This window comes from Tachyglossus aculeatus, chromosome 14 (genome assembly GCF_015852505.1).
Source record: "Tachyglossus aculeatus isolate mTacAcu1 chromosome 14, mTacAcu1.pri, whole genome shotgun sequence".
NCBI classification, from domain to species: Eukaryota; Metazoa; Chordata; class Mammalia; order Monotremata; family Tachyglossidae; genus Tachyglossus; species Tachyglossus aculeatus.
The window spans coordinates 4,493,229-4,637,013 of record NC_052079.1 but is presented as its reverse complement, the minus strand read 5'-3'; the positions used below and the strand labels follow the sequence as shown (position 1 = coordinate 4,637,013).

The 143,785-nt window shown below is 46.1% G+C and overlaps 3 protein-coding genes across 4 annotated transcripts in view; 1 reads left to right on the top strand and 2 right to left on the bottom strand.

Moving 5' to 3' along the window:
• The window catches only part of ATL1 (atlastin GTPase 1), a 35,479-nt gene extending 13,182 nt beyond the window's left edge, over positions 1-22,297 (top strand). Inside the window, exons 3-14 of one of the 2 annotated variants that reach the window (XM_038756011.1) lie at positions 241-375; positions 1,468-1,572; positions 2,606-2,656; positions 3,846-3,902; positions 9,239-9,331; positions 10,283-10,421; positions 11,720-11,847; positions 14,362-14,418; positions 15,557-15,628; positions 17,563-17,994; positions 19,959-19,973; positions 21,421-22,297. In XM_038756011.1, the coding sequence (XP_038611939.1) occupies positions 241-375; positions 1,468-1,572; positions 2,606-2,656; positions 3,846-3,902; positions 9,239-9,331; positions 10,283-10,421; positions 11,720-11,847; positions 14,362-14,418; positions 15,557-15,628; positions 17,563-17,994; positions 19,959-19,973; positions 21,421-21,531 (1,395 nt within the window). In that variant the 3' untranslated portion in view covers positions 21,532-22,297. The remainder of the gene's footprint in view (positions 1-240; positions 376-1,467; positions 1,573-2,605; positions 2,657-3,845; positions 3,903-9,238; positions 9,332-10,282; positions 10,422-11,719; positions 11,848-14,361; positions 14,419-15,556; positions 15,629-17,562; positions 17,995-19,958; positions 19,974-21,420) is intronic. The other variant, XM_038756012.1, reaches the window with a different exon arrangement.
• A 421-nt stretch (positions 22,298-22,718) lies between these two features.
• On the bottom strand, positions 22,719-50,505 carry SAV1 (salvador family WW domain containing protein 1). Its single transcript, XM_038756013.1, has 5 exons — positions 50,360-50,505; positions 45,383-45,826; positions 25,927-26,197; positions 24,882-25,025; positions 22,719-24,022 (listed from the first exon to the last, which is right to left on the bottom strand). Exons 1-5 carry the CDS (start codon positions 50,451-50,453, stop codon positions 23,821-23,823), a joined length of 1,155 nt encoding a protein of 384 aa, XP_038611941.1. The 5' UTR covers positions 50,454-50,505; the 3' UTR covers positions 22,719-23,820.
• A 4,599-nt stretch (positions 50,506-55,104) lies between these two features.
• On the bottom strand, positions 55,105-142,381 carry NIN (ninein). Its single transcript, XM_038756929.1, has 30 exons — positions 142,319-142,381; positions 128,728-128,931; positions 116,735-116,816; positions 107,105-107,274; positions 99,189-99,228; positions 95,070-95,260; positions 92,464-92,610; positions 91,133-91,300; positions 90,090-90,226; positions 89,503-89,643; positions 88,559-88,733; positions 88,085-88,195; positions 87,290-87,379; positions 85,961-86,099; positions 85,245-85,366; positions 84,564-85,090; positions 81,548-83,620; positions 80,433-80,558; positions 80,238-80,307; positions 78,299-78,514; positions 77,405-77,518; positions 76,641-76,763; positions 76,066-76,179; positions 74,673-74,819; positions 72,580-72,759; positions 70,663-70,812; positions 69,582-69,683; positions 66,579-66,779; positions 61,444-61,557; positions 55,105-58,531 (listed from the first exon to the last, which is right to left on the bottom strand). Exons 2-30 carry the CDS (start codon positions 128,908-128,910, stop codon positions 58,322-58,324), a joined length of 6,363 nt encoding a protein of 2,120 aa, XP_038612857.1. The 5' UTR covers positions 128,911-128,931; positions 142,319-142,381; the 3' UTR covers positions 55,105-58,321.
• Positions 142,382-143,785: the final 1,404 nt, after the last annotated feature.

Sequence of the window (143,785 nt, the reverse complement as noted above, 5' to 3'; positions counted from 1 at the left end):
ACTTTTTACTTTAGAAAGTCTCTAAATTTGGGAATATCATTGATATGCCTTACCAAAAGCAGGCAGCTACTTACCCTCCACATAAGTTTCACACTGTAAGTTAGCCCACTGCGAGAGACTTACCGTCTCTCAGCGGGAAGATGCTCTGTAGGAGTAGTGAGAACTGGAAAGGGCCATTCAGGAAATCTGGAAAAGGAAAAAAATGTAGTTCTTAATCTAAGGTTTTGTTCCCCTCCTTAGGAGTCTGTTGACTGGGTTGGAGATTACAACGAACCACTGACTGGATTTTCATGGAGGGGTGGATCTGAGCGAGAGACTACAGGCATTCAGATATGGAGCGAAATTTTTCTTATCGATAAACCCAATGGTAAAAAGGTATGCAATTTATCTCTTATGTAGCAGAAGTATTTAAATAGAAGAAGACCAGCATTCTAGTCCCAGCCTTACCCTAGGACTGCTGGTGTGACCTTGGACAAGTCACTTAAGCTCTCTTGGCCTTAGTTTCCTCATTTATAAATTGGTAATAAGATGTCTGCATCTTCCTACTTCTTAGAATGTGAGCCCTGTATAGAACAAGAGCTCTATCTGATCTGATTCTCTGGTATCCACTCTAGCTCTTAGCACAGCGTTTTGGCATGTAAGGGCTAAATAAATGCAATTATTATTATTATTAATAATAATACAGTGAATTAAATAAGGTCAATCAAATGTTATTTGAAATAACAATTGTTATTATTAATAATAATATGGCTAGACTACACCGCATTAGTCTGGAGGAGAAAAGACAGCTTCTTCAGTGTCCCCAGTAGAGCCCCACTTGAATGGAAAGCACACTCCTTAGGCAAAGCAAAAATCGAAAAAGCAAACTGAGTGGATTCTGCTTTTCAGCCTTGGTTTCAACTCAGCAGTTGGACCTGGGTTAGAGTTGGTCGTGCTGCTCCTTGTGATTTCTAGGGTGGGTTCATGGACACAAGGTAGCCAGCCAAGAGGCTCTGCTTGGGCTGGAATCCTCAGAGACTCAGTTTAACTCAAGGCCAAGCTGGCAGTGGTGGAGGAGGAGCTTTGTAGTGGACTTTCTCAACCCAACGTCTAGTGGGGTGGGAAGACTTCCAGGAATCAAGATTTGCTCAGACATGGTGATCACCTTGCACAAGCTCTGTGTGGGGCTCCACTACATATTATAGTCTGCAGGTTGACTGTGCTATTATGTGTGTGTGAGAGAGAGGGAGAGAGCGAACGAACGAACTATGAGGTGGATTTTGAGCCCAGGCCGAGCCTAATCACCTGTCTTCTGATGGCAGTGATGGTTTTGTTCCTGTTGTTCTTCCAGCTAAGAAATGGATAATTTAGACAGCCCATGCATCTCGTAAAAACATATGGGATATTTCCCAAGTGCTCAGAACAGTGTTCTGCACACACTAGGTGCATAATCAATACAGTTGATCACAATCACTCTTTTGTCTGCAGGTTGCCGTATTATTGATGGACACTCAGGGGACTTTTGATAGCCAGTCAACTCTGAGGGATTCCGCTACAGTATTTGCCCTGAGCACCATGATCAGTTCAATCCAGGTACCAAGACAACATGTCGTTCCTGTTGTTACAGTTGCTGAAGGGTTGTACCCAAACAGAAAAGAAGTTTCTGAAGGGAGCTGGGATCAGAGTGGGAGGAGGCAGAGCAACAGAAGTGGGCATCAAGGTAGAATGGATAAACCATTTCATGAGATTTAAAAGAGGTAGAAAGTAATAAAATTTGAAATGTGGCATGGGGCTTGCAAGACTGGAGTTCACTCATGGGCAGAGAATGTATTTACCAACTGTGTTGTACTCTCCAAGCACTTAGTACAGGGCTTTGCAAAATAAATATGATTGATTGATAGGGTAGTAAACTATGGGACTCACACAACTAGCCTTACTAGCCACATTCAAACATGCAGATATATCTTTCTGCTAGACTGTAAGCTACTTGATGGCAGGGATCATGTATTCTAATTCATTTGTACTTGCCCAAGTGCTCATTACAATGTGCTGCACTCAGTAAATATTGTTGATTGGTCCATAGCATTTTTGAAACACCCCCCCCCCCCCCACACACACACACACACTCACTCTAAAATCTCCAAAACCTCTCACTCAGTCTCCCAGCAGTGGTACAGTAAGTGAGGAGGGTGAATCCCCTAGTGTGTGAGGGTGTGTAAATGATCACCCAGAAATCTGTTGGGTTAGTTTGAAACCCATACCTTTGCTCACAAGAAGAAATAGACGAGAAGTTCCCAACTGGGCCAGAATACAATTGGCTGCAGTCTGTGAAACCGTTTGGTGGGCTGATGTTTCATTTAGAAAAATCAGGTGCTCCTGTTAACCCTTCCAAAAGAGCCAGAGCTGGGGCAGAGGTGCTGCAGGAAACTTTTATCCACTAGGCGTTCATCGACAGCTTCTTCTTGACTTCCCTCTTAAGGCCTATAAGTAATGAGAAAATGCAAAAATAGGGAGTTTGGGTCAGCTGAGAGGTTCCACAGCAAATGGAGAAAAGGAGAAAGAAAGGCCAAATATGAGGGGGAACAGCTTGTCATCTTTCCAATTTTAATTTTGTTTCTCAATCAAGGTCTACAACCTGTCCCAGAATGTCCAGGAAGATGACCTACAGCACTTACAGGTATGTCTGAAAGCTCCTTGTGGGCAGGGATAGTGTCTACTATTCTATTGCTTTGTTCTCTCCCAAACGGTGCTCTGCACACAGTGAACATACAATATGTTAATGGATTGATTGATCACAAATCCACACAGACCCTCTTTAAACCCTAAAAAAGGATAATGTTTTTATGAAGCTCAAGGAACTGAGTGCAGACAGATAACATAAGGTTTTGTGAGAACACGGCCTTCTTATTCTAGGACTGGGTGAATTTAATCCTATTCTAGTCAAGGTTGTAGACTTTGATTGAAAAACAAAGTTGAAATCAGGAAAGATAACCAGCAAGTCTTTTCTGTTACTTTTGCTTATGTAAAAATGTTTTTTTGGTTTCTTCTTTTGAGCCATCACAGTTTAGTATAGCCATCAAGAATACCGTATTTGTATAATTGCAACACTTTTGGGGGCATACTTTCCGTAATGCTAAAACATGGGTGGAGTTCTTAGGCGAGATCATGTAAGAATTGCGTATACCAATAAGGGGAACAGGAAAAAAAGGATGGAAAAGAGGAGAGAAGGAAGAGAAATGTAAGAGGGTACTTGAGAGGGCTTCTCTTACTTCTATTGCATTCTACTAAGTGTTGTAAAGGATAGGCACTCAGTGAATTAACTCCCTGGTTTGAAAGAAGAAACACCCCAGTTAATCCTGGCTTAAGCCCATCTCTGCCATATTATTGTTATCGTGTTATTGTTTGGACCCTGTCCACTTCCTACCCTGGAAGTCCAAAAAGTATATTTAAATAATCAAAAGTGCCCAGGCCTGTGGCTAACTTTGAAACAAATCCACCACTCCCTAAATAAGTATCTACTCTCATTTTATAAAAACGTGGTGTTAAAGAAAATTGAGCAAAAGGGAATAATATAAACTGTGAGCTCCTTAAGGGCAGGCATCATGTCTGCTAACTCCGTCATATGCGTCCAGTCATTTAGTACCATACTCTGCACACAGTAGGTGTTCGTTAAATATTATGGATTGACTATAAGCCTGTTGTGGGCAGGACACGTGTTTACCATTCTGTTACAGTCTAGTCCTCTTAAGCGCTTAGAACAGTGCTCTGTCCACAGTAAGCACTCAGTAAATATAACTGATTGATTAAATTGAGGGACTGAAAGGAAGTACTTTATAACATGAAATTGCATGTGTTTTGTTTCATAGCTTTTCACCGAATATGGGAGACTAGCCATGGAGGAGACATTTCTGAAACCGTTTCAGGTTAGTATGGGGGAAGACCTCGTACTGGTGACCAGTGTGAAATCAGAGATCTTCACATTCCAGGTGTGTGGAATGATTGGGGAGGGAGGAAGGGCCAATTTGACTACATCTGTGAAACTTTGAGACCATTCTCAAGCAAGGTGAAATCTTGATTTTTAATCTCTTCAATTCCTCTCTCCATCCTTCTGCCATTGATCCCCTAAATCAGAAATCTCAGGGGAGAGGCTAGAAATGAGAATCAGGAGGACCATGATCCAGAGTCTTTGGCAGACCCCCAGACCCAATTGGAGCTTGCTGCAGGGCCATGGGAGACAGGGCAACATTTTGATGTTATATTGTCATGCCTGCTCCAGAACTGGGTGAACCCCAGCCCCGCGGGCAGCACTGCTGACCCCAGGGTCTGCTTCAGACTGGGCCTGTCCAACTGGGCAGCAGCTGGGCCTGGGGTGAGGGAGCCAGGACTGCTCAGGGTAATATTCTGGCTCAGGCCATGGTGGTGAAGTGGGTACCTCCCCTCTCCCCCCAGGCAGGGCTGATTCCTGGCAGGATTCAGGCCCTGGACCGGAGAGATCTCTTGGTTTAAGAGAGCAGGGACGGTGACTTTTTTATTTCCTCGTGTTTCCCCAGACGACTTACAGTGCTCTGCATGTGGGACCTTAGTGGGTGCTGTCAATGGTGATGATGGTGGAGCCAGTGCCCATGCCACCATTTCTCCCTGCTGTCCTCGAGGGGGAACTTTGCCCTCGACAGCGGTTGCCCGGTGGCTTTGCTGCTGGTCTGGGGTGGCCTGGGCCACTGCTGGGCCTTGGGTGGCTGTCATCTCCCTGCCTTGAAGCCCTTCTAGTCTTGAATGCTTCGTAGGAAACCAGTTTGGCAAACCTTCTGCTCAGGTACCTTGTGAAAGGGCCCTCAGGCCTTTCCAGCAGGTGTCACTGCTTCCTCTGCTTTTGGAAAATCCTAAAGTGGGTGAACCAGCAGCGGAAGGGCAATCAGGAACTCAGTCCCCCTGACCCTCCCCCTGGCAGCCATCCTGCCGCGTCTCAGTACGGCTTCAGGATCATTAGTTCTCTTCTCCTTCCTCTGCTTCGAGGTCCCCGCTTCCTGGTTATCTCTGACGATCCCCACGTTAACCCTTGCTGTACCAGCCTAGACTGCGACTTGCCTGGCAACTGAATCTGGGTCTGAAATCCAATCCAGACCTTTCTCCTTTTTCGAGATGAGAAATAACTGTTCTTGAGTGGAAAGCTACGCTACTCGCTAGATGCCAGCATTATAGCAAGACTGAAGGCTATAGGGCACAACATCGTGGCATTCGAATGTAGCACCATCTACCAAGGCGACTCCGGAGGGTTTTCGAGAACGTTACTTCTGCTGCCTTATAGCAGAAGTGACTGTGTTCTTCTTAGTGTCCAGGGGATGAGCATCCTCCCTGCCTGCCCCTGTTTATGAAGCAACAGCACCACAAGACAGCAGAGTGTTTGAAGTTGCTTAAAAACCCACAACTCCTTCTGACTCGTAGCAGCCGTCATCAGATGCTCGTTGCTGTCAGTCTCTGGTCCTGGCATTTTTTGTTTTTTTAAAATAGTACTTGTTAAGCACTCACTACGTGCCAGCCACTCTTCTAAGCATTGGGGTACATAAAAGCTGATCAGGTTAGACATGGTCCCTGTCCCACATGGGGCTCACAGTCACAATCCCCGCTTTACAGATGAGGTAACTGAGGCATGGAGAAGTGAAATGACTTGTCTGCTGTGTGATCTTGGGCAAGTGGCAGAGCCGGGACTAGAACCCAGGTCCTTCTGACTCCCAGGCTTGAGCTCTGCTTGGGCCCGCCCTGTCCTTCTGGGTGCTGCTGCAAAATTCCTCCAGCAGCTCCCCCTTCCCTTTCATCTGTGACGGTGAACTGAGATATAATGTGATATAATAATATCACAATTATTACTATTATTTTTACCCCCTGATAGTGGGGGTAAAGATGCCAATGGCAGGGAAGGGTCAGAGCTGGAAATCTATCTGCTCCCTCCACCCCTCCTAAGGTGGCTGGGAATAGCCTAATACCCCAGGAAGACGCCCTGGGGCCAGCACCCCCAGATCAGTTGCCTTTTTTGCCCAAAACCATGACATCGATCCTCCAAGAGACCACACATGCTCAGATGGACCAAAAATTCCAAGCTGGACCTTGGGCACCCTGCAGTCACGGTGGTCAGCGCATAATAGCCTCTGCAGCAGCACTTTCCCTCCTCTGAGGGACAGGGAGTGAATGACAAACTCTTTTCTGTTATTGACTTTTCCCTAAATCCCGGCATCCTTACTGACACTGGAATTTAAAATAGTAATCTGATCCGGTCCACCCTGGCCAGCAACAACTGTGCAATGCCCGACTTCACTGAGCAGATGATATGCTGCCATAGGTCTGCCTGGGCTTGGAGCTGAGAGGAAATGAAAAAATGATAGGGCTGGAAAGCTGGGCAGCCCTCTAAAGAATCTTTGCTTAGCCCCATCCTGCCTTCATGGATGGACTTATGACTGGGGGAAGAGGTTGCCGGCCTCGGCAGAGGTCCCATATGGGACTCACAGCTAAAGCACTTAAGTTCTTAGTACAGTGCTCTGCACACAGTTAGCGCTCAATAGATACGATTGAATGAATAAAGTAGGAGGGAGAAAAGGTATTCATTCATATTTATTGAGTGCTTACTGTGTGCAAAGCACTGTACTAAGTGCTTGGGAGAGTACAATATTGAATCCCCGTTTTGCAGGTGAGGGAACTGAGGCATAGAGAAGGGAAATGACTTGCCTAACGTCACACAGCAGCCAAGACTGATTTGGGATAAGAACTCAGGGCCTCTGATTCCCAGACCAGTGCTCTTTGCACTAAGCCACACTGCTTCCTGGACTTCCTCAGTCCCTGTCAGCCAGCACCCAGTTCCCAGAGGGTGCCATTAAGTTAGGAGGGACAAGGTGGAACCAAAACAAGCCTCTACCCAGTGGATAAGCCCCAGACATAAACCGCTTCACCAGTCAGAGATTTCATTATTTTGCCTTGGCTTTTTCTCAGAGACGGGAAAGTTTTAAAAGTTTCAGATGGCATGTAGGTTGATTGAGTCCCAGCTGTGAATGCCTTTTTTTTTTCCCTAATCTCTCCGGTACTACACTCCTTTTCAATGACAAGTAAGACTACCATATCTTCCGGGACATCTTCTACAAAACTTGGGTATAACCCACACCCCCTTAGGGGCACAAGAAGTTCTCGAGGGAGGGGCGAGACTGCCTACAAAGTTGGGAGAGACACAATCTCTGGAATCTGTCTGGAGCTGCCTTAGACATTCTGAAATAGCCCCCAGTTGCCCTTCACACGTTTGCCCGGGCCATCTCTCAAGGCTCCCGTAACGTTTCCCAGGGGTGAGGACCGCTCTGGGTTCACCAAGGAAAACATTCCCAGCAGGAACGTTTCAAGAAAGCAGCTAGCTGTTGCTTTAAAGGGGCATTCCCAACTGGTGGACTTGCAGTCTTCCCATCTGTTCCCTTTAAACATCAGCCTACAAAAGTACTGATCAGCCCATCCTGCTTTGCTTTGCTCCTGGCTGGAATCGAATTAGTCAATCGGTGGTATTTATTGAGCGCTTACTGAGTGCAGAGCACCGTATTAAGCTGAGTTGATAGACACGCTCCCTTGCCCACAAGGAGCTTACAGTCTAGAGGGGGAAAACCTGGGAAGGTAAATGTAGAATCTTCAGTAACCATGGTGCATCACACTCTGAAGCTTAAAGAAATTGCCAACTGAAAAAGCATTAAGAACCTAAAGATTTAAGGTTCTGCCCCTTCCTTCCCTAAATTCTTATTTCTCAGTGTGTAGAGAAAGCTGCTGATTGTGCTGAAGAAAATGAGTACCATTCTTCGAGTCTGCTTTTAATATCCTGTTGGCATCCTGCTGCCAATTCAAGTGGTTTTTAATGTCATATGTCCGTGCATCATTGACTGAGTCTAGCGTGTTCAGTTTCTCGGGGGCTTGAGGTGACAACCTATCCCTGGTGGGTGGCTGTCTGTATTTTCCCAGCTTGAAGGCCCTTAGCATTTTCAGGTACTGCGTCTTCACGATCAGTTCTTATTTCGTGTCCCAGTCTGTTTTTCTGGTCTGCGTCTTGGCGTGTGAGTGAGATGTTGACAGGCCTGCATCCAGCTCTGAGACCCGTGTGCAAACTCAATAAATGAGGTAGTGAATCAATCAATCAATCGTATCTATTGAGTGCTTACTGTGTGCAGAGCACTGTGTATGCATCATCCAGCTTGCACAGAGAAGGCAGCAAGCACTGTGCCCCTCGAACTTGCAGGAGAAGGCTTTAAAAACACTGATCCCAGTTTCAGGAACAAAATTTCAGGCTTCCTAAGTCAAGGTTGGGGAAAAAAAAATGCAACAAGTTTCAGCTTGACTTTCTTTTTCTACACATGTTCCTCATTAGATCTGTTTGGAAAGGGGCCTTGGTAAGACCAAGCTAGTGAAACTAAATTCCCCAAAGGAAAAAAAGCCAATGGGTTTAAAACCCTGAAGGGTTTCCTTTAGCTTGATTTACAAACCTCAGTTTCTGCAAACTTTGCTTTCCTGAGAATCTCCCTTTCCAAAATACAAGGCTTTGGGTTGGATGGAATTTTCTGAATAGAAATCACTGGCTCTGTTTCTGCCAGCCAGGGAACAAGAAGTGTGAACTCTAGAGCTACCACCCAGAACAGTAAGGAAAAAAAATGTGGGAAACAGGGATGACTTCCTTGTTCCAAAAGGTCAGCTTGCCCTTGAGAAATGGTGGCCAACCCATGGGAAATGATGGGCATTATGGAGCGAGGAGTTCCCTCTCACTTATCCTTTCCCAAGTATGATTTTTTTCCAATGGCATTTGTTAAGTGCTTACTATGTGCCAGGCACTATACTAAGCGCTGGGGTAAATACAAGCTAAACAGGTTGGACATAGCCCATGTTCCACTTGGGGCTCAGTCTTAATCCCCATTTTACAGATAAGGTAACTGAGGCACAGAGAAGTTAGGTGACCTGCCCAAGGTCACAGAGCAGACAAGTGGTGGAGCCAGGGTTAGAACCCTGGCTCTCTGAGTCCCAGGCCTGTGCTCTTTTCACTAGGCCACGCTGCTTCTCATGTAATTGTGATTAAGGATCTACCTCGAGGTGAGTTCAGGTTTCTGTTCCCAGGAATTTCTATTTTTGTGGCCCTTACAGAGAAAAGTCCTATGTAATTTTCACGGGCCTTGCAAAGTGAACCCAAAGGGAAAGGGAAGCCCAGTTTAATTCTCTTAAACTACGTCTTCAACCCTGTCTCCTTTATCTCATTTAGTCTCTAATATTCCTTGTCCGGGACTGGAGCTTCCCTTACGAATTTTCCTACGGAGCCGATGGAGGTGCCAAATTCTTGGAAAAGCGTCTCAAGGTTTGTTTGATTTTTCTAGCTGCCATTCTGCATGCATTTTCATCAGCGATTTGTGAGGTAGAATTTGCCTTGTTCTTTCAGTTTTGCCTAATGTCAGAGCACCTCACGACACACCAAATTCCACATGGTGTCTGGTTTCAGACCTAGGCTGAGAATGGGAAGAGAAAGGCTATTGCTCTGCCTGAATGGTGGAGGCCCCGGGGATCCGGAATGACCCAAGAGATTTCCCCTCCCAAGGAATAGTCTGGGGGCTCTAAGGGCAGCCATTTTGGAGGTGGGAAGGTCCCAAAATACTGACTGCCCTCCTGCCCCCATGAATTTTGGTTGGTGATCTCCCTCCTCACCGGCTGGGCTGGTGGAAGCGGTTGTAATAATAGTTATAGTAATCATGATGGTATTTAAGTGCTTACTATGTGCCAGCCACTGTACTAAGCGCTGGGATGGATACAAGCAAATTGAGTTCCACACAGTAGCTGTCCCATGTGGGGCTCACACTCAATAAAATTTTAAGCTCCTTGAGGACAGGGATTGTATCGACCTATTCTGCCATTCTGCTCTTTCAAATCCATAGCACGGTACTCAGTAAATAAGCTCTTGCTAAATACCATTGATTCATTAAAGAGCTCGGTCCTTACTGCAGGTAACACCTGGGCAGCCTAAGGTAGCCAGAGCAGCTGGGGGCGGTGGCGGAATGGACTTTCAGGAAGCAGCCGGGGATCATGGAGGAATTAACCTTAAAAATAGAGGTCAGGCCCCGGAAACGTGGCGGGAATGTCAGGGAAGCAGCGGGGAAGGCTGAGCTCCCTCCTGGCTGCTGGCTCCACCTCTACTGCCATCACTTCAATAAATCAGCCTAGAAAGTCACCGGTTCCCCCCACCCCGATGTTCGTTCATTTTGCCCTCGTCAGCGACAAGTGTAGCGAGGGGAGAGCTCACGATGTCTTCTTGCAGGTCTCAGGGAACCAGCACGAAGAACTGCAAAATGTCCGAAAACACATCCATTCCTGCTTCACCAAAATTTCCTGCTTTCTGCTACCTCACCCGGGTTTGAAAGTTGCCACCAACCCCAATTTCGATGGGAAACTAAAAGGTTTGTAGTTTCATACACGTGTTTATCCAGGTCCGTTTGAAATTTTTTGTTTTAAATGGTATTTGTTTAGCACTTACTGTGTGCCCTGTGTGCCAAGTGCTGTACTAAGCGCTAGGGTAGATGCAAGTTAATCAGGTTGGACACAGTCCATGTCCCAAGTGGGGCTCTCAATCTTAATCCCCATTTTACAGATGAAATAACTGAGGCTCACACAGCAGACCAGTGGCGGAGTTGGGATTAGAACCCAGGCCCTGCTAACTCCAGGCCCGTGCTCTATCAACTACGCCACGCTGCTTCTCGAGTATATATCATCTGTATCATCCCAACCTAATGTCAGTGGTCTGCTGTTTGGAAAGTACGAATTTTTAAGTGAGTGGCAAGGAGGCCGGGGGAAATTGTGTCTGTGAGAAGGGGGGCTTTTGTAGCGCCTTCCAAGTCCTGAGTGGGGTGTGGCCTTCAGGAGTGTACTTGGTAACTTCAGGGCCACCAGAGACCCTGGCCTTGCCCCCTGTCCCTGTCCTGGTTTGCTAGGGTAGCCTGTTTTTCTCATCCATCTTTTGGGAAATATTGAGTAAGCTGGCTAACTAATAATGGAAAAGATGGAAAAATGTTGAAAAGGACATCTTGAAATTAGCTGCAGGACTCGCCTGTCAAGCAGGAAGAGCTGAGACGGCACCATGCAGCAGTCCTTCAACAGAGAAGTGTTTCGCTTCTGAAAACTCCAGGATCTGGAGCGCTGCTACTAATGGAGGAGGGAAGAGCCAGAGGGCTTTAGGGCCCTCTTGCATTCCACTCTGTTCCATGGTATTCTGATTCACCTGGAAAAACAGGAGAGACCTATCACTCATCCCTTCAGGAAATCCTTTCCCTAAAGAAATTCTATCTATGCTTGGCTCAGTGCTCTGCACTCAGGCATGCGATAAATAGTGTGAATTGAATAACTGAAGAGGAATCTATTGCTGACAACATCCTTATCAGATCGATGACCCTTTTTTGGCTTTATCTTTGCACCCAAAAATGTGTACTTGCAAAAGTGATCTAACAAGGAAGGATCGGAATGGAGAGGAAAGCCAAGTATGGAAACAGTTAACACAGAAATGTTTCCTACGCTTCTCTTGAAAATTTCACTTTCATTCCAGTACAAATGGAAAATTAGCATTTCTTTGACTGAAGTATTAAGGGATCATAAAGATTGTTGTTGGAATGGTGGGACTAATGCCCATCAACTAGGCACATTTTTGACATATATAACAGGATTGAGGTGGCTTGAGTGATAATGAATTTGCTTTGCCTTCCAGAAATAGACGATGAATTCATAAAAAACTTGAAAATACTGATTCCCTGGCTACTTAGACCCGAGAACTTAGATATTAAAGAAATCAACGGAAATAACATCACCTGTCGAGGTCTTGTGGAATACTTCAAGGTAACATCTCACAGGGGAATTCTTCATATTTGCCACTGTGATGTCTCTTCTGGTTAACTGAGGGATAATGGACACCATTATTTTATGGTACTTGTTAAGCTCTTACTGTGTGTCAAGCACGGGTCTAAGGGTAGATATGAGTTAATCAGAATGGATACAGTCCCTGACCCTTGTGGGATTTGTAGTCTAAGTAGGAGGGAGAACAGGTATTGTATTCCCATTTGGCAGTTGAGGAAACTGAGGCACAGAGAAGTGAAATGACTTGCCCAAGGTCATACAGCAGTCAAATGGCTATATGACTGCTTATATAGCAGTCATATAAGAGAAGCAAAAGAAGAAGGGAAGAAGAAGAGAAGCAGCGTGGCTAGAGAAGCAGCGTGGCTCAGTGGAAAGAGTCCGGGCTTTGGAGTCAGAGGTTATGGGTTCAAATCCCAGCTCCGCCAGTTGTCAGCTGTGTGACTTCGGGCAAGTCACTTAACTTCTCTGAGCCTCACTTACCTCATCTGTAAAATGGGGATTAAGACTGTGAGCCCCACGTGGGACAACCTGATCACCTTGTAACCTCCCCAGCACTTAGAACAGTGCTTTGCACATAGTAAGTGCTTAATAAATGCCATCATTATTATTGTTATTAAGTGGCAGAGCTGGGATTGGAACCAGTTCCTCTGGCTTTATCCTCTATGCCACATGCTTCCCTATTCATTTGGAGTGGCTCTGCCCTGCCCAAAGGCATCTGAGTGACATGAAGTAAGAGTTTTTTTCTTTTTTTCTTTTTCCTTTGTCTTTTTTTATGGTTTTTTGGTGCTTGCTCAATGCCAGGCACTGTTTTAAGTGCTTGGGTAAATACCAGCTGATCAGGTTGGACACAGTCTATGTCCCACATGGGGCTCACAGTCTCAATCCCCATTTCACAGATGAGACCCAGAGATATTCAGTGACTTGCCCAGGGTCATGTGGCAGACAAGTGGCAGAGTGGGGATTAAAATCCAGACCTCTCTGACTCCGAGGCCCATGCTCTATCCATGCTGCTTTCAGCAGGCTGACCGCTGGAGCCTGCTGGGAGAACCGAGATTCTGCTTTGGAATCTGAGCTGTGCTCTGGGATCCAGGAAAATCACCATGGAAGTTTGCCCCAAATTCATTCATTCATTCATCATTCATTCATATTTATTGAGCGCTTACTCTGTGCGGAGCACTGTACTAAGCGCTTGGGAAGTACAAGTTGGCAACATATAGAGATGGTCCCTACCCAACAACAGGCTCACAGTCTAGAAGGGGGAGACAGACAACAAAACATGTGGACAGGTGTCAAGTCGTCAGATCAAATAGAATTAAAGCTAGATGCACATCATTAACAAAATAAATAGAATAGTAAATATGTACAAGTAAAATAGGGTAATAAATCTGTACAAACATATATACAGGTGCTGTGGGGAGGGGAAGGAGGTGGGGGGGGTGGGGAGGAGGAGAGGAAAAAGGGGGCTCAGTCTGGGAAGGCCTCTTGGAGGAGGTGAGCTCTCAGTACCAAATGTATTTGTATTTGGTTCTGCCCAAATGGGACATGCGAGACCACTGTCGGATGATGCATCCGTTTGAGATTTACGTCCTGTAGTCCTTAATGGAGCCTGCCCCAGGATCTAGGAGACTTTTCACATTACTCCCAACCAGAGAGGAATTGAACTGGGGCAGGCTGTAGTGGCTCTCGATTTGCAGTGGAATTCTCTGCCCAGTTTGCCGGGAGCCCAGAATCACTCCTGCCTATCTCGCTTCCTTCTGCTCTAGTTCCGCCCTGATGTAAGCTCTCAGTGAGCCAGGAAGACAAGGGGCATGGCCTCATTCCCTCTGGGAACAGGGCTGTGCGCACAGTAAGCATTTAATAAACACGACTGACTGACTGATTGGGCCACTGGCCAGAAGGGGCCATCAGGACCACTAGGCAGGCAGGGAGGGAGGGAGGTTGAAGGGTAGGGAGGAGTAAGCTCTGGTGAGGGGAAGGCAGGGGGGTGTCATAAGCGCTGAGGCTGCCTCGTTTTGGCGCCGCTGCCCTGTGCAAGGGAGGGATTCAGAATGGAGACAAATGTCGGGGTGATGGTGGGGAGGTTCCTGGCTAGTACTGTGGCGTCGGGGCTGGGTGGGATGGGGACTTGCAGCATGGTTCGCTAGACTGTAAGCTCCTCATGGGCAGGGAACGTGTCTGCCAACTCCTATGCAGTACTCTCCCGAGCTCTCAGTACAGTGCTTTTTGCACAGTAAGCGCCCTATAAATATGATTGATTAGTTGTTCACACTAGCCTACACCCCTCCGCCCTTGGGTAAGGGCATGGATTGGCTGGGAAGGAGTGGTGAGAGGGAGACAAAAACAGCCCTCTTGCCTGGGCACAAGAATCCTGGTTCACCCTGTGGGTGAGGCTAGGTAAAAAGATTACAGAAAACCAGGAGTCAGCAAAAATGTACAGCAAATCAGAGGAATAGTTGAGGGAACTTGGTTTGAACATGTGTTTTATTTGTCTCTTAGGCTTATATAAAGATCTATCAAGGAGAAGAATTGCCACACCCCAAATCGATGCTACAGGTAAAGGCTCTGCTTTTACCACTTGTGGATGTGAGGGGCTTAGGTGGGCGTTAAGTGGACATTGCAGGGGACAGAGTCAGTGGAAGGCTTCAAGCTTTCGCGCTTGGGGTTGGTTCTCTGAGGAACCGGTCCGCTTGTCGGAGGAATGGCTTGGTGGAAGTCATTAGAACAGTGCTCAGCGCTTAGAACAGTGCTTTGCACACAGTAAGCGCTTAATAAATGCCATTATTATTATTATTAGAGCAGGGCGTGGAGAGAAGCTCAGTTGCCTCATGGGCTCGCTGCAGTTTGCTCTTGTTAAGTTGGGGCTATTTTAAGTCACTGGGCACTTCCTCTCAGGGAGCCCACCCCGACCATCAGGGTCCACTGCGTCTGTTTGAACACCCCCCTCAGCCCCCTTCCCGAACAGACAGAAGAAGAACTTGAAATAAGAAGCGGAAAAAAGGAACTACTGGATTTTCAGAAACAAAGGTCCAGATTTTGGGCATCCTTTCTTAGAAGAGTTGCATGTTAAAGGGGGAGAAATTAGAGACTTTTCTCCGTTAAAGGTTTTCAGTTTCTTATGAGCCCCGTCAGTAGTTCCTTTTATCTATGGCCAGTCACTTGAGTCTTCCTAAATGGAGTGAAGATTTTCAAGTTCTCTCATGAACTGTGCTCCTTTTTCCACGAGCCTCAGCTTTGAAAGCTCAAGTGCACTGTTTTGCAGAGTGCTTGTTATTTTTAACACCGTAGTTGATCGTTTTCCAAATGATTTGTTGTCTGAATAGGTCCCTTGCAAGTTTGGGTAATAGATCCCTAAAAAAAATTAATAGGCGAAACTGCCAAATTGAATACTGGTAATGTATTGCCCAGGTGCAATTCTATTCTTTAAAAAAGTTTTCCCAAGGATTTTACAGTATTCTTTTTTTCCTTTTCGCTGAGAAAATTTTGGTTCAGTTATTACAGTGTCCTTATCTGACTTTTTCTTTCCTCTTACCCGGTAATTTTTTTTTGGCTCTAGGGCATTAGCACTTTAAACTTCAGGTTAAGGCTTGTCACACATGAACCTTCAGTTAACTGCCAGCGGCCACGTTGCCCGGGCAGGGTCCATAGGGAGTGTGATGTGACTTTTAAATCCCTGTTTGTCCTTTGTCCAAAGGCTACCGCCGAAGCTAATAACTTGGCAGCCGTGGCCACTGCCAAAGACACATACAACAAGAAAATGGAAGAGGTAAGAACTAGAAGGATGACTTCCAAGGTGGTTCCAACAGGGTGAGTGAAAGTGTCCCCCGGGGGTTCCATCCGATGCCTCTTCCGGTAAGCCACAATATTCATTCTCCCTAAGGGAAAGACACCTCTCTGGGCTTTACTTTTATCTCTGAACAACTTCTAATCATTCTCCATCTGGGGCCAGCCCCTGGACCAACTTAAAGCAAGCCTACCTACACTTCTGTGACTCCATCATTGGTATCTGAGCACTTACTGCATGCAGAGCACTGGACTAAGGGCTTGAGAGAGTAGAAGAGTTGGGAGACATGATCTCTGCCCACAACTTTCAGCTCATAGCTCGCTCACTGAGTAATTAAGAGGGGAATTATATGCTTAGACTAGTGGATTAAAGTCAGATGTCCTCCAAGAGGCCTTCCCCAATTGAACCCTCTTTTCCTTGGCTCCCTCTCCCTTGGACTAAGGGCTTGAGAGAGTAGAAGAGGTGGGAGACATGATCTCTGCCCACAACTTTCAGCCCATAGCTCGCTCACTGAGTAATTAAGAGAATTATATGCTTAGACTAGTGGATTAAAGTCAGATGTCCTCCAAGAGGCCTTCCCCGATTGAATCCTCATTTCCTCAGCTCCCTCTCCCTTCTGCGTCATCTATGCTCTTGGATCTGTGACCTCTGGGCATTTGATATTTGCCCCGCCTTCACCCCCACGGCACTTATGCGTGTACCTTTAAATTATACTTTATAAATTATTTATTTATATTAAAGTCTGTCTCCCCCTGTAGACTGTAAGCTCATTGTGGACAAAGTCTGCCGACTCTGTACTCTACTCTCCCAAGCACTTAACACTCAATAAATAGCATTGCTTGATTGATTACAATTGAGGGAGCAAACGAAATGGGGACCAGTTTGACCCCAAACTGTTTTAATAACTTTAATGTCTCCTACGTATTCTTTATCTGTCAAACCCAAGAGTTTAGAGCTGGGGGTCAGTGGTGATGTTATCAATCCCAAAAGCAGCTGCTGAACGGCCTCAGGGAGCACTGATCCCCAGCTGATGGACTTGGCAGAACTGGCAATTAAATGCTGGCTTTGAGAAGGCTTTGGAGAGTCAAGCAATAGTGATCTCCAATGAAAATAAAAATTATCTTAGAAAACTCAGGCCAGGCAAGCCGGGATGAGCTAGCGTTGAGGCACTTGAGGTGGCTGCTCCAGCCTCCGGAGGGGCCCATGGAACAGGGGGTTGCTGCTGTTGGGCCACTCCCTGGCTGGCCCCGCTAGCCCGAGGTGATGGGCGGTGAGGGCAGTGGTGGTCACAGCAGCTGTGGTGGGACAGGAAAGTCACAGACACTTCCCGCCTGCCGATGCTTGGCAGTCCCAGGAGGAGGGAGGGAAGAGGGCTCACTTGGGAAAGGGATCCAAACAGGCCTGGGCCTGGGGTCCCTGCTTCGGGGAAGCTCAGTGGAAAGAGGACGGGCTTTGGAGTCAGAGGTCAGGGGTTCAAGTCCCAGCTCCGCCAATTGTCAGCTGTGTGACTTTGGGCAAGTCCCTTAACTTCTCTGTGCCTCAGTGACCTCATCTGTAAAATGGGGATTAAGACTGTGAGCCCCCCGTGGGACAACCTGATCACCTTGTAACCTCCCCAGCGCTTAGAACAGTGCTCTGCACATAGTAAGCGCTTAATAAATGCCATCGTTATTTTATTATTATTATTCCTCATCAGAATGGGCCTCCGGGCACATTGATGTGGTTTCTTGGTTCGGGTTGTATTGCCCGGCTGACCTGGTGAAACACCCATCAGTAAACTTGTTATGGGCAGGGAACCTGTCTGCCAATTCTGTTGTCCCGAACTCTCCCAGGCGCTTAGTACAGGGCTGTGCACACAGTAAGCGCTCTGTAAACGCCCCCGGTTGATCGATCAATCGTCTCTTACCCTGCTGCAGATCTGTGGTGGGGACAAACCGTTTCTGGCTCCCAGCGACCTGCAGAGCAAGCACCTGGAGCTCAGGGAGGAGTCCGTCAAGCTGTTCCGCGGGGTCAAGAAGATGGGCGGGGAGGAGTTCAGCCGCCGCTACCTGCAGCAGCTGGAGAGCGAAATCGACGAGCTGTACATCCAGTACATCAAGCACAACGACAGCAAGAACATCTTCCATGCGGCCCGCACCCCGGCCACCCTGTTCGTGGTCATCTTTATCACCTACGTGACTGCTGGGGTGACCGGATTCATTGGCTTGGACATCATAGCCAGCCTGGGCAACATGATAATGGGACTGACCCTCATCACCCTGTGCACCTGGGCCTATATCAGATACTCTGGGGAGTACCGAGAGCTGGGAGCTGTAATAGACCAAGTGGCTGCCGCCCTGTGGGACCAGGTAAGACGATTCTCCTTCGGTCACTGGCTGCCGGGCCTTTCCTCTCGCTCTTCCCTCCCCTGACTCTCCCGCTTGGGTCTGGTGCAGTCTCTTCTCCCCGCAACCCCAGGTCTCCCCCCGCTGCCTTTCAGAGCGGCACGACCCCCACGTTGTTTCTTCTTCTTTGGGGTTCAAAGCGATCTTGGGTTGCAAGGAGGAAGCAGAGGCTCTCCCTTCTTATATCTGCTCAGAAAGACCAGTCTGGGCTGGAGGAGGAGCAGGAGGCTCTGTCTCCCTGCCACACAGGTCTGAGTGGGCTGGGTAGGGGGATCCTTGGACATTATACAGCGGTTTAGGAAGGAAAAAGTAAAGGAATTTACTTGGTCCAGCCTGCTCCAGACCAAGGCCTCTGGGGGAGTCTGCTGCTGGCTCAGCCCAGGCTCCTCAGGGAGCAAATGCCCACCTGGGTAACCGTGTGGCCTTTACTGGGGGAAAAAACAAAACACATCCACAGGCTCAGCAGAGCTAGGAGGAGCAGGTCTGCACACAGTAAGCGCTCAATAAATACGATTGATGATGTTGAGCAGGTCTGTCCAGGGGGCCAAAGGGGGCTTGACAGCGCAGGCAAGGATTGGGGTGGGAGCCTAGGGTGAGCTTGTGGAGACGGGGATTTTGCTGGGATGCTTTCTCCGGTGGCCTAGAACTCGGGTCATGTTCGCAAAGACATGTGTGTTGTAGGGGCTGGGCCAAGCCCGCCACATACCTGCACAGAGCCGTTTCTCCCAGAGCTGTGCAGAAGCTCAACAGGATCACTCTGGCTCATTCCCCAACAACGGGGGTTTGGAGGTGGCAAGGCAGCTTGTGAGGCGTCTGCACTGCCTGGAGAGGGTTAGCCCAGCACCTGCTGTCCGCCCCGTCTGGCTGTCCATCCGTCATACCCCTGGGGAGAGATGGATCGAAACAGGATCTCCCAGGGATGTTTCTCAGCCCATGGTTCCCTGCAAAAGACCCGCTCGGGGAACCAGGGGGTCAGGGACAGCGTCCGGATTGACTTCCAACGCTGGGCTCGGTCTCTAGGGCCAACATCCTCATCCTAAAATGGTTTGCTCATCTCCCCTGCAGTTTCTGAATATTTCTTTGAGTGTTTCGTCAAACCCTCTGAAAAAATGGAAGCTGAGACTTCTTGACAGGGGAGGAACCAGTTGTTCCATAAACAAGACTCTCACTTTAATGTCAACAGTTACTATTATAATTAAATCCCAATTGGCTTGCAGCCACTCCAGTCCTTAGTTACAGTGCCTGGCACATAGTAAGCCCTCGACAAATACCATAATCACAATTATTATATTATAATCATAATGGTGGTGGTATCTAGGTGCTTACTACATGCCAAGAACTGTACTAAGCATTGGGGTAGCTACTATACAATCGGATCAGACACAATCCCTGTCCAGGGCCTAACATTCTAAGAGGAAGAACAGGTATTGAATCCCCATTTTATAGTCAGAAAAACTGAGGCATAGAGAAGTTGCAACTAGCCCAAGGTTATCCAACAGAGCCAGGATTAGAATCCAGGCCCCCCAACTCTTAGGCCTGTGATCTTTTATCTGGCTCCCATACAGTTGCCAGTGAATAACTAGAATTCTCACTGAGGAGGACTGGGTGAAGAGTGCATAACATATATAAAAAGGGAATAAAAGAGGTTATCTTCCAAGGATTTTTGAAAGTACAAGGGAGACCACGATTTGGATGTCCGAAGCAATATTACAAAGGCTCTTATATGCAAATCCCAATTCTGTGGATTCTATAATCCATTTGTCATGTTACATATTACTCCTGAGAAGTCTGGGTATTTGACCTTTTGCAAAAAACAAGTAGAAAAAGGCCGTGTTGCAAATGAGGTTGAAGAGTGCAATAGTACAAGTATTGTACAAACACCATTCCTGTTTTTTTTTTTCCCTTTCTCTAAATTGCCTTTGCCACAGGGAAGCACAAATGAGGTAAGTCAACTTTTTTTTAATGGATAGCAAAGCTTTCATAAATGTGTCCTGTTTGTATTTTGTACATAGATGTACTGGCCAAGGTAAACTCTTTAGTGCAGAGAGAGACACACACACACAAACAGACTATCTGACAAGAAAATGTGTTTTTACTGTAACCAGAAAATCCTCACACATGGCCGTGTTGTGACGAATATACAGACAACTGGTGTTCAACGGTTCTCATTTCATCTGATTTTTCAACCGTAATTCAGTCTCCATATCACATGGTGTGTATTTGGCCTGCGTATTGAGCCAACCACAGTCAACAACAAAATGTTTCTGTGGGACTATTCTGCTTTGTTTTGTTTTTCGGCTTCTCCGGATTTTTGAAATTCTTTCTCTTTTTTTGGCATGCGGCCCGGGGTCACCACCGACTGAAACAAAGCAGGGTTATGAACCTTGAAATTTAACAGACTGGAGGGATAGCGGATAAAACAGGGGCCACACAAGGGCCCATTCAGTTGAAACTTTTGACATCTCTTGTCATGAAATACTAAAAATAGCAGAAGCCATGCCAGCCGGTAGGCACTCGCCAGGGGAGGGAAAGGCTTTGCCCCGACATATGCATGGAGAAATTCCTGTGTCCAATTTTACCCAACAAATATTCAGAGCCACAGACACCTGAGGAAAGAATTTGAACCTGAGCTGTAGAGGTAAACTAGAGGAATGACCTCGGTGGAAATAGCTTGGGACCATTACCTTCAAGGACCCTTTTGCTTGGCGTGACTCGGAGAGGAGACAGGTAGATGGTTACTGATGATAAAATTCACCTCCGGGTATATGTATGACTGAAAGGGCCAGTGTGGGCCCATAGTTCTGACTGCATTATGCACACAGAATGTGCGTGGGTGTGTTGTGCTGTGTTGGTTTTTTTGGCAGCACCTGGTGTTTCTGCTGTTGCTTCCTTGTCTTATTCTTGTAAAACTTCTGCTCTAAAAGAGCCATTCCTTTCTCCCTCTGTAGACTGTAATCCCCCTGTGGGCAGGAAATGTGTCTACCAACTCTGTTATCTTGTACTCTCCCAAGCACTAACAGATAAACCCAACTTAAGAATGGGTAGTAATGATCACTCACACTGAAAGGTTTGGTTCTCTAGGCCATGAAAATAGAAAGGCCACACAAATATGCTAAATGTGCACCAGATAAGTTTTACTTTATACAATCTGGATGGGTTATGGTAATGTTCACGGGTGTAGCTTAAAAAAAAAAGTCAAACTCTTTTCTTCTTCAGCATTGGCCACTTTCATGTCCGTGTCTGGAAAAGACTGCGGTTATGGCTTCAAAGACTACCTGTCTCTAGCAGTAGCTGTCTCTAGGAACCTAAACCAAAGTTTAATCATCATCAGCATCGCTGCAGATTCACATAAAAGTAGAGTGAGTTTTAAGCGTCTCTTTCTGTTTCCAGGCACTGTACAAACTTTACAGCGCAGCAGCAACCCACAGACACTTGTATCACCACGCATTTCCGGCACCGAAGTCAGAGTCTACCGAAGATTCAGAAAAGAAGAAAATGTAATAGCTATTTTTTTTTTTAAATATAGGCGCATGACCAGTGTACCAGGTGTGGGTACCCCTACACCCCATCTGGAAGTCCTTCTCTATTGGAAAAGGGAAAGTAAAAAAGCCAGTCACTTTAAAAGATTCCATAATGTATTTGTTTTAAGTTTGACTCCAGTGTTTAACAAACAGATGTACGCATGGTTATCTCACTGTTACTATGTACATAATTTCTGAAATTTCTTGGTGGGGAGGGGGGGACGGGACTATATGCTGCCAAAATTGACTATCGAACGAATGAGTATTTGTCTATTTATGAATACGTGTGTTCCACTTCTAGTTGCTAACACTAGCAGGTAACAATGATGCCCTGTGGTTGGCATCACCACACGGGTGGTCCCGTGACACGGCTTCTGCCAAAATATACCAAGGATTGCTCCCCTCCCCAATCCAGCTGGCTGGAGAAGCTGAGGGCGGACCCGATGGGCTTGGCTTGGCTTCTGCCTGATGCTCCATGAACCTGCTGTTCTCCCTGGCCCCCGTGAGACATCACATCTGTTTGCTTTGTCAACGTCTGAAAAGGTATTTCCTCCTCTACGGTAGCGTGTAAGCTAAAACTATGGGGTCAGAAATGCCCTGCAGTTCATTTTGTACATGTATTTGAGAGTTTCACTGTGCTGTATATTTTTTTCATTTAGTGCCCAGAAAATGTACCCCTCACAGGTTTATTCTTTTAACATGTTGATGTACTATTAAAGTTTACTTTGGTTCCTAAGATGCAGATTATGAGGTGAATAATTTTATTTAAAAGAGTCAAGTTTGCTCCCGAGTCTTACTGGTTAATTTCTCGTTTTCTCCCCTCAGGATTTTTTTTTTTTTAAGACAGTTAAGCTTGCAACTGCCCTTTGAATCCATGGAGATTAGAGGATTGGGCCTGGTTCCTCCTCAGTCAGTGAGGTCAGTCTCTGCTGGGCTGGGGAACAAGATTTTCCGAGTTCCATTTACGGGGCTTTCCCTGGAAGCACTAGGTCTCATCCTGAAGGATACTGGGGTGTTGTGGGGGGAGGAGGAGGAGAGCAACTTCATCCCATTACTGTTATGCTCTTGACCTTTACTGGGCTTTGGGGAGGTGGATTCTTCCATTAAAAAGTGGAAATATTTCCATCACAATAGCTACCGGAAGGAACTCAATAACTAGACAAAATGTTTAGCTTTCATAAAAATATATTTAATAAGCTTGTTATCAAACGACCATGTGAGCGGTAACATTGTAATATCACACCATAGGTGTCTGCTTGTGGTAATCTAAAAACGTAGAGGAAATACAAACGTAACTGCCGAGAGATACCCACTCATTGGAACGGAAAGTTGAAATTTACCGAATTCTCAGGACTTACGGTTGTTCCACGGAATAGGTCTGGGGCGGGCTGGGGTGCGTTAAACACGGTTCCGCGTCCACTGGTGAAGAACGGCTTTTTTTACAGGATAGAAAAACTGATCCGTAAAGCAACTTAGCAAACATGATTCCTGGCTGACTCCCTGATTGTCCTAACGGCGGTGGATTTTAACCTGCTGAGGAAAAAAGCTGGCGTGTCTTTCTCTGCCTCCTCCCTTGCCTAGGCACAGTTAGAGTGATCTGGGAGGGCAGAAGGGTATCTCCTCCAGGCACCTGGGCCCCTGCCTGGCGGGGGGGCTGCCCCAGGCTCTACCCCACCATCTGCACAGCAGTTGGCAGAAACCCACTGGATCCACCAGCTCTTTGCAGCTTTAGAGGTAAAAAAAAACAAAAACGCAACTCTAACTTTGCTCGTTAGAGCGATGTAACCAAATTTCATTTCTTCCGAGTTTGTATCATTTCAAAAACAGTATAAGAAGTGTCCGCATCGTGTAAATACGCTAGAGCTTAAAGCTGTAAACATCTTGCTTTATGAAGACGACTCACAGGGAGCTGGCTTGATCTCTCTGGGGCTGCAGCCTCCCCGCCTGGGGAAACAAAACACCGTTTGTCTCGATCACGAGTACAAGCCAACATCTTCGTTCCACCTGGGTGCGGAAGGGCTATTTAGTGTTCTCGGACACTGCTTCTCAGAAGAATGAACAATCTTCCAAGAGGCAATTCTCTCTCTAAAAACAGGGTACATGTAAAACAGTTTCAATGGTGTTTCCCACCGCACAGGTGCAATATCGGCAAAAGGTAAGCTGCCTTCCTTAAACCAAGTACTTGTGTTCATGGTTTCAAAGTGAAAACATTTTAAAGCTGTTTAAAAAAACCCAAAACCCTGACAAAATTCCATTTGAAAAAGTGAGCTTAGAAATTCTTGCCGTGTTGCTGGGCATACCACTGCTGCCGCTGCTTGCGGTTTTCGAGTTCGGAGAGGAGGGCCTGCCTGTAGGCTTCGTACAGCTTGACGATGCGCTCCAGTTCCTTCTTGAAGAGCAGCTTCAGCATTCCCTGGTAGGTGTCCAGGTCGGCCAGCTGGAAGAGCTCCCACTTCAGAATGTGGTCGTATCTGTTGGCAGGCACACGGGGTGGGGCGGGACCCTCAGACATTTACAGAGCAGGGTTTGCAGGGAGGCATGGTGTTCGGCCACCTACTTACTTTCAATTAACGGAGGTGGATAGCCTAGGTGCTAGAGGTCAAGGGAAAGTGGTTTGGTTCATTGTGACAAAAGACAGTGGGCTATCTCTTGCTTGTAGGCTGGGGGGGCGGGTGGCAGGCCTTACTTAGCCCCGGAGGTGGGGAAGTAGAGAGGTGTAAAGAGCTGTCGCTGGCCTTCCTCTCCACTCTGTTTCCTTAACGTGGACAGAGCCCGTGGGAGCCAGGAGGTCAGGGGTTCTAATCCCAGCTCTGCCACAAACCTGCTGTATGACCTTGGGCAAGTCATTTCACTTCTCTGGGCCTCAGTTACCTCATCTGTAAAACAGGGATTGAGACTGTGGGCCCCATGTGGGACGGGACTGTGTCCAACCCGATTTGCTTGTACCCACCCTGGCACTTATCAAATATCATAATTAAAATAATAATAATGGCATTTATTAAGTGCTTACTATGTACAAAGCACTGTGGATGTTACAAGGTGATCAGGTTGTCCCACGGGGGCTCAGTCTTAATCCCTGTTTTACAGATGAGGTAACTGAGGCACAGAGACATAATATTATTATTATTATTTTCCCTTCTTTCAGGGTGGGTAGGCATGGAAGGCTACCCGCTGTAGGTCTGCAGCCCCCCGACCATAAAGAGGCTCCCTGACTTGACTTTTGTGTCCGTGTGTCGCTGTAAGCACAGAACTTACAGTCCAGTAGTAGGCTGCTCCAAGACAGAATGAGTTTTAACAGAGTCAGCTGGAGCTGGGAGCGTGAGCACTTACTTGACAGGAGCCCTGGCGTAGACCTGGAGCCAGTCGGGAATCTCGGCAGTGTGATAGGGATTTGCGGGAACGAGGAAGACCTGGCTCCTGTCGGCCTGCTGGGGTTGATACGTAACTGGAGGAGGTTGGTCGTAACGGGGGACGCTGAAAAGAGAGAGTAGGCATTCACTGGATTGTTTCCAAAGATTTCAGAACAAGGAGCTGGCCTGCACCACTTCTATCCCAAGGGAGCAAAGACCCTGGCGTGTTTTTAGGGTTGGTGTGTCCAAAAGCAGATTCTATGCTGGCCACTCTGGGGGGGCTGGCTCTTAAATGTTCATCAGGCTAGAAATCCCCACATGAGTCATCCAATTTGCTAGAAACCTGAGCCACCACTATTGAGTTGACAAAGCAGCTAGTTGGGTGTGGGTCCTAGCTAAGGAATGGAATAAATTCCATTTTTTAAGGAGCAAAAATTTACTATCTAGACAGATATCTTGAAGCAAATGCAATTTATGTTGGCATGCTGTGCTCCAATTGCCTTGTCCTGCTCTAAATTGCTCTGCTACATGCAAACTTTGGGTACACTTTAGATCTTTCCACATTGCTGCAGTAGAAAAACGTGAGCAATCTCACTAGCAAATTCAACAGGGAACACAGGCTTGACTGTTCGACCCCAAGGTTAGAGTGTGAGCTCCTCAAGGGCAGCCGTTTCTTCTGTACGAGACTAGGAAAGTGCACTGCTGAGCTCTTGAGATTTTGCATTTTGTTTTTTGGTGGCAGGTCACTTCCTCCTCTAGAGTGGAAACCCTTGACAGCCGCCCCCAACCTGCTCAAACTGATGCTCGCCACAGTGACCCAGTGCTTAGAATAGTGCTGTGCACATAGTAAGTGCTTAAATACCACCACCATCATCATTATTATTATTATTATTATTAGGCACTCTGGGTCACAAAACTCACGCCTCTCGGCTGTTTTCTCCTCGATGAAAAAGGGTCCCCCCAGGGATCTCGGACAGGGAACAGCAAAAGAAAAAAACCCAGAGAGGGATCACTGATCCGCCTACCTGGGAGCACACGGGTGCTTGTACTGCGCCGTCTTATTTATGTGGTCGACGTAGTACACCCCAAATTCTGACGATTCGACACGCTCCCAGCCGGGAGGCAGGCCCTCTCGCTCAAGAGGGTGGCTCCAGTGGGTGGTATTGGTGTTATGGTCGATGTAGTACTTCCTTCCTCTGATCGTCCAGTCCACTGACCAGCCAGGAGGCAGAGGTAAATCTTCTGAGCTGTGGTTCGTTAAATTTCCTAACGATGTAGCAGCGACCCGTCCGATGCCTGAGGATACACAGGGGGTTATTCAACGCAGGCCAACAGCGAAGAGCTGAAATAAAGAGGACTGAAGTTCCTATGGTTTCCTCAGCCAGGAATCAATTCTAATTTGTCTAAGCCAGCAGGCCCAACTCTGCCGCCACTTCTTACCCAGAATGACGAATTACAAAGGCAGATGCCTGCCCAGCTCATGGTCATTAAAAACATATCCCACCTTCTCAGACAGTGAGAAGGGTCACTGGGAGTGTAATCCGAAAGAAGATCACTTGGGGAAGTGCACTGCTAAAGAAATATTGAAAAAAGCAAAACTAAATTTAGTGTGGGAGTCAAAAGGCAATTAAATGATTCCACATAATCTACACCCAAAGGATCCAATGCCTCTACTCTCCTGCAACATGCTGTTTTCAGATGCAATGACCTAAATGGAGAAAAGAAAGTTTTCAAATTGATCGTGGTTCTCCAAATGCCCTATGCTGCTTTTTCCCCACCACTTCCACCAACCCAGCAACAAACGAGGTCATTAAGTCAGTGGTACGAGATGAGCAGCTGAGAGTTTTCCAAAGGCTTCCAAATGAACCCCCTCCCCATGCACCTTTACCCTTGAGGAGTTTACAGTCAAAGGAGGTGGCTTACTTCCAGCAGCCAGCCTCAAAAAACTCAGTAAACTCCGATTTCCTTCCTCTTTATGACCTCTATTGTTCTGCTTTGATGGGAGGGGACCTGCCCCTATTTGCTGCAGCTGCATTTTTAAAAGCAGCTGTCAATCCAGTAGAATGGGGGCAACAGGAGGGGCACAGAGCCAATTAGGGCAATGCTATTGGAAAAGCGGGCAGTCCTGCCAACATTGCCAGGCCAAAAGTTCACCGGGCCTATCTGCAAGGCTAAAAAGCTGTATTTTTCATCAGAGAACGCCTTATGTAGACTCACAAAGATTTCTCTATCAAGGATCCCAATTCTGTTCCCTGGGTAGACCCGGCCACACTTTGAAAACTGCTCCCCATAGCTGATAGCTTCTTGAGTGCATCCTGTCTACTAGAATTGTTTTGGGCGACAATTTCACATCCAAAAAGGTTCTCAGTACCCAACTAGGAATTTTTACCAAAAAAAAAAAAAAAAAAAATTAAAATGTGAAAACCTACTACTAAAACTGCCCTGGAGGATTACTGGAGTTGCAAATGCCCCCGGCTCATCAGCCACTAAAACGTTAGGAAGCTGAAAGGAAAGTTGGGAGTGGGTTATTTATTGAGAGACAATAAAGGAGGGAGAAACAGCAAGGAGGGAGAAACAGCAAACAGACCACCTAATACCACTTACTGCTGTAGTTAGGGGCAAAATTTGCTGTTTCTGGAAGAAGAGAGAAAATCTAACATAATAGTAATTTCCTTCACTGCACTTTGGCTGATGGAAGGAAAGTGAGGTTCTTTTTAAATCAAAAGACTTAAAATTCAGAATAATCTGATTTGGGACAATTTTAAAAGAAAACTACCAAGAGCAACACACCTCTCCAAGGCAAATTCCGACTCCTCCAAATCTTGTAATAATAATAATGGCATTAGTTATGCACTACTCTGTGCCAAGCACTGTACTAGGCACTGCAGTGGATACAAGCAAATCGGGTTGACACAATCCCCGTTCCACAAGGGGCTCACAGTCTCGATCCCCATTTTACAGATGAGGCAACTGATGCACAGAGAAGTGACTTTCCCAAGGTCACACAGCAGAAGTGTGGCAGAGCCAGGATTAGAACCTATAACCTTCTGACTCCCAAGCCTGTGGTCCATCCACTATACCATGCTGCTTCAATTATAGTAATAATTTTTATTATTGTGATAATATTTGAGGCATTTGTGAAGAACTGTACTAAGCACTGGAAAGGATATAAGATCCTGTCTCACATCTAAGGTGGGAACAGGTACTGAATCCCCATTTTACAGATAACAGGCACAGAGGAATTAAACTAACTTGCCCAAGGTCCCACAGCAGGTTAGTGGCTGACCCAGGCCTGTACTCTTACTGACATTAACATGTGTTCAAGCAAAGGATACCTCCAAAGACTTTGCTAGAGTTTCCTCTCACCTTCATATGCAGGGAGCAGGGCATAAAATTGGAAAGCCATCTGTTTAACACATGGAATTAAGCTTTCATTCCTGAAACCAATGTAAGCACCTTTAATAGAAACGGAGTCTTCAGAGAATACTGTACCACAAATAAGTCATTCACTGACCTTGTTAAGCAGTGGGAGTGGGGTCAAAGAAAAACGACCTGTGATCTAATAATAATAATAATAATGGCATTTATGTGCAAAGCACTGTTCCAAGCGCTGGGGAGGATACAAGGTAATCAGGTTGTCCCACAGGGGGCTCACAGTCTTAACCCCCATTTTACAGGTGAGGTAGCTGAGGCCCAGAGAAGTGAAGTGACTTGCCCAAAGTCACACAGCTGACAACTGGCGGAGCCAGGATTTGAACCCATGACCTCTGACTCCAAAGCCCGGGCTCTTTCCACTGAGCCACGCAACATCCCAATAAAAGAGAAATGGAAAGAATGTCTTACATATATGTATATATGTTTGTACATACTTATTACTCTATTTATTTATTTATTTTACTTGTACATATCTATTCTACTTATTTTATTAGTATGTTTGGTTTTGTTCTCTGTCTCCCCCTTTTAGACTGTGAGCCCACTGTTGGGTAGGGACTGTCTCTATATGTTGCCAACTTGTACTTCCCAAGCGCTTAGTACAGTGCTCTGCACACAGTAAGCGCTCAATATATACGATTGATTGATTGATTGATTGATTAAGTCCCACAGGAGCACCAGGGGTGAAACCCTCATGAAGAAATGGGTTACTCATGACTGTTTAGATAGACATATGGAGAATAAGGGGCAGTCATCCTTCTGGCCCAGCCTATCACAAACCCAAACCATACATCTGGACCTTAGTGGTGTGTAATCATCGCTGTAATATACAGAATAGTATTTATTGAGCACCTAGTATGTACAGAGCACTGAACTGAGCGCTTGGGAAAGTACAATAGAATGGCAGACCTGATCACCGTCCACCAGGAGGTTAGAGTCTAGAAAGGGGAAATGGCAGAGTGTAAGGCTGAGGGTGGGGTGAATATCAATCAATCAATCGTATTTATTGAGCGCTTACTGCGAGCAGAGCACTGTACTAAGCGCTTGGGAAGTACAAGCTGGCAACATATAGAGACAGTCCCTACCCAACAGTGGGCTCACAGTCTAAAAGGGGGGAGACAGAGAACAAAACCAAACATACTAACAAAATAAAATAAATAGAATAGATATGTACAAGTAAAATAAATAAATAAATAAATCAAGTGCGGAAGGAGTAAAGATCCAAGTGCATAGGTGACACTGTCAATCGTATTTATTGAGTGCTTACTGTGTGCAGAGCACTGAACACTTGGGAGAGTATAATATAACAGTAGACACATTCCCTTCCCACAACATGCTTACAGTCTAGAAGGAGAGACAGACATTAATATAAATAAATGACCAATATGTACATAACTGGTGTGGGGCTGGGAGGGGGGAAATGAGTAAAAGGAGCAAGTCAGGAAGACGCAGAGGGAGTGGGAGAAGAGAAAGGAGGGCTTAGTCGGGGAAGGCTTTTTGGAGGAGAATTGATTTTAGGAGGGCTGTGAAGGCTGGAAGAGTGATGTACTGTTGGATATGAAGGGGGAAGGAGTTCCTGGACAAAGGGAGGATAGGCAAGATCAAGGGAAGGTACAGCAGTAGAGTATGCGGGCTGGGTTGTAGAAGGAGATCATTGAGTGTTGAGAGCTAATTGAGAGTCTGAAGGCCTCCAGACTAAGCTTCTTGTGGGCAGGGAACCAACTCTTGTTATGTTGCACTCTTCCAAGTGCTTAGTACAGTGCTCTACATGTAGTAAGCACCCAATAAATATCATCGACTGATTAAAGCCAATGGTGAGGAGTTTCTGTTCTGTTCCAGAGGTGGGTAGGCAACCAAGGGAGGTTTCTGAGGAGTGAACATCTGGGAGGAGGGGTGTTTGATACATTGTGGATTTTTGCCCGGTATAAAAATAAGGAATGATTAAAAAGTAATTTGCAAAATGCTTCGGATGTAGTAGATACATTCATTAGGAGTTTCTGAAAAGAAGTTTCTTTCAAATCATTTCAGACACCCAGATGGAAATGGAAGAGGTTAGAAGTTCACTTGAACAACCTCCATCTTCTGCACATTATGTCTCCAAACATTACTTGCTTATCCCTCCCCAACCAAAAATAACTTCTTTTCCAAGCACACCCTTCCTCAATTAGCACTTGCTGCTGGTGGTGAACTCTGAAGAGATTGTGAGGCCATTGTATGCTAATACACTTATTTTATCCAGGGCTCCTAAAGCCAGGGCCCCATTTAAGAAGCAGCAAAAAGTGAGCCAAGCAAGAGAAGAAAGGCTTTCCTCTTGCTCCTCCAAGACTACTGGCCCAGAACTTAATTCTCCACACCCACACAGAGCTCTGACACTAGCTTGCTGCATGACCTTGAGCAAGCCACAACTTGTCTTTCCTTTCCTTCTTTTTTTCTTCCTCTCTCTCTCTCCCGTCCCCACCCCTCCCCACAAAGCAAAGGAAGCACTTGAAAATCCCAGTCAGTTCTAGTTGAAGGTATCTTCCCTAACTGCCAACTTCAACCTCATCATCATCATCAATCATATTTATTGAGCGCTTACTATGTGCAGAGCACTGTACTAAGCGCTTGGGAAGTACAAATTGGCAACATATAGAGACAGTCCCTACCCAACAGTGGGCTCACAGTCTAAAAGGGGGAGACAGAGAACAAAACCAAACATACTAACAAAATAAAATAAATAGAATAGATATGTACAAGTAAAATGAATAGAGTAATAAATATGTACAAACATATATACATATATACAAGAAATGCTCCTACTTTGTATGACCAGAAGTACTATTATTAGAGCTAATGTTAACTTCTCTCCTCCTTATCCTCACTCCTCTTCCACTCCATCCCAGTCAACGCACCCACGCCGGCCGGTAATACCAACCTTTCTGCTGTCCCTCACCTCATCCGCTGGTGACCCTTTGCTTCCACCCTCCATCTTGCCTGGAACTCCTTCCCCCTACTTAGATCTTAGATCCACCCTTCCCCAAGCACTTAGGTAATCCTTCCATCATCATCACCACACTGGATCGCGTCTACCAATTTTTCTCCTTTCTCGAGACGCAAAGTGAGGGCTCCACTCGGACCGCAGATTGAGACCCTTCAGCCAGGGGCTGTGATCCACAGGGGTCATCATCAATCGTATTTATTGAGCGCTTACTGTGTGCAGAGCACTGTACTAAGCGCTTGGGAAGTACAAGTTGGCAACATATAGAGACAGTCCCTACCCAACAGTGGGCTCACAGTCTAAAAGGGGGAGACAGAGAACAAAACCAAACATACTAACAAAATAAAATAAATAGATATGTACAAGAAAAATAAATAGAGTAACAAATATGTACAAACATATATACAGGTGCTGTGGGGAAGGGAAGGAGGTAAGATGGGGGGATGGAGAGGGGCACGAGGGGGAGAGTACTTACTGTGTGCAGAGCACTGTACTAAGGGCTCATGTTTTTACAAAAATATTTTCTGTGTTTCCTTTGATAGAATGTAAGTTTAGGGGTCCCGTCCAAACAAATGGCGCTGAAACTGCTTTCGAATCAGCAGAGCAGGAAGACTGTGACCCACCGGTGGGACAGGTACAAAAAGTTCAGCATCTCCCAGCACCTTCTGGTGTGCTCGAGTGCTGTCCGGGAAAGGCTGACACCCGGGAACTCTGTCAGAGGACAGGCCTGGGTCTACTAGCAGAGCGGAGCTCCCGTCCAGTCCCCCATGGAAACGGGCCACCACCTCGCTCCTGGTGCCCGACGGCCACATCCAAGGGGGTCCTCCACCGTTCAGGGCCTGGGATGAAACCTGGGATCTGCCCTGGTCTGGGGCATTCGCCTCCCAGATAATAAAAATAATCTAACACTTATTATTATGGTACTTGTTAAGCACTTACTATATGCCAAACACTATTCTAAGCATGGGGGAAAATACAAGCTAATCAGGTTGGACACAATCCCTGTCCCACATGGGGCTCACAGTCTTCCTCCCCATTATACAGATGAGAGCGCTGAGGCCCAGAGAAGTGACTTGCCCGAAGTCCACAGCAGACAAGTGGAGGAGCAGTGTGGCTCAGTGGATAGGGCAGGGATCTGTGAGTCGGAAGGACTTGTCTGCTGCACGACCTTGGGCACCTCACTTCACTTCTCTGGGCTTCAGTTACCTCATCTGTAAAATGGGGATTCATTCATTCATTCAATCGTATTAATTGAGCACTTACTGTATGCAGAGCACTGTACTAAGGCACTTGGGAAGTACAAGCTGGCAACATACAGAGACGGTCCCTACCCAACAGTGGACTCACAGGCTAGAAGTGGGGGACAGACAACAAAACACATTAACAAAATAAAATAGAATAGTAAATATGTACAGGTAAAATAGAGTAATAAATCTGTACAAACATATATACAGCAGGAGAAGCAGCGTGGCTCAGTGGAAAAAGCCCGGGCTCTGGAGTCAGAGGTCAGGGGTTCAAATCCTGGCTCCGCCAATTGTCAGCTGTGTGACTTTGGGCAAATCACTTAACTTCTCTGTGCCTCAGTTACCTCATCTGTTTAAGACTGTGAGCCCCCCGTGGGACACTCTGATCACCTTGTGACCTCCCCAGCGCTTAGAACAGTGCTTTGCACATAGTAAGCGCTTAATAAATGCCATTATTATTATTATTATTATTATAATATATACATGTGCTGTAGGGAGGGGAAGGAGGTAGGGTGGGGGGATGGGGAGGGGGAGAGGAAGGAGGGGGCTCAGTCTGGGAAGGCGTCCAATTAAGGCCTTAAGACTGTGAGCCCCACATGGGACAGGGACTGTTTACAACCTGATTAACTTGTACCTACCCCAGCGCTTAGAATAGTGCCTGGCAGATAGAAAGCACTTAAGTACCATTATTATTATTATTATCATCATCATTATTATTATTAGATCCTTCTAACTCCCAGGCCTGGGCTCTAACCACTCTGCCACGCGGCTCTTCTCCCATCTCCGGGAAGGTTCATTCAATTCATTCATTCAATCGCATTTATTTAGCGCTTACTGTGTGCAGAGCACTGTACTAAGCGCTTGGGAAGTACAAGTTTGCAACATATAGAGACGGTCCCTACCCAACAGCGAGCTCACAGTCTAGAAGAGCTATGTGCCCCTGTGTCTTGCCTAGCCCACCTTCCTGTATGGCGAGGAGTCGGCCCAGCCACTCGCAATCCTCCCTACTTTCTCCCCGTCCTTTTACGCAGACACTTTGGGAGCCTGGAGGGAGAGGCGCTGTGGGAATTATCAAAGAATAAAGGCAAGATCCTTGCACTAATAATAATAATGATGGCGTTTGTTAAGCGCTTACTATGTGCAAACCACTGTTCTAAGCTGGAAGGTAGCTCTGTAGAAATACCTTTAAACAAAGCAGACGTGCTCGGGGCATACATTTCCCTCTGAATTACAAAAATATTCCCAAGTTTCATTAAGGTACGCATGGGGGCTGGAGTGGCTGGATCTCTTATCGGGCCCAAGTTTCAACTGTGGTTAGCTGGGAGACAATTCAGTCAATTTGACTATTCCTCGTCATCATCAATTACAATATTCAATATATTCAGAGCACTGTACTAGGCATTTTGCCCCCAGGGGATTTTATATCTAAGACTGGTGACACAAAATCATTTCCAAATAATTTTGGAGTCGGGAGAAGAAACAGAGAAAGCTGGTAATAATAATAATAATAATGGCATTTATTAAGCGCTTACTATGTGCAAAGCACTGTTCTAAGCACTGGGGAGGTTACAAGGTGGTCAGATTGTCCCACGGGGGGCTCACAGTCTTCATCCCATTTTACAGATGAGGGAACTGAGGCCCAGAGAAGTGAAGCGACTTGCCTGAAGTCATACAGCTGACAATTGGCAGAGCCGGGATTTGAATCCATGACCTCTGACTCCAAAGCCCCTGCTCTTGCCACTGAGCCACACTGCTTCTCCGAGCCAGGGCACAGGATAATGAACAGCTGAATAAGTTATAAATTTTTAGAAGAGGCCTTAGTGCTAGGGGTGGCTGAAGTGAATGCCATGACCTGGGACAAAAATCTATCTGGGAAAGCCTCCGGGAGGAGGTGGGCTTTCAAGAGAGCTTTGAAGAGCCTTGGTCTGTGGACCGGTGGACTTGGAAGTTCCAAATGGGGGAAGGGACAGGTGGTCAGAAGTAGGACGATCAAGAGGGAGGCACAGTAAGAAGGTGAGCCTGGGACGGGCAGGTGAAGAGAGCAGAGAGACCTGGTGTAAGAGGGAGATAGCTTGTGGACAGCCTGGAAGTTAAAGGTGAAGTGGTTCTGTTTCATGAGCGGGACAACAAGTAGCCACCGCAGGGAAAGTTTAGAGGAATGGAGCTCAGGGAGGAGGGTCGCAGACAGTGGCTACCAATCAATCTGCGCATCAGGCAGAAACTCCTCACCCTGGGCTTCAAGGCTGTCCATCCCCTCGCCCCCTCCTACCTCACCTCCCTTCTGTCCTTCTCCAGCCCAGCCCGCACCCTCCGCTCCTCCGCCGCTAATCTCCTCACCGTACCTCGCTCTCGCCTGTCCCGCCTTCGACCCCCGGCCCACGTCCTCCCCCGGGCCTGGAATGGCCTCCCTCTGCCCATCCGCCAAGCTAGCTCTCTTCCTCCCTTCAAGGCCCTACTGAGAGCTCACGTCCTCCAGGAGGCCTTCCCAGACTGAGCCCCTTCCTTCCTCTCCCCCTCGTCCCCCTCTCCATCCCCCCCCACCTTACCTCCTTCCCTTCCCCACAGCACCTGTATATATGTTTGTACATATTTATTACTCTATTTATTTTACTTGTACATATCTATTCTATTTATTTTATTTTGTTAGTATGTTTGGTTTTGTTCTCCATCTCCCCCTTTTAGACTGTGAGCCCACTGTTGGGTAGGGACTGTCTCTATATGTTGCCAATTTGTACTTCCCAAGCGCTTAGTACAGTGCTCTGCACATAGTAAGCGCTCAATAAATACGATTGATGATGATGATGATGATGATGATCAAGGCAGGGAACTTCGTCGAGGGCTCCCGATTCCCTCGAGGGACTCAAGAAGCCTTCCTTGCATCAGGCTTTGGCCCAGGGAGAATCCAGCGCACCCCTGCCTGGGCCCCAGGCAGGCTTCCAGGCCCGCGGGAGCAAGGCTGGGCAATTACGCTGGCATGCAGTCTCCATTTTCTACGTGGCTGCGGGCAGGCTGATAGGAAAGGACAGACGGGGCCTCAGAGGAAGGGGCCGGGAAGGGGGGGGACAGAGGGCGTGGACTCCGAAAACCCAGCCCGTTCGGCCGGGGAGGTGCTTTCTTGACTCTGGAGAGGCCATGGGTTCAGTCACGAACCCTGCCACGCAGTAGGTTGAGGGGGTGGGACGCAGTCTGAACCCTTTCAGGGAACTCTTTCAGCATAGCAGGGGCGGGGAGATGGAGGAAGGAAGATCTTCAAACATTCCCAACTGTTCACAACCAACCGTACAGAGGAACATGAGGAAGTTGGCCCCTCTCCGGCCGCCTAGCCCGAGCTCCAAATTTCTAGGTGCGAAGTCCGGGTTTGGCTGTGAGTAACAAGCAAGGGCCAGCTCCGCAGCCACCATTCCCAGCTCCCGCAGCCCAGGAAGCCACCAGTTCCTAGCTGTGGGCCGGGCTGGGGTGGCTGTGTTCAGCCACGGGGCCGTCTGGGTACCGAAACCTGCGCCGGGCCACAGTTAACTGAGGCGACGTTTCGGTGCTCAAAATTACCAGCTCTTCAAAATACATTTGCTTTCTGCACTCGGGGGTGACTTTAGAGTTAAAAATCCACCTTCCCTTTTCCCGGACCGCTGGCCAGAATCTAACTGCAATACAAAGGCCACCAAACTGTCTTTAGGATGAAAACTGAATGTTTCCTGCCCCTGGGAGGATCCTTTCCTTGGCACATCCAGCCCGGGCTTGTACGGAATGCGAGCCAGAGGTGACTGGTGGCACCAGTCACATTTCAATGTTAAACAAAGACTCTGGGAACCTGGGATGATATTGCGCAACCGGTTTTGGGAGCTGCCGATGAACACAATAAAGTACGGTAGACAAGGAGTTTGATGAAAAAATACACAGCAGTCAGTTTGCAAAGAATCACTATTACTGTTGAGTAGCAATGTGTCCTAATGGAAAGAGCATGGGCCCGGGGGTCCTCGGTTCTAATCTTGGCTCTGCCTCTCACCTGCTGTGCAATCTTGGGCAAGTCACTTAACTTCTCTGTGCCTGGGTTTCCTTATCTGTAAAATGGGGACCTCAAGCCCTGTTCTCCCTCTTTAGATTGTAAGCCACATGTGGGACCTGATTATCCTGTATCTATCCCAGTGCTGAGTACAGTGCTTGACACACAGTAAATGCTTAATGAGAACCACTATAATTATTATTACAATAAAGCTATTATAAAACAACTTCATAAAAGACCAAGTGTAGCTTCACTTGTAGCTAAGCCAGGAAGATAGTATTCCTATGAGCAACATCTCATGTCTCATGTCTTTCCTCCCAAAGCCAATTGATAATATTTTCTGAGCACTTACTGTATGCAGAGCACTGTACTAAGAGGCGCTTGAGAGAGGACAATACAACAGAGTTGGAAGATGCCAAAGTGGACTGCCCTCATACTCTAATTCCAATAAAATGGTTATTTAAGAGGATTTTACCATTTTCTACTTTTGCTCTTCACTCCCTACATTATTTAAAGCCAAACCCACAGTGTCGTAGTAGTGTTATTTGTACCCACGAAGGCGTGCTCACGCACATGCAAAACAGACACATACACACACACCCTCCCACCTTGGTGCTCAAATATGACGTTCCTGGAGGTCAACCTGAAGAGGGAGGATGTACCTGAGAAGTTCAACATCCAACTATCAGTCTCAGCCCTGGGGTGTGTGAAGATGGTCTTTGCCATGCTTACATCTGCTTTGGCAGCTGTGTGGTGGCCGTTTAAAATTTTGCCCTTGCCTCAGCCCCACAATATCTGTTCAAAGAGCCACCCCGTTCGTGATTACAACCCACTCGGTTGGTCCAAGGCCGAGACGTGTGGGCATTTCAAACACTGCTTTCAACACTCTGACAATTCTGCAGAATGGAGATTCTAGACGAGCTATTTCCCCTTCTGAAAAGCAGATTAATTTCTATGCTGCAATTCTACAAATGGAATGCAAGCCTATGAGGTGATTCATTTTCAGTTTTATGGGTGCAAGCTGAGCATTCTGGGGATGCCTGGATCAGGAGGTAGGATTTGAGGACCTGCTCCTGATCACAAGCAGTGGAACAAATTGGAGGGGAGCGGGAAGAGGTGAGATGGGAGGACCTGCCCCGGGAAACGAAGCAGATACATCCCAATTGTTAATTTTTAAAAGTTCTTGGGGTGTCTAAATCATGACTTTGTGAAAATGTTGAGCACCATGAAATTATTCCTAGAGAAACTTCTAGAGTTCACAGAGCCAAACGACTGACTGCTCATACTTAACAGGTAACTTTCCGTCACTCACGACCAATTCACCTCCAAAGCTGCAACAATATAAGCTATGTAATTCAAGAAGCAAGAAAACATGTATTGCTGAAAAGAGGTCACAGCTGGAAAGGCAAGTTCAATTTCGCCCAGGCCCAGTTCTTACCGACATTCCTTGAGGACAGGAATGTCGAACTGCGGAGCGCTGCTGGCGGAAATCCAGCCATCGGGTCAACCTCGTCCATCTCCAACTCATCCTCTCCTGCTTCAACTCTGCCCAGCAACAATATTTCTCTTTCTTTATAGATTTCCACACCCACTGCCCATTCCAACTATTTCAGACTTTAAATTCCTCATGCTCCCTGCCTGACCATCACCCCCCACCTCTTGCCCCTAATAACTTTGCCACCTACTTCACTGATAAGACTCACACCTTCAAGCATGGTCTCCATAAAATCCCTTCTGTGCCTTTCCCCTTCTTCTCTCCCTCCTTTTCAACTCTCCAATCCTTCCAGTCAGTATCTCAAAATCTCCCACCTCCTCCCAAATCTACCCCACGACCTGTGCCCCTGACACCATCCCCTCACATCTTATGAAAACATTTGTCTCCCTCCTTTCTTCCCTCCCCAAGTGCTGTCTTAATCAATCAATCAATCAATCGTATTTATTGAGCGCTTACTGTGTGCAGAGCATTGTACGAAGTGCTTGGGAAGTACAAGTTGGCAACATATAGAGACGGTCCCTACCCAACAGTGGGCTCACAGTCTAGAGGGGGGAGACAGAGAACAAAACAAAACGTATTAACAAAAAATAAATAGAATAGATATGTACAAGTAAAATAGAGTAATAAATACGTACAAACATATATACATATATACAGGTGCTGCGGGGAAGGGAAGGAGGTAAGGCGAGGCGGATGGAGAGGGGGAGGAGGGGGAGAGGAAGGAGTGGGCTCAGTCTGGGAAGGCCTGTGTTCAACCACTCATTTTCCAATGGCTCCTTCTCCACTGCTTTCAAACCTGCCCACATATTCCCTAGCCTAAAAATCCCTACTTGACACCATGGCACCCTCCAGTTATCATCCTACCTTCCCCCTACCATTCCTTTCTAAACTCCTCGTGCGAGTTGTTGACATCTATTGCCTCCACTTCCTCTCCTCCAAATCTCTCCTTGATGCCCTGCACGCTTCAGAAACTTTCCTCCCTAAGGTCACCAATGCCCTCTTTCTTGTCAAACCCAATGTCCTCTGCTCTATCCTAATCCTCCGCAACCTCTCAGCTACCCAGGCACTGACGACTGTCCCCTTCTCCAGAAACATTTTCTAAACTCAGTTTCACTGCCACTGTCCTTGCCTGGTTCTCCTTCTATCTCTCTGGCCACTCCTTCTCAGTCTCTTGTTGGCTGCTCCTCTGTTTCCCACCCTCTAACTGTGAGAGTTCCTCAAGGCTCAGGTCTGGGTCCCCTTCTATTCTCCATCCATACTAATACCCCTGGAGAACTCATCCACCCCTAAGGCTTCAACTACCATTTCTGCATGGATGATGCCCAAATCTCTCCAGCCCCGACCTCACTCCTCTCAATTCCCACATTTCTTCCTGCCTTCGGGACATCTCTTCTTGGAAGTCCCAACAATGTCTCAAGCGTAACGTGTCCAAAACAGAACCCTTCACCTTCCCAGCCAAACCTTGTCCTCCCTGACTTTCCCATCACTCTAGACGGTTCCACCACCCTCCCTATCTCACACATCCATAACCTTGGCACCATCCTCAATTCAACTCTCTCCTTCAACTCGCATATTCAATGTCACCAAATCCTGCTGGTTCTACTTGAACAACTTCTCTAGAATCTACCTCTTCTCCACCCGAACTGCCACCATGCTGATCCAAGCACTTATCACATCTTGCCTTGACTACTGCTTCAGCTTCCTCACTGACCTCCCTGCCTCCTATCCATACTTCACCCTGCTGCCTGGATCATTTAAAAACAAAATGAAACTTTCATTCCACATCTCCCCACTCCTCAAAAACCTCCAATGGCTGCCTATCGATTTCTGCATTCAACAGAAAGTCTTTAAGGCACCTACCTCGCTGATCTCCTAGAACGCAGCCCACCACTCTGCTTCAGACCAACACTCACTGTTCCTCAATCTCATCCATCTCACTGCCCACCCATGGATCATATCCCCTGTATGGCCTGGAACTCCCTCCCCGATGACAGACCATCACTCTCTCCATCTTCAAAAATCCTACTACAATCACACCTCCTCCAAGAGGCCTTCCCTGACTAGGCCCTCATTCCTCATATTTGCCCTCTTTTCTGTGCCACCTGTGCACTTGGATCTGTATTCCTTAAGCACTTGATATTCACCTCACCCCCAGCCCCAAAGCACTTATGTGCAGAGGCTTATACTCTCCCACTCCCCTAACAGTACTTTATTTTAATGTGTCTCTCCCTCTAGATTATGAGATCCCTGTGGACAGGGAATGTCCCTATCAACTCTACTGCACTGTTCTCTCCCAAGAGCTTAGCACGGTGCTTAGCACCCAATAAGCACTCATAAATACCGTCGACTGACTGACAGACATTATGTCTTAACTCTCGTGTATTCCCCTAGGCACTCTGTACAGTGTCTGCACAGTGACTGCTCGCTAAATATTTTTGATTGATTCCATTACTCCTTCAAGAATTACCACCCGTATTTACCCCCTAACTGACCTCCGACTTGTTGTGGGCAAGGAATGTGTGTCTTCCAACTCTGTTATACTGTCCTCTCCCAAGCACTTAGTACAGTGCTCCGCACACAGAAAGTGCTCAATAAATACCATTGGTGATAATGATGAAATAAATAACAGAGATAGTAAGTGGATGATTTCTTTTTCTCATTATAGAACTATTATGGTAAATGCACCTTTACGTTTAATACAGAACACGTTTGAGATTTGGAAAGTTGCTACCACAAATGACTCCAGAGACCAAATTTGTTCCCAGCCTCTGAGGGAAGCATAATAATTCTCCTCGATCAGAATCTGGAGACTACCGGTGGCCCCTGCTAGTTCCGCAGGGAAAGAGGCAGCCATTAGACTTTCCAGGTGCTTAGTACAGTGCTCTGAACACAGTAAGCGCTCAATAAATATGAATGAATGAATGAAGACCCTCCCTGAACTCACAAGCCCTCCTCTCCCCTGCGTACTTACATACCTGGTTAGTGCCATCGCCGTGTGGTGACCAATATTCCACGATTCGACTCTGTTTCTCCGGAGCCCCAGGGACTACACTATGCTCAGGGTACTCACGCCACATCAATTCTCCAGGACCCCGAGGATGGCTACAAATAGCTTAGCTAATCTAAAAAGAAACTACTAAAACTTTGCGGTTAACCTGAAGTCAAAATGAAAAGTTACTCACTTCCTAATTTAGAAGTTACCAATTAACTAGAAGGGAAGCAATCATTTCCTTACTCCTTCCGGGCGAGAGAAGTCTCTGGGCAATGGGGTAGTGAGTGAATCAGTCTTGAGGAAAAGGCTGAGGTCCAAGCTTCCCCAAATGATCCTGCGCTCTTCCCTCCCCCACCACTTCCACAGACTTGAAAGACGGTTTCTCACATCGTCATTCTACTACTGCAATGACCTCTTCGGCGATAGGTAACTTCCACCAAACTTTAGAAATCAAACAACTCAAAGTCGATGCTAGCTCTGGAAATTCATCCAGCCTACAAATAATATTCATTATTCTTCTCAGAGGGTGTTCTCTGACTTGATAAGACTGTCCAGCCTCATAATCCCTATAGTGGTGAGGAATCGTTAGGGATTTAAGTTCACCAGGAAGGGGAAGAATGAAAAAAGGTACAAAGGTCATGGCAAAAAGCAGTTAAAGCTGGATGCAGGTGCATTCCTGGTTAAGATGAGGAGGATGGGTGATAAAAAGGCAAAGTCAACTCAGGACTTCCAGCAATTTCTGACCTCTTTGAAAAAGTGTAATTTAAACTGAGGCTATAAACAGTGAGTGCCTATCAACTCAAGCTGCAGTTCTGGTTGCTGTTCAGTGCATTTAAAACAGCCACACTTCCAATCCTGAGGACCTTTTGGTCTAAAAATGCAAAAACTGAAGTATTCACATAAAGATCATACCTAAAAATAAATCTCTAAATTAGTTATATTAGGGTGTGGTCATATTTTTATGCTTTTACCTGAAAAATATGGGAAAATATTTATTTTGAGTTTTTTTTCACTAATTAGGCATCCCCTCAAAAATAAAAAAAGAAGCAAAACCCTTACAATTTTACTGCCAAAATGAAACTCACTAACCTATGAATCCAACCTAATTTTGTGCCAGGTCAACTCATTGTAATTTACTGTATTTGTATCAGTTTGTCGCACTGTTATCCAGATAATTGTATGCGCTTTGGAATGTTAAATCTGAACGGTTCAGGCATTTCTATTCATTGTCCTCCCTCCAATACTGAGCCCTATAACCACAAAGCCATGACCTGGACCCCGCTTAGTTCTGGGAGGATGCTGGGGTGTGTGATCCCCAAATGAAGCTTGGGGCCTTGAACCCTGCTCTGCAAACCAACAGAGAGTCATGATATCAGGTATTTCTTGGCTCATTTGCAAAAACTGGAAAGGAGAACCCCAAAGAAACAGCTGACACGCCTATGCTGTAGGGTGTGTCAGAAAAAAGAAAGTCTGAATCCAACCCCAAACTCTATCCACTTAAACCTCTTACTCAGTTAAAAAATATAACTCCCAGTAATTACCTTAGAATTAGAGTTTATCATGAAAAATCCATAATCTAAATTACACTGAGTGTAAGTAAAGGGGTGCATGCCTTTTTTTTTTTTTTTGCCCAGTGAGTCAGGAAGAGGAAATTGGAGGAGCTGAATGTTCAGCTAGGTTCCTGGGGGTCAGATTCGAGGACAGTCCCTTGATTTCATGAACTGCAGCAAGGAGAAAAGGACAGGATACATTCCAGGTGTTTGGTACAGATGACAGAAGGCTTGGAGACGGCAGTGAGATGACTAGGCGACTAGAGACTGTATGCGCTTGTCTGGGAGAAGCAGAAAGTAGAGGAGGAGGAAACAAGGAGAGTCGCAGCAAGATGGAGAAGGAAGAGGAAGCAAGACTGTGGGCAAGTCACTGAATTTCTCTATGCCTCTTTCTCCACCTGTAAAATGGGGACTCAGTCACTGATTTATTTATTTAATGGTATTTGTTAAGCACTTACAGGCACTGTCCAAAGCCCTGGGGTAGACACAGGTGACTCAGGTTGGACACAGTCCTTTGTCCCACATGAGACTCACGGTCTTAATCACCACTTTACAGATGAAGTAAATGAGGCACAGAGAAGTTACATGATTTTTCCAAAGTCATACAGCAGACAAGGGGCAGAGCCAGGATTAGAACTCAGGTCCTTTGACTCCCATGTTTGTGTTCTCTCCACTACGCCATGCTGCTTCTCCCTCCTCCTTAGATTGTTCTTCTTCCTCTGTAGACGGTGAGCTGCAGATGGGCCAGGGACTATGTCTGACCTGATTAAGCTATCTACTCCAGTACTTAGTACGGTGCTTGGCACATAGCGCTTAACAAAAAAACCACACATTATTATTGTTATCGACAAATAGGGTGCAAAATACCCTATTTATTATCAGACCATTATGTGCTGTGATAGCAAAACCAGACAAGCTGGGAAGAAATGAACAACTCATTTGAGTGCACTTTTCTGGAATTGACAAATCTATTCCCAGAAACGTTCACAGAAGTAGCATGGTCTAGCGGATAGAGCACGCGCCTGGACGTCAGAAGGCCATGGGTTCTAATCCTGGCTCTGCCGCTTGCCTGCTGGGTGACCTTGGGCAACTCACTTCACTTCTCTGGGCCTCAGTTCCTTCATCTGTAAAATGGGGATTGAGGGTGTGAACCCCATATGGGACAGAGACTGTGTCCGACCCAATGTACTTGTATCTACCCCAACACTCAATACAGTGCCTGGCACATAGTAAGTGCCCATCAAATACCATTATTATTATTATTAAAAACATGAAGTTTAAATAGTGATTACTTCAAATCTCTGGTTGGGGAAAATAATCCTGCTGGCAGTTCCAAAACCTGAGTTACGTTCAGATTCTTGGCACACCCCATCAATACTCCATTGAAATCAGAGGAACCAGGACTGCTTTCTTTACAGTTTCAGTTCCACCTTTCAGCTGTATAGCTTTCTACTGGAACTAGGTGAGAATCTATGCGCTCTAGGTATTGCCCTATTAACCATAACCTAACACGAGGCCCAGCTCAATATGGCCCCCAGACAGCGATCAAAGCAACAAGAGCTCATCAGCTCTGCTTCCATTCATTCAATCATATTTATTGAGCGCTTACTGTGTGCAGAGCACTGTACTAAGCACCTGGGAAGTACAAGTCAGCCAGGCAAGGAAAGACAGCGTACAAGCAGAGGCCTCAGGAGAGCTTCCCTCCTTCCACTCCAATCAGGTAAGTCTCCTCTGAATGGCACCTCTAAACCCAGGAAGACTGTCCTGCACTCGACTGCCTCAATTTCTAAAAGTCCTTAGAGAGCTCCCTTGTTCAAACTGCAAAGGTTCAACCATAACTCCTGAAAAACAAGTCTCTGGCCTTTAGTACCTTCGGAAACCACAAAGCCTTACAGGGTCAGTACAACATATTGCAGAATTCCCCTGCTTCCACGATGTTTCATTCACAGAAATCCATGTGAACAGTAGGAGTGGGCCTGGCCTAGTGAAAGAGCACAGACTTGGGAGTCAGGGGACGTGGGTTCTAATGCCAGCCCTGCCACTTGTCCGCTGTGTGACCTGGGGCAAGTTGCTTCACTTCTCTTGCCCCTCCGCCAAGCTAGCTCTCTTCCTCCCTTCAAGGCCCTACTGAGAGCTCATCTCCTCCAGGAGGCCTTCCCAGACTGAGCCCCTTCCTTCCTCTTCCCCTCATCCCCCTCTCCATCACCCGCATCTTACCTCCTTCCCTTCCCCACAGCACCTGTATATATGTACATATGTTTGTACATATTTATTACTCTATTTATTTATTTACATTGTACATAGCTATTCTATTTATTTTATTTTGTTAGTATGTTTGGTTTTGTTCTCTGTCTCCCCCTTCTAGACTGTGAGCCCATTGCTGGGTAGAGACTGTCTCTATATGTTGCCAGCTTGTACTTCCCAAGCGCATAGTACAGTGCTCTGCACACAGTAAGCGCTCAATAAATACGATTGATTGATTGATTCTCTGTACCTCAGTTACCTCATCTGGAAAATGCAGATTAAGACTGTGAGCTCCATATGGGACAGGAACTGTGTCCAACCTGGTTACCTTGTTTCTATCCCAGTATTTCGAACAGTGCTTGGCACACAGTAAGCGCTTAACAAATGCCATCATCACTACTCAGACATCAGTCATTTAAATAAGACAGCAGGACTGGGACAACCTTAAACGAAGCAGGTGGCTAAAAACACTTGTAGCTTGGTTTTAGGAAGTACCTCAGAGAGATTCCTGGTAGGAGGGGGGGGGGGAGAAAAAAAAATCAGGTACCTGAAGGATGCCTGGTCTGGCTCTGCGGCATTCTTTGGAAGAGATCATTACTGTGCTCATAGTAACGGAAGTCCTCGTGCAGGCGGTCTCCCAGCGCTCTCCTCCTCTGGCCGTCATAAAAACTCTCCGGGTAGTAATAGCGGGACCCAGCGTCTCCGTTTTCGGCAGCACCGGCCTCGGTCAAGAAGGACTGAGATGAGGAGCCATACTCGCGAGGGACGTCAGCCAAGCTTCTGGCAAGATAGGAAGGTGCGGACAGCCGGTTGCTCTCTCTCCTCATGACCTCGTGAGGTGGCCTCGGAATTAGCGTTCTGAGGAAACTCGGGTTTCTGGAAACAACTCCATCCCCGGGAGCGGAAAAGGCATTAGGGCTTGAATCGGGAAGACAGATATCAGTTCGCCTGGGGATGGTCGGACCGTGTCGGATGAAAGAAGGCATAAGGTCTGAAACGACAGATCATTTCAGGAGATGAGCATTCTACCTTCCATGAATTCCACTGAATATTCTATTGTACAGATTTATTACTTTATTTTACTTGTACATATTTACTGTTCTATTTATTTTGTTAATGATGTGCATTTAGCTTTAACTCTATTTGTTCTGACGATCTGACACCTGTCCACATGTTTTGTTTTGTTGTCCGTCTCCCCCTTCTAGACTGTGAGCCCGTTGTTGGGGAGGGACTGTCTCTATGTGTTGCCAATTTGTACTTCCCAAGTGCTTAGTACAGTGCTCTGCACATAGTAAGCGCTCAATAAATACGATTGATTGATTGATTGATTGATTAGGGACCGTCTCTACATGTTGCCAACTTGTACTTCCCAAGCGCTTAGTACAGTACTCTGCACACAGTAAGTGTTCAATAAATACGATTGAATGATTGAATGAATTCCATCAATAATCGTATTCCATCACCTTTACTGAGCCTCAGCCTGCTGTACTGTTTGTGGGAGAGTGCTCAACAGAGAAGAATTGCTCAAGGATCAAAATCCTCCACATCCCAAGCCCCAGAAGTAGCATTTCATGATGAGAAAAGAGAATGCACAATTTCACAACTTCACTTTGGTTTGTACTTTGAAGGAATGGTCAGGAATGATCAGATAAGGGGTCATTAAACCATTTTTTCCTCAAGATAACTAGTCATTCCAGTTTTGATTCATTCTTAATATGATCATAAGTCTCACATGAAATGCCAGTAAAGTTACAAATGTGAAATTATTCTGTGTGCCGCACTGGGCACATAAAAGTTGCACAAGTCCACAAGAGAAGATGCCTCTGAAAAGTCAAAAGGGGTTTCAGGTTTGATTTGTTCAAATTACAAGTAAAATCCATTGGTTTAAAACCAGATTATATTCCGCCACGTCTTAGTTAAGGGGAGAGTCTGCTAAAAATCAGAATTCATTGACCTTGCAAGAAGCATTTCAGCAAAACACAGAGGAAGAATTCAGTATCAGCCTGTGTACGAAAAGATAAGATTTTAGAGAACTTTGGGATATCGATATTCAAATATCTTTCCTCCTTTGAGATGGAAGTCAAGAATGTGTACTTTAATGAATAAAAATGAATCAATCCGGTGGAAACAATTTGTAAAAAAACATGGTAAGAAAAAGTGCTCATCTGCTCAAATTTACTATTCTTCTAGATGTCACTTGATATCAAATGTTGGAATTCTTCAGAAACACACAGTTTATTATTTATTTTTCAGGTAAACTTTTTATCGCATGTATTTAATTTGTAACAAATGAGACTTAAAAAGGAAGCTGAGAAAAGAAAAGCTCAATAAGAATGCAAAATTACCCCTCAAACTGTAAGTTATTTTGTAGGTTCTTTGACTGTACTGCATTATTACTGCAGTAGTATCTGGAAATGCAGAAATTCTAGTGAAAAACACAGATGGCTGAAACTTTTCTAACTTCTGTTTCTTAAACCTAAAGGCAAGACTGAGTAACCCGATCGTAGAAAACAGAAAAAAAATCCATAAATATTTGCTCTTGATTTTTCTGGCACACAGGTCAACGTCATGGAGAGGGTCTGGGAGTGGAGGGGGCTATGCTCTATTTTGTTTTTTAAAGGAGGAAAAAATGGGGAAGGAAGAAAAATTTTCCAACACTTCATTTAAAGCTGCTTTGCTTCAAGCAAGTCACCAGTATAAAAACTCTACAGCTAGTTTCAGTGTTCTGATGCACCGTCACAGGCTCAATGCTGCATTTCGTTGGTTTAGGAAAGGTAGCTGAGTTATCCAAGGTTTTAGCCAAAAGAACCCTTAATCAATCAATCGTATTTATTGAGCGCTTACTGTGTGCAGAGCACTGTACTAAGCCTTAATGAAACTGAAGGGTCATTTATCACAATTTCCGGGAAGGGCCTGTGCATAGACATAAAGTCGACGATTAGCTCTATTGAGGAAAAAAAATATATTTTTCAAGCACTTGGAGGACTGAACTTCAAACAAGCACTCAAGTAGGATTTAAAGATAGTCGCTTTAAGTTTCCAAAGCACCAAAAACGGCAGGGATATTTTCCATTAGGGAAATGTTTGGGGCCATTATTTCCCTGGCACACTGGGTCGGGGGCACACATTTCTACGTTTTTAGGTTGGTTTTAAAATGGGGAAGGTCGTGGCACGGGGATGCTAAACTTCCCCGGCAAATGATAGAACAAGAGATGGGTCTGTGGTCGGTTTTCTGGGCCAGTTATAAACTTCAGACCAGTTACAAACCTCTCCTCGCCCAGAACTGAAGCCAATTCACCGAAGAAGCCAAGTAGGATGAAACCCAATCTGGCTAGTCTCCCTCCTACTGAGACTGAGGGCCCCATGTGGGACGTGATGATCTGTACAGTGTTTAGTACAGTGCTTGGCACAAAATAAGCGCTTAACAAATACCACAATTATTAGCAGACAAAACCAGCTACCTCGAATCCCCCAAATCCAGCCTTGTAGAGGAAGGATGGGGAGGGAACGTGCCCACTAATTCTGTTGTAGTCCACTCTCCCAAGCGCTTAGTACAGTGCTCCCTCTAGACTGTGAACTCGTTGTGGGCAGGGATCGTCCCTCTCAGATTGCTGTTTTGTACTTTACCAAGTGCCCCCCGTGGGACAACCTCATCACCTCGGAACCTCCCCAGCGTTTAGAACAGTGCTTTGCACATAATAAGCGCTTAATAATAATAATAATGATGGCAATTATTAAGTGCTTACTATGTGCAAAGCATCGTTCTAAGCGCTGGGGAGGGAACAAGGCTATGAGATTGTCCCACGTGGGGCTCACGGTCTTCATCCCCATTTTACAGGTGAGGGAACAAGGTAATGAGATTGTCCCACGTGGGGCTCAAAGTCTTCATCCCCATTTTACAGATGAGGGAACTGAGGCCCAGAGAAGTCAAGTGACTTGCCCAAAGTCACCCAGCAGACAATTGGCGGAGCCGGGGTTTGAACCCATGACCTGACTCCAAAGCCCAGGCTATTTCCACTAAGCCACGCTGCTTAATAAATGCCATTATTATTATTATATAACTATTCTATTCTATTATTATTAGTCTCAGTGACTTCATCTGCAAAATGGGGATTCATTCATTCATTCATTCAATCGTATTTACTGAGCGCTTACTGTGTGCAGAGCACTGTACTAAGCGCTTGGGAAGTCCAAGTTGGCAACATATAGAGACGGTCCCTACCCTTGAAGACTGTATGTCCCCCAGCGCTTAGACCGGTGCTTGGCACAGTGTAAGCGCTTACCAAACACCACCACCATCATTATTATTATTATTATTACTACCGGAGAAGCAGCGTGGCGCAGTGGAAAGAGCTCGGGCTTTGGAGTCGGAGGTCATGGGTTCAAATTCCGGCTCCACCAATTGTCAGTTGTGTGACTTTGAGCAAGTCACTTCACTGTGCCTCAGTTCCCTCATCTGTAAAATGGGGATTAAGGCTGTGAGCCTCACGCGGGGCAACTTGATCACCATGTATCCCCCCCGCGCTTAGAACAGTGCTTTGCACATAGTAAGCTCTTAACAAGCACCATCATCACCATCATCATGGGTTCAAATCCCGGTTCCACTAACTGTCAGCTGTGTGACTTTGGGCAAATCACTTCACTTCTCTGGGCCTCAGTTACCGCGTCTGTAAAATGGGGATTAAGACTGTGAGCCCCCCCATGGGACAACCCGATCACCTTGTAACAGTAACAGTGATGACATTTATTAAGCGCTTACTATGTGCAAAGCACCGTTCTAAGCGCTGGGGAGGTCACACCTTGTAACAGTGATGGTATTTATTAGGCGCTTACTATGTGCAAAGCACCGTTGTAAGCGCTGGGGAGGTTACAAGGTGATCAGGTTGTCCCATCGGGGGGCTCCCGGTCTTCATCCCCATTTTCCAAGATGAGGTCACTGAGGCCCAGAGAAGCGAAGTGACTTGCCCAGAGTCACCCAGCTGACAATTGGCGGGGCTGGGATCCGAACCCCTGACCTCTGACTCCAAAGCCCGGGCTCTTTCCACGGAGCCATGCGCTTAGTACAGTGCTTTGCACATAGTAAGCGCTTACTAAATGCCATCATCATAATTACTACCAGATAAGCAGCAGACACATGTAGCTCTTAGAACAGTGCTTTGCACATAGTAAGCGCTTACTAAATGCCATCATCATAATTACTACCAGATAAGAAGCAGCAGACACATGTAGCTCTTGGAACAGTGCTTTGCACATAGTAAGCGCTTACTAAATGCCATCATCATAATTACTACCAGATAAGCAGCAGACACATGTAGCTCTTAGAACAGTGCTTTGCACATAGTAAGCGCTTACTAAATGCCATCCTCATAATCACTACCAGATAAGCAGCAGACACATGTAGCTCTTAGAACAGTGCTTTGCACATAGTAAGCGCTTACTAAATGCCATTATTATTATGTAGGGGGGGAGGAGGAGGAGGAGGAGGAGGTGGTCAAGGTCCCCCCCGCCCCCCCCGACCCACTCACTCCGCAGCAGCGGCGACGTCTCCTTCTTCACGTATTTTCCCTGCACCTCCGCCGGCTTGGACACCTCGTTTTTGGTTTTTTTCCGGGACAGCATGGTCCCCGCGGGGCCGGGGCCGGGGCCGGGGCCTCCCTCCGCCCACAGGGCCCGGCCCAGGAGCGGGCCCCGAGCCCGACGGGCCTCCCCCTGTCCCCGTCCCCCCTGCCCCCCCTGTCCCTGTCCCCGTCCCTGTCCCCCCAGTCCCCGTCCCCGTCCTGGCCGCGGGGCCGAGGAGCGGCCGCATGATCCAGGCCCGCTACGGGCGTCGCCCGGCCGGCGCCCCCATCCCTCCCTCCCTCCCGCCCGGCCCGGCCCGGCCGCCGCCTAAGCCCGCGGGCGGGGGGGAACGACGACAAGGGAGACGACAAGCGGGACAAACTGGGGGCAGCGGAGCGGGCCACGGCGAGGCCCGGCCGGGGCCATCCTCCCTCCCTCTCTCTTCCTCCGCTCCTCCGCCTCAGGCTCAGGCCCACCACCACCACCACCACCACAACAACAACAGCAGCAGCAGCACCACCAGCGGGAAGGGCCGCCGCCGCCGCCGCCCGCCGCCCCCCGCCCTTGTCCGGCTAACTTTCCGGCGCGCCGAGCCTGCCGGGAAACACCACAAAGCCCCACCCACCTCCTCCTCCCTCCCTCCCTCCCCCCCACTCCTCTTCTCTCCCACTCCTCCTCCCTCCCTTCTACTCCTCCTCCCTCCTTTCCACTCCTCTTCCCTCCCACTCCTCCTCCCTCCTTCCCACTCCTCCTCCCTCCCTTCTACTCCTCCTCCCTCCTTTCCACTCCTCCTCCCTCCCACTCCTCCTCCCTCCCACTCCTTCTCCCTCCCTCCCACTCCTCCTCCCTCCCTCCTACTCCTCCTCCCTCCTTTCCACCCCTCCTCCCTCCCTTCCACCCCTCCTCCCTCCCTTCCACTCCTCCTCCCTCCTTCCCACTCCTCCTCCCTCCCTTCTACTCCTCCCCCCTCCTTTCCACTCCTCCTTCCTCCTTCCCACTCCTCCTCCCTCCTTTCCACTTCTCCTCCCTCCTTCTGTCCCCTCCTCCTCTCCTCCCTCTCCTCATTCATTCAGCCGTATTTATCGAGCGCTTACTGTGTGCAGAGCACTGTACTAAGCGCTCGGGAAGTACAAGTTGGCAACATATAGAGACGGTCCCTCCTCCTCTCCTCTCTCCTCCCCCACCTCCTCCTTCTCCTTCTTCCTCCCTTTTCCTCCTCCTCCCCCCACCCCATCCCTTCTCCTCCTCCTCCCACTTACCTCTCTCCTCCTCCTCCCTCCCCCACCCCATCCCTTCTCCCCTCCTACCCCCTCCCTTCTCCTCCTCCTCCTCCTCCCACCTTCTCCTCTCCTCCCTCCCCTACCCCCTCCCTTCTCCTCCCTCTTACCCCCCTACCTCCTCCCACCCAATCCCTTCTCCTCCTCCTTCTCCCTCCTCCTCATCCTACCCCATCCCCCCTCTCCTCCTCCCTTCCCTCCTCCCTCCCCCCACCTTGCCCAAGGTCACAAAGTGGCAGAGCAGGATTCGAATCCAGGCCCTCTGACCCTCAGACCCGTGCTGCTATTAGGAGAAATAATGCTGCAAGACACTTCTGGGCACTTGAAATCCACTTTTATATTTCCAGAGTTCTTCAGTCTAAGTATGATACTACTACCCCTGAGTTAAAATATCTTTGAGAAGCAGCGTGGCTCAGTGGAAAGAGCCCAGACTTTGGAGTCAGAGGTCATGGGTTCAAATCCCAACTCTGCCAATTAGCTGTGTGACTTTGGGCAAGTCACTTAACTTCTCTGTGTCTCAGTTCCCTCATCTGTGAAATGGGGGTGAAGACTGGGAGCCCCATGTGGGACAACCATATCACCTTGTATCCCCCCCCCCCAGTACTTAGAACAGTGCTTTGCACATAGTAAGTGCTTAATACTATTATTATTATTTGAGATGCTTTGTCCTCCATGAACCCACAGTACTGCACTTTAACTGGCCTCTGCTAGTCCACTGAGCGCTGCTCAGACACACCAATCTGTTGAGCGAGGAAACATAATGATAATGGCATTCATTAAGCACTTAATATGTGCCAGGCACTGTTCTAAACGCTGGGGTAGACACAAGGTGATCAGGTTGTCCTACATGGGGCTCACTGCGTGGCTCAGAGGAAAGAGCACAGGCTTGGGAGTCAGAGGTCATGGGTTCTAATGCCAGCTCTACCACTTGTCAGCTGTGTGACTTTGGGCAAGTCACTTCATGTCTCTGGGCCTCAGTTCCCTCATCTGGAAAATGGGGATTAAGACTGTGAGCCCCACGTGGGACAAACTAATTACCTTGTATCCCCCCCAGTGCTTAGAACGGTGCTTGGCACAGTAAGCGCTTAACAAATGCCATTATTATTATTATTATTTTATTATTATTAATCCCCATTTTACAAATGAGGTAACAGGCTCAGAGAAGTGAAGTGACTTGCCCAAAGTCACACAGCAGACAAGTGGCGGAGGCAGGATTAGAACCCACAACCACAAAAGATGTGACCACCTGACGACATCTTCAATTTCATAATATGGGCTAATGGTATATCCTGAAAATACTAACATATTTTAGGCAAAAATCTCCAACCAAATATATCACCTCAAAAGGATTTATCTTAATGGGGAAGGCTGATTGTATTTTCCATACATTTGGTCTGAATGTTTACAATGACTGTAACCGCCAAAGAGATTTTTAATGAAGTAAACTGCCTTAAACCAGAAAGATAGTGAGGGCTTGGGTGCTGTAAACCAAGGCTTGAGGTCTGGGCATCTGTAAGCGCTTAGTACAGTGTTCTGCACAAAGTAAGCGCTCAATAAATACGATTGAATGAATGAATGTGTGACCTTGGGCAAGTAACTTCTCTGTGCCTCAGTTACCTCATCTGTAAAATGGGGACGAGACTGGGAGCCCTAATGTGGAGCAGGGACTGTTTCCAATCTGATTACTTAGTATCTACTCCAGCGCTTTGTACAGTGTCTGGCACATAGTAAGCACGAAACAAATACCATAGTTCATTCATTCATTCAATCGCATTTACTGGGCACTTACGGTGTGCAGAGCACTGTACTAAGCGCTTGGAAATATTATTATCTCAAGCATCACCATCCTAACCTAGCGGTGGTGTGAGGGGCAAGTAGGGGTCTGAGAGAAACAGTTGGCAGGGGTAGGATCTTCATCCTCTAAGTATGTGCATGTGGGTGTTTATTTGGGGGAAGATAATCTCAAGCATTAATAGAAATAGACATTCTGCAATGGCTGGATATTCTTCATTTTGTTAACTCCCGGGACTGTAGCGAAAATGGCCATGGTGGGTGGGGAAAGGGGAAATGGACGGTAACAATCCCAGCCTCAAGTCATTCCTCCCTTTTGAGAGAAAGGGCCTGTCGTGGCTTTTTTCCCCTCCCCTTCTATCTAAGATGCAGTCCCTCCTGATTCCTCTACCCCCCAAACACACAGACACAATATACTTCTAAGGAACACTAAAAAAATCCCAAGAACATTTGTAAAATTATTTAATTTTTTTTTTACATATTTAAGCGCCTGTGTATTTGTGATACTTTCCTTCCACTTTGTATGATAGATTACAATGCATTCAAGTGATACAGATATTAATCTCTCTCTGTACAAAAATTACATGATTAGCTCCCTGCTGGGTTTAGTTTTTTTTTTTTTTTTGGATCACAGCATGATAATGACTGGAGGGAAATATAACGTCAGTCGAGCCACAAGATACAAATATGAACTGATAATATAACTTGCTTCAAATTAACTCAGGTCCCCTCCCAACTTCCGTTCTTTGGTCAAAGCCAATGTCCTCTCAAATCATGTTTATAAATATGGTAAGACAGATGAGAAAAACAAAAACAAACAAGCTATCTACACATGGATCCCTTTTTCTTTTGCAGGTTTCACATTAAAGTGATTCTGAACAGCCTATATATATAGATAGATGGATACGTATATATATATATATATATATATATATACACACATATATATACATCTATCTACATATATATACTTTCAGATAACATCATATCTCTATAGGGCTGAGATTATCTATGCAACAGTAGTCAAAGTCTCCATGCATCCCCTCCAAACCAACCAGCGATGGAAATGTTTGAATGAGGAATGAGATGCTGCATATAGATCTGATATTAATTTTAGAAACAGGAAAAAATGATTTAAAGATTTTTCCATCATTGATAATGCCTCACATTTAAGAGTGTCAATTTAAAATGAATTCCTCAATTTAAATTGGATTCTGGACTTCGTAAAAGAAGAATGGAGATGCTGATTCACTTTTTCTGCTTGGGGACACTGAGAAAACAATCCAGTTTTATGACTTTTTGTGAAGCCACAGCTGTTCTGAATTATAGTTTCTTTAAAACCGTGGAAGCTTGGAATGTCTTAGAGACTGGAAATTCATCTGGCAATTTACACTGATTCTCAGAATATAGTTGCTGGCTCTAAACTATGGCTAACTCAGCTGGGCAATGGGAAAGGAAATTCCTCAGGTAATTTACACTGATTCTCAGAATATAATTGCTGGCTCTAAACTATGGCTAACTCAGCTGGGCAATGGGAAAGACACTGAGCACCTTCCTTTGAGTTTGGAATTCTCTCTCCCCTTCTCTCTGTCAATGGCTTGTGTGGGACTGCCTCCTCCATTAGATTGTAAACTCCTTGATGGTAAGGATTGAATCTCTTAATTGTGTTCTCCCAAGCCCTTAGTCCAGTGTTTGGCACACAGTCTACACGTAATAAATACTATTAACCATCACCATCCTGCTAGAGAGCAATCAGGCCAACCCTCTGCCTTTCATGCTAAAGACAAAAACAAAAACAAAAAAACAGCAAATTTAGGCCAATCCCTGACTGTCCAACTTGCTTTGAGGAAAGAAAGTTTCATGGGCCTCAGTTTTAGTTTTATTCAGTTGAGTACGTTGGTCTCTTAAAACTGAAGCTTGATTTCTTTTACCCAAGAAGCTGTGATGTTAGATTAAACAGTTATACAAAGAACGACTTTCCAGTTAGATCAGACTACATATACCACTGGATGCTATATTTAAATGTTATGAAAAGTGAAGATTATTAACCCCTAAGGCTTTAAGAAAAAAAAATCTTTGGTTCTCAAAAGGGAAACTGACAGCTTGTACTTTTAACAAATTATGGATATGCCATGCTTGTAACCACAGCTATTACCCTGTGAATATTTCACAGCCGCCACACAAAAGCCTGTAAACAAAAACCAGGTTTCAAAATGAATGAAATGAAATTTGCTCCACTCCAGAAACTGTTTAAAAACACCAATTTTTAAAGCCAGTCAATCTCTCGTCACAAACCTGTGGAAAATAATTCAACAATGAATAATTTAGCTCAAGTGCATTTTACTGTTTTAATAACATTAACCACGTTGAGGTTTTTGCTTTACTCCAATTGGCAATATAAAGCTGAAGAGGAACTACCAGTCCAGATTCTACTGAGATTTCATTTTCATTACCTGCAGTTTAGCAGTATTTTAGTGGGGAACGGAGCGAATAGTTATCCTACGATTTTCTAGGTGAAACCTGGGTAAGCAACAATACTTTCTTTGTGTCTATATTAGGCTCGGTCTCAAAGTGAGAGTTACAACTACCGTGATTCCCACGGACTCACACCAACCATGTTCTGTTCTTATTTTCATTTTCGGTTTTAAGACATCCAGTGAACTATGCACAAATGCAAATCCGTGTGTTTAATAGATAGCGGCTCTACTGCTTCAATATGACTTTCCAAGCAGTTGCTGCATTTATCCTACAGGTAGCCCACGGAGTAACAGATGGTTGGCAATTCCCTTCTCTGGTCTATATAAAACTGATTATTTCTCCCAGCCCAATGGCACCCCTACAAAAACAATTAGAATATTTGGAAGAGTTCAAAACACATAAAAAGAGAACATATTGGCAGTTCACACAGTACCTGAAAGAATTTGCGTCTCATCACTGAGACATCCTGCAGACCCAATTTGAGGAGTCTAACATATGTCATCCTATAAAAACAGTTCCTACTTGGCATTCCTTTGTTTCAAAGGGACCAGCTTGCAGCAGAGAAACTAAATGGTTCCTCTTTTCCACCCCGAGCATCATCTGATCAGATCTGAGGCACATTAGGATGCTGTATAGTTTGGCCTGCCCTAGCTGTTTAGAACAGCTGGTGCTCAATAAATCGGGATTATTTCTGCTCCATGGGTATACGCGGTCTTCCCTCCCCAAGGTGACTGAAGTAAGGCTCTTTGGGAGCACTTAAAAATTCACTGAAATGGAAAAACAAAAATTCTCTCAGAGCACCGCAGACATACGCACATTCATACACCCATACACCCCACAAATAAATAGGCTAATTAGATTTTATATACATTGCAATTCTATTTGTACATTTAACATTTGTGAGGAGGAATTACTTTCTTGGGAGTAACAAAAATGAAAAAATCTGGCAGGTGGTAATTTTAGGAAATCAGTTAAAGGAATCGCTCCCTGAGTTTCTGAGGATGGTCCAGTTTAGAAAGGCTCTGACCCTGGAGACGGAGAAAAAGAAGTCTTACCTAACATTCAAGAGTAGTGCTTTAGCCCAGTGATTAATTTCAGTGCTGTGCTTATAGCTTTCAATGATTCAAGAAGTGGTTTTAGCTAAATAAAAACAATTCCCTCTTCCTTCCTGTTAGCTCCATGGGGGTAGGGATGTTGCCTACCAATTCTATTGCTTTGTACTCTCCAAATCACTCAGTACAGTGTTCTGCACACAATAAGTGCTCAATAAATATCACCGATTGACGGGAGAAAAGAAATGAGACTTCATTCGTAAAAAGTAAAATGTACTACTGCATTTGAAAATTTTAGATTGTGAGCCTTGTTTTTACTCTGAGCTCCCATCTACGTGCTCTCATCCAGCGCTTAGTACAGTGCCCTGCACACAGCAAGTGTGTAATAAGTACTATTACTACCGAAATGACTTAAATTTTATGACTTAGTTGTACTGTTACCAGATGTGGCATTTCTAAAGTCGTAATATTTGACAGGAGAGTTTGTAGACAGTATCCTAGGTACTCACTTTTTCCAGGAAACTCTATTAAAAAGAATAACACTAAGTGAATAAGTAGGTGGAAAATATACAGTTAGTTTACAATTTACAGGTACAGGAAACAGATGAAGTTCTGTTTTCCAATAAATAAGAAATCACTCCTATCCATGAACAGATTTCAATACCTAAAACAAAATACATGACTGAGAGAAACACTAATTGGCACATATTAAAAGAATCTTTACTATAAAAGACTAGGGTGGGGAAGAGTCTAGATTTGGCTACAGTTTATACAAACCCAATATTCCACAGTAATTCTTTTCAGTGGATTCAGAGTTTAGACATAAATTAAATTACATAGAAAAACACTTTTTTTCCCCACAGTTCCCAAAGAGGTCTGCTTATCTAAAACAGGTTAAAACAGCCCACTTCAAGGGGGACGCTAAAATCTGTTCCCGGAAGCGTGACGTTGGAGTTTATTTCCAACAACTTTCACTTAAAAGACTCTTAAAAGGGTCCAAGAGTCGTAGATGATCCCTCGACAGTCTGAGCTGCAGACCCTGAATCACTCGTGCCAGGCCTCTAGCAAGATCAGAGAGGTGTCACTCAGGGCTTAAAGGACCCAATATAATTGGCTTTTCTGGACTACTATGTCCTCGAAACCTGTCCCCCTCACAGTCTTTGTGCATCCCACCCTTTTCCCTTCCCCGCAAAATCTCAGCCCCCGTTCCACCCCCGTGGTCAAAGTGAAAAGTTAGCACCCATGTCCAAAACACAGAGGAGGAAAGACAGACAAATGCTGAAATGCTAGCATCTCAAAGTGCATGGCTCGTGCGCATCCTTTGGCTCAGTTATGTCCTCACGGGGAGGCTGGGAGTTAGGGGGGTCGGCGTCAGGTTCCTGACGATATTACTGAGACTCGCGATCTTTTCCTCCAGAAGGTAGTTTTTTTTCTCCGCTGTTTTCTGCCGCTGCTCGGTCATTTCCAAGGCTTTCAACAGCTGGGCATTTTCAACATAAAGATCCTTCACCATTTCATCTGCTTTAGTGTTCTTGGAAAGCTAGAAAAAGAATCAGAAAGAGAACATCTTTCAAGCTCGGGGTTTTGGTACCAGTCCCCGATATGCTGTAAAAACAAACCACCTCCATCCATAATATATTCCGGGACTAGGAGATGCTGATAGCTGCCAGAGTTTCTAATATAAATACTGCAATTTGGTCATTTCTGCCTCATGCTACCCATCCTGCTTATAGCTGACTCTATAGAAGAACTCAGAGCAGCCACAAATTTTGCTAGTTGGGGCATGGAACAAGTGAAGATAATTAAGCATTTTCTCCCTATGCTATTTCAAGACTCAAAATTTACTTTGAGGTCTTAGTCACCAACTGTACATTTTGTTTTTGAGCCTGTGGAAGAAACCTGTGGTTAAAAAAACACAAGTTCTCTTTCAGAGTCGGCAGATACTTTGGGTACAAATATAATTGCCTCCACCACCACCTCGGGGCTTTGTTTTTTTTAACACCTACACAATGAAGTTTCTTCTGTTTTTCTAAACAGCGGCATATGGAGCAGCTGGTCACTGACTATCTAGAAGCTGCATGAATGTTACCACCTGTAATCATTATAACTGTGGTAGTAGTTGTTAGCCACTTAATATGTGCCAAGCACTGGACTAAGCACTGGGAGAGATACAAGTGAATCAGATCCCAAAGGGGGCTCTGTATCCTGTATGCACTGCCCAGGGTGGCCTGGGTGGCTCTCACAGCAGGGGTCCGTTGCTAAGGAAACCATGGGACCGACCATTGAGTGCCATGATCCCTACTCTCAGTTGCATGAGTGGCACTGGTGATTCAGTTTCCCAATAATAATAATAATAATGGTATTCATTAAGTGCTTTCTATGTGCCAGGCTGGGCTGGATACAAGCAAATCGGGTTGGACACAGTCCCTGTCTCACACGGGGCTCACAGTCTCAATCCCCATTTTACAGATGAGGTAACTGAGGCCCAGAGAAATAAAGTGACTTGCCCAAGGTCACACAGCAGACAAGTGGAGGAGCCGGGATTAGAACCCATGACCTTCTGACTCCAGGCCTGTGCTCTATCCACTAGGCAACACTGCTTCTCTCCTGGAACGTGCCCCCCCGAGCCAGAAAACCCCACTGTCCTGATTCTAGACAGCTCACCCTAGGCTCTCCCAAGTGCACTTTTGGGAGCTAGAGCAGTGAGAGGGGTTTCAGTAGCCCCCGCTTGGTTGATTAGGCTGGGAGGGGTTGTAAAAAGTAGGATTTCTATGAAGTCACCTTCTGGCTCAGGTCTCAGAATCTGCCCAATGTACCTTCTGAGGCTGAAGCTCTGGTGCCCACTGTTACAGGGAAGAGGGGGCGATGGTCCTCACGGCTGTTTGAGCTGGACTTACAGACTAGCTTACCCCAAGTCTCTAATAATAATAATACTAATGATAATAACAGTATTTGTTAAACGCTACTATGTGTGCCGAGTGCTGAGGAAGATACAAGATAATCAGATCGGATACCGTCCCTGTCCCGCCTGGAGCTACCAACCTAAGTAAGAGGGAGAATAGGTAGTGAGTCCCCGTTTTACAGATGAGAAAACAGGGACAGAAAAGTTGGTGACTCGCCCAGGGCCACACAACGGGCAAGTGACAGAGCTGGGATTAGAACCCAGGTCCTCCAGCTCCCACACCTGTGTTCTTTCCATTAGGCCACACTGCTTCCGAAGCCCCGAGAGTTTCCAATCAGGGCTGGAAAGGCCCCAGATGGTGATTTTCTGAGCCTTTTGCTCTTTGAAGCCATCCCCCTCCCAGTCTCCCCCTAACCCCCCCAACAAACTCACCTGAAAAAACCTGCCCTTACAATTAAAAAAAAATGGCCTCTGAGACTGGTAATTAGGATGGCTGTACAGCCTAGATGCCAGACAAAAAGATGTGATGGTATATTTTAAGAATATTTCATATCCTGATAGTATACCCAGTGTAATTTTTCCTACTTGCCCAGACAACACCAATAATAACAAACTAAGATGTCCAATGAACCTCACCAGAAACGTTCCGTATCCATGCCACCATCACCACCAACAGCATTTACTGAGCGCCTATTAGGTGCTTTGGGACATGCCCTTGAGGTGCTTACAGTCTAATGGGGAAGATAAGTGGACATCATTTGCCAAGTATATAAGAAGTGAAAAAGAAAGCATAGGCAAAAAGGATAAAAACAAAAGTAAGCAATTAATTATAGAAATATAATTATATAAACAACACATCTGATATAATTCAGTGCTCTGGTGACAATCCCGCACTTAGAACAGTGATTTGCACATAGTAAGTGCTTAATAAATGCCATTATTATTATTACTATTATTATCATCATCAGGAGGCTGGGGACTCAAGTGTCATTTTAGCAGTGCTGGCTAACAGTGGTTGGTTTAAATCTGAAGAACTTTGGAAAACAGAATCTTTTCAAAAGCAAATTCATCTTTTCTTAATAATAGAAAAGCCTGCTTCTTAATAACAGAGAAGCAGCATGGCCTAGTGGAATGAGTATTGGTTTAGAAGTCAGAGGACCTGAGTTCGAATCCAGGCTCTGCCACTTGTCTGCTGTGTGACCTTGGGCAAGTCACAACTTCTCTATGCCTCAGCTGCCTCATCTGTAAAATGGGGATTACACTGTGAGTCCTAAGTGAGACTGAGTCCAACTCAATTATCTCGTTTCCGCTCCAGAGCTTAGTTCAGTACCTGGCACATAGTAAGCATTAAATACCATCAAAAAAGTTCCTTCTCCAAAATTCCTTACAGTGATAACTGTAAACACGATCACCTCGCTGATCCTTGGGATTTTGAATCAGAGAGCCCTAAAAGGATTCACAAGCTTTCAGCCCCAAATTATTAGACATAGACGGTGGATAGGTTGACACAGAGACAGAAGGGGGAAAGGGAGACAGAAAAGCTGGCTCACTTGTTCTTTTAGTTGATTCACTTTCTCCTGAAGAAGTCTTTTCACTAGTTTTAATTTCTGTTCAACTTCAAGCATGCGTTCCTCCATGTCCTTCACTAGCTGCTGCTGGCTCCCCTGAAGAAGAAAGTGCATTCCTGTTAACATGAAAGTCAAGTCCCAGAGAGCACATATCACACGCTCTCTCTGCTCAGAAGACATCCATCTGGGGAAGGGAGGCAAGTCCACAAATGCAAGTGGATCCAAAGGCTGAGATGGACATCCCACTCTACCAGTCATTCACATTAGACGGGCCATACTGTCGAAAGAAAAGTCATGGTTGAAAAATAAAATGAAGTGTTCTTACCTGGGTTGCTACACTTCCGTCGAGATTTTAAAAGGCCTTAAAATCCCATAACTGAAAACAAGATTCCCTTTCCTGTCTCTATTTCTTCCGATAAAGGAAATCGAACTCCAAAGTAAATTATGCTGCCACATTGGCTGAAAGCTGACAAGCGAAGGTGGGAGGGGGCCGCATGAGGATCGTGAAATCCCTGATGTGGGAATCTGAGCCCTCCCTCCACTTCCCTCTGCCATGAGCAGTGGTGCTGGGGGGCTCTGTCCTAGGTGTTAACTTTTCAATATCCTTAGATTTTAAAGACACCTCTAAGAACCAAATAGAGATGTTCCCCTCCCCATTTCATATTTTATTCAGGAGGAACAGCAGAGAACAGGTTAAAAGTAAATAGAATTGGATCATAAAGGGGCCATTTTGGTCAGGAGAACAAAACTAAAAGAAAGTTTCATATTTTAAGAGCCTAAGGCTAACAAATAAATTACAGAGAGGTAGGCCTTAATTTCTACTACTACTGTTTTAACTCAACCACATATGCTTAAATAGAAAAACTTGTCAAAGTTATAAGTTAAAGTAGAAGAATTCAAATAGGGTGGTAATATGACAAGAAAATTAAGAGGACACCAAAGGAAACCCAATGTATTTTAAAGATCTTTTATTTATCAAAAATGTCCTTTTTCCCCCAGCAAGAAGTATTATACACCTCGTACAAAACAGTACAAATAACCCTGATTTTCTTCAAATTCCATATATAAAATTAGTACCTTAAAAAGTGTTGTAACATACATATATATATGGAATGAGAAAATATATAGCATATGTCCTTTCAACACAGATCCACATAAACACTCTTTAAATAGCATAAATAATCACGACTTGTAACAAGCTGACAGTAGAATTTGTGAATTCGGTTCACAAAATCTCACTCGCCAAATAAATACGACAAGACATAATACTGCAGGGCTCAGGACAGACGACAATAATTTTAAAAAAAGCTCAACAATTGTAAGCTCAGAAACATTTAACTTAGGTCATGTGGACAGGGCGGGTGAGAGAGAGAGAGAGTGTATGTGTGTGTGTGTGTTTTTGCATGTCCGTGTATGTGAGCATGGGTGAACGTGGGGATGTTTGAGCTACTCATGGGCACGAGAGCACTGGCGAGAAGCCACGTTTTCACAGCCGCCCAATCCTTCTGTAGGAATCTGCATGCACTGATCGCTGCTCCGGTAACAAGGCCTAGAGAAAGGAGGCAAGTGGTTCACTTCACCCTGAGATCAAGGCTGGATTTTGGCAGTCTCCATTCACACTTTCATCACCCAAATGTTATTCAGAAGTGCAAGCAAGGAAGACGAAGGCCATTTTACATATTAAGCTACCCGGCTGACACCACGCCACTAGTCGAGAGTGGTACTTAGCTTTAAGTTGATATAAAGGTGCCAAGTGACTGGAAACTCAAAGTTTTGATTTTTTTTCGCCCACTCGGCAAAATCTCTTAGGCTGCCTTGACAAATTCCATATGGTAGTACTTTAGTACAGTGCTGCAAGCAAGTTTACAGCACTTTTTTTGTAAGAGGATACGTAACTGGAGTAAATCAATTTTCAGGCTTTTTTGCTGGGATTTTTTTTTGGTCGGGGAAAAGATGGACTTGGGGAGCTGGTTACAAAAGCAAGGAGGGCTGATGACGAGATTGGTACGTTTGCTTATGAGAAAAGTACACCACATTACAGTTCTAGTCAATGGGTTAAGCAGTCTTCTCACTTAGAAAAACCAAAAACAAACACCTTCAATTTTTTTTTAAAGATTTTTAGCTCACCAGCGGTGAATTAAAAAGGTTTTTCTCACCCATTTAACTTTGATTAAAATAATAATAATAATCAACTTTTGGGAATTAAAGTGAATGGATTTAGTCAAGTGCCGATGAAACACAGATTCCAAGGGTAGGATGAGAGGCTGACCAATTTGTGTGGGTACTAATGTGTACGCTGAAGCGGAAAAAGGTTGTAACCAAGAGGCAATCACCCCAAAGAGATTTTTTTTCTCAGAAAACCCAAATATGGCATTTACACACAAAGGTCCTAGAATCGGTACTGAAGAGTAAGCTCTGATTAAGAAGCTTTTGGTAAGTCTACCAGCTCTTAGAACAGTCAGCGCTTAGAACAGTGCTTGGCACACAGTAAGCACTTAACAAATACCAACATTATTATTATTATTATTATTATTATTATTATTATTATTATTATTATTACTAGAGGGTGCAGCAGGGGCATCAGTAGGATGGCAGAGGCAGGACAGAGCCCCTGGGCAGAAAATTCCAGGAAGCTCCATCTCCACCCGCCTGCCCGCCCCTCTGCAGTTGGGTAAGCTGTTGGGCTGGCGACAGCACTACAGTACTAATAATAATGTTGGTATTTGTTAAGCACTTACTATGTGCCAAGCACTGTTCTAAGCGCTGGACAGTAGAAGCTGGGGTAGTACCAGCCAGACCACCCTTCCATGCCACCCCTCGGCGGACTGACGGAGCAAACGGATTAGGAAGGCCAAGCAAAGACAGGCCAAACCGAGCAAGGCAGATGTGTATTTTCCCACATTTGGTATGCTGAAAATGGTCCTCAGGCCTTTCTCGCTCTCCACCCATAAACTCTGCAGCAAGCGTGTCATTAAATGCTATTGCTCTGGAGACACATTTCCCTTCGACGTCCCAACGCTTTTGAAGGCTGAGTTGGGATCCGCTGAATTTATTACTCAGTGACTATCACAGTCACTTTGCTCTCTGCTGTGGCTTTAGGAGTCAAACGTTTCCTCCCATAATCCAGTTTAGTGACAAACGAGAACAAATGTACAGCCAAAGTTAGTTTTCTACATTTAACATCGCTGCCTTTTTAAAAAATTACCTCAGGCTTAAGATTTCTTTAGGCATTTCAATTATTTTTCTGCTGAAGGCAGGTGTCAGGCTACCTTCCTGGGCATTGGTCAACTCCACAGTGGCCTTGGGGATGGTCAACCCAATCTGTAATTTCTTTTAATGTCTCTCCCCCTCTAAGATCGTTGTCAGTCAATCATATTTACTAAGCACTTGCTGTGTGCACAGCACTATACTATAAGCGCTTGGGAGAGTACAAAATAACAGTAAACGGACACAGTCCCTGCCTTGTGGGCAGGGACCATATCTATTAACTCTACTGAACTGTACTCTTCCAAGTGCTCAGTGCTAAGTGCTCAATAAATGTCATAGTCTGACTGGGGTGAAAGGAAGCAATGACTGGCTGCCAAACTCCCTTTGTTCATTCTCCAGTGGCCCATATCAGATAAGAGGGCCAATTCCCAGGAGGCCTGGCCCTCAATACTCCCTTCAGGGCTTGGCATCATGAGGATATGCCTTAGTATGAGGTACTCTGCACACAGTAAGTGCTCAAGTAAGTGACTGAAGTGTTTGCAGGGCAAGCTCATCTGACCTTGCACAAAGGACATGTTGGAGAGTAACGACAGCGTCACCATTTTCCTCACCCCGTGTGTTTTTCCCAGGGGGAAGGGTCTCTTCACCTTCCTTGGGCAGGATTTTTCAATGGCCATGCCCACTGAAGAACCAATAGCCCTCGTCAGCAAGGTGAGCAGAGGTTTGCTGGGAGTTTTGGAAATGAGAAGACACAAGTGGTGCGGCCTTGCTGAACGCCAGATGGATGTGGGGAGGCTATTCCTTTAGACCTAGAATGTGATGACTCCACCTGATTCATCTTTTTACCCTCCACAAATCTCCTGACTTCGGATTTAGGAACAGCCTCAGTTTATACTTATCTAAGTCACCTGAACACAGCAATATTCCCATCAAAAAAAAAAAGCTCACTCTGCTTTTGTCTTGCAGTGTTTGTTTTCGACTAAGGCTTATGTTTCATCGTTTCTAACTTGAGACTGTAAGATGTCAGCTGTGTGACTCTGGGCAAGTCACTTAACTTCTCTGTGCCTCCGTTACCTCATCTGTAAAATGGGGATTGAGACTGTGAGCCCCACGCGGGACAACCTGATCACCTTGTAACATCCCCAGCACTTAGAACAGTGCTTTGCACATAGTAAGCGCTTCATAAATGCCATCATTATTATTATTATTATTATCCATGTGGGACTGAAGTTGTGTCTAATCTGATTGTGAGTTCTAATCTGATTGTGAGTTTATCTACCCCGGCGTTTTAGCACAGTGCTTGGCACATATTAAGCCCTTAAGTACCATCACTGTTATAATGTTTTTTTTCCTTCCACTTTAAAGAAAAACAAAGCACCCTTTTTAAAAAAGCCTAACAGTCACGGATTTCTATATTAATGTCGGTCTTGTCATCATTCATTAATTCAATCGTATTTATTGAGCGCTTACTGTGTGCAGAGCACTGTACTAAGTGCTTGGGAAGTACAAGTTGGCAACATATAGAGACAGTCCCTACCCAACAGCGGGCTCACAGTCATCATCCACACATAGCTAGCAATCTTCTAGACTGCAAGCTCGTTACGGGCGGGGAACGTGTCTGCTAATTATGTTGTACTGTACTCTCCCAAGCGCTTAGTCCAGTGCTCCGCACATAGTAAAGTGCTCGATAAATACCATAGATAGATTGATTAGCAGTACCAACAATGGCGGTAGTATGGTGAGGTGGGAACCCTAACAGCCAGGAAGCAACAACGGGTGACTGGAACGGGTCACTTGGAGCTCTCGTTTAGGAACGTCCGACCTGACCAGAAGAAAATGTCTCCTGAGCTCACAGTTCCAGGCAGGGGTTCCGTGGCCCCCACTTGTCAGGAAAGAGGCCCTGTTCGTACCTGTGGCGTGTTGGCTTCGGGGGTCCTGTTTTCAAGTTCCTCTTGCAGGCGCTGATTCCTCCTCTCTGCCTGCGCCAGCTGCTGCTGAAGCTGCAGAAACTGCTCCCTGAGCACCGTCGGGCAGGCCGGGGGCTGGAGCGGCTGCGGTTCCCGACACGTCTGGGGCGGGCTAAGCGTCACACCGGACCTCGAGTGTTGCATCTGGACACAAGGCCGAAAGCCCCCCGTCAGGTTCCAAGCTGCTGACCAGTCCCAAGGCAGGGTGGGTTAATACGTCCTGGGGTCCCAGGAGAGCCCCGGGCCAATAGCATGGGCACACGGATGGAATGGGGTGTTCTCTGGAGGACATGTGTGTTCCCTGTCAGCATTTCAGAATTACCAATATGAGGTGCAATATGCCAGCAGGATGGTCTTGCTGGGGTTTCTTTTCAAATCTGACTAAAGGATTTTTTAGGGGAGGAGATAAATCCCCTCTAGACTGTAAGCTTGTTGTGGGCAGGGACTGTGTCTGTTTATTGTTGTAGTGTACTCTCCCAAGAACTTAGTACAGTGCTCTGCACACAGTAAGCACTCAATAAATAGTTGAGGGCAGGGAGTAGATCAACTAATTCTACTATACTCTCCCAAGTGTTTAGTGCAGTGCTTAATAAAAAGAATTGATCGCCCTTGAGTATGTAGCTCTTCCGAAAGGTTTTTTTTTTTTGAAATTAGTTTTTAAACTCTCGTAAAGAAAAAAAATCGCACTCTCATTTAAGGATGCCTTGATCTCTAACTGGTGGCTTCCAAAATATTAATTTCCCCCAACTCTTAAGCCAAGTCTTTCCCTTAGAATGGTGTGATCAATGATGTCAGCCTTCATTTTTCAATTTTGGGGAGGCTGCATCCGTTGGGAAGCTTCTTCCTTTAACTTTCCCCGAAGTATCAGGGCCTGCCTCTTCTGGAACCACCAGCTCCGTGTCTGTGTCCGTGTCAGACCTACTCTGTAGAACAGCAGTGCACGTCTACCAGACCCACGATTAAGCCTTCATACTAACCAAAACGATGACAGATATTTCTGGAGAAATGGGACAGAGAGGACCTAACATTAAAGGCCGCTGGGAGGGCAGAGGGCTGTGAAACTGAAGATGAAGAGAAGACGAATGCATATCAACATGCAAATGGTGATGTTGGGGAGGAAGAGAAAGTTCCGCTACAGTAGGTGACGCATGCCACCTCAGTTCTGGTTAGCTATTCAACAGACACTAGGGTTGGATGAAAGGCATGCAAAATCAATCAGCTATTAATAGAGAGAGGAAGCACTCTGTTTCTCAAGGAAAATGCACGGCCGTTATAAAACACAAGCATGAAATTTCAGAACCACTATTCATTTCCGGAAGCTCTGACTCAACGAAAGCGCTCCATTCGGCATCCTTTTCTATGCAGAAAGTCAGGAAATTTGCCATTTTCTCCTGGGATGAAAGCCGGCAATTTAGGGTTATTATGTTACTTGCGATGTCTGTAGTATGTATTGGGACTTGAAAGAGGTCAATACTACAAGAATCCAAACCAAACGACTATTTCCACAGCTAAAGGAAAATGAATAGTGACTCTAATCTGAATAAATGATTCATCAGCAGTTACAAGGCAATAAAAACGGTGACTAGAATAAAAATGAAATATCTTCATGCTATGGGGGTAGAATGAAAAGCATAGACGCGTTCTACCTTCGCACACTATCTCAGAGAGAGAACTGTGCCCTTCTCTGCTAGATCCAACTGAACTCTAGGCCCGGGTTAGCCACAAACAAAAGGAGAACATCATGAGAAAGGTACAGGGATTATTAGAAACGAGAGAAAGAAGTGTCAGGTGAGTTATTTTTCTAGATCACATATACTGGAAAAGCTGAAGTGCAGGAAAGAGTTCACATTTTATTAGATATGAAACATAAGTTGCCTGCTACGACACACGGGTTCACTGAGTTTCCAAAGTGGGCAGCAAGAGCTTTGTGCGGGCTAAGAATGGAGTCTCCACTTCCACATCTTCTGGGAAATAACCAGCCAAGAGCTTGACTGTTACTTTATTTGATATTTCCCAGGGCACACTGCTCAGAAAGTTCAGGTTTATCTTTTTCTGAACAGACATATTCTACACAAAGATACCTGTAATTTCATCTGTTCTCGTGAAACCAGAAGAGATGTTTAAGCATCTCGTCACACATTCCAGTCTTTTCCACTTCTTCCTTCCTAATTCTACAGCCCATTTTCCTAGGTGACAAGGATTCTTTCATTTACTTTTATCAATTGACAAGAGAGTCAATAAACCGAAGTAGTCTATCCATAGGAATTCAGCTTGAATCCCAGTTTGAGTTGGCCTACTTTACTGCTTCACAACACAAAGCCCAAATCAGGGTCGGCTTGTGATTGCATTACTTCTACCACAATGATTAACACAGTGTTTGGCATGCAGTAAGCACTCAACAAATCCCACAGTTATTAGTAGACTAGTTAGCCATTGCCTCAGGAAGGATCCATGTGGGACCATCCAAAGACAGTGGCCATCCAGTCCTTTTTAAAGATGGTGTCCGCAAGACTTCTCTCAAGAAAGGCCGTGCGGCATAGCAACGGGTTGGAAGTGGTCCGTCGGCGGGGCGTAGATTGGGATCCAAACTAGCCGGGGTTCTGGGTAGCAATCGAAAAATACTATCCTGCAAAATCTGCATATAGTGTCATCAAGTTACGTGTGCCCGCAGCATGACATGATAGGTGTCCCGTGCACCTCGAGGGCTGGGTGGTGAACAGGTGGACTGCCTGAAACTAGACGCAGTCCAAATGGTGGACTAGCGAGTTTCCTGGCAATAGATCATTTCTGGTAGCCAAAATATTCCCCCTCTAGACTGTAAGCTCCTTATGGGCAGGAAACAGGTCTACCAACTCGGTTATATTGTACAAGCACTTAGTATAGTGCTCTGCACCCAGGAAGTGCTCAATGAATTCCACTGATTGACTGATTTGTTTTCAGGCCTACCTCCACCAGCTGCTCATCCAGTTTCACTTGCTTCTTCTTTAGACCTTCATTTTCCAAATGAATGGTTTCCAATTCATGTTCAAGGGCATTCACCTGATTGACCTTTTGGGAGAAAAATATTTCTTAAGTCTGGTTTCACCCGCTTCAGTAAATTTCAAACACATTTCCACTAACCATCAGTTTCAGTAGTCCATTAGAAACTAGTTGTTCAGTTGTACAACCTGATACGTTTTGTTACTTTATGGGCAGGTACCACGTCTGCTATTTCTGTAGTACAGTGCTCGGCACATAGTAAGCACTCAAATACCATTGATGATTAAGAAACCGACTGCCAAAACATGTCTACAGACAAATAAGGTCAGAATTTATTTAAGAGCAAAAATAATTCTAAGAACAAAGCTGAATTTAAGATTTGCAAAAGTTTTTCTCTATCAAATTACATACTTTTGACACTAACCTATTATATCACCATCAGCATTTACCCAGCAGCTGTATGTAGAACTTGGTACGAGGCACAACAGAGCCCCTCAAAGAGCTTAAAACCTAAACTACAGCAGATATTTGCGAAGATGGGCAATTTACATGAAATTGAGGAGGTCCCACAGTGAAGCAATTTCTTATTTTGGTTAATAAATACCCACTATAGTATTTCCAAATAAAGTACAACTCTCTCCATATTGCTATTATTTTGGTCTGTACAGTTCCTAGGTTGAAAAGTCTCCCACTGCCCCTGACAATACCCTCTTGGGTTTGGGCCCTGTCTTTTCAGGCTCTATTTGGCTAGCTATCATTAAGTGCAATTCAATGATGACAAAAATAATGGAATTGTTAATGTTCATCAACAATGAATCTCCACAGCTCTAGCTGTGAAAAATTTCTTTTGAAAGAGCTAGACGTACAACCTGAGTAAATTGGCTGTTACTGAAGCAACACGGTCAGGGTAGCATCCTGAACCCAGAAACACACACACACACACACACACACACACACACACACACACACACACACACACACACACACACACACAACTTCCTTATTAAAGAAAATAGACCAACACAATCATCACAGCTTCAAAACTCACCTTTCTGTGAACAGGAGACCGCTCTTTCTGAAACTGTTCACACTCTCTTTTCAAGCTCAACTTCTCTTGCTCTACAGTCTTCACAGAGCCTGATGAATTCTGATTTTTCTGGTGCTTGGGGGAAAGGATGGTTGATTCCAGTTGACGGACCTACCCGGAAATAGAAAAGAAATCTTGAAGACCATCATGAAAAATGGTAAATTCCCAAGCTTTCATGAAGACTAGCAGAAGAAAAGCAGTTCTCTATTCTTGTGTTCACTTATTCGGAACACTTCCCTGGATCCTTTCAATCCTTGCCCCTGCTGACTTCCTTCCTATACAATTATTTAAAAGGTACTCGATAGTACTTTTCTTCAAGAGGCCTTTTCCGATTAAGCCCTCCATCCCCCTATTCCCTCTCCTTTCTGCATCACATATGCACTTTTAGCTACCCTTTAAGCACTTGACAGTCACTCCACCCTCAACTCCACAGCACTTAGGTACATATCCATAATTTATTTATCCATATTCATGTCTGTCTCCCCCTCTAGACTCTAAGCTCCTTGTGGACAGGGAATGTGTCTACTAACTCTATTCTACTGTAGTCTCCCAAGTACTTAGTACAGTACTTTGCACATGGTAAAGGCTCAGTAAATACCACCAATTGACTGACTCTGCTCTAAACCGACTAAAAAGCATCTGATCGATAGCAATTAGATACATTCTTGGTCTAGATTGGTCAAGATTATCTAGATTAAAAACTTGGAGTAAGATTTTGCCCCACTTCCAGAGTGGGCTCAGTAACCAACGAACTAAAAGGAATATTTTGCTGAGACATCGACATGAATCCACTGTGCATGCTTTAATTCCTAAGTTTCCTATTTTATAAACAGCCTTTTCAGAAGAAAAAATTCTTAATGTTAAATGACAATGAAAAATATTTCACTAATATCCACATTTCAGGACAGAGATTAACCTAGGGTCAGTGGACTGACACTTAAAAGACTGGTGTTTTACTACCACAAATGTATTTGATTCTACTCTAATATTTTTCAAGGCTGCCACAGTTAGTTCTCCTAGTACATGTGGCTGCATTCTTGCCGAACCTAGCAACGAAGAGAAGTTGTGCTACAGTCTGCACGCCTTGACCGATTATATGTGCACGACCATTTCTTTCGACAAATCATCGCAATCTATCTGGACAGATGTATGTTGTCGGGAGAGTGTTTCACAATTCCCTCACAGAGTTCTGCCACACCATGCAGCCAAAACTCACCTTGTGGAAGGACTGACTGCATTTCCAATGCTCCTCATGGGCTACTATTGATTCATTCATTCAATCGTATTTATTGAGTGCTTACTGGGTGAAAGCACTGTATTAAGCGCTTGGGTGAGGACAATAAAACAATAAACAGACACTTTCCCTGCCCACAACGAGCTCAGAGTCTAGAGGAGGAGACAGACATTACTATACATAAATAAATAAATTACAGGCATATACGTAAGTGCCATGGGGCTGGGAGTGGGGATGAATGGAAAGAGCAAGTCAGGGTGATGCAGAAGGAGAGAGGGTGATGAGAAGAGGGCTTAGTCAGGGAAGGCTGCTTGGAGGAGATGTGCCTTCAGTATGGCTTTGAAGGTAGGGAGAGCAACTGCCTGTCTGATATCAATCAATCAATCAATCAATCGCATTTATTGAGCGCTTACTATGTGCAGAGCACTGTACTAAGCGCTTGGGAAGTACAAATTGGCAACACATAGAGACAGTCCCTACCCAGCAGTGGGCTCACAGTCTAAAAGGGGAAGGGATATGGATCTAAAAGGGGATCTAAAAGAGGAAGGGATCCCTTTTATATCATAAAAGGGATATGAGACGGGAGGGGTGTTCCAGGCAAGAGGCACTCACTACTTTGCGAGTGGGAAGATGCCCTTAGTTACCTTCTCCCGGGAATGGGTTAGCTCTGCCTCGGTGTTCTGTACTACACTCTGGAGCCGTTCATTCTCGTGAATCAGTAACTGCTGCTCTTGTTTAATGAGCTGATCCAGATCTTCCCAGGACAGCAACTTCTGCTGGGTTTGGACTCCCAAAGAAGCCATGGCCAGTTCTACACCTTGGTTCTAGAGACACAGAATTGTAGAGAAAGGTCTCAGCACAAAGTAGAAGATAATCTTTATTCAGAAAGATTTTTATGTTTATCAGGTAACTGGGAAATATCTGTATTTACCTTTCCCCCTCTAAATAGATCTGGCTTCAGAAACCAAAAAAAAAAAAAAAAGATTTAGACAAATGACAAAGTTCTGACAATGTCCAACTATTCTAGTTAACTTCATTGGCAAATGGCACAACCCCAGCAAGTGACTGATTTCAATAGCTTCTAGGAATGAATGCTTTAATTTAGAGAAAGGGCTTTTAGCCAACGGAGTTCCTATGAAATTGTATAAAATCATTCATGACTGTTGGGTTTTTTTTTTGGCTTAGCAAGGCGGTGCCAATGTTCTACTGACCTGAAAGATTTTACTACTCAATTTTGCTTTTTACAATTAAACAGTACCTATGCACCTGTAGCCACAATTCAGTTAGACCGAAAACCAAAACTGAATTTGTGACCTCATAATATGATCAAATCAATATTTTTAAAAGACACTTTCCCTTTCCCAGCATTTACTTATGGAAAAAGGTTGAAATTCATGACCTTCATAAAAATGTGCCTCATGTTTTTTAAACTATTAATTTCTTCTAAAAATAGCTTGCATTTGCAGGGGATTGGTTTGTTTCAATGCCCTGTTCACTATAAAGAAGTCACCTACCCATGAATACAAATCTTCCAAATGACAGGCAGGGCTTTGCTCCTCCCAACTGAAATACTTTATCCATTTAAGCCATGCATCAGGCAACTGCAGCACTGCAGAACCCCAGACAGAAAAGCAAACAAAACCCTTTAACCAATCCTCCCCATCACCCAGCTGACCATTAGCAAGCCTAGCAAGTTTGACCATTGGCTCTAAGGCACTCTTCTCTATAGGTGCCCATCCACAAGGACAAAAAGGGTGATGCCCTCTTCCCCCCACCGCAGTTTTCTGAGCTGGATTTTCAGACTTGCTCCTCCCAGGACTCTGACAAAACCTGAGCGCTCCCCATCAGGGCTGATAAGACCCAAAATATTAGCTTTCTAACTCATTAGCTCTCGGAATCTTGTCCACTTCCAATCCTCATCTCTCCTGAAGTCCCTGACCATTTTCATCCCCACACTCAAACTAAAAGTTGGCACCTCTGCTGTTCCTCTATCACATCCCACCTCCTGCTCTCCGGTCCTCCCAAGCTCACAACCTCACTGTTTCTCTCTCAGAGCCGGGAGTACTCTCCAACATCTAGCTGCCAGACCACAGCTCTCCCCATTTTCAAAACCCTTTGGAAACGCCACCTCCTCCAGTTAGTATTCCCAAGTTATTTTTTCTTTGCCCTCGGTTACATCATAGCACTTTGGCACATCAGCACTTTTGTAAATATAGTTTTACATACTAAGCAACTTCTTCCTCCTATTCATAAATGATTTTATGTTCACCTTCTCAGCTAGACCAAGCTTCTTGTGAGCAAGGATCGTGTGGTCTTTGACTGTATCTTCCCAAGCCCTTAGTACAGTGCTCAGCACACAATATCCACTCAAATCAGATACATGGAGAAACTGAAAGAGCTATGCAAAGGCAATCTATTACTACTACTAATAATAATGATAACAGTTGTCATATTTGTTAAGCGCTTACTCTATGCCAGGCACTGTACTAAGCACTGGGATGGATATAAGCAAATCAGGTTGGACAGAATCTCTGTCCTACATGAGGCTCACAGTCTTAATCCCCATTTTACAGATGAGATAACAGGCACAGAGAAGTTAAGTGACTTGCCCAGGGTCCCACAGCAGACAAGTAGTGGATCCTTCCTACTCCCAGGACCATACTCTATCCCCTAAGCCATGCTACTTCTCCACTGCTTCTCTGCCCTAGCACCAAGCCTTCTTCCAAAAGACAGCTACCTTGTCACTGGCGTTCTGTAGTTGCTTGCTTAGTGACACCACTTCCTTCTTAAGAGCTTCTCTCTCCTGTTGGCTCACTCGTAAGTCTGACTTCACCCGGGACATCTGCAGATTGACGTTCTTCAGAGAGTCATCTAAACTCTGGGCCTGCATCAAGAGACAAAGTTGTGCCTGCATCAATCAATCGATGGTATTTATTGCGCGCTTACTATGTGCAGAGCACTGTACTAAGCCCTTGGGAGAGTTCCATACAACAGATTTAGTACATACGTTCCTTACCCATACGTTCCTTACAGACACCAAAATCAAAACCCAGAGAACTTAGGAATTTTGTGGAACTCTAAAGCTGCAAGATCTCACAGCAGAATCACCACCAACGATTTTAACCCAATTACCTGGAAGAGTATACAGCCACTACTACAGTGGAGTTTACACAGCTCTTTGTTCCCCATTCCACTCCCTTTTGTTCTACTAGGGGATCTGAGGAGACTGTTTCGAGTACCTTTTAGTCCTTACGAAATAGAAAGGTCAGCTAACCTCTCGGCAAACCAGTGAAGCCCAAGAAGACAAACTTAATGCTCACCATTGCTGGACGCTACATGCAGCAAGGGGACTTTTTTCATTTCTCATATTTCTTCTGACAAGTCTCCGCCTGAGTCCAAGTGGACATTTTATAACTATCTATATTGTGGCAGGGGGTGGGAGGGAGGATAAATTTAGGACATGCAAAAAGTGTTACACTAATGTTCCGAGGAACAAATGGAATCTTATCTATATGTCCTACTCAGTGTCCTACCAGGAATAGGAGGTAACTTTTTGTTTTGAGTGTGGGGAGGCAAAGAGGGCAGGGATTTGAGTGGGGTTGAGAGGACTGAGAGGGGACAGGCGTCAAAGAGACAATAGACTAGACAGCCACCATTATGCATCTATTCAGCCCTTCTGGAAACTTCTTGGTGAGAGACTTGGGGTGAGAGAGGCTGGGAGTTCAGTTCCCACAGCTGTGGAGGTCATTCTCTCCTTGCCTTTGTGTAATCAATCAGTCATACTTATTGAGTGCTTCCTATGTGCAGAGCACTGTACTAAGTACTTGGGAGAATACAATACAGAAACATGGGTCCCTGTTGCTCTAGACTGTAAGTTCGTTGTGGGCAGGGAATGTGTCTGATCATTCTGTTGTACTGTGCTCTCCCTAGTGCTTAGTACAGTGCTTTGCACAAAGTAAGTGTTCAATAAATATGATTAAGGCATCACATACTATACCATGGGCAACCATAACTGTCATACTGTCATATTGCCTTTTCGGCGAAGGGACTCAATGGACATGGCTGAATAAAAGTGAAATTCCAAATGGGGCAACAGGTATTAAAGAGCTGAAAAAAAGGAATCTTCATACCTTTTCTTGAGAAGCTGCAAGCTGCAATTTTAGCGTCTCACTCTGCTGTTCCCATGTTTTCTGCTCCTGCTTCATACTTACAACTCTGTTCTCTAAAACGTTCAATTTTGCTACCTGCAGGAAAGAACAAAAGGAATATTCTGAGAATTGATCCCCACTTGGCAAGCAAAGGGAGAGCCTCTGTTCTAATCCCAAGTTCTTTTAAAACTATAGCCACTTCAGTCAAGGGGAGAAACAGATGAGAGGGAGGAAGGAAGAATGAGAGAATGAAAAAATGAGAGAGAGAGATGGGCAGATGGAAGTGATAAAAAGTTGAATTATTAAATTCCTGCGACACAAGGGAAACAGCCTCAGAGAATAAAATGTAGAGCAGCATTAGAAAGAAGGCAGGCCGGGGTGGGTGGGTGTGAAATGCAAACTAGATGCTGTCTTTAAACTTCATATTTCGTTCCTCTTGAGAGGTTAAATGGATTTTCTGGACTATGGCCACTGTTTAAAAACCCATTTCACAATATCAGAAACAAGTGTTATTTTGCTGGAGAGTTCTGATTTAAGCATTTTGTTAATCTAAATACCTTATCAACACATCGGTTTAGTTCTTCACTCAAAGCTTCTTTTTCTTTCAGCAGCTTTTCATTATAACTCATTACACTAGAAATTTTATTCTGAAAGTCAGACAGATCTGGACCTTTGGGTAGCTGTGGAAGACAAATGAAAAATCTTCTCAACAACTCATTCATTCATTCAATCGCATTTATTGAGTGCTTACTGTGTGCAGAACACTGTACTAAGTGCTTGGAAAGTACAATTTGGCAACAGAGACAATCCCTACCCAACAACGGGTTCACAGTCTCATATTTGTATCTGCAGAGAGAGATCTGTAATGTATGTTTTTCTGCAGCCATGTTTTTGGTATTTCAGATGGCACACAAACTTGAAGACATCCAGACTGTCTTTGACGAAATATTCCCCTTTTGCCCCTCCTCAACCTTCAACTGTCTCCTAAAAAAGTCTCTTCAGAACCACCAACAGTGTTTACTTAGTACTAGCAATACTAAGTACTAGCAATGTTAGCACTAAAATTAATAATTGGAATTACTATTACTTTAATTATTCAATAAATGTTCAATTAGTAGGAGTATAATTGATGAAATACACTAAGCTCTTCCTGAAGACTCTAAGATCCTTGTGGGGTGAGAACATGCCTGTTAACTCTGTTGTACTGTCCTCTCCCAAGCGCTTAATTCAGTGCTGTGCACATAGTAGGCACTCAATAAATATTGACTGACTGATCAGACTTTTGTTCAAAGAGCATGAAGTAAAGAATAGGCCCCCTCACCTGTTTCATTTTGTCTAGTTCCTCTTTGAGAAGGAGGTTCTCTTGTTCCACTACGTGGATCTGAAGTTTTAGTTTCGACAGTTCCGTCTCCAAAGATGACACTAAAGCAGATGACTATGGAGGGAAGAAAAGTCACACATTTCAGAGAATGCTTTGCTTCAGTTTGAGTAACGTGGAAAAAATTCAAAAGGGAAAGAATCCAGCCACAGGCAACCATGGAACAGCTGGGCCCAGGGAGCCCAGAGTTTTAGAACTCCATTTTTAAAGCCGCCACAGTTATTTGGCATGTACTTTTTCATTCTTTTAAAGGGGCTCAATAATGTGTAACTTTAACCAAATAAACCAAAAATGTTCTAATATTCTTCTTCATCTGTCTATAGCCGGATGATCTTTTTTTTGCATGAGTACGGCCTGCTGGGAAAAGGATGAATCAGAAGCCCGAGGTTTTACACCCTGCGACCCTGCTGTGTGACTCTGGACAAGTCACTTAAACCTTCTGGGCTTCAGTTTCTTCATCTGTAAAATGGGGATGTGATACTTGTTCTCCCTCGCACTTGGATCATAATCAATGGTATTTACTGAACACTTACTGTGTGCAGAGTGCTGTACTGAGGCTTGGGAGTACTGGTAGACAGAATCCCTGCCTACAAGGAGTTTAACAATCTAGAGGCAGAGAGACCAAATGTGATCAAGTTGCTTTATATCTAACCCAGTACTTAGCACAGTGTTTGGCACCTACTAAGTACTTAATAGATCCTAAAACTATCATTATTATGATTGCTTTAAATAACATTTAAACTTTTATGGATGCAAAGAGACTGAAAATCCAAAACACGCCTTCCACTTTTCAGGATGTCACTTGGAGCGTTAGCAGCTCAGCCTCAGAGAGCGTACCTTCACTTTACATTCCTCTAGCTCCTCCTTCAGCTTTGATCTGTCCTTTTCCCAGTCTTCGAGGGAGCTCTTTCCTGGCTCCTTTTCTTTCTGCCACAGGAATTTAGCCAAACGCTGAGTAAGATCTTGTATTTCTGCCTGGTTCTGGGAATTCTTTTGGCTTAGGTCAGCATTTTCCAACTCCAGCTGTTGGTTTTTGGTTTTCAGTTCGGATACCTAAGATTGAAAAAAACCAGTTTGTATTCCCTGGCAGCCATCTCGCTCTACTTTTTCCTAATTTTCCTTTCCCACCCTCCTCCCTTGCACCCCGCATCCAAATGATTTCCCACAGGGTCTTCCCATTATAACTGAACTGAGTGACATAAATGAGCCAGGAGCTTTCGGATTCAAGTTTTATAGATCCCATTCATGTAGAATGTGCCTAACTGGTTTAAACTTTGCATTTATTGACTCTTTACTCCCTTAACACTTTTCAAACCAAGCTGCCAAACGCTAGGTGACTTATCTGCTTTTGTTACTGAGGGTCCTAGACTTAGTCTGTAAATTCCTCCCTTGACTGTAAGCTCCTTGAGGGCAGGATTCAATGAGGCCTAGTGGAAAGAGCATGGGCACGGGAGCCAGAGGGCCTGAGTTTTAATCCCAACTCTGCCATTTGTCTGCTCTGCGACTTTGAACAATGGATTTAGCTTCTCTGTGCCTCAGTTACCTCCTCCTTCTTAGACTGTGAGTCCCATGTGGGTCAGGGACTGTTGTCCAACCTATCCACCCCAGCAATTACTACAGTGTTTGGCACATAGTAAGTGCTTAATAAGTACCATAATTGTCACTATTATTACCAAATACTGTACTGTACTCTCCCACGTGCTTAGAACAGTGCTGCGCTCAATAAATACCATTCATTGATTGACTCATTCAGCGTTTTCACAAAGCAGTAGGCAATCACTGTATAGTGAAAGCAGACTCAATCAATAATAATAATAATAATGGCATTTGGTAAGCACTTACGATGTGCAAAGCACTCTTCTAAGCGCTGGGGATGATACAAGGTGATCAGGTTGTCCCACGTGGGGCTCACAGTTTTAATCCCCATTTTACAGATGAGGGAACTGAGGCACAGAGAAGTTAAGTGACTTGCCCAAAGTCACACAGCTGACAATTGGCGGAGCCGGGATTTGAATCCATGACCTCTGACTCCAAAACCCAGGCTCTTTCCACTGAGCCATGCTGCTTCTCAATAGTATTTACTGAGCGCCTACTGTAAAATCAGTAGCCCGGGTCTCTATCATCAAGGAACTTACAATATAGCCACAGAGAGAGACATTGCAGATAAGGGGAAGTAGTAGAGAATGTAAGATATGTACATTAAGGGCTGATGTAGGAATTTTTTTTAAATAGTATCCGTTAAGTGCTATGTGAGAGGCATGGTACTAAGCACTGAGCTAGATATAAGCTAATCAGGTTAGAAACAGTCCATGTCCCATGTGGACCTCACAGCCTTAATTCCCATTTTGCAGATGAGGTAACTGAGGCACAGAGAAGTTAAGTAACTTGGAAAGGTTCACACAGCAGACAAGTGGTGGAGCTGGGATTAAACCCAGTTCCTCCGACACCCAGGCCGGGGCTCTCTCCACTAGGCCACACTGCTAATTAAAGCCACGCAGAAATTGACTGATCAGCGCAACAAAGATATTTATTTGTATTGATGCCTGTCTCCCCGTCTCTAGACTGTAAGCTCACTGTGGGCAGAGAATGCATCTGTTTGTTGTTCTGCTGCATTCTCCCAAGCACTTAGTACAGTGCTCCGCACACAGTAAGTGCTCAAAAAATAGGACTGAATGAATGAACATACAGGGCTCTGGATACAACAAACACCAGGCTTAAATTTGGGCATTTAAAAATGGGACAAGAACGGTCCAAGATTCAAAATCTAGATACACACCTGCTTCTTTAAGTTTTCAACCATCTTCTGCACTGCTACTTTTTCTTTTCTTACCATTTCGATTTTCTCCCTAAAACAATATTGAAAATGTGTCTGAGTTTTGATTTTAGAAACTGGATGAAAATAGTTTCAGTTCTTGAAGTCCTTAAGTATTGCAGGAAACCAAAAGAATAGAAAATTTATTTCTATGCTTACCACATTTCTTCTCGCGATCCACTTAATTCCCTTAATTTCAGGTTGGAAATGCTACCGTCCTCATTTAACGAGGTAATTTCATTTCTTAAAATAGAATTTTCTTCCTGAAGCTTCTCAGACTCAAATCTAAACCAGAGATATAAGATGTAATTAAAGACAAGCAGGTCATCTGGATCTCTGGAAAACAACTTTAGTGACTGCCAAATGGGCAAATGCTTTAAAACAGTTTCCTCAACTTCACTCACCAATCAATCAGAACTTGGTAAACAGACTGCAAAGGGTGATTTAGTTGTTACTGCCGGAGTTTTCAATTTCATGTTATGCCGGATTAATGGAAAATGGGTAAGGGAAGGATTAAGTATCTAACAGGAAATGAGAAGTGGGAAGGAAGAAGAGGAAAAAAAAATATCCAGGTCTAAACTAAGGACAGCTTGCAAGTTAGCATTAATATTAAAATGCTCCAGCAAAATATACGAGGAAATTTTGAGGGAAAAAAGTTGATCCAGAAATGAATAAAAAGGGGGTTGTATTCTCTAAGCGAGGCAAGAGTTCAACTTGATTTTCTATTTCTGACGTCGGTTATAGGAACACTTCAGGAATTTTGGAGGCCTTTTCCCCATTCTAGTTAAATGGAAAGATTTCATAGAACTTAACAAAAAGCTTGAAGTACATGTTACACATTCTGAAGGCTACCACCACAAAGCAGATTTTGCCTGGTGTATTCTAGATTAGTATAAGAATTCAAAAATCACTTATCTACAAGAGGAGTTAATAACGAACAAAAGCCTTTTTACTAAGAGATATATCATTAAATGAAAGAAATGAGCGGAACGCACTTGGCAAAAGATCATCCATCCATCCAGCGACTTAAATTTTACGGTGACTTGGTTCAGTACGACCATCAGACGCACAAAACATTACTAACTTGCCTAGCCCTTGTCGGCAGGGTTAAGCTACTTTGTTAATACAACAGAGAAGCAAAAGGAAGTCAGTTGGAACTATGGTGCCTTTTGAAAGACTAAGGGGTTAGTTCTCAAGCCCAGCAAGCAGCGGAAGTTAAGGATTTTGGTGAGGTGAGCCGAAGGATCCCACGAAAGTTTATAAATGCAGATTACCTCAGAAGTTCAACTTTTTGCTGCATCTCACTGCATGTGCTTTGTAAGCCAAACATCACTGATTTCAGCTCATCCTCTTTGTCTCCTTGGGAAGGCCCATCTTTTTGCTTAGCTAAAGAAGTGACTCTCTCTCTCAACTTTCTGGTCAGCTCTCGGAGTTTCCTCTTTTCCAGTTCTAGCTCTGATATCGTGCTCTGGCACTGGCAGTTTTTCTCTCGAAGGTGTAAGAGCGCCGCCGCATTTTCCTCTAAGGCCTTCACTTGGGTCGGTCCCTTGGACTTTCCAGCGTGGCCCAGGATCTTTTCCTGAGCCTGGGCCTCTTCGAGAGCCTCGAGTTCTTCCAGGGGCTGACCAGTCTCCTGTCGTTCTCTCACCAACTTTTGCAACCGTACGAGCGGCTTCTTCTCCAGTTTCGAGTCCTGATTTTCCAAGGGGGTCGCCTGGGGTGCTGAACATTCAGAGCGTTTTCCTGATTTTTCCTGCAGTTCCTCAATATTTTCCTGAAGTCGTGGCATGAGGTTCTTCAGCTCTGCTTTCTCTCTCTCAGCCTCTTCATAGCTCCTTTCAAGTCTTGAGAAGGCGCTGTAGGCTTCCTCAACTTTCTTGAGCTCAGCCTGAAGCCTCAACACTTCCAGGGTGAGCTCGTTGTTATTTTCAATTGCTTGGTCGTACTGAGTTTCAAGTTCAAGCAGCTCTTCTTGGAGGCAGGCGTTTTCTCGATTAGCATCTTCGTATAACGTTTTGTACTTGGGGGTGGCGTCGGGGTTTTTTTCGAGCACCTTCAGCTTCTTTTTTAGCAAGGAGACTTCAAAAACGAGGTCCTGCTTCTCCTCAGAAGTCCGGTCACATTTCGCGTGCAATATCCTCACCTTCTCCCGAAGCTGACAGATCTGGCTCTTGAGCTCGCCACTCGTGGCCCCGGTTTCTTCACTGGTCTCGAACTCGGAACAAGTCTCCACCATCCCTTCGGACTCTTCCGGTTTTCCATCGAAACTTTTTGTTTTCCTCCTCTCCCCATCCTGAAGGCTCTCATCCGAGAATGGACCTGCTCCAGGACTAATTCCGCCCGCTGGTTCGTCCAAGTTCCGCAAAGGAGAAGGGTCTCTTTGTTCTGCCGGGCTTCTGAACAAATCGGCGTTGGCTTGGTCTAAATACGACCGGCTCACTGTCCCTGGCTCCAGTTTCTGCAACCTCTGTTCCAACTTGATGATTTCGGCAGACATTTTCACATTTTCCTTCACCGCCCTCTCATGCGCCCTCTGCAAGCTCCTCAGAACATCTCCATTCTCTTCTAACAACCGTGGCCCTCGCTGAAGTGGCATCACCTTGCCCTTCGTTTCTGCTGCCTCTGTTTCTGGGCCTCGGAAGCTGCCAGGAAACCTAGGGAGAGACCGAGTTTCCTCCTGCAACTCCTTTATCTTACCCTGAAGCCTGGAGATTTCTAAACTCATCTCAGTCTTCTCTCGGCCCATCTTCTCAAGGGCCTCTTTGTTGACATCCTCCAGTGCCAGAAGCTTGGAAGTCATTTCTTGCCTCTCCCGTTCATACTCCACCTGCAGCTCTTTGAGCCTTTGGCAAGCTCGCTTCCCCGTGCCCTCTATCTCAGACATGATCTGCTCTCTGTCCTTCAACTCACGCACATGACTGTTCTGCAGCTCGAGTATTTCGTTGGACAGCTGGCTCCTCTGCCTCTCGGCCATGCTCCTTAGCTCCTCCACCTCTTTCTGAACCTGTTCCTTCTCCACAAACAAGCTGTTCAAACTTTCTTTATACTTCTTCTCCAGCAGCTCCTTCTCTTGGGTCAGGACCAGAGATGTTGCTTTCTCCCGCTCCAGGGTCTCTTTAAGATGTTCCAGTGCTTCGGCCCTCTTTCGGGTGATTTCTTCCTTTTCAAATTCCCACCGGGATTTCTCCTCGAAATGCTGTTCCGTGAGATCTTTCAGCTCCTGCCGGTGGCATTCCTTCAGTTGGCTCAAGACCTCTTCATGCTTGCTGGTGACCCTTTGGCAATTAGCCAGAAACTGAGCTTCTATCACTGAGGTTCTTCTACTATGCTCAGTTTCCATTTTTCTCCTAAATGTAGTCAACATACAGCATTATTGCAACCATCCGCCAACTCAGGAAACAATAAAAAACAAGCACTTAGTACAGTGCTCTGCACACAGTAGGCGCTCAGTAAATACCGCTGATTGATCGGGATTTTTTTCCCTCTGGTCTGGAAGATTCTATTGAGCAGGAACTGCTTTTACACTTTCTAAAAATGGGGTTCCTAACCACAACCTAAATTGCTGCTTGATTCTTCTGTACTGGTAAGGGATTTCAAGACTGAGATCGGAGGCAGGTTGCCAAGACTAATTTTAAAGAGGGCCTCCTTATTTAACTCCATACCTTTCGGTTTTCCCAGGGCTCCTGCTTCCACTACGTGTTTCGGTGAGAGCACTTTTGGGGGAAGTTAGAAAACTTTCTTCCACCGATGAGCATCTGGCAGCTGATTTGGGATGATGGGGAGGGGGGCAGTTGAGCTTTAACTCAAGATTCCAAACAAAACGAGATTACCTCACCCACAGGCACATTACAATAAGACTAACCGTGGGCACTGCTTGGAGTCTATCAGCATGCTGACTAAAATACATGGCTATCCAAAACTACGAAGTTTTGCTAGAGGGAAAACTTAAGACCCAGGGGCTTTCTATAACAGGCACTAATTGCATCCGTTTTGAGTGGGAAGTTCCAAAGGACCCCAACAAGCGTCCTTCTCTTGCCTCTGGAAGAGCACTGGAAAAAGTTCAATGGCCTGGAAGGATTGCCCAGATCCCCGAGGCGCCTCCATCCTCAGGCTCAGCCATGGGACACCGCTGGACCCCAACCAGTGTGGTCTGGAACAGGGAAGGGACCCCACCTCCGGCCAACCTTCCCACATTATCCTGGCTTCACCCAAGCACCGCTGAGGAGCAGTACTGGGCCTCGGCACCAAAGACACCGCCTCCTTCCTTGACTGCTATAATTAGGGCCTCACCTTTCCTCCTGGAGTTGGCTTTGGTGCTTCTCCTGGAGCTCTCTCTGGAGCTCCTCCTTCTCAAGAAGATGCTTCTCGGCCAGGCTTTGCAGTTGCTCGTGGTAAAGCTGTTCCAGTTCACGTTTCTCCCCTTCCACTGCTTGAACTAAGCTCCTCATCTTCTCTTCTGCCCAGACCCCACTCTGTATGAGCCCCTCCCGCTCCCGGTTGAACCCTTCCTCCAGCTCCTCCAGCCTGGATTTGAGGGTCACCTCATGTTCGAGATTCAGGAGTTCCTGGAGACTTGCCTTCTCCTCATCGAACCTCATCCGGAGCTGGTTTTTCTCATCTGCATGCCTGCAGTCGGCTCTCTGCTGCTCCTCCTTTAGAACCACTGCCTCGCCCTGAAGCTTGGCAATTTCGTTTTTAAGGCCACTTAATTGCTTTTCCACAGAGTGCACTCTGTCCTCACACTGTTGCTTCACCAGCTCTTGCTCTCTCTCGCAGGTAGTCTTGGTGGCATCTATCTGCTTCTCATACTGGCTGACCTGCAGCAGAGAGAAGACTTAACGGATCACTCCACTCCAAAGCCAAGGTCAGAGAACTAAGGGACGGCACCTCAGGCCCCTCCCCTTGAAAGCTAGAAGGACCGCAACCGGCGGCCATGAGCTTCTCGTGCCACTTAACGGTAAGGTGACTTACCTGATCCTCAAGTTCCTGTTTCAAGTTGTGCAAATCCCTTCGGTGCTGCTCTTTCATTTGCTCAATGACCAGCTCTGCTTCTATGCTCATGTTCAAAGGATTACAATCTTCAGAACCAAGTCCTTTCAACACAAAAATGTATTTTTACTTACAGTGTTAGATTTGGTTGGCTCAAAGCCAGCCAACGTTTCTAAATAGCTTCCCCCCATTTATTGCCCCTCACTGGGACCGAGAGGACCACCTATTCAAAGACAGTCGCTCAGCCCACATTACCCCACGTGGGGTCCAATAGGAGACAATAAGTCTAAGAATCCTCTCCTTCAAAAATTCAAATCAACCAATCTAGGTAGAAATCAGAGGGGACCAGGCTTGTAGTTGATCCACTGCAATTTGGAACCGCTCAGAGTAACTACCAATTCTTCAGTGTGACTAATTTTGGCCCATATGTTTCAGTTTGGAGGTGGGAACTTCAACAGCTGGCCTATGAACTGTAATTTGGGGGTAATGAGAACTCTGCTCTTCCTTCCTCCACCTCTTCCCTTTGCAAATGTTTACAATCTCTATTGCTGGGGAAAGCGTTACCTAAGCATTCTGAGCTAGATTTGGCCCATCAGCCCAAGACAACCGACACTGTCAAGTTCTCTAGAGAAGATGCTAGTGGACAGTCTCCAATAAAAAAGGTCACTTGGAAAGGTCTCCTGTACAAATAGCATTACCTCGGTCAGGCTCCATCACTCCTCTTTGAATATCAAGTTCGTCGGCCAGAGAGTTGTTCACTGGAAGCCTAAACACTTTGCCTTGAGCACGATACTCTTCCAGCTCAGACTGGAGTTCATCTACCTGGTCTTGTAAAAGCTGGAGAAGCAGGACCCAAATTAACACTGTGGTTGAGTCCAATCTCACCAGAGCCCACCCGGTTATCAATAACATCGGATCGGTAACATCTGAACATCCGGGTGTGAAGAATTTTAGTTGAAGTAATAGAAGACCCCTGTCCCTGCCCTTGCAAGGCTCTTTGGGTCTGTCCCCTTCAGGCACTTGATATCCACCCTATCCCCAGATCCCCTATCAATCAATCAATCAATCGTATTTATTGAGCGCTTACTATGTGCAGAGCACTGTACTAAGCGCTTGGGAAGTACAAATTGGCATCACATAGAGACAGTCCCTACCCAACAGTGGGCTCACAGTCTAAAATTATCTATAATTATCTATCTATAATTTATTTTAATGTCTGTTTCCCCATAAGGATTGGGTCTACCAATTCTATTGTATTATAACCCCAGGTCTGCCCTGTGACCTTGGACAAACCATTTAACTTACCAGGGCCTCAGTTACCTCATCTGTAAAATGGGGATTAAGAGTGTGAGCCCCACGTGGGGCAGGGACTATGTCCGATCTGATTAGCTTGTATCTACCCCAGTGTTTAGAACAGTGCTTGGCACATAGTAAGTGCTTAACTTGCATCATAAGTATGGCACAGTGGATAGACCATGGGCCTGGGAGTTAGGTCATGGGTTCTAATCCTGATCCTCCCCTTCTCTGCTGTGTGACCTTCAGCAAGTCACAGCTTCTCTGTGCCTCAGTTACCTCATCTGTAAAATGGGGAGTGAGACTGGGAGCCCCAGGTGGGACAGGGTCTGTAGTCAACCCAATTTGCTTGTATCCACCCCAGCGCTTAGTATAGTGCCTGGCACATAGTGCTTAATTAATACCACAATTATTATTATTATAATCTCCTACGATTAGTACTCTGTTGGGCACAAAGGAAGGGCTCAATAAATACCACTGGTTAATTTGTCAAAGTCATTCACAGATCAGGGGCAAGTCGACAAGGGTCTCAGAACGGTGAGCGATAACCATACGAATCAATTCCCTAATGTACTTCCACCTCCAAGCACCATTTCCACGGGGCCAGGATCAGGAAGGGATTTAACTCGAGTGATGAAAAAAGGAGCAACCGTTCATCATTTCGCATGGTTCTCAAAAACTGTTATGTTTGCAGGGGGCAAGGGAGGTGAGGTCAGCCCCAATTCAGAACTTACCCTGCACTGCTGTTCATATTCATTTTTCATCTGTGTCAATCTCTCTTCTTGCAGAAGGAACTCTGCACTACTGGGGTCAAGACCACCAAACTATGAGAGTTAAAAAATAAAGCAAGCCAGTTAGTGCTCCCAAGCTACCTTCCTTGTTGACAATGTTTACAAGGCTCAGGCCCGTCCTTTGGACTTCCCCTTGGTGTGCAAGAGGCTCTGCATTTTTTACTTATGCAGAAATGCCTGCAGAGAGGGGAAAATAACAGGATATAAAACGTAGAGCTTAGCTGGTAACGTTTGTCATATCCTGATACTTTTCCCTGACTTCCAATTTGCTACATTATCTATCTAAGGAAAAGTTCAGAAGCTCATTCGAAAAGCCCACTTGCAACAGTAAATGGCATTTCCCACTGCTAAGCAGATTTAGAAACACTTCTGTTGAACTCAAAACAGACAAAAAGGAACCCTTTCTTCCCATAGCACTTGGTAAGCACCTGGAATATGAAACTTAGGGGAGTTTTTCAAGTCAGAGATATCAGCAAGCTCAAGAGTTCTTGGGAGAAGTTCACAGGAGGACAGTTAAGGATGGAGAGGGGAAAGTTATGGGCATTGGAGGACATCTGTCTAACCACAGAGAGGACAGTTGTCTCACAGATCCTCCAAGCATCCTGTGGCCACTGGCTGAAGCATCCTGGGTGGGATGGCCTGCCCCAGTAATGGTATTTCTTATGCTCTGGCTTAGAAAGCTTGGAATTCCGCTTCTGTATGAAGATGTATGGTGTATGTTGAGGGTAGGGTACCGACCTTTTCTGTCAGGACATTTTCCAGATTCCGTTGTAGTTTAGTTGTCAGGCTCTCATATTCTGCCAGTTTCTCTGCATTTTCTATGAGTTCACGCTCTAGGCGACTGTTTTCCTAGAGAAAAATGGGAAAATGTGAATACCTTATGCTCTAAAAAATAATCCGATTAACCACTGGACCGAACCTAGTGTTTTAAGTGTCCTTCTTTACAATTGGCAGCTAGAAGTCACCTCCATGGGGCTTGCAATCTTGATAGAACACTCTCTGTATTTAACTATCCATAGAGAACGAGACAGCTTAGCACTAGATAGTAGCGAAACGAACAAAAAACCCCTTTAGATTCTATCTACCCTAACCGTCAAATCAAGAACTGGACTTCAAGCCCAAACCCAGGTGTTTCCCCAGGCCCAGAATCAGGCCACCCTTCATTCCCCAGGGGGAAGTCTTAGGCTTCTGCCATTATGCCACTCAACGTACCTTTAATGACAACGCCAGCCGGTCGCGGATGTAGTTCTCTTCGATTTTCACCTTCTCGACTTCCTGCTCCAGCTCCAGTCGCTGCTTGCTGACCTGCTGCTGAATCTGCTCCCTCTCCCTCCGAAGCTCGCTCTTCAGGGCTGCAGTGCGTTCTTTGTACTCCTCATCCAGCTTCCTGGGGGCAGAAACAGCCAAGGCCAAATAAATCAATCAGTGGTATATATTGAGCACTTCCTGTGGACTGTAAGATTGTGGATTTGACACCTGTCAACATGTTTTGTTTTGTTGTCTGTCTCCCCCTTCTAGACTGTTAGCCCATGGTTGGGTAGGGACCGTCTCTATATGTTGCCAACTTGTACTTCCCAAGCACTTAGTACAGTGCTCTGCACACAGTAAGCGCTCAATAAATATGACAATGAATGAATGAATGCCAGGTGACCTTGCACAAGTCACTTCATTTCTCTGGGCCTCAGTCACCTCATCTGTACAATGGGGATTAAGACAGTGAGCCCCGAGTAGGACATGGACTGTGTTCAACCTGATTAACTTGTATCTACCCAGCCCTCAGTACAGTGCCTGGCACACAGTAAACACCTAACAGCATTAAAAATAAATCAGATAGGCTAAAGACGGACAAAGCCAGTTAAAGGTACCACAAAAAAGCCTAGAGCTCTGGGCAAAAAGATGGAGGTTCTGTGAAGTGAGCAAGCCAGGGAGAAAACCTAACCTGGCGGGGGGGACGACGACACAAAGTCAAGAACTTCGGTGGATTTCTTAATCCAAATTTAGTAAATGCATCTAACAGATTGTAGTATGAACCGACTGCCATGAATGCCGAAGCCTTAAAATACTACAACAGTATCAGAGGTTCCTACTCTCCAATGACCCTGGGCCCTACTTTGGACTGAGGAAGATCGCCTGTTCAGGGACCCATTCCATCCTACCTGAGGTTGTATTCATTTCGGCGTTCTATGGCTGCATGATGGTCATCCACCTCAGAGGCCATCAGAGACTTGAGTCTTTCTGCTTTCTCCAGATCTAAGCGTAACTTCTCCTTTTCTCTGGCCACCTGGTCGACTCGCTCCCTGGAGAAAGACCCAGGCAGAATTCTAGAAAGACCATTCTTCCTCTACCCACCGAATACCCGAGGTCAAGCTTAGGTGCTGCCAGAAACCACTGCACTAACTCAACCAAACACTCAATGGCACTAAATGAGTGTCTACTTAATGAGTGCCAGGCCGCTGAACTAAGCATTTGGAAGAGTGGTGCTTAGTACTTACATAGTAAGTGCTCAATAAATACCATTGATGATGACGCTGAGTAGAAGACACAAGTTCCTTGCCCTCAAGTACTTTACAATCTAACGTAGGGGGAGCAAATTCACTGGATTTTCCCCAGACTTCCAGATAAGCCAACTGGTAGCACCCCGGTAACGTTTGCTTAAGCAAGTTAAAGGCAAGAATGTGTCCTTTGGGGTTTCCTATGAGCAGGAAAAGGGAAGTGATGGGAGCCCGTTAGCCGGTCCACTCACAACAAGTGTCTGATCTCGGTCTTGAAGCTGGCCAGAGCTGCCTGATGAATGCCATTCTTGGTGATCAGAAGCTCATTTTCTAGGGCCAAAGTCAGTTCTGTGAGGTTGACGTTTCCATCGAGGCTGAAATCCAAGGCCTGCAAGTCAGAAAACATTAGTTAATAATAATAATGGCATTTATTAAGCGCTTACTATGTACAAAGCACTGTTCTAAGCGCTGGGGAGATTACAAGGTGATCAGGTTGTACCACGGAGGGCTCACAGTCTTAATCCCCATTTTACAGATGAGGTAACTGAGACCCAGAGAAGTGAAGTGTGAGCCCACTCTTTTAGACTGTGAGCCCACTGTTGGGTAGGGACTGTCTCTATATGTTGCCAACTTGTACTTCCCAAGCGCTTAGTACAGTGTTCTGCACACAGTAAGCGCTCAATAAATACAACTGATTGATTGATTGAAGTGACTTGCCCAAAGTCACACAGCTGACAATTGGTGGAGCCGGCATTTGAACCCATGACCTTTGACTCCAAAGCCTGGGCTCTTGCCACTGAGCCACGCTGCTTCTCTACTAGTTCTGGACAACTCACAAGCCTGTCTTCGGAAAAAAGTCCCCAGACCCAAGGCACACCTAAGACCTCGGGGAGAAACCGGGAACATTCGTTTCCCTCGCTCAATAATGTAAATCACAATAAACCTGAACAATTTCTCCATCCCTCAGAGTTCCAGACCAAAAAAAGCCAATCTCCCTTGAACTTATTGTCTATTCTATAACTGGAATAAAACAGACCCACACATCTCCTTCCTGGGCTCTCCATCAACTCGGACCAACACTGCGAGTTCTTTAGGAGGCAAACGGTCCTTATCGCCCCCAAGACTGTAGAAGAAACGAGCCAGTTATCAATCCATCCATGGTATTTGTTGAGTGCTTACTGTATGCGAAGCACAGATTGGAGTCTACATTGCTGAGGCAAAGTGAAAACCATCACCTCAAAGGAATTTTTGCTCCACAAAACCCATAGAGAGAATGAGCGAAGGGGACCCTCACCTTTAAGATCTCCTGGCTGTTTTCAATACCCTCTTCGTGCCAGGTGTCAAGGATCCGTTCCACGGAGGCGTAACCCATTCCATCGTCCAAGCAGGAGAACACCCGAAAGCCAATTGTACTGGTCATTGCTGATGGGGTTGTGGTGCGCCTTCCACTTTCATCGAAGGACTGCAAGAGAGAATAATAATAACAACTGAGGTATTTCTCAAGCACTTATTACGTTCCAATATGCGCTGGGGCAGATATAAGAATCAGGTAGGACAGAGTCCCTGCCCCAGTTGGGGCTCACACTTTAAGAGAAGAGGTTCTGGAGCTGTGGCAGCTGTTTGAACTCATATTTAGGTCTACTGGCTGCCAGCTCAGCCCCTGCAAAAATCTCCAGAAAGGGACCAGAGACTTTCCAAAAACGTCAGGACGATCACTCCATCAACGGTATTTATCGTGCAGAGCACTGAAGCGCTTGGGAAAGAACAATACAACAGAGTTGGTAGATGCTGTCCTGTCCACAAGGAACTTAAAGTCTACAGGACTCTGTGTTGAGGACCCCCCTCCTCCCTTCACCCCCAAACCCCGCTCTCAGGAATGACTGTAGAAGCTGCACCCAGTCCCCAAACACCCGCTTCTCCCAAAATTCTGGGGTTGGGTTTTTGCAGGGCTTCCAGAAGACTTGCGCTGTTATACTAATGATGGCATTTATTAAGCGCTTACTCTGTGCAAAGCACTGTTCTAAGCGCTGGGGAGGTTACAAGATGATCAGGTTGTCCCACGGAGGGCTCACAGTCTTAATCCCCATTTTACAGATGAGGGAACTGAGGCCCAGAGAAGTGAAGTGACTTGCCCAAAGTCACCCAGCTGACAAGTGGCGGAGCCGGGATTTGAACCCATGATCTCTGACTCCAAAGCCCATGCCCTTTCCACTGAGCCACGCTGCTTCCTTCCGAATTCCCATCATGCTGCCTCCAGGTGGATGGCTGCTGTTGGAAAAACCTTTCCCAACTGTGCTGCCGCATTCCTGCCAAATTCTAACAGAACTTGGGGAAGAGCACTTTCCCTCTGATGAGGCCCCGTTCCCCAGACAGGTTGATTCATTCAATTCAATCCTATTTAGGTTAGTCAGCATCCTAGCCTAGTGAGGTGCCAGCGAGTGAATGCTAAAAACGCTCTCTGATGCTCTCCCCGTAAGAGACTACATCATCATCATCATCATCAATCGTATTTATTGGGGTATTTATATAATTTATTTAAACAATATTTGTTAATAAACAACGTATCTAAACAACAATAAACAACGTATTTATTTAAACAAACACTACATCTTATCGGATCCTTACCTGCATGGAAAGGTGTCGTTTCAGTTGCCTGTAAGGAGTGGAGGCTGATGGTGTAAGAGCTTTTCCGTTCTTGAACAAGCCATAAAAAAAATCTTCCACACTCATCGTGCCATCTGGTTCAAGATTGTGGAAAACATCCTCAAGCATCTGGAAAGGAACAACCATCACAGACCTTAAATTCCTTCTGCTTAATTGAAATTTTAAATAAGAAGTCTAAAACACTGCCCAAGCCACCCATTCAGAAATGACTGGATTCCTGTCATCTGGCTGCACCCAAGGGTTCAGGGGCTGATGTGACTTCCCGGCTCAATTAGAATAACCCAGCCCCACACTGAAGCAAACCACCAATGCTCATCCGGTCCTCGAAAATCACGAGAAATTCAAGAATTATCTGTTCCGATCACTGTACCTAGGGAGATTAGTCTTGCCCTCACACTGCAAGTGGAAAAACAAAGTGGGATACGCTCGGAAATCTGGGCCAACTCTGCTTGTATACGATACAGTCTGAGTTCTTTTGAAGCTGTATCTTTTTTCTTAAGACAAAATGTTTCTTTTAAGGGCAGAACATGTTCTGTAGTTGGTGAATCCAGCCTCCACTTGGCGAGTGAGAAAAGGAAATAAGTGGTGGCCTTTGAGATGCATTTAAATAAACAAACACAAGCTAGCAGCGGGTTTTTATAAACAATGTCATTTAAACTAGAGGATCCCAAATCACTCCCAAAATAAAGCAGTGGATGAGAAGACACTTCTGGGGATGTGGATGACAAATGGACGAGGCCTTCTTCACTTTTTTTGAGCTGGGCAGTACATTTGATAAAAATCTACGGGCAGGAAACAAATTTCCTCTTCCCGTGGCTATCAGTCTGTGTCTCTGGGCATCTTTCAAGGAGTCATTATTCTAGTTGTATTGATGGAGGAAATGCCCAATCTCTACCCTCTCATACATACTGTGTTACACTCAACATTAAAGAGCTGGTGGGGGCGGAGTGATAAGAGGCTGTCACAAAATGAAAACCCAAGATTTTAGAAGAGATTTGGGACATGTGGTTAGCTGACATTTTCCTATATTCTGGAAACTGTTAAATTTTACTTCTTCACACAACAGATTGAGACATTTCTTGGATCTCTTAAACAGTTGCTTCTTCCACCGCCTTTCAGGAAAAAATATCTGGCTCTGTTCTTAAATTGTTTCCCGAGGTTTGTGTGGGCTTTCCAGATAAACTGGTACAAAGGAAAATGTTTTGGGGAGCTGAAATCTTGGGAAATGGGAAATGTCAGAGACCGAACAAAAGGAAGGCGAGTCAGGAGGAAGAGCTCGAGAATAAATCCATCAGCTCCCCTGGGTTTCGTTCTCTCAATTGGTGCAACGGGAATGACAATAATCCTTGTGAGAAATTCCCAAATGGGGACTTTGTGGTGTTGACAATACTTTGCAAAAAATGATGTTTAACGAACATGAGTTCCACCGGAGTTCTGGGATGGCATTTCTTGAGCATCTGCCTTGTGTTTGAGCACTATGGTAAGCGCTTGGTGAACAGACACCAATTCAGACATGGTCCCCCTTGATCAAAGTTCACAACTGTAATAGTATATTTATTAAGGCTTACTGTGTGCAGAGCCCTGTAGGAAGCACTGGGGAAAAATACACAGAAGAGACACCGACTCTGGCTCTCAAGGGGCTGAGTATACGGGCTTCTGTTACTCCTCCCTAGATCACATCCCTTATCCCTCAACTACAATTTCCGCACTCCTGCATCATTCATGCATTAATGCATCCATAACCTTTTCTCTACATATCGCCTTAAACACTTCAATAAATCAATCAGTGGTATTTATAGATCACTTACTGTGTGGAGACTGCTGTTCTAAGGCCTTGAGAAAGTACAACAAAGTTGATAGGCACAATCCCATGCCCATGAGGAGCTTACAGTCTCCAGGGGGAGGCAGACATTAAACATTTATATATCCATTTTATATTTTTCTTTTATCTGTAAATTCTTTTTGCCTATCTCCCCGACTAGGCTGCAAGCTCCTTGAGGGCAGGGATGGTGACTTCTCCCTCTGTGTGGTCTCACCCAGTCATTTAGTACAGAGCTCTGCCCAGAGTAGTAGCTGTTGATTGATTGCTTCTACCCTTTGGAAATCATTCATTCTTCCCAGTGCTCTGGTGAGGAGTAATTTGATACACCGAGTAAAGTATATAATAATAGTTCTAAGACTCAACAAAAAGGAGACATGGCTGAGCTCTTTAGGAAGGTAATCAACAGAATGGTTGAACAGGATTTACAGTGGTGAGGCAGCTCAGAAACAACTATTCTTCTCCAAATCCAATTAAAGCTCTTAAACCCTAATAGGATTCTGAAGTTACTTGTGGGAAGGAAACTTGTCATTCCTCTGTACCTCCCAAGGTCACCCAGGAGACAAGTGGTGGAGCTGGGATAAGAATCCTGACCCTCTGATTCCCAGACCCTTGTTCTTTCCACCAGGCCATGCTGTTTCCCTATCTGGTCGAGGGGCACGACGATGAGTCTGTTTCTCTTAAAGCTGAGGAATCTATTGCCCTCCCGGCCAAAGCAACGGCCCATGCGTAAACTCATCTGAATTACCTCCCTGTCGACAGCCTGCAGACCGTACTGTTCGCAGATGGAGACGAGCTTCTTCTTATTCAGATGGCCGTCTCGTGTGATGCCCAGGTCCTCGCACACTTCCCGCAGCTTCTCTTCGATCCAGTCTTGGGCAGGGGGGGATACGCTCTGAGCCGCAGTTAGGTCATCGGGGTTCCAAAATCGCAACTGGCCTGGAACAACAGGGAGCCTGTTTTCAGGCCGCCGAAAGGCCCGCGGAAGGAACCTAGGGCTCCTTCTCTCCCCCATTCCACCCCCAAAGCCACCACAGGTGCCTTCTAAAGGCAAGGATGGATGCTACCAAAGCACATTCACCGGAAAATGAAACCACTTGGACATTCAGCCCCGCCTGGAATGGGATTTTCGGTCCATAAAGTGCAAACAAGCACACACACTTGTTCGGGATGAAGGAGGAAATTAAAACAGCCTCCGTACGCTGCTATTTCCATTCTCCCGCCCGGCCCGGTGACGAGGACTCATCTTAACCACTGCTGAGGCTACCCCAGCTGTCTAATTAGATTATCTCTGCTGTCCTTTCAGGCACAGCCACCGTTAGGCCACGTCAGCAAGGGAAGAAAGGGATTTCAAGATGAAAGCGTTTTCATATGATCCCCACGTTCCCCATAACAGACAAGACTTTGATCTACATGCAGCAGGCAAGTTACTGAGTGGAACTGAAATTACATCGAGGGCTCGACTACAACGCTTAAGGATGTGAAACAGAAGCGAATAAAGGGCCATCTGTCCTGGGGGAGTTCATCATTCACCCGCCTAGAAACAGTTGGCAGGACTTGAGGGTGTTGAGGGCCCTTGTAGCTCTCCATCCTCCCCGACAGTCCCCCAGATCAAGTGAATGCTTCCAGACGCGCCTACGTTGTCAGGATCGGAGGCCCAGAGAGTTGGGTGTTAGGGCAGAGAATCCCTGGCACTTTGTCTTTGGAAAAAACCCTGGAGGAATGAAACCGGTTCTTTACATTCATCTCCGACCTTCTGCTGTGGGAACCCAGCCTGCTGCTGCACATTTTCGTCTGGGGCGATCCAGAGCCCACAGATCATTTAGTGTTTGGAACAATTATTATTATTACTCTATTTTACTTGTACATCTTTACGATTCTATTTATTTTATCTTGTAAATATGTTTTGTTTTGTTGTCTGTCTCCCCCTTCTAGACTGTGAGCCCGTTGTTGGGTAGGGACTGTCTCTAGATGTTACCAACTCGGACTTCCCAAGCGCTCAGTCCAGTGCTTTGCACACAGTAAGCGCTCAATAAATAGGATTGGATGAATGAATGAATGAATGAATGAAGCCGGCTCATTGAATGGATGAATCTGCCAGCTGGGCTGGGAATTCCCGGCCCAACACTGCCACCTAATGGCCTTCAGCGGATCAGTCTTCGAAATCAATCAATCAATCAATCAATCGTATTTATTGAGCGCTTCCTGTGTGCAGAGCACTGTACTAAGCGCTTGGGAAGTACAAGTTGGCAACATATAGAGACAGTCCCTACCCAACAGTGGGCTACCAACGTGGCTGGTATTTTAATATCATTCACTAATTTATCTGAAAAAGTACGTCTGGAAATCATCCCAATCAACTCCAAGATGTGGCACGGCCCAAACTTTACTTGGGAGCTACGTCTTAAGCTAGGTCCCAACAGCACCTGTATATATGTATATATGTTTGTACATATTTAATACTCTATTCATTTACTTATTTATTTTACTTGTACATATCTATTCTATTTATTTTATTTTGTTAGTATGTTTGGTTTTGTTCTCTGTCTCCCCCTTTTAGACTGTGAGCCCACTGTTGGGTAGGGACTGTCTCTAGATGTTGCCAACTTGGACTTCCCAAGCGCTTAGTAGTGCTCTGCACACAGTAAGCGCTCAATAAATACTATTGATTGATTGATTGATTAAGTGATGAGAGTAGAAGGAGAGCCAGGCTCTAGGCCTGGGTTGGCCATTGGCTCAGCGGAAATCAATCAATCAATCAATCAATCGTATTTATTGAGCGCTTACTGTGCGCAGAGCACTGTACTAAGCGCTTGGGAAGTACAAGTTGGCAACACATAGAGACAGTCCCTACCCAACAGTGGGCTCACAGTCTAGAAAGAGCCCGGGCTTTGGAGTCAGAGGTCACGGGTTCAAATCCCGGCTCACCAATCGTCAGCTGCGTGACTCTGGGCAAGTCACTTCACTTCGCTGTGCCTCAGTTACCTCATCTGTAAAATGGGGATTATGACTATGAGCCCTGAGCCCCCTGTGGGACAACCTGATCACCTTGTAACCTCCCCAGCATTTAGAACAGTACTTTGCACATAGTAAGCGCTTAATAAATGCCATCATCATTATAATTATTATTATAGCATTTATTACATGCTTACTATGTGCTAAGCACTGGGGTAGATTCCAGACAATCAGACCAGACACAGTCTCTTTCCCATACAGGGCTTACAGTCTAATAAGAGGGAGGGAAAGGAGGCATCAACCATTTTAAAGGTGAAGAACATAAGGCCCAGAGATGAAGTGACTTGTCCAAGGTCACAGTGCAGGCCTATGGCTGAGCTCGGGCTAGAACCCTGATCTCCCAACTCCCAGCCCCGGGATCTTTCCTCTAGACTATGCTGATGTTATTACTGTTTCCTAAAACAGGCATGTGAGCAGATGTGGACTGCAAAAGCAGCTTAAAATATACAATTTTTCACTTTCCAAAAAATCCAAATGTGCCACAGGGCCTAGTTTTGCGAGATGACTCTTGGGGAGCAAGATTACTTCATCTCATCTTTCCTCTTTTAGAAACCAGAAACTAATGCTTCATTTGTGCTTTGCACATAGTAAGCGCTTAATAAATGCCATTATTATTATTATTATTATTCTTTTGAGTCAAGTACTTCCCTTATGTCTGAAGTCTTCTCTGTGCTGCAAAGATCAAGGAGTACCATTTAATAAGCCCAGTTTAGGGAAATGTCCTTATTCATTCATTCATTCAATCGTATTTACTGAGTGCTTGTGTGCAAAGCATTGTACGAAGTGCTTGGGAGAGTACAATACAACAACTGACACATTCCCTGCCCACAACATTACGGAGGACAAGAGAAAGAACAGGATTTAAAAAAAATTAATCTGCAATGGTTTTTATAGTATATTCAATACCTGTGTGTAGGGGAGGAAAGATGGGAAGGAAGGAAAGAGAAAGGGGAGAATGTTAATAATGGAAATAAGCCCCTGGAGATTAATTATCAGTACCCATTTTTCAGGGAGCCAGAAAAATAGCATTAACTCTTTCCCTTGATTTCCCATTTTTTCCTGGGTATTATGTTGGTGCGATAAAGTTTACTCCGTTTTTCTTTACTAAAAAGAAAAAGCTTCACAAAACAAAGAAAGCCATTTTGATATGCTGGTGTCACTGAGGGTTTGGAAAGAGAGAAAGATGACCAGAAAAAAGAGGAAGTTCAGTTTTCTCAATTGTTCAATGGCTGGCAAATGGTCCCTAGATTCAAAACAGCTCAGAGGTAAATGCCCAAGAGTCCAAGGATGACCCCCTACAGAGGAAGTTAATCTTCACTGATTCACCTTAACATTTTCCAAAATCTTTCAGTGGTTTGCCTTTTATTTCCGGGCTTTAAAAAAAAACAAATGTAACAGGGGATGTTTTGGTTTCTTCCAGGTCAGGTTCAGCTCAGTTGCTCTTCACGGTTTGACACTGAGCAACATTATCAGATGGGAGCTTGGGCAGAAGAGGCCAAATCAAAAACCAAACCTGAGTGGCCCCATGTCCCAACTCCACTGACTTTCTTTTCAAGCTGCTTTTTCAGGGACAAATTTAAAATGGCATATTCGATGCTAACACTCTCATCCCCTTCTTCCTTCAGAGACTGTCAGGGGAAGCCACCACATCAAAGAGCCTGGATATTTTGTTCCTCCTTTGGTCGGCTTTACCTCGAACTCTTCTTCAGGCTATGTGAAGGAGCACATAACCTCACCACAACCTTCCGAAAAACAACTTAAGACAGGTGGGTGTGGTTTTCACCTTCCACAAGCTTTCTGTCAGGGAAGAGCCAGGACAATTAATACTCTAAACAAATCCGTGGGTTCTTACCTTCGGCTTCATATTCCTCACTGTGCTGGGTCTTCCAGTGCTAAAGAAAAGGAGGGGAAAAAAAGTGAAATAAGTTTCATCTGAGAACTAAACCTATTCTGCAGCAGACATGTGCTGAAGCTCTTAAACCAACATCAGATAAACTACAGGCTCTCACTAATGCGCTGATGCTATAATCCCTGTGGTCTCGGCACTTGGACAAGCTGTCGGTCTAAAATTTTTCGATGAGGCAGATTAGAGTACAATACGATGTTCAATGGAAAGGGCTCTATTTCTCACATTTAGAAGAGTTGCCCGTGGGACAAAAACACACGTGAGGGATAGGGACTGTGTTTGACTGCCTAGAGTAGCACATAGTAAGCACTGAAATACTGCTATTATTTTTTTTAATGATATTTGTTAAGTGCTTACTATGTTCCAGGCACTGTTCTAAGTGCTTGGGTAGATACAAGGTAATCAGATTGGACACAGTCCATGTCCCACATGGACCTCGCAGTCTTAATCCCCATTTGACAGATGAGGAAACTGTGGCCCAGGGACATGAGATGACTTGCCCAAGGTCTCACAGCACACAAGTGGCACGGCTGGGACTAGAACTCAGGTCCTTCTGACTCCCGGGCCTATAATCTATTATTATTATTACTGTTAAAAACTGAACTTGCAAGGGAATCTACACAATCAGAATTGGGTATAAAGCACGGCAATAAAAAAAATCTTCAAGAGGTACTAGGTTGGATCTGTCTTCTTTTTCTTTTCTTCTTTTAAAAAATACAGCTATGCTTAATTTCTAAGCTTTCTGAATTGACCCAAGGACCAATCCGATAAAGGGTTTAAGGAGCACAAATGCTTGTCCAATCGGCATTCATTCACTGAGCTAGGACCAAAATTTTGCACAACGGTTCCTGAACCATCATAATTAAAGCCCTACTTTAGGGAACATCATGAATTTAGATGACAAACCCGTTAGAAATGCAACGTAGCGAGCTGGGCTGTTACCTTCCTGCCAGCTAATATCCCTACATAAAGGTCTGAGCATGACTGATGGATTTAAATTCAAAGTCACTAAGGACACAGAGAGAATCCAAATCATAATATAAAAGTTTAATACATCTCATTCAGATTACAACTAAAAGCCATTACGCTACCAGGTTGCCATGGAAACTGGATTAGGTCTCTTTTTTTTATATTTAAAGCACCACTTCATCAGAGGTGATGTTGCAATGCAGCACTTGATGGACAATCGCATTTGCCCTTCTAGGTATGTCTTTCCGGTGTCCCTGGGAGACGCTAGATCTTCCGGGAAAGCGAGTGAATGTAACTCGAGGTGTGCGTGTGTGTGTTTGTGTGTCTGTGTTTCTGGTGGGGGCAAGGAGTAAGCAAAGCTCTGAAGGCTTTCCTCTCTTTTTGAAAAATCTGGGCACAGCTGGATGTTTAAAAGTGTGGCCTCTCTTCATTTAGCTGCAGGAAGAATGGAAGTGTACCAATTTTTCCCCAAAAGGTTGCAACAGTTTCTGCCACTAATCTCAAAGTATTCCCGTGGACCTGAGCAAATTTTCTAAAACTCAGTCATAAATTCCTTCTGAGCAGAAGAATGGAGACAATGAGTTTATACCCATTCTCAGCATCTTAGACGGAACAGTCGATTTATATATCCTGAGCCTACTACCTGTTTGCCCCCCTTGCTTGCCTGCCCATCTCCGCTTTGCAGGTGGGAAAAGGGTCTTGTGCTTCTGCTGTACTTTACATGATTTCCCAAGCACTCTGTATGGTGCATCGCACTAAACAGGCGCTCAAATACCGTTATTACTACTACAAAGGAGAAATGAATGGCATCAGAGTTACAGGACCTGATAGGCCTCCTCCAGAAGGTCTTAGAAAAGCATCACGCCAATATGGTGAGAACTTTAGTAATAAGCGACCCCCTTCTCCAGTGGATTTAACAGAAATAGAACTGCTTGCAAGAACGATACCTGCTCATCCTGGAACCACCCAAGTCAGTCAGTCTAATGAACCTGCCAGGTAGTTCCAGAACACAAAGCCAGAGAAGTGGAAACTCCTGAGATCCAGGCCCAACCTTGTCTCAATCAACTGATGGTATTTAAGCGCCTACTTTGTGCAGAACACTGTATTAGGCGTACTAAGCACTCTCCTCAAGAGCATCTCAAATCCTGTGCCGGCTAAAATTAGAATTTTTGTTGCCCTTCCATTCAGGCTGATCACATCACCCTAGGCCTTAGCTGAAGTCCATTCCTTTAGAAGAGAAAAGATCACTGTGGAACTGTTGGTGAATGAACGTTTTTCATCAAATTGCAATTTCGGCGGGTGGGAGGGTTTGATTTATTCACAGGTCATTTATTTTCATTCTGTCCAGCTGAAGTTAGTGGCTCAAAAAAAAAAAAAAAGATGGGGAAGAGAGGGAAGAAAGTGGATGGGGTTGAAGGTGGATAGTTTGCCTGGGCATTAGGATAACACCTTCAGACCGTGGGACACGATGCTGCAACCTGAAATGTTTAACTGCTGATGGTTTATAGAAGACATATGCTCATTGTGGGCAGGGAATGTGTCCGTTTATTGTTGTTTTGCACTCTCCCAAGCACTTAGTCCAGTGCTCTGCACAAAGAAGGACCTCAATAAATATGACTGAGAAAAAAGATTGAGTAAATTGGAAAGTGGCTTCTGAAATGGAGCCGTTAGGCTAGCAGACGGCAGAAGAGTGATCATCGGGAACGAAATCAGAGAAGCCCAACTGCTTTCTCAACGCTCAAGCGAAAGAAACAAGGCTTCCTTTCCACCTCCAGAATAATAATAATCCCGATGGCGCTTGTTAAGTGCTTTCTACGTACCCGGCGCTGCTCAGATTCCCCAAAGTGAGGGGCAGAGTCGGGAAGGCATTCCCTCCTCCCCATAGACGTTCCCTTCACCTCTCCAACTGACTTGGGTTGTAAAAATGGGCCTCTAGATGAGGAAAGGGTAGTGGCAGGTGAGGAACATCCCTGGTCCTCAGGGCCGACCGTTGCTATAGCTACTCGGCTGCTCCCTTCCCCTGCCAAGTCCAAATGGGCTCTGATAGTGGCTATTTTGATCCCCGCGGGCTGCCACAAAGCGGAGCGGCCCCATTCCACCGACCCCTAATTCAGTTCAGCTGCAGGCCCTCGTGGAGGCCGGCCTGCGCTGGGGCCTCCTCCATTGTGTGATTGCCCGTGCTGCCGCCGCCTCAGCTGGCGAGGGGACCATCCCCCCGCAACCCCCGCCCTCATTATCATACCAAGTGTGCTCGACAACAGCTCCATTGTAGGGGAGAGAGGTGAGGGGTCCAGGGGTCGGCTGGCACCAGGACGGCAGCTATACAAGCCCCCTCCCCGGGCCTTTTCGGGGGGAAGACAAAGACAGACTCCCATCCGTGCAGTGAACCGTCCATCTCGGTGTCACTCCAGGTATTGTTCCGTCGTCCGGGACGGTTCTACAGCTGGACGTGGGTCCCGTGCACGAGCAGAAGGCGGGGATTTCGGGGATGCTTCATTTTGATAGACACACGCTTTGCTGGGCTCCGGGAGCAGATGGCCCAGGTTTCAGTGACCCTGGGCTTCCAGCTCGGAGCCTGGGCTAGCATCTGCAAGCCCGGGCCGTTGACTCACCGCAGCCTCCCTCCTTCAAGGGCGGCAGCCCCTCCTACCTCACCATCTGCTCCAGAAGGACGCACCTTTGTTCCCGGATGGAATATATTGCTAATTAAAACAATCAACGGGGCACACATTGGGGGCGTTCTCTTTCTGCATAGGTTGTTTAGCCGATGCTAAGCAGGGTTTGAATTTAATTTTGGGATGGGGATGGGGGAGAAAGGAGAGAGGACAGGCACTGCCAAGATGGAAGCCTGCCATGTGAAAGAGGAATGGAGTGACGGGGAGAAAGGAGAAGATAAGGAAAAGCAGAGACAATTCTCTGCTGTAAATGCTCAGGACAAATTGGCTTCATTTTCACAGGGTCTATGGATAGTCTGGCCAAACACATCCAGGGAAATGTAGGAAACATAATGTGAAATTCTGTTAGATTCCATTTTTTAACTCTGCCTGACATCTTGGAGTGACATCAGCACAGCTTTCTTTCTGGTCTGATTCCCTGTTTTTAAGAGGAGAATAATGGAAGAAAAAAGGGAAGAAGGAAGCAGAGGGGGACAGAGGAGAATCAGGAGGAGAATTGGGAGGCGACCAGAAGTGAGGGTGCATCGTTAGCTGCAGAAAAGCCAAGCTTATTAAGGAATAGCTTGTTATAACAGAGTGAGTGTCTGAATCTGGACTCCTGGTGAGCCACTTGGAGTTAGCACACCAGTATGGCCTCAGGCCGTGAACAGAAACAGGTAAGAACAATTTAGATGGAATTACAGTATCAACTTTCCCAGTAATGCTACATTTACATAGACGTTTGCTTTTTCAAAACGAGAGAGCTATTTCAGTCTTCAACGAGACCAAAAGTAGCTTTTCTGGAAGGCTCACTGCTGGACATTCTAACCCAGTTTTTGTTCAGCTCTTCTGTAATGAGAAGTCAGGGTTTTGGATTCAATTGTCAGCCTTCCCAAGGGCATGGACTGTAACTTTTGTTTTTGGTGCTCACGCTTCCAAGTGCTAGTGCTTAGCACAGTGCTCTGTACCCAACAGATATCCAGTCAACACCCCGATTGGCTCTTACCCTACCAAATCTAAACTGAAAGAGATTCTTCTTCAGATCATTTTTAGTTAAAACTCTGAAGATCCCTTAATTGTTCTTTTTTAACATGATAAAATTCTTGTTAGATCTATATACATATTCCTCATGGAGAAAAGCAATGAGCAAAGTATGACGTGCTGAACGAGATTTCAGCCAAGGCAGAAAAGACGAGGTATCAACCGATCTATTTGTTTGCCCTTACCTACCCACTGTGAATAAAATGGAAAGTACAGAGCCTATTGGATTTGGGGCAGGGAAAGTGTCTACCAATTCTCTTATACCGTACTCGCCCAAAGGTACTAAGAGCTCGCCCAAGAGCATTGTACTAAGCACTTGGGAGAGTACAATATAACAATCAACAGATACGTTCCCTGCCCACGATGAGGTTTCAGTCTAGAGGGGGAGACAGACATTAATATAAATAATAATGTTTAAATTTGGTCATGACCAGAACCAAGAACACGCCGCGATACAGGGCTTGTCCACCCCACCCCAAACCAATTCACTTACAGAAAAATACCCAGTTTAGGCACTGGGAAGCACCAACCTACCACTCCACTGGTCATCAGACCTCACCCCAGAGTAAATCATTTCCGTACATTTCAACACTACCAAGAAGGTTAGAAAATATGGTTTGGAAAGGAGGAGGAAGAGTCCAGGAGAGAGGGGACCTCTCACTGGGTGATGTGAAAAGTATGGTCTATTGGAAAGAGGACGGGCCTGGGCATCAGAGGACCTAGGTTCTCATCCTGGCTCTGCCAGTTGCCTGCTATGAAACCCCGGGCAAGTCTCTCAACTTCTCTGTGCTTGGGTTTTCTCATCTGTAAAATGTAGATTTTAATGCCTGTTTTCTCTCTTACCTAGACTGTGAGCCCCATGTGGGACAGGGATTGTGTCCACCCTGATTACTTTGTATCTATCCCAGCACTTAGTACAGTGCCTGGGACATAGTAATCACTTAAATACAATTTAAAAAAAATCAGTGGAGCCAAAGATAGAGTCAAAGAGATTTCTGATGAGTACCCCAAAAACCACAGTGGGATAATTAACCAATAAATGAGCACTTTGATACTCCCCCAGCCCCTCAGCCTTACATCATATACGCTTATCCTCTATTTCCCTGCTCTATAATTTTTAAGGTCTGTAGACTGTAAGCTCCTTTTCTGCAGGGATCACATCCACCAACTCGATTGTATTGTACTCTTCCAGCACTTATTACAGTGCTCTGCACACAGTAAGCTCTCAATAAACATCGCTGACTGATAATTAAAATATCAGATACTTAGACTTCCCAAACACTATCTTAACGGAACACGTGGCCAGTATATGCGCTCTCCCTTCCAAACTCCCCATCCAGGAGTGGCCTACTGTTGTTGCAAGATTAGGAAGGGTGTTTGCTGGGAAAGAGTTTCGGAAAGTTCTAAAGACACTTGTGAGGTGACTGAAGAAACTAATTCTGGTGGCAGTGACCCCAAGATACCCAGCCTTTTGTCACAGGAACACAAATTCTGCTTTGAATGTAACCTGATCAGCTATACTGTGAAGACCGGAAGGAATAAATCACACCCTGGCAAAAGCGGGATATTTTTGCACAAGTGAATCTTTCAGATTTTCTAACAAACCTTCTGGGAGTTTTAAATAGATGGAGGGACAAGATACAATGTTTCTTGAGACGTATATATCCTCAGCAAATGCATAGTGGGCCTACCATTTTACACTCCACATTAGCAAATACTATAGTCTTTAATGGAATTTTTAGAAATGAAGTGATTTGGAAAGCAAAAAGCTCAGCACAGCTCATAAAACACTTTTTTTTTCTGGTCACACTATAAAACAACATTTGGAGCTATAGCTTAATTGTATTCCCGTTTTACTTAGGAACATTAAAATGCCATAATGCTGTTCTGGTACTTAGCCAGGACAATCAAGCCAGGCGAGAATTACAAACAGGATTCATCAAACAATGATGATTCTTCAAGTCTTTGGATGGAAAGAACTATACTAAGGCTGGCCTAGAAGCAGCACTAGAAGAAGACAGAGTTGTCAAAGTCATTAATTCCCTGCCTTATTATCAGAGCTTCACTGCTGGAAGACAGCACAGTTTAGGAGAAAAAGCATGGTGCTGGGAAATCAGGAAACTCGGGGTTTGTAGTCCTGGCTCTGCCACTGGCCTGCCATGTTCATTCATTCATTCACTCACTCATTCAATTGTATTTATTGAGTGCTTACCGTGTTCAGAGCACAGTTCTGAGCACTTGGTAGTGCCCAATACAACAATAAAAGGACACATTCCCTGCTCACAATGAGCTTACCATCTAGAGTAGGGCAGACAGACAACGCCCTGACTGGCTCCCTTTGCTCTTCCCTGGCCCTTGGCCCTGTTCTGCCTTACTTGCGGGGACCCACAAAGCTTCTGTTGAGGAAGATTTGAGTTAAAAAAAAACCCGTTAAATTCAACTTTTTCCTAGAGCTATACTTTCCTGAAAATGTAAAAAACCTGAGCACAGAAAGCAGTTGCGAGACCAAGCGAACACGGCCAGAAATCTGAAGCGCTGTTTCCCAATTCATCCGAACATTAGCGTCTGAAATATTCTGACATCCCTCACGGAACCGTCACCGAAATGTGATGCGCCCACCAGAAACACCTCTTGGATGAGCCGAAGCGGGAGGCAACTGGCCCTCCGGCACCTGCACCTGGAATGCAGGCTTGAGATCCCAAAGACTTGGAATTAGGGATTGGGAACAAAGGGAATAGCGGTTCTGTGCTTCCAACCCTCTCTGCTCTCAGACTGGCCCTTGGACTCCCTACACACTTCTCCCTTGGTCCAGCAGGCCGAGTTCTCAATCAATCAATCAATCAATCGTATTTATTGAGCGCTTACTATGTGCAGAGCACTGTACTAAGCGCTTGGGAAGTACAAATTGGCAACACATAGAGACAGTCCCTACCCAACAGTGGGCTCACAGTCTAAAAGGGGGAGACAGAGAACAGAACCAAACATACCGACAAAATAAAATAAATAGGATAGAAATGTACAAGTAAAATAAATCAATCAATAAATAAATAGAGTAATAAATATGTACAACCATATATACATATATACAGGTACTGTAGGGAAGGGAAGGAGGTAAGATGGGGGGATGGAGAGGGGGACGAGGGGGAGAGGAAGGAAGGGGCTCAGTCTGGGAAGGCCTCCTCAGCCTTGAGACCTTACCTCACGGCGATCACTGGAGGGGATGTGGGAAGCCCGGGCTTCTTCATTGAGTGGCTCGATCACTGTCACCTCAGCAAAGTCTTCCACAGATTCCTGGAATTCGGGAAGTGAGCGGCGGCCGTAACGTTTTCCCCCTTTGATGTATTTCGGCTGGGCTTCTGGTGAGCAGTCTGCACAGAGAAACATGAATGGTGATGCCACGGGGCAGCCAAAGGAGCGCACGTCTTCTGACAGTTGGTTTGCCCTCATCCAGGCCGGGGCCCTGCTCAGAGCTTCATGTGTTTGCACTGGAATTTGGCAAGTAAAACTCAACCTGAGAAGCAATGTGGCCTAATGGATAGAGCACAGGCCTGGGAATCAGAAGGACCCGGGTTCACGTCCCGACTCAGCCACTCGTCTGCTGTATGACCTTGAGAAAGTCACTTCACTTTTCTGGGCTTCAAGTTACCTCATCTGTAAAATGGGGATTAATGTGGGACATGGACAGTGCCCAACCTCAACAGTTTGTATCTACCCCAGTGCTTGCACAATGCCTGGCACACGGTAAACACTTGACAAATACCATAAAAAAAAAACACAGAAAAAAAACCACAAGTATTCTGAGAACACGACAGTGACTGCTGTGATGAGAAAAGGACAGAATTCAAGATGATTATAGGCGAGATTATTTCTGCTCTTCAATGTCCCCAGTTAAGTTATGTCTGGGAACAGCAGTTTATACAAGCTCATCAATCAAGAGTATCTCAAGTGCCTGCTATATGCAGAGGTCTGTACTACATGATGGGGAGAGTACAGTGGTTGGTAGACATGACCTCTTACAATCTAGTAGGAAAGACAAGGCACTGAAATATTTTTATATTCAAGAGTACCTAAATTAAGACAAATACTGTCAGCAAAGTGAGTGTTGACAGCAATCATTCTGAAGATATAACCTTAACTGAGAAGTCTGTGTCAATGTTGTGGCTTTTAGAAATACTAATCAACTATGACTACAGAACAAAGAATTACATAAACCCACTCGTTTCCCACCATGAAGTGGCAGCTAGAGGTTTATAGAGAATTTAGCAGGAGCGTTTCATTATGAATTAAAAACCGGAATATAAACCAGCAATGTGAAACAGTACAAATTAATAGGTGCTTTTCTTTTTTTGTAATCCTCCCATGTCATTCAAAATCGGAAAATTAGTTTGCAGGGGATCAGAGGCTTCTTATGTCACCCTGGCCCAATGTTGAATTTTTAATTTGCTGCATTCAGAGTTAAAGAAACAATGCCAGTAAAGATAAAAGCTAGGAGTTCACCTGTAAAAGAGATGGGTTTTGAAAACAACAAGACTTCATCCAAAGAACCCTGCTCACTATTCTTTTATTCCGTAGTTCATATTCTTTTACTCAACAATCAATAATTTAGCTGTGCAATGAATTATAAAACTCCCAAGATTGCAAAACCCTTTGATTTCCTCTCATCATACATTCCTTACAGACATACTGCCACTCAGGAGAATATAGGCAAGGAGTGAGAGGGATTCGGCAGGCCAATTTTAACAAGATCTGTCTGGGCATGAAAGCTGTAGCGTGTACCATACCAGATATACAAATCAGGCAGAGACAGGCCAATTAAATGAACTCATGGAACCAAACTGCCTTTTTATAATTATTCATATGGGGCTACTGGCAATTCCTATTTTATCTTCAATGGCTAATGGGGCCCTTACAGTTCCACACTCAAAACAAATGTTCCTTCTTATAGTACCATCTCACATTTCACTAAAGGCACAGATGGAACCAGGAGCACTTCCAAAGTACTTCGGAAAAAGCAGAGGGACGAATTTACCCTAAGAACATTCCTGCTAAATTTACTCCTGACTGTTCGAATGTTCGAAGACTAGGATTCTTGGACAGGTACAGCTAAACATGCAACATTCTAAATAATAATAATAATAATGATAGCATTTATTAAGCGCTTACTATGTGCAAAGCACTGTTCTAAGCGCTGAAGAGCTTACAAGGTGATCAGGTTGTCCCACGCGGGGCTCACAGTATTAATCCCCATTTTGCAGATGAGGTAACTGAGGCCCAGAGAAGTTTAAGTGACTTGCCCAAAGTCATCATCATCATCATCAATCGTATTTATTGAGCGCTTACTATGTGCAGAGCACTGTACTAAGCGCTTGGGAAGTACAATTTGGCAACATTTAGAGACAGTCCCTACCCAACAGTGGGCTCACAGTCTAAAAATTTTACAGATGAGGAAACTGAGGCACAGAGTGACTTGTCCACGGTCATCCAGCAGACAAGTGGCAGAGCTGTGACTAGAACCCAGGCCCTTCTGACGCCCAGGCTAATGCTCTATCTCCTGGGCTACGCTGCTTCTCAGCTGTTGTGAATTACTGCATGATTTGGGGGTTGTACACAAAAATTCATTCAATGATCTCCAGAACCCCCATGACTAGTATATATGGGTGGGAGGGTTGGTTTCATCATCATCATCATCATCATCAATCGTATTTATTGAGCGCTTACTATGTGCAGAGCACTGTACTAAGCGCTTGGGAAGTACAAATTCACATAGCTGACAATTGGCGGAGTCGGGATTTGAACCCATGACCTCTGACTCCAAAGCCCAGACTCTTTCCACTGAGCCACGCTACCAATGAACAATTTTAATCATAACCAAGGGCATTTTTTTTTAATCTGAGGAGAATGTCATTTTAGGGACAGTCGAGAGAGCCAAGGTACCACGAGAAGCAGGGTGGTTTAGTGGCTAGAGCCCAGTCCTGGGTTCTATTTCTGGCTCTAACACATGTCTGCTGTGTGACCTTAGGCAGGTCATTTCACTTTTCTGAGCCTCAGTTACCTCATCTGGAAAATGGGGATTAAGACTGTGAGCCCTATGTGGGAAAGAGACTGTGTCCAAACCAATTACCTCATATCTACCCCAGCTTTGGTACAGTGCCTGGCACATTCATTCATTCATTCAATCGTATTTATTGAGCACTTACTGTGTGCAGAGCACTGTACTAAGCGCTTGGGAAGTACAAGTTGGCAACACAGAGAGACGGTCCCTACTCAACAATGGGCTCACAGTCTAGAATACCACAGTTATTATCATTATTATTATTTGTCGGCTTGCCAACAACACCCACAGATGCCAGTCCAGTAAGAGTTAGTGCAGAACCATTCTCAATGTGTTCCCTATTCCAAAATCTTTAGTAACATGAAAGGTCATTAGCAGGTAGGCGGCTTCTGAAGAGATCAAACAGAAGCTGTATACTCTAAAAAGAGTATATGGGACAACTCAGCTCTAAAGCAGCATGACCTAGTAGATAGAGCACGGGCCTGGGAATCAGAAGGACCTGGGTTCCGATTCCGGCTCTGCTACTTAATAATAATAATGATGGTATTTGTTAAGCGCTTACTATGCGCAAAGCATTGTTCTAAGCGCTGGGGAAGTTACAAGGTGATCAGGTTGTCCCACGGGGCGCTCACAGTCTTAACCCCTGTTTTACAGATGAGGTAACTGTGTGCCCAAAGTCACACAGCTGACAGTTGGCAGAGCTGGGATTTGAACCCATAACCTCTGACTCCAAAGCCCGGGCTCTTTCCATTGAGCCACGCTGCTTCTTGTAGGCTGTGTGTCCCTGGGCAAGTTGCTTCACTTCTCTGTGTCTCAGTGACCTCATCTGCAAAATGGGGATGAAGACAGTGAGCCCTATGTGGGACGTAGACTGTGTCTGACCTAATTAGCTTGTATCTAACCCAGCGCTTAGTACAGTGCCTGGCACATCATCATCATCATCATCAATCGTATTTACTGAGCGCTTACTATGTGCAGAGCACTGTACTAAGCGCTTGGGAAGTACAAATTGGCAACACATAGAGACAGTCCCTACCCAACAGTGGGCTCACAGTCTAAAAGGGGGAGACAGAGAACAAAACCAAACATACCAACAAAATAAAATAAATAGAATAGATATGTACAAATAAAATAAATAAATAAATAAATAAATAGAGTAATAAATATGTACAAACATATATACATATATACAGGTGCTGTGGGAAAGGGAAGGAGGTACATAGTAAGTGCTTAACAGATACCACAATTATGGAGGAGGTTGATTAGCAATATGGTTACAGGCACCCCTCTCCCTCTCACCTACACCAGGAGAAGCCCCCTACAGACTAGTTTGAGGCCCTGGATAAATATAAATATATCAAAAATAAATGATTGACACCATTGCTAAAAGCTAAAAGCATTACTCCACAAACCCTAACCACACACAGGTCCTTCTGACTTCCAGGCTCTGGCTCTAGTCACTCTGCCAGCATGGATTTGGGCCATTATACATACACAAAAAAAACCCTGATTCATTATACAGGTTCAGATGGTCTTTCCAACACTAGGCAGTGTGGCCTATTGGAAAGAGAAAAGGCCTGGGAATCCCCCTGTAGGCTATAAACTCATTTTGGGCAAGGAACTTGTCTTCTAATTCTGCTCTGCACAGAGTAAGCGCTTAATAAATACCATTGATTGATTCTAATCCCGGCTCTGCCATTTGTCTGCTGTGTGACCCTGGACAAGCCACTTAACTTTTCTGGACCTCAGTTACCTCGTCTGTAAAATGGGGATTAAGACTGTGAGCCCCATGAGGGACTAGGTCCAACCTGATTACTTTATATCTACCCCAGCGCTTTGTAAAGTGCTTGGCACGTAGTAAGTGCTTAAATAACAAACAAAAGCAAACCTGATTTCTTTTTAAATTACATATCTAATTACATATTTAGATCCTCCCCCAATCCAAAAAACACCGAAACCAGAAAGGAGGAAGTTCATCAGCAAAAACTACACACACACCCAGGATAGAGTAGCAGCACTTTTAGTTGGATTGAGCTGCTCTCCGAGAGTAGACTAGAAATTGTATCCAGGATGAATGAAAACAGAAAGAGTTTTCCAATACTGCCTTGCAGCTCCGGATGTCCACGATAAGATTCCATAGCCTGGAGGTATAGTCATCAACTAAGGAAACTAGAAACTAAGTTTCACAATCTGGACTAAGATTCTTTAGACTCTTAACCCATGAGTGTGATTTTTTAAACTAAATTTCAGAAAGAAAAATGGTTACATTTATATTTGTGGTAAAATACCTTAATTTAAAATGGCCACCTAAATGATAGAGTATGTATTTGATACTTATAATAATAATAATAATGATGGCATTTGTTAAGCGCTTACTATGTGCAAAGCACTGTTCTAAGCGCTGGGGGGTAGATACAAGATGATCAGGTTGTCCCACGTGGGGCTCACAGTCTTTATCCCCATTTTACAGATGAGGTAACTCAGGCTCGGAGAAGTTAAGTGACTTGCCCAAAGTCACATAGTCGACAAGTGGCGGTCAGGATTCGAACCCATGACCTCTGGCTCCCAAACCTGTGCTCTTTCCACTGAGCCACGCTGCTTCTCTTATATCTCCATCATTTAACTGAATTTCAATGAGTGCTTGATTTGTGTGGTAAGTTTTGGTTCTAAAATGGGGGACAAAAAAGAGTTTGGGGAAAGGAAGTAATTGAGTTCAACTTTGTGTACCTTGTGCAGAGCATTGTTCTGTATTCTTAGGAGAATTTTGATAGAGGTTGGGACGCACAAGAAACTTGTTTTTCACTTGTGTTGTACTTCCCAACTGCTCCATACATTGTGTGGCCCTCAAAAAATACTATTGCTACTATGACTCCTGCCCCAAAGGACCTAATATTTTTTCAGGTTCCAGTGAATATTTTGTTGTACTCTGCCCAGCTAAATTCGCCTTTTTGTCAAAAAGAAGTTGTGATAACTACTGTTCGATCATTTCATTTCCTGTCCATTTCACTGAATAAAAACATTGAAGAGTAATTGCGAGTGACAGTAAGGTGGCAGGGGCATGAGAATCCTGGGAGAATTGAAAGTTTAATCAGGGTCCCTGAGAGCCCAAGGAATTTTAGATCCATGACCAGAGAGACTGCGGCCATTCACTAGGTTGGTTCTGTCTGTCCCTCCGTGGGCTTCTGTCTGTCTTTGAGCATCAGGAACTAACACTGAGGCCCTGAGCCCTTGCCCTACTTTGCTTTTATACAATGCCTCTCTCTCACTCAGCCTTAGGACTAGAGTCAGTTTTACAAATGCAAATGGACTGCAACAGAGATGATCCTGGAAAGAGTATATTGGAATTATTTAGCAGTCCCTGTTTTTTTCCTCCAAACCTATAAAGATCTGTACACCCACTTAAGCAAAGTAATAGAGGAATTCCACAACTGGCAGCCAGTTACTAGAGTGGGAGAAAGATCTTGTCTTTTCAACCCAAAGCTGTCAGGTTCTTTTATTTCAAGTGACATCTTTGGGATGAAAATGCCCAGGATTTAACCCCTCATAGGAAGAGCTCCACTATTACAGAACAGAGTAACACGAGTCAAGATGTTGCCAATATGTTGCCAATATATATGTTGCCAATTTGTACTCCCCAAGCGCTTAGTACAGTGCTCTGCACATAGTAAGTGCTCAATAAATACGATTGATGATGATGAAGAGCACTGGAGACCCAGATACTCTACACTGTGAGCTTGTTGTGGGCGGGGAATGTCACTGTTTATTGTTGTATTGTACTTTCCCAAGTACTTGGTACAGTGCTCTGCACACAGTAAGTGCTCAATAAATATGATTGAATGAATGAATATCCAAATTTCAATTACCTCCAAACGTGTATCAGTTTGATGGCAAAAGTAGGATTTATCTCAACAGAGGTTGGTTTCAGATGAACTCTGAGACTGAAATATCTTTCTAAAAATAGATTTATGAGTGCAGGCCCTTCCCATTGATCTGGAGGAAGGGGGGAGGGGGGAGAGAAAGAGGGGAAAACTGAGAACAATGAGTAAGATACCAGAGCTCAGAGAATTCAAAAGCTGTCTGCTACTTTAATTTCACTTCCCTTTCCCATTTCCTGCACAAGCTCCCCACACAAACCAGCCCGCCCTCTCTCAGGATCAGACGTATTTTTGAAGGAGCGGAAGGCGCTCTGAAATGAAGGAGACTTTTCCTTATTGGTCGGGCCCTGTCACAAAATGAGAGGTCATAGGAGGAGGAGGAGGAAACTAAGGCCAGACACCCACTTTAGGGTGAGGTAACATGAGGCAGTGATGGGATTACAGATGTGTGTGGATTGCGGTTCTCCAAAGCATATTGGGTAGGGTAAAGCCTATTCTAAATACAGCACAATGCCTCTGAGAGCACATCTGTTCTCCAGAATTTTTTTAAAAATAGTATTTGTTAAGCGCTTATTATCTGCCAGACACAATAAATGCTATGATAGATACAAGATAATCATGTTGGACACAGTCCCCATCCCAAATAGGGCTCACAGTCTTCATCCATTTGTTTCTAGAGAACCACGATCAGGGTCACGCTCACTAGCTCTCTAGAACCATTTTGCTTCTAACACCAGGGCGGTTCAACCGGCCCCCAGAGAGGATTAAGCTCCCCTAAGATGAAGAAGCCCCTCAATGGCTCTCCGAAAGACCCGCTCAAGTATTGCCTAGCAACCCAGTTGTGGAAACGGAGATCGCCACCTGCACAGTGGCAGTGAACAGAAAGCTATGAAACCACCAAGTGCAGCTGTAACTTATGCACTTTTTCTTTCTGCCTCAAGCCAGACCACTCAAACTAGCCTGCCTGTAGTCAAATAAATATGCTGGCCACAATAAAAGCCCAGTACACACACGACTGCACTTAAATTATTTCATACTGCTGCAAGGGAAACACACCCAATTTCCTGACACCACCTAAGAGTATGTAATGTTGGACAAAAATAATAATAAGGATGGTATCTGCTAAGCGCTTACTGGGTGTCGAGCACTGTGCTAAGTGCTGGGGGAGGTACAAGCTAATCAATCAATCAATCGTATTTATTGAGCGCTTACTGTGTGCACAGCACTGTACTAAGCGCTTGGGAAGTACAAGTTGGCAACATATAGAGATAGTCCCTACCCAACAGTGGGCTCACAGTCTAAAAAGAGTATATTTTATATATAAAAGAGTATATTTTAAAATGTGTCAACTGCCAGGAATGCCGTCAGTCAATTCGAAATATCACAATTTAATCAGGTTGGACACAGTCCCTGTCCCACATGGGGCTCACAGTCTCAATCCCCATTTTACAGATGAGGGACCTGCGGCCCAGAGAAGTGAAGTGACTTGCCCAAGGTCACACAGCAGACAAGCGTCAACGTTGGGATTAGGACCCAGGTCCTTACGACTCCCAGGTTTGCGCTCTAACCACTAGGCAGCATTTCTTGCTCTCCACTTCCTTGGGCTTGAAATGCGGGAAGAGGTTCAAGGAGCTGCAGCTAAACTGCACCTCAGGATCCCTGGAGTTCAAAAGCGGGGAGAAGTACAGTTTCAACGACTGCCTTTGGGGTTTCCTTCCTTCCCACCTCCTCCCTCCTCAGTGCTCTGTACCGGCCATCAGCCTGGGTAGACAGAGAAAGCTACACCTACTGCCTAACTTTCAAAATAATTCCTAGAGATGAAAAACTCTCCACACCTCTCTGCTCAAAACCATTCTGCTTTCAGTAGTGTCCTCGGAGCACCCTGCAATAGCACAAGTGGAGAAAGGGAGGAGAACATAAGCTCCCCCAGAGAAGTTTAGAAATGACGTAGTGGAGAAGGGAGAGAGTCCGGCTTGTTTGTTCCACCTCAGCGGTTAAATAGCCAGTGGGTGCCAAAGTGAGCGACTTCTTTCAAAATGTATTTGCACATTAGTGATCCGTCATGGAATAATAATAATAATAATAATAATGGTATTTGTTAAGTGCTTACTATGTGCAAAGCACTGTCCTAAGTGCTGGGGAGGTTACAAGGTGATCAGGTTGTCCCACAGGGGGGCTCACAGTTTTTAATCCCCATTTTACAGATGAGGTAACTGAGGCACAAAGAAGTTAAGTGACTTGCCCAAGGTCACACAGCTGACAGTTGGCGGAGCTGGGACCCTCCCCCTAGATCCAACTTGGACGTCTCCTGCTCACCAGAATGGAACAGCTTTGGTTCGGACTGGCTCTCCTTCAGGGAATTTCTGTCCTAGCTCTTCTCTATGCTATGCAATGTCTGGGAATGGGATTTCCAAGAAGGTGGCAAATGGAAAGACGGCAGTACTGAGGTTGGATATTGTTCTACTCATTCCTAAATAAGATACAGCTGCACCATCTGATTTAATACCTAGGAATAATCTAATAATTGCCTGCCAAATATAGCTGAGTATTAGAGAAGTCTCGTTTTAGTGTCTAACAGCTGCATCGGCATACCAAGATTTCCCAAGTAAACTGGTGAAACTAACTGTCTGATATTTGATGTGGAGACACACCCAGACTCATACTCCAATATGGAAATGCCCTGAGTTTTCCAAGTTCTCCCATTCTTCTATACTTCTTTCATTCATTCAATCATATTTATTGAGCGCTTACTGTGTGCAGAGCACTTTACTAAGCACTTGGGAAGTACAAGTTGGCAGCATATAGAGAAGGTCCCTACCCAACAACGGGCTCACAGTCTCGACTTGAATTTTAAAATGGAAATGGGAGGTGGAGAGGGTGGTTTACAGCAGGTACCCTTACCTGGTTCTTGAAAGTGCTCTTCATTTGATAAGGTCCTGGATAAAATGAGTATTAGTGCTTCTTTAAACTGGTCAAAGTGAACCTAAGAATTATAAAACAGTGAATACAGTTAGCAACCTCATTCCAGAACCCCCGCCCCCCGAATGTCATTCACCCCAACAATAAAAGTGAAAACAGGTTGGGGTTGTGCCGCTTAACTGCTTGAGGGAATGCCTTCAAAACAGGCCAAATTTTCCATTTGAAAAGTGGGCTATGGAAGATCGAGAGAATTTTTGACACATTGATACTTTTCTCCATAGAAACTAAAATTTTACAGATGCGGTAACTGAGGCACAGAAAAGTGAAGTGACTTGCCCAAGGTCACCCAGCAGACAGGTGGCAGAGTTGGGATTAGAACCCATATGAAGAAACAGGCACAAAAAAGTTAAGGGACGTGCCATAGTCACACAGCAGACAACTGACAGAGCCGGGATTAGAACTCAGGTCCTCGGACTCCTAAATCCATGCTATTTCCACTAGACCATGCTGCTTCCCAAAGCCTTCCAATTCCTGCCCCATAATTCTACCCAAGACAGAATTCGAACTAGGTGGTTTACAAATAACCTGCAACTGTCTCAGTTTTCCAAGAGATCTAAGGGGCAGGGAACACCTCTGTTATCTTGAAAACTCCTAGGTGCTTCGTACTGGGCTCTGCACACAGTAAACGTTCACTCAGTCATATTTATGGAGTACTTACTATGTGCACAGCACTGTACTAAGTGCTTGGGAGAGTACAATTTATCAGAGTTGGTAGACACGTTCCCAGCCCACAGCGAGCTTAATAATAAAATTGATGGACAAAGGAAAAGTCCGAATCCAAAGGCAAGAGACAGGTCCAATTAGGTCAAGGGCTACACCTGCTTGAGAATGCTCCCCAGTAACGGACCCGAATACTTTTCCTAGTATAGCTTTCTCTGGAATGGGGTCCCAGATTAACTTTCAGCCCATCCTTTCAAACCAGTATGGTCTAGTGCGATAAACCAGTTAGCTGGAGGTCTCTGGTTGGATAATCCAGCGTGAAAGAGTTAACACTGCTAAAATGCAACCAGATGTCATTCTGTTTCAGCTGGATGCTCACTGAGATAAAGGGGGGCTGAGGTAAGCCCACCCTTCAACGTTATTGGTCCTACATGTCAGAGTGTTGACGGCGCAGACATCAATTTCCTCTGTCTAAGCCATCTTCAAACTACGTTCTGTTCGTCGAAAAAAATGGAATGTTTCTTCTGAATACAAATAATACTTTTCATTCCAAGGGCAAAAAGCCCTCTTATGATATCTGGTATGGTGAACCAACTCCCCATTTTTACAAATGGGTACACGAATGAGCTGAGGAGAGGATGAATCCATCCTGAGCCTGGCACGAGTCAGCGGCAGACAATTAAACCCAGGGTTCATCCCATTCAAGCTCCTGGTGGACAGGGAATGTGTCTGCTAATTCCGTTGGATTCTCCCAAGCACTTAGTACAGTGTTCTGCACATAGTAAGTACTCAATAAATACCACTGATAGATTTAAGTCAACGCACTGGCACTCAACCACTTGGCTAAATGTGAGGGAGGGTTCCACTTGGAACAGAAGCTTGATTCCTTTCAGTTATGTGTTTCTACTGTTGTCCCGAGGGCCTGGGAAGAGTCAGGGGTTAGTAAGTCTAACCCAGGTGCTGGGGAATGAGTGGAGGCAGATCTCTTCAGCTCGGCTCGTCTATTTTTCTATCTCCATAACGGCCGCCAACCTGCACACAGTGAAAGACACAATGCTTGCCTTCTCTCTCTCCTTCCATCCCATCCTTCTGCTTCTTCCCTTTCTGTCCTTCTCTCCTCAGCTTCTCCCCGCTTGCTTCCCATGGTCCTCTGCCCTCTGTCTCCCATCGCCGCACAGTAGGGCTTCAGTGACAGAAGCCCTGGGGCCCAGAGGTTGGGTCCCCCCAGGGCCACCTTGATTTTGTCAGCCGGCAGAGTGCCCTAAGAACTTCCTGGGCATTTTCCTTCCAGCAACTTATGGGACAACAGGAAGCTAGAAACAGAAAGGATGAAGTACCTACCTACCAAACACACTGCCTGGGGGGTGGGGGCTTAGCAAAAAGACATATAAATAGATCTCCCTCTGGGCAATTGGCACCATCAAGCCAGATGCAGCAAAAGCTCAGGCCTGGGAGTTGGAGAACCTGGGCTCTAAGCCCAGTTTCGCCGCTTGCTTGTCGTGTGACCTTGGGCAAGTCGCTTATCTGTTCTGCACCTCCATTTCTTCATCTCTAAAATAAGGAATTCAATACCTGTTCACCTCTTTTCTTTTCATATCGTACTTGTTAAGCGCTACTGTGTGTCAAGCATTGTATTAAGAGCTGGGGTAGAGACAAGATAATCAAGTTGGACACAGTCCCTGCCCCATGCGGGGCTCACAATCTGAGAGGGAGTAAGATTTAATCTCCATTTTACAGATGAGGTAATTGAGGCACAAAGAAGCTAACGTGACTTACCCAAGATCACACAGCAGACAAGTGGCGGGGCCTGGATTAGAACCCAGGTCCTCTGACTCCGGGTCTGTGCTCTTTCCATTAGGCCACACTGCTTCTCAGTCCTTCCTACTTAGACTGTGGAACAGGTGCTGTGTCTGGCCTGATTATCTTGAATATACCCCAGGGCTTAGAACAGAGCATGGCACAGAGTGCTTAAATACCACAGTTGTTACCGTTGTTAGTTATTATTAGTATCATTATTAATACTGGTAGTACTAGTATTAGTATCATTACTGTTATTATTAATAATAATAATAAATAATTTTTTTCAAAAAGCAAGCAAACTGCTGAGGAGCATATCTAGATTTTTAAAACCTTCTTCTGAAAATTGCAAGTACATCTTTGAAGCTACCAAGATACTATCAGCCCAGGAATGATTACGCACCTTCTCATTTGAATAATAATTGCTGCCATCTATTCTACAGATGTTCACGTATCCGGCATGCCTCAAAGGGCAGTTTTGCAGCAACAGGAAAATTGCATGTCTGACAAACACACATGACATTTAAACTAAATTAACTTCAGGAACAGAGAATCTAATATTTTTCCTGTCACGCATCACTACCATTTAATAGGAATTTAGTATATTGCTCTTATGCTCTGAATTTTATTTGATTATCTCCTTAATACTGTTTTTCTCAGTGAGCTGTGCATTAATGGGCTTTGAAAAAAGAAAAGTTAACACCATTTTAACCCACAAACTGGCTGCAGCCGGACACAGCTGAAGAAACATAAAATTGCACAAAATCATTTAGGGCAACCTTGAGGTTGAACATTTACCCACCCATGCTTCTTCAGTTTGAATCCCCAATGACTTGAGCCACGCCAAAAGGGCTTTGCAATGATTTTAATAATATATAAGAAAGGGGAAATTGTGCTAAATGTGGATCTGAAAGTGAAAATTAAACAGATGCGAGGGAAATGAAAGTGAAACCAGAAGTACTGTCAGCTTTCCCAAAATGTGGGCTTTTAGCTGGATGGAACGCAAAAGGGAATTGGGAGGGAATGTTCTTCCAACCATGTCCATCTGTCTGGTTAGAGCAGTGTTGGAAGAAACAGTTGCGCACGTGCACACAAATTTTCCTTAACGTTAGGCAGGAACATAAGTCCTACACTAAAGGAAACCAGGCTGTATTGGAATTTGCAGAAGATGTAAAGGAGTATGTCTTACAGTCTTTAGACTGTGAGCTCACTGTGGGCAGGGTATATGTCCGTTGTACTGTTATAGTGTATTCTCCCAAGTGCTCAGTACCAGGCTCTGCACACAGTAAGTGCTCAATAAATACGACTGAATGAAAGGACAATCTAGGCCATTATTACTATAGCTGCATCCCTGGGTATTTCTGCAAGGCACTGGGCAACTAACTACCTTGGTGTACACTGAGGTGCATTTTCTTGTCTGAATAGACATCAAGGATAAAAAGCCTTTTGTCCCAGAGCGTGCAGGGGAATAATTGAGAAAATTAGTAAAGGTTCCCAAGGTACTACGTTCCCAGTGGACCAAAGAAGAGAGCCCTGAGCCTGAAGTACCTAAACACAACCCAGCTTATATTAGAGTTGATGGTCTTACTACTCCTGGCTGCCTCTTTTCGGGTCACTGTGCGGCTGCTTCTACCCCGGGGAAGACATAAAGAGCGACTGATGTAAGGGCCACATGGAAATAAAATGGTCAGGAGAGGCGTGAGGGAGGCGTGTCGGACAGCAGGAAATCAATCAATCAATCAATCATATTTATTGAGCGCTTACTATGTGCAGAGCACTGTACTAAGCGCTTGGGAAGTACAAATTGGCAACATATAGAGACAGTCCCTACCCAACATTGGGCACACAGTCTAAAAGGGGGAGATCTCACTGTACCTCGCTCTCGCCTGTCCCGCCATCGACCCCCGGCCCACGTCATCCCCCGGGCCTGGAATGCCCTCCCTCTGCCCATCCGCCAAGCTAGCTCTCTTCCTCCCTTCAAGGCCCTGCTGAGAGCTCACCTCCTCCAGGAGGCCTTCCCAGACTGAGCCCCTTCTTTCCTCTCCCCCTCGTCCCCCTCTCCATCCCCCCGTCTTACCTCCTTCCCTTCCCCACAGCACCTGTATATATGTATATATGGTTGTACATATTTATTACTCTATTTATTTATTTATTTATTTATTTTGCTTGTACATTTCTATCCTACTTATTTTATTTTGTTGGTATGTTTGGTTCTGTTCTCTGTCTCCCCCTTTTAGACTGTGAGCCCACTGTTGGGTAGGGACTGTCTCTATGTGATGCCAATTTGTACTTCCCAAGCGCTTAGTACAGTGCTCTGCACATAGTAAGCGCTCAATAAATACGATTGATTGATTGATTGATTGATTGAGATGGAGAACAAAACCAAACATACTAACAAAATAAAATAAATAGAATAGATATGTACAAGTAAAATAAAGGCACCAAAGAGAGCCAGCTTGCCGGAGAAGGAGAGCAGTGTGGCCTAGTGGATAGAGCCCAGTCCTGGGAGTCGGAAGGACTTGGGTTCTAATCCCGACTCAGCCACTTGTCTGCTGGGTGACCTGGGCCAATTCACTTCACTTCCTCTAGGCCTCAGTTCCCTCATCTGGAAAATGGGAATTAAGACTGTGAGCCCCATGTGGGACGTGGACTGTGTCCAACCTGAATAGCTTGTATGTACCCCAGCTCTATCATGAGCGCTTAACAAATACCATTTAAAAAAAAAAATGCAAGAGGGCCAGAAAGTTGTGGTGAAGAACCGGGGTCTGATGATCCGTTTCCCCACCACCACCCTACCTGCCACTCCACCCCAAGGTCGGCCCCCTCGGCCTCTACGCCCCTCCACCCGGTGGCCCTTCAGCCCTGCTCCAAGGCGGTAGGAAGCAGCGGAAGAAGCAGGGCAACAGATGCTGAGTGCTCCAAACTGCCTCTGCCTGTGCTGGAGTTTCTGATAATCCATGTCTTTGCTGGGTAAATATACCTCCTAAGGCACCGGGGCTTATGCAACTGAGATGTTTTACATGGAAATGTTGTTGGAGAGTGGGAGAGAAGAAAGGAAAATGTTCCCTGCGGTGTGGAGCGCTATCCCAGCAGCTGCGAATGGAACAGATGGCCTTCAGGCCTCCAACACAAAAGCAATTTTACCATGACCACTTCAGCTGAAATCCCCGGGAAGAGAGGGGACCACAGAAAGGGCTGGTAGCACGAGCTGAGTCTCAAAATGGGCTGGACCGCAATGAGTCACTGAGGACGCTTTAGTCGTTTCAGTACTGTTTCCCCCTCCTGCTTAAGACAGTGACTCTACATGAGGCAGAGACTGTGTCTGACCTCATTCACTTGTACCTACCCCAGCGCTTAGAACAGTGTTTGACACATAGTCAGCGTTTAACAAGTACCATACAACAAACACACAAAACAAGTGGAGGGTGGGTCAGTGATGAAATCAATCATGGGGCTCCTGACATTTTAGGACGGGACTGAAGCGATTCTCTGACAAACTCCCCCTCACCCCCCATGCTTTTGTGGCCAGCTGCTAGCAATGTGGATGCAGAAGGGGGGAAGCCCCCCAACCCCCACCCCTGATCCTACCATGCCCACGGGTAGAGGAACCAAATCGCCGGCCAGGATCTGGCCAGACTTGGCTATAGCCTCTCCCGAAGAGGGGGAGGCTCAGGCCAAGGAAGATAAAGGTATATTTAAATAGTCTTACTTGGCTCACCGTTGAAAGCCAAAAAGGAAAACATTTCACTTCCCTTTCCCGGGTCTCCTTCACAGGCTACCCACCCAGCAGGAAATTTTGTCTTCAGTTCAGGTAGGGCAATTCCTGGAGCTCTTACTGGCCATCTGGCTCAAACAGGGAAGGACCGGAGAAAGGAGGTGCTGAAAAATCTGGCCACTGTCCAGATAGCTAGATTCATATCAAATCAATCAATCAATCAATCGTATTTATTGAGCGCTTACTGTGTGCAGAGCACTGGACTAAGCGCTTGGGAAGTACAAGTTGGCAACATATAGAGACAATCCCTAACAGTGGGCTCACAGTCTAAAACTGTACCTTAAGATACATTTGAAACAAATCTGATATGGTCCACAGCTCATCTTGCTGTTCTACTGAACGTACTCGCATAACTGACCCGCTTGTTCGGTATAATTTTTGTAACCCAAAAAAGGAGGTGGGCTATTACTGCGAAATTATGTATAAAAATAAAGGGAGCCAGAAAAAGAGGGAGGAGAGAAGGAACATAATAATAATAACAATAATAATAATAATAATAATAATGGTACTTGTTACACACTTACTACAGGTCAAGCACTGTACTAAGGGGTGTGGTAGATACAAAATAATCAGGCCTGGCACAGTCCTTTGTCCCACAGGGTACTCACCGCCTAAGAGGGAAGGAGAACAGTTATGGGACCTCCATTTTATCATCATCATCATCATCATCAATCGTATTTATTGAGCGCTTACTATGTGCAGAGCACTGTACTAAGCGCTTGGGAAGTACAAATTGGCAACATATAGAGACAGTCCCTACCCAACAGTGAGCTCACAGTCTAAAAATTTTACAGATGAGGAAACTGAGGCACAGAGTGACTTGTCCACGGTCATCCAGCAGACAAGTGGCAGAGCTGTGACTAGAACCCAGGCCCTTCTGACGCCCAGGCTAATGCTCTATCTACTGGGCTATGCTGCTTCTCATCTGTTGTGAATTACTGCATGATTTGGGGGTTGTACACAAAAATTCATTCAATGATCTCCAGAACCCCCACGACTAGTATATATGGGTGGGAGGGTTGGTTTCATCATCATCATCATCATCATCATCAATCGTATTTATTGAGCGCTTACTATGTGCAGAGCACTGTACTAAGCGCTTGGGAAGTACAAATTGGCAACATATAGAGACAGTCCCTACCCAACAGTGGGCTCACAGTCTAAAAGGGGGAGACAGAGAACAAAACCAAACATACTAACAAAATAAAATAAATAGAATAGATATGTACAAATAAAATAGAGTAATAAATATGTACAAACATATATACACATATACAGGTGCTGTGGGGAAGGGAAGGAGGTAAGATGGGGGGGATGGAGAGGGGGACGAGGGGGAGAGGAAGGGGCTCAGTCTGGGAAGGCCTCCTGGAGGAGGTGAGCTCTCAGTAGGGCCTTGGTTTCACCTTGGTTTCACCTTGTCCCCTTCTCTGTGCAGCGCTTAACCACGCTGAGAGTTGGTGAGCTTTCCTGCGGAGAGCTAGAAATATCGAGAACCCAAGACCCCAGACGGTTTCCTAATAGTAGAAGGGAGAACAACGGATGGCCACCTCTTTGGTGGGGTGAAATCTAGTTGGTCTAGAAAATCCTCCGGGGGTTCTGGGAATGATGATGGCTGGGGCCATCATCCTGGGCTCCAATCTGCAGCCGGATAGACAGCCGAGCCATGGACTGGCTGGTTTGGCAAAGGGGGTGGGGGCCAACCGGGGGTGGGGAGGTCTTGGGCCAAAGCCCAGGCCCCCACCCTTTGGTATGCCTGCCACAGCTGGCTCTCGTCCCCTAGGGCAGCCAGGAAGCTTTAGAAGTAGCAGCACCAAACACAGCCTCCCCAGGACCGCCTCAGTCTCCTTTTCCCAACCTTTTTTTTTTAAATGGCATTTATTAAGCGCTTACTATGTGCAAAGCACTGTTCTAAGCGCTGGGGAGGTTACAAGGTGATCAGGTTGTCCCACGGGGGGCTCACAGTCTTCATCCCCATTTTACAGATGCGGTAACTGAGGCCCAGAGAAGTTAAGTGACTTGCCCAAAGTCACACAGCTGACAATTGGCGGAGCTGGGATTTGAACACATGACCTCTGACTCCAAAGCCCGGGCTCTTTCCTTTGAGCCATGCTGCTTCTCTTTCTCCTGCCCCTGATCTAGGAGCCTTGGTCCTGTCCTCTCTCCCAAAATGGCACTGGGTTTCCCATCCTCTCCCACCTGATTATCCTGGGTGGGACCAGCTCCCCATGCTGGCAAACATTCACCCCAAGACTTGTCCTGGTCTCACCCCTTCCCACCATGGGGACTAGAGGGACTTGGAGTAAATGACCAGGAGCTGGGGAACAGGAGGAGGAGGAGAACGGTGGGAAGTTCTTCATTCATTTCTCTCCTTCCTCTCCATAAGCTCCCTATGGGCAGGGATCATGTCTACCTACTCAAGAATTGTCCTCTCCAAGTGCTTAGCATAGTGCTTGGCACAGTAAGCACTCAATAAATACTAGTGATTGACTGAGTTACAGCATTTCAGCCATTTTGCTTTGCCCCTTCGCCATGAATAAATCTAATTGTTAATTCTGGTGTTTACAATAGACCATCAAAAAGAAGAAACCTAACCTGCTCTTAAAATCTTGCTAAGTGTCTCATCGGTCACCACGGAACAATATACCCGAAAGGCTGTTATGGATCACCACTATACAAAGTTAAAACTTTCATCAGGTCTCAACCATTAATGGGACTTATTGAATACGAAATGTACAAAACAGCAGAGAGGCATAGAGTGAAGTCTTCACGGAAACCTTTTCATGGATTTGTGGCTTCAACACTGGCACATTAATTTCAGGAGACTCTGCTCACAAGACAACCACCTCAAACACTGAGATTTAGCTTTCGCCCCTGGGGCATCAGGTGAACCCTCTGCTACTCGCCATGACGGTTCGTGTTCATCCGACCCCGGCAAACATCAAATGAAAGAGTCTGCCTAGGACTGTGTCAGCTTCTTAATAAATCAATCCCTAACTCCCCTCCCTGTTTTATTACCAATTAAGGTTAAGAAATAAAACACACACCTGGGGAGAAATTGCTAACAGGCTGCTGAGCACGTAATACACTTGCCACCAAGGACTGCGTGTTTATGGTGATTCTATGACAACCTCCCTTGGAAACCTGCAGTTTTGTTTTGCGTTCTCTTCTAACAATCACCATTAAATCAGGGGGACCAGATACTACTGCTCTATACCCAAGAGAACATGAGTAAGACTCAAGATCATTAGGAGCCAAAAGGAGGGGAATGTTGTCTCTCTGTCACAGGCCCGGGAGCTGAGAACTAAGTTCGGTGGATGCTGATAAGGAAGGAACAATCTGATCCTTAAGGTTTCCCCATTCAAACTCTTTCTCTTGGATTTGCTTGGAAAGCAGAATCTAAAAAGAAAATGATACAGAGGCAAGCAGCTCATCTCAATGCTGTGACATGAGCTCAATCAATCCATGGCATTTATTGAGCACTTACTATGTGCAGTGCCATGAACTAGGTGTTTGGGAGAGCACAATACAGCAGAGTAGATAGACCGGCTCCCTGCCCAACAGGAGCTAAAGCATGTATTACCAGTCAAGAACAATGGAAAGGTGAGCACAAAGACCACAACTGGCTCCAGATACACATTTCCAAGCTGCTGGGACTATCGCTCGATACATTCACTTCAGGGTGCTTACAATTTCAGTCTTCGGGCCCCTTTTAGACTGTGAGCCCACTGTTGGGTAGGGACTGTCTCTATATGTTGCCAACTTGTACTTCCCAAGTGTTTAGTACAGTGCTCTGCACACAGTAAGCGCTCAATAAATACGATTGATTGATTGATTGATTGGTGCCAGAATCCTACAGGTGGACCCACAAGCCAAACACGCCCAGGGACAAAAGAGGATGAAGAGGAAAGAGGAAATCATTTGGCCCAACTTAGAGGCCAAGACAGTTAGGGGGAGAAAATCAGGTTCTCTCTCGAGACCTCTGGACCTTAAGCTCGTCCTCTAGACTGCAAGCTCATCCTCTATATGTTGCCAATTTGTACTTCCCAAGCGCTTAGTACAGTGCTCTGCACATAGTAAGCGCTCAATAAATACGATTGATGATGATGATCCTCTAGACCGCAGGCTCGTCCTCTAGTCAGCAAGCTCGTCGAGACCACAAGCTCGTTGTGGGCAGGGAACGTGTCTATTATATTATCCTCTCCCAAGTTCTCAGTACCGAGCTCTGCACACAGTAAGCACTCAATAAAAATGATTGACTGAGTGCCAGGATCATCGCCTTCGGGACATCTCTGAAAAAGAATGCCCTTTTCTACTTGGGCCCTTTCTTGTTTACAATGGCCTACGGGCAGTAATAAAGCTGCAATAGCCTTGAGCAATCTAATTAGTAACATCTTCCTTCCCCTCTCCATGTAAGTTCCTCTCTGAGCTACCTCAACAACCATTTGGAACGACCAATGTGTAGGGGGAGCAAAATGAGTTTTAACTCACGGAATTGGTTGTTGCTACTAGTCAGGACGGGTTCCTGCATCCTCACACTTTCCTTTAGTTCCTCCCCTGCACCCAGAACCTTGTAGATCTTGGGTCAAAGAGCAAGCCACGCCTCATTCAACCCAAATGAAGCAATCATCGTCGGGTTCATCGGCCCACACTCATCCCCACTCCAGGAGGAGAAGTCTTGTTTTGTCTCAGAATTAAAACCGAGCACAAGGACCCATCGAAGCATTGTGTGGAAGGAGGCATCACCTACTTCCCGTCACATTTTCATCCGAGGAGGATAGATGGATGCCCCACCACGGACACAGTCCACTTAGGGGGTATATTTGTGGGGCCACGGGTCTCTACCTGAAGACCTGGGCTATTCTTGTATCCACCCTTCTTCCTCTTTGCCCTCAGCAGAACTAGTTTCGGTCCATGTGACCACCCCCAAAGGGATGATGATAATCAGTGAGCGAGAAGCAGTGTGGCCTAGTGGATAGAGTACAGACCTGTGAGTCAGAAGGACCTGGGTTCTACTTCCAGCTCTGCCACTTGTCTGTTGTGCGACCATGGGCCTTGGGTCAAAGATCAAGCCACGCCTCATTCGACCCAAATGAAGCAATCATTGTCGGGTTCGTCGGCCCACACTCATCCCCACTCCGGGAGGAGAAGTCTTGTTTTGTCTCAGAATTAAAACCGAGCACAAGGACCGATCAGAAGCATTGTGCGGAAGCAGGCCTCACCTACTTCCCATCACGTTTTTGTCCGAGAAGGATAGATGGATGCCCCACCATGGACACAGGTGGGCCTCAGTTACATCATCCATAAAACGGCAATTAAGTCTGAGCCCCACGTGGGACACGGACTGTGTCCAACCTGATTAGCTTGTATCTATCCCAGCACTTAGCATAGTGCTTGGCACATGGTAAGAGCTTAACATATACCATTTAAAAAACAACAAGAGCAGATTTAAGCATCACCGTCCACTCAGCAGAAAATGCTGAAATATTCTCTTCTCTAATATAGAGTTCTTTGGGCACCAGGTCATTAAGTTAAATGTCAGGTTTCTCCTACAGCAGCTGACCTGTCCTGAGCAAGCGGCAGTCAGTGGTCCTTGTAAGAGGGGACACTGTGCATGACTATCTGCGATCCAAGGGGTCTCCCCAAGGCCCTCCCTTCCCCACCTCCCTCCGGCCTCAGACCTTACCCGGCCCAGCAGGTTGTCCCGGAACAGTGTCTGCTGCAGCGCGGGGGCCACCTCCTCCAGGTTGAGCACGTGGCACAGATCCGTCAGCTCCTCCTGGCCCAGGGAGCCCGTCCCCGTGCTGTCGAAGCTGTCGAACAGCTCCTTGAGACGGGCCTCATGCTGGTCCTGCTCCGCTTCATCCATCCCATAGCCCGCCGCGCCCACCTGTGTCCGAGAAGGAAGAGGAAAAGAGAGGGCGTCTTCACCCTGAAGGTTCATCACTTACGCTCAAATGTACCTATCGTCTTGGCGCCCTGAGACGCTTTCCCCCCCCGATTCACGTGCCTCAGGACTGGTCTCCCGGAGCCACGCGCTCTCGGCAGATCCCAGTGGCTTCGGAAGGCGGGGGGAGATCAGGCACTTGTGGAAGCCCCACCAGGGAGAGGTGTGTCCTTTTTTTTATGGTATCAGTTAAGTGCTTACTATGTGCCAGGAACCGTTCTAAGCGCCGAGGTAGATACAAACTAGTCGGATCAGACACAGTGCTTGTCCCACATGGGGCTCACAGTCTTAATCCCCGTTTTACAGATGAGGTAACTGGGGCACAGAGAAGTTAAGTGACTAACCCAAACTCACACAGCAGGCAAGTGGCAGAATCAGGATTAGAACACAGATCCTTCGACTCCTAGGCCCATTAGGCCATACTGCTTGGCAACCTTCCCCTCTCATCTCCATGCTCAAGGCCGATCCCACAGGGAGCAGGTTCTTGGTGGGATGATCGCTCCAGAGTGGACCCTGGAATAAGCGAATGGGGTCCCACAAGTCTTGTCAAATATTGTGGGTCCCTCCAGAATGTCCTGTCAAATATTGTGGGTCCCTCCAGAATGTCCTGGATGCAACCACACCCACGGGCCTGCACCCTCAGAACCAAACTATTCTCCTAGAATCCTCCACACCTGGATGACCTAGGGTTGGACCAAACTTTCCATAATCCCACAGGGCTGGAGCAGGCCACCTCCTGAGCCAGCTTTGGCCCAGGTTCACACCTCCCTGGGTGTTACTAGGAACACGTATCCACCCTCTTCCACCGCTCCTCAAAAGATATGAAGTCTCCTTCCCTTTGCGGTGAATACTAACTGAATGCCTGGTAGAAGAGCCAGCAGAGAAAGACTTTCCTCTTACTTGCATTTTACTCCTTCCCATGGGTTTGAGTTTTCAAGAGGCTCAGGGAATGACAGCCCAGACACTAATAGATCACTGCCTGGATTAAAGGAGATAGCCTTTAACTCTCTTCATTCGGCAAGGTGGTGAGGTTTTTCGAGATAACTGCAGCAGGTCCGGAGGGGAGGAGAGGAGGCCCATTTTGGGTGACCCAGATTCTGAATAGCTCCGGGAGTGTTTGTCATGATTAATAGAAGAATGGAAAGGACACTGGGATAAAAGGTGACAGGTGAGGGAAAGGAAGTCTGAGCAGCCAGCTCAAGGAAAACCATCCCCACCTACAGAGAAATCCCTCTCCAGGCTGCTACAATGGGCAGGGTTTAGGGGCTGAGAGAGCACAGGCCCGGGAGTCAGAATGACCTGGGTTCTAATCCCGGCTTTGTCACGTGTCTGCCGGGTGACCTCGGGCAAGTCATTTCACTTCTCTGTACTTCAGTTTCCTCACCTGTAAAATGGGGATTAAGACTGTATGACAGTCTTATATGACAGGGTCTGTATCCAACCCAATTATCTTCTATCAACCCCAGCTTTTAGTACAGTCCTTGGCACACAGTGAGCCCTTTAATTCCATAATTATTATTATTGTTATTATTGATATTATGTGATTGCAAAACAGATTCTGTCACTAGGCTGCCCATCCCATCACTTGTACCCAGGGGCAGAGATGGGTGACAGTTTCCCTGGCAAATGCCCCTTGTCCCTAGCTGTCTTCTAAAGTGGCTCCCCTTGCCTATCAATCAATCAATCAATGGTATTTCTTGAGGGCTTACTATGTGCAGAACACCGTACTAAGGGCTTGGGAGAGTACAACAGAATTAGCAGACATGTTCCCTGCCCATAAGGAGGCTCCAGTCGGGAGGGGGAGACAGATATTAATATAAATAAGTAATTTATAATATACAATTTAAAGATATGTCCTAAGTGCTGTGGAGTTGGGGATGGGGTGAATATCAAATGTCCAAAGATCCCAGATCCAAATACGTAGATGACACGGGAGGAAGAAGGAGATGGGGAAAAGAGAGCTTAAGTGGGGAAAGCCTCTTAGAAGAGATGTGCCCTGGAAGCCCCTGGGTTTGTTTCAGCATTTATCAAACCTGCCAAGCTGCCCCTGGGACAGTCCAGCCACTCATACGTCCATGGCGGAAGCTACACGCCAGCAAAACAACACAACTCTAGAATACCTACACCTCCTGATGAACCTTTCTTTCTTTCTTCTGGATTTACTGGTTCAAATATGCTGTCTTCAGTTTGTGCTGCGGCTATGTGACTGAAAGCATGCTGAAAGGACCCTCCTCTGCCCACAAGCAGCGTGGGAGGGATTGCGGGGGGAGGGACCGGCGGAGATACTTGTAGGCAGGTTGTGGGACTGAACAATCCCAGCACCACATGTGGTTCCATTTCCGGGTTCTGAGGTGTTCTGCCCTGGATGCCCCGGGAATGGACATTCTCTACGACTCCGGGGCGTGGACACACCACAGTGTTGTGCCCGTTAAGTTGGTGATAAAATTAGAGTCGTTCTTTTTTTCAAAAAATTTCTGCATCACCAAGCTTTTGGACCAAAGGAGAGAAGCCCATTCAATGCCAAAGATCTCCTTATTCCTCGGCCTGCCTGCCGGTGACCTGGATGTCTGACTGGGACACAGCCGATCTCTCTCGCTCTGACTGTGGCCCAGATCCCTATCAGATCTCGCTCTGCCTGTGGCTCACCTTGAATGGGAAGACTGTCTACGGGGTTCTTTTCCAGTTCCTGGCCACTTAAGCGGGTGACGGTTCGCCTTGCCAAAGCCTTCATTCGGTTCAGGTGGCCTACAACCACCAGTCCAGATGGTGGTCGAGGCCTGCTTCCCCCTGCTATTTCGTTTTGCCTCGTTTGGCTTCGACCCGGGCCATAATTACCCCCTGGCCGCGGGAGGGTGGCAGGACCAGACACCGCGAGAGGTCACTGGGCTCCAAACGGCCTCCTTGTTTATTCCCAGGCACCTCAAACTCACTTCCAACAAGAAGCTCAATCAACTTTCTTGGAACAATGAGATTAGACTTTACGGGTGCTTAGAACAGTGCTTTGCACATAGTAAGCACTTAATAAATGCCATAAAAAAAACTACTCCCTTAAGCACCAGGTAGTTCCCAGGTATTTTAGGTCACACCTTGTCTACTGTAGAAAAGGAAGAAGCATTGCCTCAGCAGGGGATGTTGTCCTGAACAACACCCGACTGGCTCTCCGTAATGCTGGTTGGCCAATATTAGCCAATCGCCATTACACTTTTGCAGCCACTTGGCATTAATTTGCACAGCTGCTCCACTCTGTCAAATTTTCTATGGCCCCTGACTGGACAGGATCAATAGCTCCAACATTTTTACCAACAAGGAACTGATTACTAGTTCTAAGAGTATTTTAAAGTCTCTCTCCCGCTTTCATTTTTTTTTATTTTTCCTTTAATCAGCATGATGGGTTTAATCTTCCATCTATGTTGCCCCTTATCCGGGTAAGAAGGAAAGCGCTCATTTTGGGAGTGACTGCACCGCAATGCTTGATGTCAAGGCCAAGATTCATAGGTGCCAAACGCAAATCATCTCCCAAGAAGTCACTCCCCAACTTAAATCAATCCATAGTACTTACTGAGCATCTATTGGGTGTGCTGCATTGTGCTAAGCACTTGGGAGAGGACAATCTGAAGGAAAATATAGCATTCAAAAGTGGCTACGGTTAAGAAAGCAGCCCAAGAATCCAACTTCACAAGCAACGAACACATCACAGAGCAGGGACACATGTAACTGGAACTGAAAACAAAAAGTATGCGTAACCTTTCATCAAAGAATTAGGGTGTTTCCAAGTAGCATGTGTTTTCAGACTTGACTGCAACTTTCACTGATCAAGCAACAAGCCTAGGCAGGACCTCTGAAAGGCAGGGAAAGCAAAAGAGCTAGTCCACTCCAAGATATTAATCCAGATACCTGTGTTCATGGGCCCATTTTGCTATAGTGGTCCACAAAGCATGAAATCGGTCATGTATGAATTGACAAAATTATCGTTGTAAAATGGACTGGAAAACAGAGAAGAAAGACATTAGGCTGACTGAATCCAGGTAAGGGGGAAGGGAGGGCAGTGTGGTCTAGTGGAAAGATCCCAGGCTTGGGGTGTCAGGAGATTGGGGTTCTAATCCCAGCTCTGCTGCTAAATCTGCGGTGTGCCCTTGAACAAGTCATTTACCCACTGTACCGTGCTCTGCACATAGCAGGCATGCAATAAATACCACTGATTGATGGATTTAATCACGAGCCATAGTATCCTCAACTGTTAGATGAGGATAAGATACCTGCTCTCCCCTCCTCTTAGCTTGTGAGCCCTGAGTGGAACGGGGATGTGACAGCTCTGATGATCTCTACCCTAGCATTTAGCATGGCGTTTTGGCAGACAGGAAGCACTTGGCAGATACCATATTGTAATAGGGGAAAATAAGTATTGAGTCTCAACTTGGTCAGTATTTTGTCTGGCAAAAGAGGTAAATTCAGCAAGGCACCCTAAACCAAGCAAACCATCTGAACTTGTGCTCTTTTCCCCCCCAGTGAAAGGTCTTTGGACGTTCACTTCCTGTTAATGTAGCAATCATAGCTGCCTTTCTTTTAAAACATATCATCTTTTTACAATCCACATTCAGGTCCAGACCATTAAGAGATTTTTGGAAAAAAAAAAAAAGATTACACATAACCGAGCCATTCTTTTGTCAAAAATTTCAAGGACATAGGTGCCAGTCTTTTTCTTAGACCGGAGAATAGGTAGGATGCAATCTACCTTGTTTTTGGAAGCTGCTGATAAAACAGGAGGATGTGGATAGAAGTCACTGACTGCCCAATTACCTGAAGGGTAGGGGCTGCATCCACTTAAATTACTGAAATTAGGTGGGGGCGGCGGGCAGAAGGGACCTGCTGTTACCCAGAGGAAAAAAAGGCAACTGAAACCAGAAACTAGGGAACACTCCCAAGAATGGATTGGGAGAGCAGTCAACCACAGACTACAGATTAATTTACAATGCCAAAGGAGAAGACAGTCTAGAATTTAAGGGAGAAACCCCACCATCTCTGGCACGAACCATAACAGGATGTTCCCATCAGTCTTCTGTTTTATCCACCCACACTCGGCAATTCCTGACTGACGAAGACTCGGGAGGAATGGCACCAAGGAACAAATAGGTAATAATAATGACAGTGGTATTTATGAAGCACTGTACTAAGCGCTGGGTTAGCTACCAGATAAACAGGCCGGACACAGACCGTGAGAGCCAAGTGAGACGAGACAAAGTAGGTGTAAGCACCCACACCAATCACTTAACTTCTCTGGGCCTCGGTCACCTCATCTGTAAAATGGGGATTAAGACTGTGAGTCCCACGTGGGACAGGGACTGAGTCCGACCTGATTAGCTTGTATCTACCCCAGCACTTGGAACAGTTTTTGACACATAGTAAGTGCTTAACAAATACCATGACGATTATTGTTGTCAATAAAAATAATGAACTCTGGACACGAGATCCAACTGGTGAATCCAAGTTAATTTTTCAATGCTTTAGTAACTGTAATCTGCATGACTGTAGTAATAATAATAACAGTGGTCTGCTAAGTGCTTATATTTTGTGATGAGCAGTGGGTAGATGCAAAATAATCTAAAAGGGAGGGAGAACAGGTAAGCTATAAGCTCCTTGGGATCTGGGATCAGGTCTAACTCTACTGCACTCTCCCAAGCGCTTAGTACAGTGCCCGGAGCACTGACGATCGAGAAATATTGCTGATTAATACAAAGTGGCTTGTAATCGCGTCAACCTTAGCTGCAGTTTAAGTTCTGTTCTAGGGTTTTTCAGGCCAGGCAGAGTGAGAAGGGTACAGAGACTGGCAGGGGAAACAAAACGACAGAAGAACACAATGCCAGAGTTGCTACTAAACCCCGGGTCTTTTATCTCCCTTCCAGATGGCCCAGCAGCTGAGCTACTGGGTGGAATGTCTGGATTGCTTTCTCTGCTCCGTGGCTTTCTCGGCTAGTGTATAATAATAGGTGCCGTTGAAGCAGTATTCAGACCCACACAGCTGATAAGAGTCCGAAGGGAAGGCAGGGATCAGTCACTCACGAAGAGGTGCAATATAGCAGGCACTCAAGAAAGGCTCTATATTCAATGACGGCCAGAACCTCTTTAAGTAAAGCCTTGGATCTGCTGCTCAACAATAATAATAATGTTGGCCTTTGTTAAGCGCTTACTATGTACCAAGCACTGTTCTGAGCACTGGGGGGACGCAAGGTAATCAGGTTGTCCCACATGGGGCTCACAGTCTTCATCCCCATTTTACAGATGAGGTAACTGAGGCGCAGAGAAGCGAAGTGACTTGCCCAAAGTCACAAGGCTGGCAAGTGGCGGAGCCGGTATTAGAACCCATGACCTCTGGCTCCCAAGCCTGGCCTCTTTCCACCGAGCCACGCTGCTTCTATCACAGGGCTGGGCGGGCTGAATCCTCCCCACAAACCGAACGTGAAAAATACAGTCTCACGTGAAATACGGACGTGGCTGCAGATTTTTCCAGGCTAGGATGACGCATAAATCTCCTTTGACCATATTTTGACAAGTCTTAATGGTAAAGAGTAGAGTTGAGAGGTCAAATTTCAACTTTTTCTGGGAAACACAGGGTAGTATTTAAGCTATTATGGAAAAAGCTGGCTCTTATTCATATGCCTCTTTCTCTCTTTCTATGTGTGGGTGTGTCTTCATATTCCCTTCCCATGACCAGTTCTCTCCCAGGGAATCCGTTTCCCCCCACCCCGGCTCCTGATCAATCCGCTAGCACAAGCAAAGGAGTTTCTGAACCAACATCCTTGTTGCATTGACATAGTGGAGAACATTTAGGCAAAATATATTTGCACTTCCCCGAGAAATTAATAACACTCGGCGTGCATCCTGAAGAGCTTTGCACTTGAGGGCTCGGCTAAATTGGATCGCTATTTACTTCGAGGATAATTATACTTTTAAGATGTAATGGATTCACACCCAGAATCAAGCCTCAAACCCCGTACTTTGGTTCCACAAAATAAGAGAGTTGGATTACCTAATCAGGGAGCTAACATGGGGCTGGGAGAATAATACAATTAGCCGGGCCCAGTGTGGGCTTGGTAACCTGTAATCGGATCCTAAGCACTGCCGCAGGGAGCTGGAACACAGGATCAGTAGGTTTTGTCCATTTCTTTTTTGGACAAGGTAAGCTGCTTGCCTCAGTTTTACTGCTGGAGCCGTACTGGCGCCTAGCCACCAAAGGGACAGCTAAAGGGTCAGAGCACAGGCAGATCTCAAAGTGTCCCCGGGCCTCTAACATCACAGCACTCCATTTCTCACACCCACAAACAATTCTGTATTTCCTTCAAGTCACTTCTCTTATTAAATGAGCGGAAGAATAGGCTCCAGCTACTCTGTCCCATCTGTGCGATACTCTCCAGAGCTGGGGGAACGGACTAGGTGATTAGCTGGACAATGAAGGGGCTTCTTAATAATTTCCAAGCAAGATCATCGCCCGCACTCAGCCCTCCTCAAATGTATTTACCGAGTGTCTGTACCGGGCACTGCTGGAATCATTTTTGAAAGATAGAGAAATCAGAATTGAGGCAGAATCTGACCGCTCCAGCCCAGATCTAGCTAACTGAGGCTAAGTCAATCAATCAATCAATCAATCAATCGTATTTATTGAGCGCTTACTGTGTGCAGAGCACTGTACTAAGTGCTTGGGAAGTACAAGTTGGCAACATGTAGAGACAGTCCCTACCCAACAGTGGGCTTGTGGTAAGAATCCAAGCTGAATTACCTTGGTCGTTTTTAAAAATTCAGAACCAGTTTTAAGCCCCATAAAAACTGGAGTGAGAGCAGTTTAATTTTACCACTTCTCAGAAGTGGGGCAGACTGACCCGGACAGTGCTTTATCACTGTAAAACTACCAGAGATGCAATACAAACCGACAAATTATTATTATATAATTGGCACCACTATTAACTGATGGAGCGGATTGTATTTTTAAACCCATTTCAGTGAAACAGAAAATTGGACCTATTTTGACAAAAGCCGGGAAAGATGTTCTTTGACGGGAAAATCGACTGCTCACAAGTCCTTCCCCTGTTCAATTCCCCTCCCCGTGAGTTCCTTTGATACAACGGATAATAGCAGGCCGAGACCGAGACCACTCCCTATTGTGCCTAGGCCCCATTAAAATGATAGACCCTGAAATTTTTGATGCAAGACTTGTGCTCATTGTCTTCTACACGCTATCGTTCTCCGTTTATGGTCGGACATTCCTTAAAGCGGTGTTCTCACTAATGGTAGTGTCTTTGTTTGCTTTCAAACCCATTTTAGTACTTAGACGAGTCCCTACGTTTCCCGAGCTATTTAGATTAGGGACCCCCTCTAAATGCTGGATCGCATCCAAGCCTCTACCGACGGACGAGTGGACCACGGCAGGTCCAGGTTCCTCACGCCCAAACGATGACCTGCTTCGTGACAGTCACTTGCTCATCTGCGTGGGTGTTTATGGAACGAGCTCAGTGTTTCGGCCTGCCCTACATTCTTTGTCCTTAGACATCCTAGGAATCGCCATAATCCCCTTCGAGTCACCCTTCACCACAGCACTGAACCATCGACGTGGCTTCCATTACCATCGAGCGGGGCCACGCGATAAAGCGGGTCAAAAACGTACCCTGATTGAGGATAAAAGGTCTAAAAGTCACTAAGTGCTTCCCCCAAAGACGGTGGAGACGGATATTTACGGAGCAGCTGGAACTCCATCATGGCTGTAGGCAGACCTAAATACCACTTTTCTCGCTATTTACTCCTTAATGGACTTTCCCAAAATAATCAGCCTAAAAATTTGAACGGTGTCGTCGATCGACATTTCAAGACAACGTGCCGTCTGTATTGATTTTCTAATTCGGTAGTCGGGTTTGTCTCCAGCACTCGGCGGCAACCTTCAAAATGACACACTGACTTTCACACACAGTCAAAGCGGAATGATCACATAATAGTTACTTTGTCTGGAAATCGGCAACGGTTACTTAGAGGGCCGAACAATCTCCCTCGGCTCTCATTCTGTTTCCACCTTAACCCAGATTTATCATTGCTGGGCCAGGAACAAATGGCTCAGCCCACACCATCAGTTAAGCGCTTAGTACAGTGCTCTGCACACAGTAAGCGCTCAATAAATACGATTGAATGAATTTAACTGGGAGCAGGAATGGCCGTTTCTGTCGTCCAAGGAAGACGTCGCAGTCTCAGAAAACATTCCCTGCTCACGAAGGCCTGGAATTTTCAGTCGCCAACACTGCGCACTCCAGTTTGGCTAATATCACATTCCCGGCTTTCATGCAGTGCTGGAGAGGATGCTTCTGTTCCATCCCCCAACTCTCTCTCCCTCCCATCTGCCTCTTTCCTTAGACATTCCAGGATGGGCACCGATTCCACTCCTCTTTTAAAACCTTCCCAAAAGCCTGAAAAAGAATTCCCAACTGCACAACTGCCGCCTCGAGCTCGGCTCCTCAATCTGGGTACAGACTTATTTCCAGAAAGAGGTCAATACCGTGAGCTCGTTATGGGCAGGGACGGTGTGTCTGCCAATTCTGCTGGACTGGACTCTCCCAGGAGCTTAATGACAGCCTAGGTACAGACTTATTTCCAAAAAGAGATCAATACCGTGAGTTCGTTATGGGCAGGGAAGTTCTGTCTGCCAATTCTGCTGGACTGGACGCTCCCAGGAGCTTAATGACAGCGCTCTGCATCCAGTAAGTGCTTAGTCCAGTGCCCTGCAAACAGTAAGCGCTTCTTAGTCCAGCACTCTGCAAACAGTAAGCACTTAGTCCAGTGCTCTGCAAACAGTAAGCGCTTAGTCCAGTGCCCTGCAAACAGTAAGTGCTTAGTCCAGTGCCCTGCAAACAGTAAGCGTAGTCCAGTGCCCTGAAAACAGTAAGCGCTTAGTCCAGTGCCCTGCAAACAGTAAGTGCTTAGTCCAGTGCCCTGCAAACAGTAGGCGCTTAGTCCAGTGCTCTGCAAACAGTAAGCACGTAGTCCAGTGCTCTGCAAACAGTAAGCGCTTAGTCCAGTGCTGTGCAAACAGTAAGCGCTTAGTCCAGTGCTCTGCAAACAGTAAGCGCTTAGTCCAGTGCTCTGCAAACAGTAAGCGCTTAGTCCAGTGCCCTGCAAACAGTAAGCGCTTAGTCCAGTGCTCTGCAAACAGTAAGCGCTTAGTCCAGTGCCCTGCAAACAGTAAGCACTTAGTCCAGTGCTCTGCAAACAGTAAGCGCTTAGTCCAGTGCTCTGCAAACAGTAAGCGCTTAGTCCAGTGCTCTGCAAACAGTAAGCGCTTAGTCCAGTGCTCTGCAAACAGTAAGCGCTTAGTCCAGTGCCCTGCAAACAGTAGGCGCTTAGTCCAGTGCTCTGCAAACAGTAAGCACGTAGTCCAGTGCTGTGCAAACAGTAAGCGCTTAGTCCAGTGCTCTGCAAACAGTAAGCGCTTAGTCCAGTGCTCTGCAAACAGTAAGCGCTTAGTCCAGTGCCCTGCAAACAGTAAGCGCTTAGTCCAGCACTCTGCAAACAGTAAGCACTTAGTCCAGTGCTCTGCAAACAGTAAGCGCTTAGTCCAGTGCCCTGCAAACAGTAAGCGCTTAGTCCAGTGCCCTGAAAACAGTAAGCGCTTAGTCCAGTGCCCTGAAAACAGTAAGCGCTTAGTCCAGTGCCCTGCAAACAGTAAGCGCTTAGTCCAGTGCCCTGAAAACAGTAAGCGCTTAGTCCAGTGCCCTGCAAACAGTAAGCGCTTAGTCCAGTGCTCTGCAAACAGTAGGCGCTTAGTCCAGTGCCCTGCAAACAGTAAGTGCTTAGTCCAGTGCCCTGCAAACAGTAAGTGCTTAGTCCAGTGCCCTGCTAACAGTAGGCGCTTAGTCCAGTGCTCTGCAAACAGTAAGCACGTAGTCCAGTGCTGTGCAAACAGTAAGCGCTTAGTCCAGTGCTGTGCAAACAGTAAGCGCTTAGTCCAGTGCTCTGCAAACAGTAAGCGCTTAGTCCAGTGCCCTGCAAACAGTAGGCGCTTAGTCCAGTGCTCTGCAAACAGTAAGCACGTAGTCCAGTGCTGTGCAAACAGTAAGCACTTAGTCCAGTGCTCTGCAAACAGTAAGCGCTTAGTCCAGTGCTCTGCAAACAGTAAGCGCTTAGTCCAGTGCCCTGCAAACAGTAAGCGCTTAGTCCAGTGCCCTGCAAACAGTAAGCGCTTAGTCCAGTGCTCTGCAAACAGTAAGCGCTTAGTCCAGTGCCCTGCAAACAGTAAGCGCTTAGTCCAGTGCCCTGCAAACAGTAAGCGCTTAGTCCAGTGCTCTGCAAACAGTAAGCGCTTAGTCCAGTGCTCTGCAAACAGTAAGCGCTTAGTCCAATGCTCTGCAAACAGTAAGCGCTTAGTCCAATGCTCTGCAAACAGTAAGCGCTTAGTCCAATGCTCTGCAAACAGTAAGCGCTTAGTCCAGTGCTCTGCAAACAGTAAGCGCTTAGTCCAGTGCTCTGCAAACAGTAAGCGCATAGTCCAGTGCTCTGCAAACAGTAAGCGCATAGTCCAGTGCTCTGCAAACAGTAAGCGCTTAGTCCAGTGGTCTGCAAACAGTAAGCGCTTAGTCCAGTGCTCTGCAAACAGTAAGCGCTCAATAAATACGACCGAATGAATAAATACCGCTGATGGATTGACTATTCCCCACCTACCTCCTTTTCCCTGCCACCGACGGCCGTTTGGCTTCCAGCTCCCTGCCTCTGGTGGAGGAGGTTGGGGAGGGTTTCGGGGGATGCGCGATCAGGTCCACCGTGTCCTTGGCAACCCGAGATGCGTTTCCAGCCCCCGCATCCCATCGCCGGCGGCGGAAACACGATACATTCCTTTCATTCATTCATTCAATCGTATTTATGGAGCGCTTACTGTGTGCAGAGCACTGTACTAAGCGCTCGGGAAGTCCAAGCTGGCAACATATAGAGACTGTTCCTACCCAACGGTGGGCTCACATTCCTTGCTGCGGCAACTAACTCCGAGCCACCCGGAAAAGCCCCCGGCCCCGGCCCGGCCTTTCGTTCACTCCATCGTATTTCCCGAGCGCTTATTGTGTGCGGAGCACCGTACTAAGCGCTCTGAAAGTACACCGCTGCAATAAAGAGGGACAATCCCTGCCCACAACGCGCTTGCAGTCTAGGGGGGTTCCCGGGCCCTGTCTCCCGGCCCCCGCCTTTCTTTCACTCCATCGTATTTCTCGAGCGCTTATTGTGTGCGGGGGCACCGTACTAAGCGCTCTGAAAGTACACCGCTGCAATAAAGAGGGACAATCCCTGCCCACAACGCGCTTGCAGTCTAGGGGGGTTCCCGGGCCCTGTCTCCCGGCCCCCGCCTTTCTTTCACTCCATCGTATTTCTCGAGCGCTTATTGTGTGCGGGGGCACCGTACTAAGCGCTCTGAAAGTACACCGCTGCAATAAAGAGGGACAATCCCTGCCCACAACGCGCTTGCAGTCTAGGGGGGTTCCCGGGCCCTGTCTCCCGGCCCCCGCCTTTCTTTCACTCCATCGTATTTCTCGAGCGCTTATTGTGTGCGGGGGCACCGTACTAAGCGCTCTGAAAGTACACCGCAGTAATAAAGAGGGACAATCCCTGCCCACATCGCGCTTACAGTCTAGGGGGTTTCCCGGGCCCTGTCCCCCCGGCCCGGCCTTTCGTTCACTCCATCGTGTTTCTCGAGCGCTTATTGTGTGCGGGAGCACCGTACTAAGCGCTCTGAAAGTACACCGCGGCAATAAAGAGGGACAACCCCTGCCCACATCGCGCTTACAGTCCAGGGGGTTTCCCGGGCCCTGTCCCCCGGCCCGGCCTTTCGTTCACTCCATCGTGTTTCTCGAGCGCTTACTGTGTGCGGGAGCACCGTACTAAGCGCTCGGAAAGGACACCGCGGCAATAAAGAGGGACAATCCCTGCCCACATCGCGCTTACAGTCTAGGGGGTTTCCCGGGCCCTGTCCCCCCGGCCCGGCCTTTCGTTCACTCCATCGTATTTCTCGAGCGCTTACTGTGTGCGGGAGCACCGTACTAAGCGCTCGGAAAGTACACCGCGGCAATAAAGAGGGACAACCCCTGCCCACATCGCGCTTACAGTCTAGGGGGTTTCCCGGGCCCTGTCCCCCGGCCCGGCCTTTCGTTCACTCCATCGTGTTTCTCGAGCGCTTACTGTGTGCGGGAGCACCGTACTAAGCGCTCGGAAAGGACACCGCGGCAATAAAGAGGGACAATCCCTGCCCACATCGCGCTTACAGTCTAGGGGGGGTTCCCGGGCCCTGTCCCCGCGCCCCCCGCGCCCCCCGCCCGCCTACCTTGGGGGGTCCTTCCCCGGAGGCCGGGCCCCTGCGGCCAGCCGAGGGGGCCGCCCTTTGGGGAGCGGGTCGGAGGCGGGACGATGCCGGGCGGCGGGAGGCGGAGGCGGGAGGCGGCGGGGCCGGGAGAGCGGCCTGCAAAAGGGCACAAGGGGGCGGGGGGGGGCCGGCACCACCGTCATTTCCATATGTAAGGCCGGGGGGGGCGGGGGGGCTGCGGGCCGCCGCGGACCGGGCCGGACCCCTCCCCTCCCCGTCCCCCCCTTCCCGCCCCCGGCCCGGCGGCTCACCCGCTGCCCGGCGGCCCGGCCTCGGGCTCACATCCCCGCAACGGGGGCCGACCGAAGGGGGGCGCGCTCCTCTGTCCGCCCGCTGCCCTCCGGGTCCCCACGCCCGTCCGTCCGTCCGTCCGTCCGTCCGTCCGTCCGTCCGTCCGCCCGGCGTTGGCGGGACCGGGACCGGAGCCGGGGCCGGGACCGCGAGGCTTCAGACGGAGGCGGCCTGAGCCGGCGGGCGCGGGGACCCGGGGAGGGGCCGGAGGGGGCGGGGCCAAGGGGGCGGGGCCGGGACCCGGGGGGGCCAATGACAGGAGAGGGGCCCCGGGAGGGGGCGGGGCCAAGGGCGGGGAGCTGGAAGGGGCGGGGCCAAGGGAGGGGGGAGGAGTCCGGGGGGGCCAATGGCAGGAGAGGGGACCAGGGCGGCGGGGGGAGGAGCCCGGGGGGGGGGCCAATGGCAGGAGAGGGGCCCGGGGCGTGGGGGGGAGAAAGGGGGCGGGGCCCAGGGCGGGGAGGAGGAGGGGCGGGGCCCAGGGCGGGGGGAGGAGCCCGGGGGGCCAATGGCAGGAGAGGGGCCCGGGGCGGGGGGGGGGGGGAGAAAGGGGGCGGGGACCAGGGCGGGGAGATGCAGGGGGCGGGGAGAAGGGCGGGGGGAGGAGCCCGGGGGGGCCAATGGCAGGAGAGGGTAACAGGGCGGGGGGGGAGGAGGAAGGGGGCGGGGACCAGGGCGGGGAGGTGGAGGGGGCGGGGCCAAGGGCGGGGGGAGGAGCCCGGAGGGGCCAATCACAGGAGAGGGGCCCAGGGCTGGAGGGGAAGGGGGCGGGGTCCAGGGCGGGGAGCTGGATGGGGAGGGGCCAAGGGCGGGGGGAGGAGCCCGGGGGGGCCAATTGCAGGAATGGGGACCAGGTCGGGGGGGTGGAGGGGGCGGGGCCAAGGCGGGGAGATGGGGGGCGGGGCCCAGGGCGGGGGGAGGAGCCCGGGGGGGGCCAATCGCAGGAGAGGGGCCCAGGGCGGGGGAAGGGGGAGGTGGAGGGGGCGGGGCCAAGGGCGACGGCGGAACCAATGACAGAGGGAGGAAGGGGGAGGAAGGGGGCGGGGGGGCAGGAGCGGAGGAAGGGGCGGGGCCGAGGGAGGGGGGAGGAGGAGCCGAGGGCGGGGAAGAGGAAGGGGGCGGGCTCGAGGGCAGGGGGAG

What these genes read in the sequence shown, in the direction of transcription:
- SAV1 (XM_038756013.1), bottom strand. Translation starts at nt 50,453, where the DNA reads ATGCTGTCCCGGAAAAAAACCAAAAACGAGGTGTCCAAGCCGGCGGAG. An exon ending in AAGCACCCGTGTGCTCCCAG is followed by an intron (nt 25,026 to 25,926) that starts GTAGGCGGATCA and finishes CTCTCTTTTCAG; the next exon opens with CGTCCCCCGTTACGACCAAC. An exon ending in TACGCCAGGGCTCCTGTCAA is followed by an intron (nt 24,023 to 24,881) that starts GTAAGTGCTCAC and finishes GCCTGCCAACAG; the next exon opens with ATACGACCACATTCTGAAGT.
- NIN (XM_038756929.1), bottom strand. Translation starts at nt 128,910, where the DNA reads ATGGATGAAGCGGAGCAGGACCAGCATGAGGCCCGTCTCAAGGAGCTG. An exon ending in TGAGGAATATGAAGCCGAAG is followed by an intron (nt 95,261 to 99,188) that starts GTAAGAACCCAC and finishes CTGTTGTTCCAG; the next exon opens with GCCAGTTGCGATTTTGGAAC. An exon ending in ACCGAGATCAGACACTTGTT is followed by an intron (nt 89,644 to 90,089) that starts GTGAGTGGACCG and finishes GTCTTTCTCCAG; the next exon opens with GGAGCGAGTCGACCAGGTGG.